Source organism: Microtus pennsylvanicus, chromosome 3 (assembly GCF_037038515.1).
Source record: "Microtus pennsylvanicus isolate mMicPen1 chromosome 3, mMicPen1.hap1, whole genome shotgun sequence".
NCBI lineage: Eukaryota > Metazoa > Chordata > Mammalia > Rodentia > Cricetidae > Microtus > Microtus pennsylvanicus.
This window is the reverse complement of record NC_134581.1, coordinates 45,776,728-45,920,906: the sequence shown is the minus strand read 5'-3', so window position 1 is coordinate 45,920,906 and position 144,179 is coordinate 45,776,728. Positions and strand designations below refer to the sequence as shown.

Genomic DNA, 144,179 nt, shown 5'->3' with positions numbered 1-144,179 from the left:
AACCAGCTCATTCAAACAGTCGGTCTACAACTGTAATGCCAAAGTAGAAACTCAGCTTCAAAGAGCAAGGACACACGGTAACGCATGTGTGTGTGCACAGATACTTTAAGATTTGGTTTGACTACTTTTAATTAGATTTATGTGGATGTCTATGTGTAGGTGTGCATGCGTGCAGTTGCCTTTGAGCAAAGCTTACAGGTGCCCCAAAGGTAAACGTACAGAGGTGAGCCACCTGACACGGGCTCTGGGAATCAAACTTAGGTCCCCGACAAGAGCAGCATGAGCCTTCAACTGCTGACTCATCACTCCAGTCTCTATTTTTAATGGCTCAGCAGTCTAGAAGACACAATGTTGAGCTGTTAATGGAGCCGGTGTTGCTTGTCATTCTATTGTATTCATGATTCATGAGGAGCAAGCGTTTGCCTTACCACCTTCATCCGCATGAGATTGAATCTGGACTAGCTGATTGCAGAGCTGTTGTTGGCTTATTTTGTTGTTGCTATTGTTATTCGTTCATTGGAGGAGGACAGGATCTCCCTTTGTGGCCCAGTATGGCCTTGGACAGATTGTAGGTGTGTACCACATGACTCATGGCTTATTTGCTCTTCTCCAAAAACCGCAAAGGAGTCTGGGGATGCAGTCAGTGGGCAAAGTGCTTTTGTGGCATGCATGAAGCTAGGATCGATCCCCAGAACTACACAAATGGGATGTGGTGGCAAATATTCCTGGGAACCCCAAACTCGAAAGGTAGAAAGAAGCAGGAGAATCTCCAATCCTCACTCTCGGTTACACGGTGAGTCCCAGATCAGCCTAAGAAATTAAATCCTGTCCCAAACAAGCAAGCAAACAATAAGAACAAGGAATTGAAAATCCATACAGGTCGTAGATGGTACAATGGAAGTCATTGGAGGAGCTATCCACCCCGACAGAGAGAAGGATGACCTTGGACATTATTTAATTAAGGTCATAATAGACTTTGGGAAGCAGAAGAGGAGCTTCAGCTCTGAGTGGTAGTCCCAGGGTCCTCAGAGGCCTTGCTGTGCTCTCTGCTCAGTGAAAGAGGTCTCCAGGGTCTGTCGGGTTCATAACAGAAGCTCAGGTCAGCAAAGACGTGAGCCCAGTGTCTAGCACGCTGACTAAAGGAGGAAGGAACCAGGCGGTGGTGGCGCACGCCTTTAATCCCAGCACTTGGGAGGCAGAGGCAGGCGGATCTCTGTGAGTTCAAGACCAGCCTGGTCTACAGGAGCTAGTTCCAGGACAGGCTCCAAAAACCACAGAGAAACCCTGTCTCGAAAAACAAAACAAAAATAGATAGATAGATAGATAGATAGATAGATAGATAGATAGATAGATAGATAGATAGATAAAGGAGGAAGGAAAGCATGGTAAATTCATATGCAAAAGAATTTAGTGATGGGGATTGAACTCAGGGCCCTGTGTTTGCTAATTTGCAAACTTCTGCACTACTTAAGAGCTCAAGGTTTTAATCACATCTACGCATTTGTTCTTATTTAAAACTGATTATCAGCCGGGCAGTGGTGGTGCACGCCTTTAATCCCAGCACTTGGGAGGCAGAGGCAGGCGGATCTCTGTGAGTTCGAGACCAGCCTGGTCTACAAGAGCTAGTTCCAGGACAGGCTCCAAAACCACAGAGAAACCCTGTCTTGAAAACCAAAAAAAAAAAAAAAACTGATTATCATCCTGGGAAGTAAGAAACCCACTGTAAACAGGGACATTAGGCTAAAAGAACAATAAGGGACCTGCACAGAATTGCATCTTTAGTGGCCCAGGACTAGCCACTGTATCTTCTGAGACCAGGTTTATCTAACAAGTATTCCATGTCCATCTGGCTTTGTTTTGTTTTGTTTTATTTTTTGTTTTTCGAGACAGAGTTTCTCTGTGGAGCTTTGGTGCCTGTCCTGGAACTAGCTCTTGTAGACTAGGCTGGCATTGAACTCCCAAGTGCTGGGATTAAAGGCATGTGCCCCCATCACCTGGCTCCCCATCTGACTTTGTAAATGTCCCCCAGGCCAAAATATCCATGCCCACAGATTCCCAGACAGATTCCTGGTAAACTTTTACACAACTCAGCCAACACTTCAGACTTACTTTATGTTTAATGTATGGGTTTGTATGCGTGTCTTGTGTGGGTATACATGCTTGAATACGGTGCCTGCAGAGGCCCAAAGAGGGTATCCGATCTCCTGGAGATGGAGTTAGAGGCAACTGTGAGTCAACGGATGTGAGCTGAGAGCCAACTCCCAGCCCCTGTGAGAGCACTAGGCGCTCCTAATGCTGAGCCATCTCCAGCCCCATCAGTCAACACTTTCCAGGCTCGATAGAGCTTTGGGTCCTTAAGGAAGGAAAATAGACAAGGTGGTGTTAAGACACAGGCCCCGAGCTAGTTCTGGGGTGCCGTTACACATCATGCTCATAAACTGTGTTCCAGGGAAAAGCGCCTTAAAGTCTAGGTAGTAAGGAACTGCGTGTGTCTTATCCCTGCAGTTCTAGAATATGGGAAAAACAACTGGGAGGAACACACTCAACACACTCATGCTTGAATATCCCAACAATGGCAAGCATCTATAAACGGTCCTTCCTGGCCACTCCCACTTTCCTGCCATGATCTTGTAGGTCAGCAACAGCTCATAGACCAGCTCAAAGGCAGCCAACCACATTGAGAAGCACTCCTCCAAGGGAAACAAGTCCTAAAATTCCCTGCAGAGAGGGCTTCCTGACAGCGTGAGCTTGGCACATTCCTATGTTACAGGCTTGGGGTAGTGGTGGCGTCCGAATTAAATAACAGCCGCACTTGATTATTTAGCGTCTCCAAACTGACCTGACCTCACAACTCTGTTCACGGAAGACTCATATTTTTCAAAACATGTTTGGCTCTGCTTCGCATATTGTAAGCAAAGCAAGACCCCAGCCATTACGCCTCTGGCCTTTCCCCACCGTGAACTCCCACTCCTCCGACCTCCGTTCCCTGAGTGCTGTAATTACAGATGTGTGCTACCTAAACATGGCTCTTTTCTCTTTCTTCCCAACGTGCACAATCCATGCCTACTTCCGCCTCCTGCACAGTGTTCATGTGAGTGACCACACCCTTGAAGATCAAAGCTACCCGTGTGGCTGAGGCATCTCCCACTACAGTTTCCCACAGAATCCTGAATACACGTTGGCTTGCCTCCTTCCTGGAGGGGACTCAAACTGGGACTTCGTATATCTTCAGTAACCCCCAAACCCAGTTCTGCCCCCCTCCCACCGCCTGTGTCTATCTGGTGTGTGCCTTCCTATGGGAGTACTTCCCTGCACTGCAGTGTCCCTGGCCCCTTGGTCCTGGTTCATGCCCCACCCCCCATGCATGTGTGGCGACTCAGACCCCTAGCTGCAGCTTTCCTGCTTTGACCTGGGTCGTCTCTATGCCGCAATGTCTCCCAAAGTATTTCTCTCATTTATATGGTCTCTCAAGGACTCTAACAGTTATAATTCTACATAAGCTTCCAGAAGTATGACTTTATCTCTGCAGGTTGTTCCTCTTCTCCTCTGGTAACCTTATGATTCCACATGAGCTTGTCTGTTCTCTATTCTATTAGTACCACGACCTTCGTATTTGGCAATTCTGACTTTTGCTATGTTCTCTGTAGATATAAGCACTTACAGGTACCATCTCTAATAACCCCACAGGCTCTAAGCTCTCCTTCCAGCCTGCACTTCTCAGGATGCCCTGGTGAGTGGGGGCGGTAGGAGGCTAGCCAGGTCCCGGCTCCGGCAGTGTTCCACCTCCCAGTCTCTGACCTTGCAATATCTACACCTCTTGAAACCCTGGGGCAAAATATACTGACCCATGTCCCCCTGATGGGTAGCATATGATTTATGATTAGACATACTCCACCACAAAGGGTTTGGGTTGAATGGCTCTGAGAAACAGATAGGCTAGCGTACATTGTGAGTCTTGGGGAAGAGGCTCTGTGGGTAAGGTTTCTTCTCTAAGTGCTCTTGACCTGTAAACCTTCCTTTCACAGAACCTCAGTGGAAGAGGTTCTTGCAACTCTGATACCACTTGGAAAACACTGGCTGTGGGTATCTTCAGTCCACAGAATCCTGCCAAGTACCCAGGACCTCTTCATGTCCTTCCAATGTGCTTCCTGGTTCACTGGAAGATGGACGTCTCTTTGTGGAGAGTTTCCTTAGCTCTGCCTTTTGAATGATAGATAATTTGAGGCTTTGCCCAATATTGTCATTTACTTTTCCATAAGCTTGTGTTGTCTAATTTATCACCTGGAGCCCTAATGACTTCCAACGCTGGCTTTCTCACTCAGACCTCTCCCCCGAACTCCAGGCTCCATACATCCTGCTGTCTACTGGACAACTACCTATCGGAGATCTTTAGCAGAATGCCCAGCCAGCACTTCCAACATGCTCTCTCCTACATACAAGTAATTACAGCCTCATAAAACTCCGTTTTATGTGCCCCACCATCTAACCAGAAACCCGGACGTATTTTAAACTTTTCCTCCTTAGCTCACCACTCCCCTGCCCCCCACCCCCCACCCCCACCCCGGCCAGGTTGCCAGGATGTCCTCTGAATTCCACCTCTGGAGAACTGCGTCCCACTCCTCAGTTGTCACTGTCTAACTTTAGGTCTTCCCTACAGATATTGTCACCTGGCTTCTGTCTCTGCTCAGGGTTTGTGGGAGACAGCCTCGGTGTTTCAGAGATTTACACCCTGGGAGGAGATGGAGAGCCCCTCAGAGAATTACAACTGTGGGGGAAGGGTGAGCTTAGCCGAATGTGGTGGTGTTATACACACACATGCACACACACACAAATAAATAAATATAATTTTAAAAATAAAAAACCCTGATATTCAAATTAGGAGCTAAAGAAACAGCTAAGTGGTCGAGAACATGGGCTGGTCTTCCAGAGAACCCAAGTTCGGTTCCCAGAACCTGTGTCAAGAGGTCTGCCACCACCTCTAACTCCAGCTCCAGGGGATCTGATGCCCTCACCTTGCCTCCATTGGCACCTGCTAATGTGTACATACCCAGACACAGGCACACATAGAATTTTTAAAGAATTAAATGTCCTTTTAGAAGAAAAACTCAAACCTACCAGTTCATTTAGCCAGAGGCCTGGTGGAGCTTCCTGGTCTACCTAAGACAGAGTGCAGAAACTGACCGATGCCAGGACCCACCCACAGTGTACAAAATTCCAGCTATACTTCAGCTCTCTGTACTTCTATTACACTTCTTCCCAGCCGTCCTTGGTACTTTAGTCAGGGCTCAGCAGACCAAAAAGCAGGTTATGAGGAAAGGCTGGCCAATCCCCCCGAGGGACTTCGTTCTAAACATCTTCCATGTTTCTTTGCAGCTTGCAAAAGGAAAGAGCAAGAACACGGGAAGGATAGAGGCAACACCCCCAAAAAGCCCAGGCTGGTCTTCACAGACGTTCAACGTCGAACTCTACATGCAATATTCAAGGAAAATAAGCGCCCGTCCAAAGAATTACAAATCACCATCTCCCAGCAGCTGGGGTTGGAGCTGAGCACTGTCAGCAACTTCTTCATGAATGCGAGGAGGAGGAGTCTGGACAAGTGGCAGGACGAGGGCAGCTCCAGCTCAGGCAACTCATCGTCATCCAGCACTTGTACCAAAGCATGAAGGAAGAACCACGGACTCGAACCTCGGTGGAAAAGCTTTAAATTTAATTTAAAAAAAAAAAGTTTTTAAAGACCAGGACCTCAAGATAGCAGGTTTATACTTAGAAATATTTGAAGAAATAAAAGTGGTATTTATAGTCCAAAGAAACCAAAGACTGAAGCTCACCTGCATTCTGACTTTGTTCCGAGAGACATACTTCAGCGGGGCAAGACTTGGCAAGAAAAACGATGATCGAAAAACATCGGATCTCACGCCTTCAACCCGAGCGCCTCACTGTGCGTGGCTGCTCCGTGGCTCGAAGCACAGTAATGTTTGAGCCGTCGAGCGGTCATCTTTTAAGATCAGACATTCTCATCTCTCCCACCACGCCACGAAGGTGTATTATGTCTCAATATCTTGCGTTGGTGGGTGTGCAGGTCTCCTCACACCCATCCGCCACCACCAGTGGTTAGGGACTCAGGCAGGGCTGGTCAGGAAGGGTTGCACCAGAGGAGTGTGACCAACACAGTGTGGGATTTCTAAATTCATTGGATGGAAGGTGTGATTTCTCTCATCTAGCCTAGTGTTTGAACCTGCCAGGCCCACAACCTAAATGCGGATTCAAACCCAGCAAAGAAAATTTGAATGGCGCCTAAACCAGTGCACTCTCTTTGTTTGTTAAGAAATGTTCAGATATTTTTTAAAAAAAAATGAAACAAGAGTCCATCCATTAAAAAAAAATATCACCCAGGTACCAAAGAACACACAATATTATAGTGCAGGTATTTTATTGCAATGATTTTAATAACCAAAGCTATTTTTACACAAGATACTATGTAAAGTTATACGTATGAACTGACCTAGCTGTAATCCACATGCCACGTAGATTCAGGACTATTATGTATGACTCTTGAAGCATTTGAGACGTGAGTTTTCAGACTGGCAAGGAAGAATGTAGCTTCAGGGAAGCAGTTACCACCAAGGCAGAGAGGGCGGCACGGTGCACATGGAATCTGGAAATGTCACCGACCCAGAGAAAAGACAAAATGCATAATCTACTCATAGCCAAGAAGATGTGAGGACCCTTTCAGAGTAGGTTCCCGTATAAACACTAAGAAACTAAGCTTAACAGGACAGATAACTAAATTTTAAAAATTGTCTAAAGTGATCATTTTTAGTAAAAGCCCTCCTTAAAAAAAAAAACCTAGACTAATTTTGTTTAAATTGCTTTATCTACTTAGCACCAAATGCTTATTTTTAAATTCTTCCTAAACACTAATGAAGACAGCAGATCAATATTAATAACAATTAGTTATCCTGTATTTTGTAGCCATCCTAAAAAAGCAATTGGACTAACTTGATTGTCAGTTGCAGATGTTGCATCAGGCAGACGTCAGGAAAACAACAGGTGCCTCTGAGAAGCAGGAGCATAGGAGGCCTGCATAGAAAAAGCCAGAGCACCAGCCTCACACAAAACTTGGTTCTTTCAGAATTAACAGATGCATTTTACTAAGCATAGCATCCAAAGCATTTACATTCCTTTTCGCTATAAAACCCTGGAATTTTATCTCATGGCTTCTCCTCTCTGGCAGGGACCTAAATTAAAACCTAAGCTTTCTAATCAAAGTTTTAAATTTTGACTTTTTCCAAATCATTTAACTGGGGCTGCACAGACCAAGGCAGGAAGCAAACACAACGTTCTGGAAATCATTTGCCACTCAGAAACACTCTGTCTGAACTCGGCCGAACTACAACTGATGTGAGCAGACAGTCGCTGCACAGGGAAGTCAGGAATGGGGTACCCTCAGTTAATATCACACCCAGCTAGATACGTAACACCGAAAGCTATGCTAATAGTAAGCTGTCCATTGAAATTCACTAAAATGCCAAACGAATTTTAAAATGTAAAAATTATATAACACAAAATCTCACTCCTGGGGCCCAAGGGTCGGCCCCCAGAGAGAGGCGCCTAAGCGAACCAGCGAACCATCGGTCTCCTTTCCGTTCGCTGGCGATTGTGCAAAGGAAATCAGCAGGCGCCTTGCTGTTTTGTCGTAGTGTTTTTTAAAAGTTCGCCCAAGATTGCAACCTGAAAGTTTTTCTTCTAAATATGGCACAATTCTAGTCCAATCATGAATAACCAGTAAATTGCCACCCTTCGAGATTTGCCGAAGTTTTCAGTAGCATAAACAAAAGCTAAAAATAGAAATATTGTTTTCTCTCTTCATAGTGGAGTGAGCTGGGGAGTACATTTATAATTTAAGAGGGGGCATAGCCTTATTTACTTAAAACAAGGGAATTAAAAATTCAGGGGAAACCTAACTGTGTCTACACAGTCTTACCAACTTTCAATACTTCAAGAAAAAAAAATAGAAAAGAAAAAAGATTCACTCAACCTGAGACTTAGCTTGGCTTTTACCGTGTTACTTCCATGATTAACCCAACTGCATGTTTCAATTTTTTCAAGCCAATCATTTTGGTACTGTGAAGGCACAGTCTTCAAAAAAAAAATATGACTACGTTTTTAAAATCCCACCATGACGGTTATCTGAGAAATAACCAGTTACCCTACTTGCTGACACCAAAGATGACTTCATACCAGCATTAAATTTGCACCAATTACACAATTTCAGGGCCTAGAGATATATTTTCTCGTAAACAAGGGCACAAGTCAGAGCCTGAAGAGCAATTTTCTTACTTGACCGAGCATACTCCAAACTTTTGCTTCTTCGAAACCGTAGCAGATAAACTCAGCTTCCCTAAGCAATACCTTCTCACACCCTGTAGGAACAGCTCTTCCTTTGCTTTGAAATCAGCGTTCAGAGGTCACGTTTCCATTCCTGTTTTATGGCTCTGCTCATGTTCTCCAGAGCAGATCTTGTCACCTCTCAGTCCTTTCACACCATCCCCTCAAGAGCTCATCCCTCATCACTACCCACAATGCAAACAGAACCAGACTTCAACTTCAAACACCTTCCTACTTTCTTCCTCTCTTTCTTTCTTTGTTTTGTTTAGTGTTTTGTTTTGTTTTGTTTTGTTTTGTGTTTTTGGCCATATGTCATTCAGGTCTTCAAATAACAGGAAGCTTTTGCTGAAAGCCAGCAGGAATGTTTGGAGTCTGGAGACTTTATAAAACTTGGATCTCAGTAACTGTCCAGATAGAGGAATTCTGGATGCCCCTGGGCTGAGTACTCCTGTCTCTAAGCATTCCAGAGACCAAAGAAAATGTGTGGGGAGATCCACAAGTTCTAACAGAACTTGCCACTCGTCACGCTCCTCAGTCCCCCAGAAACACATAATTATTTTCCCAGAACAACATGAAAGCAATTGCTGCATTTGGACTCAGCCCTCTCCCATTGCTCCCCCAGGTGAAGAACCGTCTCTGCAGGTTAACTGTAACTTTGCTATACCAAAGAGTCTAAGGACACTTTCCTTACGGTCCGTCCTCCCTCCTTTGTACAGACAGGATGAAACTATGCATTTAGCAAACAAAGAGAAAGCACGGCTCCCTTTTCTATCTAGTTGTTTAGGGTGCATTCAAATACCAGAGGCTGTTTAGGGGATGCACTTGGCCTTCTGGGTTATTACTGTGGTGTGGGTTTGCTCTACAGTGCATTGGGTAACTACTCCCCAAATAGTGTGGACAAAGAAGCAGAAGGTAAGAAATAGCTACTTCCATGTGTTTAAAAAAAAAAAAAAGATTTTAAAAAAATGAAAAAAAAGAAAAAAGAAAAAAAAAGAAAAAAAAGTGTAAAGATCTACTATTTATAGTGTGAACCAAAGACGCTACCTCACTCAATTTCCATTGGTGATTTTAATCACATTGATATACCAAAGAATACCAAAGATATTTTCATGCACGGCCGTGGTCTGCAGAGGGAACTCCGCCCTGCCCCTTCCCCGCCTTCTCCCTCTTCACTCAGTGTGTAAAGTTGTCTTCATTCTTACTAACAACATGATACCGAGAACAACGACATTAGGAACGCCTACTCTTATTCCTGCTACTTCTGGAAATCTCTAGGCAAACACGTTGCAAAGTTTGTAAACTCCTAGGACGAGTGCCTTGCTTGAACCAAAGTGTTAAACCGCTGTTAACCTCTCTCACCTTATACTCTTTGAATACCTCAGCCTCTTAGAAAGGCCACTAATGAAAAAAAAAAAAAAGGAATAATTATTCACCGTGGTGCTTTTTCTGCGCAACCATGCAATGAAACTTTCTTTGATACCAAAGGATGACTTCCCCCACCCCCAATTCTTGCTGATAAACCAAAGCTCCTCCTCTTACTTCTCCCTGAGGCCCTCCCCGCCCCTTCCCGGAGTCCCTTCCCCAGGCAGGCCGTGCGTCACTTTTACCAATTCCTTCAAATACCTCATAGTAATAAAATGTTAGGGTTATGTTGTATAGAGAGTCTATGTGATAAGGCAGAACTTACTAGTTTGTTAATTGTTAAGGTTACTTTAAAGAAAAAAAAACCTTTATAATTCTTATTTATTTTGTAGCTGTGTGTTTGGGTGTTCCCTCTCCCCTCCCACTTTGGTTTGGGGTTTGTTTTCTTGGCTGGACTTCTCAGTTGCTCAAGGAAGAGTTAATTTTTGGGAATGTTCCCCAAGTGGGTTAAAAGTTAAGGGTTGTGTAAAAATGCAAGAATGGAATAAGAAATGATTTTCATTTTGATCATTACTTATGAAAGTTTGTGTTTTGTAGAAAATTTGTTTCCACAGGGTAAAAAAAAAATATATATATATATATATAATCTTTTTGTGAAACTGGTTCCTATTTTTCTCTATAACGTGCTGTGATTTGTTTAATTTAATTACATTTTATATGAACTTATTTAATCACTTCGTTAATTTATGACTTGTAGTTTTTACGGTGTATATAGTACAATGAAATGGCCAAAACTTTATGTTACAATCTCTTTTGTTCTTGATGCTAAGCTGGAGAAAGCCTCTCTTGCCTTCGGAGTGTTAGCTTTAGTTTGTTCCTGTTGAGCACACCCTCTTGTGCTCTCAATACTGCCAGCTCCCCCTCGAAAACGTGTACATGCCAAATGAGTGTACCAAGGTAGAACGATAGAAGGCATTACCTGCGGTTTCTCTTTAATTTATTATTATTTTTCAGAAGAAAAAAAAATTATTTTGCAGGTAAGACCTGAAACTTCAAAGAGCTTAAGACCTTCCCCGATGTCTCACAGTATCTGTGTCTGTGGGATACTTTGCTCCACCCTGCTTCTGTTCGTTTTTAGCTATCCAGGCATGGGTATAAGAAGTCAAAGTGTAAAAACCTAAAGAGACAAGCTAACTTGAATCTGGAAACTCTCTCAACGCTATTGTTTCTGCCCTTCTGGGTGACAGCCTCTCCACCAAGACAACCTTCCCACCAAGCTGTCTTTAAGAAAAAGACGGGACTGGGGGCCACTAACTTCCCAGCAGCCCATGCAAGAAGCAAAACAAATTCACTTGGCTTAATGACCACCCTAATTTAGGAAATACATTAAGAGTGCCACACCCCTGCTCCCCACAGCTGCCCCATCCTTGCCTTCTTATGTGTACCCTACCCAGATGGGAAGGACTCTAGGGATCCTGGGGGAGACTGTTTTCTCACTCTCCATCTCCTAGACATGAGCCTTGGCCAGGCCCCTTAGCCAAGGCGGGTCTGGTCCTTGATCAGCACACACAGAACCCTCGAGGACCAGGGCCGCCCTCACAGGCGCCACTGCTCTGTCAGCTTTCCTGACGTAGTAGGTTGCTTAGACACATTGGTGTCCCCAACATCCCCCTCAACACAGACATTTGGCCTTCTTTTCTTTCGCAGGCGTGTTTGGGGTAGGGAAAGAGAGAGGAGGGTACAGGTTTCTGGTCAAGAGGAACCTTTTTGTACTGATTGTGTATGTGAATCGGTAATAAGTCCACTCTCAGCCCAGGCGTCAGTGCCCCGGGAGTCACGATGCTGACAGAAGGTTTTGAAAGGTTGGCAGTGAACTTCAAAGCAGCATTATATTTATAAGGTCACACTTCTATTTCTATGTTAGCATTGATTATTTTTTATAGTATGTTCTGCATTTATTTCATAATCATTTTGGGCTCATTTTTGAATTGCCGTCTGAACCAACTGACAATTAATAATAAGAATAAACTTGAAACCACTGCCTTCCACTTGTTTTGCTAGCTGTTTCATGCCTTGTCCCCCCCCCCAGTTGCTGTCTCCCCCCAAGAACCAGCCCGTCTGTCACTCACCGAGACCTGTCCCTTCCCCTTTTTCTATTTTCAGCACACGTTTGACCTCAGCTATTGGAAGAGGAGTGTGACTCAGTTTCCCTGTTCAAGTTAGCTTGATGGTTTATTATATAAGGAGGGTGCCTAAGACAATCATCAGGTAAAAATTAAATAGAAGATCAGTAGAGTAGAAAGTCTTCCAAGGGCAGGGGGAGTTCTTCCTTAGCAATGAATAAAAAAAACAACTGAAAAGCTAAATACATGATTATTTAACTACACACCTAACCGTGAGGGGCTTGGGAGATTTTTGATAGAAGACAAATGTTACTGTCCTTTTCTCTGTCAATTAGAAAACGGTGGTAGTTTCTACACTGCATCATGCGTCGGATGAAACGATTATTGTACCCGGTCACAGTCATTTGCTGAGACTTTGTCTTTCTCTCTGTTGACGCTTCTTCTGTATTTTTCGTGCGTAGCGACAAAATGCGTCGTGTGTTAGGCATTCTTCTGGTTTGTACTGCATTAAGGTTTCTTTCCTTTTCTTTTTTTTTAAATTTTTTTTGAACTTCAATACTGTTCTCTCTTTATGCCGTGCAATATCATCTGCTGTGTTTGCTAAAGAAAAAGAAAAAGAAAAAAAAAAGCAAGTGGTGATGTCATCACGCTTCCAGTGTTCCGATGTTTCCGCATTTGTGTAGTCGCCGAGATGTAGTGAATAAAATGTTGGGTTTCCCAGCACTTTACATGGAAACACTTCTTGCGTTCTTTGGTTTTATTCGGGCTGCAGCCCTGAGAAAGCAGCCCGTTGATGTTCTCTGTGGGGTGGAGGGTGAGAGGGCAGCACAGCCAAGAATGGGAGCCAGTGTTGTGGTTAAAGAAAGATTAAGGGTGGTGGTGGTGGTGGTGCACTCCTTTAACCCAGCACTTGGGAGGCAGAGGCAGGCAGATCTCAGTGAGTCTAAGGCCAGCCTGGTCTACAAGGCAAGTTCCAGGACAGCCAGGACTGTTATACAAAGAAACCCTGTCTCGAAAAAAAAATTAAGAAAACAAAATTTTAAATGTATTTTTATTAATATTTTTGAGAATTCCACATAACATGTTTCAGTCCCATGCACACCCTACTCCCCCATAACTCCTCCAAGAGCCCCCCCCACTCCTTCATTTTTCTGTCAGCAGCCCACTGAGTCCAATTTGTGCTGTCCAGGGCTATGAGCGTGGGCAAGTGATCCCCCAGGCTCAGTTTCCTCTCTGAATCATGGGCCTGCATTGCACAGTTGTTATGGGGCTCACGCGGACTTTGGCATAGCGTCTGGCTTGTAAATCCTCAATGGCTCTTAGCTTACCTGGCAAAAGCAGATTTGGTTTGTCTTCTTGTTCCCAGTCAATCCCTGGCACAGCCACAATGAAAGCAACCGATTCTCAAGTGGGCTTCCTTTTTAAAGTGTTCTATTACATTTCTATCAATTTCTTTTGTGTGTGTGCACATGCCACGGCATACAACTGGAGACCAGAGGACCACGTAGGGGGATCAGTTATCTCCTTCCACAGTAAGGACCCTAGGTATGGAACTCAAAGTCATCCGTGAGGCTTGGCAGCAGCTGTCTTTACCCTCGGGTCTAAGAGATGACTCAAAGTTTTCATATTTTAAACATAAGAACCGGATTGCTTTCTGAGGCATGATGGCTCACACCTTTAAATCCAACACTTAGGAAGCCAGAGACAGGCAGATCTCTGTGAGTTCAAAGCCAACCTGGTCTACACAGTGAATTCTAGATCATCCAGGGCTACATAGTGAGACCCTGTCTGAAAAAAAAGAAGTCTGAATAAAAATCGAAAACCTCTCAGGAATAGTTAGTGTGTCTCTGTTTAACCCACAGTATCAAAGTTCAGATTCCTCCAAACAAAACCATGGTCAGGCCTATCACAGCAATACGCCAGTCCCTGGTACCAACTTCTGTCTCAGTTAAGGTTTCTATTGCTGTGAAGAGATGCCATGACCATAGTAACTCTTTTTCTTTAAAGATTTTATTTATTTATTTATTTATTATGTATGCAGTGTTCTGTCTCATTACAAATGGTTGTGAGCCACCATGTGGTTGCTGGGAATTGAACTCAGGACCTCTGGAAGAACAGCCAGTGTTCTTAACTGCTGAGCCATCTCTCCAGTTCCATAGCAACTCTCATAAAGGAAAATGTTGAATCGAGGTGGCAGTTTTCAGTTCAGAGGTTCAGCCCATTAGCATCAAGGCAGGGAGCATGACAGCACCAGACATGTGCTGGCTACATCTTGATCAGAAGACAACAGGAAGTGGGGTGTGGCACTGGGAGTAGTTTAAGCATAGGGGAGCTCAAAGTCCATCCCCACAGTAACGCAATTCCTCCAACAGGGCCACACCTCCTAATAGTACCACTTCCTTTGGGATTATGGGGGCCACAGTCTCCTATCTTTCTTTTTAAAACATTACATTTGCCGGGTGGTGGTGGCACACACCTTTAAACCCAGCACTCCAGAGGCAGAGGTAGGTGGATCTCTGAGAGGTTGAGGCCAGTCTAGTCTACAGAGTGAGTTCCAGGACAGCAAGAGAAACCCTGTCTTGGGGGAAAAAGTGTGTGTGTGTGTGTGTGTGTGTGTGTGTGTGTGTGTGTGTGTGTGTGTGTGTGTGTGTGTGTGTGTGTGTGTGTGTGTGTGTGTGTGTGTGTCTTTATAACTCGATTGGGCATTCTCCAGCATGAATTTTGGAGATGACGGCGTTTCTAGGCTGGACATGCCTGGGCCCTTAATCTTTTCCAGGATTAGTTTTATGTATTTTGGCCACTAGATGGCAGCACTTGACCACATGCCTGTCAGCAAAACTGGGAAGGACCAGGGCTCAAATAAAGAGCTTTAAAACAATGAGATAGCTCCTGCTCACAGTGGAGCAGGTGACATCACTGTGTGATGTATATCACTACCGGAGATGCTGTCTTTATGGACACTTAAGTGATGAGGTACGGACGAATGAGCCAGTAAACAGTGATGTAAAGTTCAGAGGCTAAACTATGCACTCCACCCTTTCCCACCCTCCTTCCTTCTGCTGCTTGCAGTGTCCTGAAGGAGTCCTAGGCAGGGTTCCTCCTCTGTGCTCAAGGAGGGCTCCCCAGGTACACAAGGTCACATTGCTGAAAAGTAGCAAAGAGTACTCCCAAATGTTTAGGTCCAAGAAACTGTACACCACATCATTTTTTTCTCATTTTTTCCTTAAGTCATTTTAAAAACAAAATTATAAACAAATTAATGTAAGTTTGTATTTGTAATATACATATATATATATATATATATATATATATATATATATATATATGCCCTACATATAAACTACACACACACACTTTTTTCCCCATAGTTATATACCTGAGTTAGGTTCATTCAATTTTCTCCCAAACCTCGGATCTGCTCACTCAGTAAGCAGTTATTCAAGTCAGCACCCAGCCCTGGTGAGTTCAGCTCTTTGTTAGTCACCCCAGGGAAATCAAGGAATTTGTTTAAATACTAAGGCTCTCTGGGCTTGAGGTGCACACTGGAGACAGACAGGAGGATCAAGGCTAGGCTGGGATGCATGGTAGAACACTGTGTTTATGCCCCAGCACCACCCACAAACCCTGCAAGTTAAGTGTCTGACGAAGGACTTAACCTAGTTGGGACCCTGAATAAATTTATTTATCCCTTGCAGGCTTTATTCAGGAGGCCCACGCTTTCCAGCTGTGAGCACCAAGGAGCCGAGTCGTGCCAGCTGAACTGAATTCTCCAGAGCCATGGCTGTGGGTCCCGTTTCTGTTTGTGGAGCCTGACATGGCACCTGGAGCCTTATGCTTGCTGAACGAGTGCCCCCACCACTGAGCTACACTCTCCGCCCTGAAGTGCATTTTCCTAGGATTGCACGTGCTGACTTTACTGCGCTGATTCTTTCCGTTTCTCGGTTGTGTACCCCACCTTGCCCCCCCCTCACTAAAGTGGAAGGGCGATGGTGGTGAAATCTAAGCCCAAAGCCTCTACCCAGAGCCTTCTCCTACGTCCCAAGCTTCTCCCAGAGTGACCTCCATCACCAAGCCTCAAACCAAACAAACAAAAAAGGCAATCTATTTAAAGACATCCTTTCTGCCACTCCTAATCCACAGGCTGCTGCTAACGGTGGAGGGGCATCCCCGCCTGCTCCGAGAGCAACGGTGGAATACTCAGCTATTTCCTGCTCTCTTCCCACCACCATTAAAACATCCAACCCTCCCAGAAAAACCTTGAAGACCAGGCAGAAGACCCGGCCAGAACTCAGGTTAGCTGCCGCCCAAGCATGGGAGCCTTGAGGCCAGACGGGGGTTTTGTTTTTGTTGTTTTCGTCTGAGACAGAGTCTCACAATATAGGCTAAAGTGGAACTCACTTTGCAAGCCTGAGTTGGCTTCCAATTCTGAGCTTTCCTGCCTTGGCCTCAGAGTACTAGGATTTCAGGTGTGCTTGACCACAGGCAGCAGAGACGAGTTTTTTGGATTAGTTCTAATCAGTTGTTTCTTGGTTCGTGTTGAGAACATCCAGGGCCACTGGCTCTCTGTGAATCTCAAGGTTTGTTCCAAGCTGCACAGTCCAAGAAAACTGGGGCCCCAGTTCATATGCGCTCCTTCCTGAGGTGCTCATTAGAGGTGAAAGGCATAGCTCTGAGGTGGAGGAACTAAAGCCCCTAGAGACGTCATCTGCCTTCCCACCCACGCATGAGGCCTTTGGTAATAGTAACTTCCTGCTACCTCTGAAGCGGGTCCCTGAAGGGAGAGGCCTTTCACACAAGGTGCAAACAAGGATGGGCCTGCCTTTTGCGCTGTGCGCTGTTTCAGAGTGCCTCACCATATCTCCAGTGAGTGTGGTAGAATGTGGGTAAGAGGGCTCCAAACTGTGGTGCAAGAAGCCTGGCTTTACGTAATGCAGGCTCTGCCTTGCTGACTTTGTAGAGCTCACTTCTCACAGAGGCCGCTCAGGAGAGGGGTGCGTGTGCATGTGTGCGTGCGTGCATGCATGCGTGCGTGCGTGTGTGTGTCCACAGACATGTCAGTTTGCTCATCTTTCTCCCCACAAATCTGTCCCCAGCGTGTCAGTCACACCACCTGCTTTCCAGTAGCCGGAGCGAAAATGAGACGGCAGCATAGCTAAATCACTTTGTCACTTTGTCACCTCCTTTTCAAAGGCTGAGAATTCCAGGGAAAGAAAAAAAAAAGTCGTTTTTTTAAAACTCAGTGCACATCTTTTAGAAATAAAAGCACTTTTAGGGCCAAAATATCACCTCTCACAGTTAACCAAATTAAATTGTGTAATTATATCCTCAATACTATATAATTTGCAGTAAATACTAACATTTCCCAAATTGTCTCTAAAAATGTTCTTTATCGTGCATTTATGAAAACTAGGATCCATACGAGATCATACGATGTGCCTGATTTTTTATATGCCTATAAACCTTCATGTCCATCTCAAACCACAGAGCTCCTTTAGACCTGCCCAGACTCCTGGGACAGGGTCAACTCACCCAGAAGGGGCAAGGCCACTTGGTTGTGTCCACTGGCTTCTCTGTTGATTTCCTGCATGCTGAAAGTTACGTCTACACATGAATAAATATTTATATAAATAAATATATATAAATAAAATTAAATATTTCTGAAGTTCTAGAATTTTAAGCCTTTAGACAGAGTCTCATGTATCCCACCCAGGCTGGGAAAACTTACCACACAACCAAGCCTGACCTTGAACTTTCGATCATCTTGCCTCCACCTCCTGAGTGCTAGGATATACGGGAGTACATCCATCATCACGCTTAGTTTCTGGGGTGCCGTGGGTCAAACCCAGGGCCCCCTGCGCTCTAGAGAAACACTCCTCGCTCCCTCTAAGGCTGTTTCAGGAGTAGAAAAAGTACTGCACAGAAAAGCTGACCCCCATAAAGGCAAATCCACACATCATGTAAAGTATCACACATGCACATACTGCTCAGGGAGAGTCTGGGAAACGGAAAACCTTTTGTGTACTTTACGCAAGAGGGGGCTACTTAAAACTACGTTCAGAATATAGCAAGTCACAATATGGTCTGAGGTGATTTGGAAGAAATCTATACAAAAGCTACCAGAATATTTAAAACCATCTACAAGAGCCCTCCTGCTTTTTCTTATTTATTTGTTTGTTTGTTCTTTTATTAAGTAGACTTTTATTTCAAACAAAAGGATTTATAAAATGTCTCCTTTTAAAGTTTATTTTATGTAATTGGTGTTTTGCCTGTATATCTGTGGGAGGACATTGGATCCTGGAGTTACAGACAGTTGTGAGCTGCCATGTGGGTGTTGGGAATTGAACCCAGGTCCATCTGGAAGAGCAGTCAGTGTTCTTAACCACTGAGCCAACTCTCCAGCCTCCCCCAACCCTGGCTTTTTCTTGGATTCAACTCTGTGTGTGTGTCTATGTGTGTGTCTGCCTGCCTGACTGTGTGTGTGTCTCTGTGTGTGTCTGCTCGCCTGCCTGTCTGTCTAGCTGTCTGTGTGTATGTGTTTCTGTGTGAGGAGGTAGATGTGGATGTGAATCTTTTTATTTTTTTCAATACCAGGGATTGACACACATGCAAGGCAACTGGTCTGCTACTGAGCTACAGCCCCAGCCCTTGGTGTCTGCTTTTTGACTCACAGCCTTGACTCCACTTCTAGTCCTGCCCCTGGGTCAACCCCTCCAGCGGCCACAAACATGTAAGTGACAGAGCCAGATGTAAGAGAATGCAGGCAGGTGAGGCTGGAGATGACATTGTGGTAGTTTGAATGTAAATCGGCCCCCAAAAATCTCACAGGGAGTGACACTATTAGGAGGTGTGGCTTTGTTGGAGTGGGTACGGCCTTGATGGAGCAAGTGTGTCGCTGTGGGGGCAGGCTTTGAGGTTTCCTATGCTTAGGATAGTGCCCAGTGTCTCAGGCAACTTCCTGTTGCCTGCAAGACGCAGCGCTCTCAGCTGCAGCACCGTGTCTGCCTGCATGCCACCATGCTCCCCACCACGATGATGACGGACTGAACCTCTGAAACCCTAAGTGAGCCACCCCAATTAAATGTTTTCTTTTTAAGAGTTTTCATGGCCTGGCAGTGGTGGCGCACACCTTTAATCCCAGCCTTTGGGGGGCAGAGGCAGGTGGATCTCTGTGAGTTCAAGGCGAGCCTGATCTACAGAGTGAGTGTTCCTGGACAGACTCCAAAGCTACACAGAGAAACCCTGCCTTGAAACAAAACAAAACAAAGCCAAAAGATTTGCTGTGGTGATGGTGTCCCTTCACAGCAATAGTAACCCTAACTAAGACAGAAGTTATATCTCATTCCCCAGGTTTACAAAGTTTCTAGTGTCTTTCTTCTTTGGGTGATACTGGAAGTAAAAGCCAGGGCTTTGCACACACTAAGCACACACTAAGCACACACTCTGCCACAGAGCTACATGCATGGCTCCAATAGCCTCTAATTCCCAAGCTTAGTCTGAACCCAGTTATAAACATTTGACCGCGTTTTAGGGAATAATCAATCTGTTCCGTGAGCTTGTATCTCTCCTAACACAGGCCACCTGCTAGTGCTGCCAAGGCTCGGCATTCTGGAGCACAAAGGCTGGAAAACCCCTTTGTTTCCAGAGCGTGGGGTATAGGCCTCCGAGTCATCCTTGAGCCAAGCCAGCTCTGGGCTCTGCAGTGGTGAGCAGGAAACCAGACAAAGCCAGAGGCCCCAGCACACAGTGTCTTTGGAGCAAACGGAACTTCGAAGGCAAGCAAGGAAATAAAGATTGGTGGGGTGGGCGCAAGGGGTTTCAGAATGTTGTCACACATGGACTAAACAGGGAGGGTTGTGGCAGTGGATATGTGCCATCCATGTGCCTAAATATGTGTACAATGTTTCTGGGAGTGGGCTGGGGGATGACTGTGGCTTGCGTATAGTTTCAGGTACTCTCTATGACGTGATATGAGGAAGAAAGCCGTGGGGGCCGGCAGGGTGGGGAGGAGGCCGTGACAGGTCAACTCATTGCCCAACCTCTCAGTAAGCAGGTTATAAACCTTAGAGGATAGCTTTATGAGTAAGATTTATTTATTATGCTTGCCTGCAAGCACTCCCCTGTCCCCCGCCTGCCTGCCCGTGTGTGTGTGTGTGTGTGTGTGTGTGTGTGTGTGTGTGTGTGCTTGTGTGTGTTGAGAGATGATCTCAGGTCACCCAGGAGGACCTTGAACGCACTATGTGACCAAGAAGGACTTTGATCCTCCTGCCTTCATCTCCTAAGTGCTGAGATTATACCCCACAATGCTGGAGACTTAACCCTGGGCTTTGTGCAGACTAGGGAAGCACTCTGCCACCCGAGCCACACTCCCAGCCCCCTCTACAAGAAGTAGGAGTCTAAGTAACTAACCTCAGCCACGTCCCTACACGGGCAGAAACAGGAAAGTGACCTTGGTAACACCTGCCTCAGCTAGAGGAGGAAGAGAGACCAGACGTGGGCCTATTACCAAAAAAACCAGAATGACAGGTCAGCTATTTAGGGCTTCGTAAGGTGTGCATTAGTCATAAGGCTGGCTGGCACGTGCCTGGGACAAACCAAATCAACAGGAAACTGATCACATTGTCACAAAATTGGGGTGTATACTGAAGCAGGTGTGCTGAAGCAGGTGTGCTGTACACAAAAGGTCTTTGGAGATTGGGGGAGGTAGTGATTTCTCTCCCCAAAACAGAATGAAGACTCTGAGTACGGCGACACACGCCTACAGTCCTAGCACGAAGATGGTGGAGGCAGGAGGATCAGGAATTCAAGACCAGTCTTAACTACAGACTGAATCTGAGGCCAGCCTGTCTCAAAATCCAGAGGGAAGGAAAGATGACTTTTCCATCGAGACAGGTGCTCACTATACTGCCCAGGCTGGCTGCGAATTCCTGAAAATGCTCTCCCAGCCTCAGCCTCCACAGCAGCTGGGTCTGTAGATGTGAACACCACACTCTGTTTTGAGAGTTCTGTTCCGGTACAGAAATAGCAAGCAAGTGTGTATCGCCACAAGACTCCCTCAGCCCATGTGCTGACCTAGAAAGTAACTTTAGTTTGTTCCCAGTCAGTAACAATCGTATTTTCTCTTAAGAGAACAACAGGGGCAGGGCGGTGGTGGCACACACCTTTAATCCCAGCACTCGGGAGGTTCTAGAGGCAGGTAGATCTCTGTGAGTTCGAGGCCAGCCTGGTCTAGTTCCTGGACAGGCTCTAAAACTACAGCGAAACCCTGTCTCGAACGTCCCCGCAAAAAAAAAAAAAAATGCATAGAGACAAACAGAGACTGGCTTTGATTCAAAAAAGAAATACCACAAAATCAATTTTGATTACAAAGTTATGTGACCCCTTAACTCAGCAGCTCTGTGTCTGTCTGTGTGTCTATGGGTCTGTGTGTGTGTGTGTGTGTGTGTGTGTGTGTGTGTGTGTGTGTCTGCAGGGGTGCGCCACGCAAGTGCAGTAGAGACCAAAAGAGAGCAATGGATCTCCTGGAGCTGTAGTTACATATTCTTGTGAGCGATGTGACCTGGGCGCTGAGCCATCTCTCCAACCCCTTGGATTTTTTTTTTTTAATACTTGTCTTGCTTTGTAGCCCAGGCTGCCGGCCTCACGTCTGAATTCCTTTTTTTTTTTTTTTTTTTTTTTTTTTTTTAGTTTTTCGAGACAGGGTTTCTCTGTGGGTTTTTTTTTATTCTTTTTTTAAAATTTATTTATTTATTAAAGATTTCTGTCTCTTCCCCGCCACCGCCTCCCATTTCCCTCCCCCTCTCCCAATTAAGTCCCCCCCCCTCAGCCCGAAAAGCAATTGGACTTCTCTGTGGTTTTGGAGCCTGTCCTGGAACTAGCTCTTGTAGACCAGGCTGGTCTCGAACTCACAGAGATCTGCCTGCCTCTGCCTTCCGGGTGCTGGGATTAAAGGCCTGCGCCACCTCCGCCCGGCTACGTCTGAATTCCTCATGCTTCCTTCCACCCTTTACCTAGCTGGAGTTGCTGTCCTGGGCACTGCACTCAGCCAGTTCTAAGGCCCGATAGAAAACAGTCCATTCAAGAGTCTAACTCAAACTCAGTCCAGGTTTGGGGGTTGACATTGGCCTAAGAACAAGCTGACCTCTCCAAAATCTTCCACATAAACTGAGGGCTGGCTTCTGGACTGGACATATTGCCACTTCCCTGTTGCTGCCACACCGGGACGGGGACAGGTAAAACTCAGCTCGCGGTTCTCTCATTCCAGAGTCCAGGTGCCTGGTTAAAGCCCCTCAGGATGCCCCTCAGGCTGGAGGGAGGAGGGCTGTTTCCACGTTTCCAAGAACTCTCAGCGGCAGGCTCCTCTTTCAGACTTCTATTTGCCCACTCCCCCAGCTTCCACCTTACTCAACCTCTCCCCAGCTGTGCTTTATCTGATAGTATCTTAGTCTGCAGGTCAAAGTCATGGGACTGCTCTGACCAGAGGCTGAATGACCACTGAACCACTGATTCTGTCACCTAAGTTCCTGTTTATTCCTGTAACAACATGAAGTGACTCGCTTATGTTCAGACTCCACAGCACAGTTCAGTAATTTTTGTTTTTTTTAATTTTAAAATTACATACAATAGCCGGACGATGGTGGCTCACGCCTTTAATCCCAGCACTTGGAAGGCAGAGGCAGGCAGATCTCTGTGAGTTCGAGACCAGCCTGGTCTACAGAGCTAGTTCCAGGACAGGTTCCAAAGCCACAGAGAAACCCTGTCTCGAAAAACCAAAAATAAAATAAAATAAAATTACATACAATATATCATATACACAAATGATATATTATTTATATTATTCATATATAATTTTAAATATATTTAATACATAAAATATATGTGTGTGTTGGGGTGTGTATGTGTGTGTGTGGAGAGAGAGACAGGGACAGAGAGAGACAGAGACAGAGACAGAGAGAGAAAGAGAAAGAGAGAACCCTGAGGGTTGAGCAGCTGACCTCTCTTGAACTTTGGAATCCTCCTGCCTCTATGCCTGGTTAGCCAGCGGTGAGGATTGAGCCCAGGGCTGTGTGCTTGCTAGGCACTACCAGCGAAGCTGCGTCCCCAGTCCCTGACCTAACCACTTTCAAAAATCAGAATTCATCTTCAGACAAAGTCCCCATGCTGGGAGTGACTTCATGGACTCAGGGTCTGAACACCTGTTACCCGACAGGCTCAACTAGACCATCTCTGTCCTTAAGCTCAGCTTCTTAACTGGAGGGCAAACCTGGAAACCATTGACAGACGGCCCGCGTGAGTCATAACAGGTGGCTGTGCTTTCCTTTCCGGGTGAGTCAATAACTTGAGCTTCCATCCCCCGTGCTGTGTCTCAAGAAGACCAGGGCCTGTGAATGAGTTAGGATTCCCCGCCTCATCCGTGAGGTCCTTTCCTTCAGGAACGTTTCTGGCGAGAAAGGAAAGTGTTTCCCTTGCCTTTTCAGAGGCTCTCTGAAATGGGCCTGAGCCGGGAGCTCCCTATTGTGGAAACGCCCCTAGCCAGCTTCATAGCCACAACCTACCCTGTGTCTCATGCAGCCTGGTGGACGACTCAATGCTGACAAGCAGCAGCTGTCTGGGGGTTAAACATGAAGTCAAGGCCCTCAGCAGCTGGCATTGTCTCATGGGCTGTGAGAGAAACTCTAAGAGTTGACCTCTGTTTCTCTGTTTTCACGGGAATGGTCGGTGTCTAATTCTCAGGAAGCCTAAATGGAAGCATATAATGTATGACCAGGTCTAAGAGCATGGGGAAGGTAGGAGTCCCACGGGGAGATTACTCAGGCTGATATCACAAAGCTAGAACAACAGCGTGCTCACAGAGGCACCTGAGACAGCAGAGTATGCGATACTCAGATGCTTGTGAAACAGCAGGACCTGCCATAAAATCTGCTTTCTTGGGATCACTGGGCTGATAGAAGTTTCGGGAAAATTCTCAGGGATGCAGATGTGGAACATCAGGGCACAGGAAAACTGTGGTTAGTCAAAGATGGGAATCCCAGCAGCATGCTGGAGAGCCTCTGTCTGAACCACTGTTAGGAAGCTAATGCCTGGAATCTCAGCACTCGGGAGCCTGAGGCAGGAGGATTAACAAGAGTTTGCAGCCATTCTGGACTACAGATTGAGTTCTAGGACAAGAGAGGAAGAGGGGTAGGGGAAGGGAAAGAAGGGATGCGAAGAAAGGAGAATGTAAATAGTAAGGGCTTTTTTCCAATAGACTGAATTCAACCATCCGGGATGATGTAAAGAACCAACAGAAACCACTGTGTGAGGAGAGGCTGAGAGGGGCTCCAGGCAGCAGGATCTTGCAGAGCAGCCAGCGCGGTGGGCACTGGCAGAGGATGGCTGGAGAGGCAAGAGGAAAAAGGATGGAGATGACCTAATATTGTCTTGTAGATCCAGGGCCCCAGTGTCCTCCTAGCTCATAAATAATTTATTTTTGTGGCGCAGTTTTAACCCGGGCTTCATGTTGCTAAGAACATGGTTTTGTGCCAATGGGACCCCTGAGTAATTTTTTTAAGTGTTTGTTATTCCTGGAAACAGCATTCATAGTTTAAGTATGAGCAGAAAGGTGGGTAACACTCCATTATTCTAAGCCTCTCTCCATGCAGAAGATTGGTGTGTTTTGACATGGAATTTGAGGGGCCATCAAGGTTGATGAATGACACCTCACCAAGGTAAAGCAGACCCCAAGGAATCCGTGTGTTCATAAATCATGGTCGCTATTTTTCAGCCCCATGTCCCCGTTATGCAAGCACTTTTGCTGAAACCCAGCTTGGAAATTTCCATATGTTCTGATTCCAATCAGCAGTAATAGCATACTAATCAAAAATTTTAAAGGTTTTTCTTTTTGCAAATGAGCCTAGAACTCATTGAAAATCCTTCATCAGAATGTTTTGTTTTTTAAGCAAATTCTGTTTCTAAAGTGAGTCCTACTGGGAGCTCCTTGTAGGCCTCTGTAGGAGGTATGAGGGGCTCGCAGTAGAGGTAGGTTGGGAATGAAGGCTGGCAGACAGAGTTGGCTCTGTTCGAGAGTAGGTGAAATCGAGAAGGGGATCGCAGTGCCTGGGTTGCTCAGTTCTTTTTTATTGCCAGCTACAGAAAGGCTCTTACCATGGCCAGCTTCGACTGTCAACTTGGCACAAGTAGAATTGCCTGGGAAAAGTCTCAGCGAGATACTGTCTAGATGAGCAGGTGTCCTGTGTGCATGTCTGCTGGCTTGTCATGACTGCCTTCGCTGATGTGGGGAGAGCCAGCCCTAGAGTGTATGGCATTGTTCCCCGGTTTGTGACCCTGAACTATACAGGAGCAGAGGAAAGAGAGCTGAGCAGTAAATGCTTGGTTTTGCTCTTGCCTGCGACTGTGACGTGACTCCCTGCTTCAAGTCTCTGATCCCATGACTTCAATCCCGGGCTGGAACCTGGAATTATGCATTAAAACACTCCCCCACCCCTGCTGCATCTTGTCTAGACATTTTATCACAGAACAGGAAACGGTGACAGCCCTCTTGGAGGATAGGACTTGCTCCTAAGGGTCTGTGGGCTCTTCAAGAAGACACAAGAACATCTCCACATTCTCACTGCCATCTTCATAGACAATGTCACTTGGGTTGGTTCAAGATGCCACACAGCCCTGTCACCCATGGGCTCTGTAGCCATCAAGTCTGCAAAGCTGATATCTCATCATTTTACCCCCTCCCACCAGCCAGCAGATGCCCTGCCCCCCCAGCTAGTCTAGCCTCTGCTACCACAGAGTGCCCACTCCTCCTAGTTGCACTACTTTCACATGAGAAGTCTCACAGAGAAAGTTTGGCTGGGCCAGTTACAGGAGTGGCCAAAGACCTCCGCAGAAGCCATTCTGCAGGGCACAGGCTTCAGATGGCTTTGGAGCAGGTGTTGGTGCCTGGAGTGGAGGGTTTGTCTCCACAGCTCATTAAGTAATCTATATGTGGAGAATTACTTAGATGAGCTGTGAGCTGATAGTCAACTTTCAGAACCTTCCAGAACCAGCCCCCTGCCTGTCAGTCACAATCCAAGACATAATAAGATGGGATTGTGGATATGGCTTGCTATAGAACTGTGATCAGGGGTCTGCAAGCATGTATCTCATTAATATCCCAACTTTTACCTTGGATTTTAACATAAGAAAAAAACTAAAATTATTATTGTTGTTGTTGTTATTATTATCAGTGGTCATATCGAAACTTGAGATTCTATATGGTTAAGACCACAGCCTTGCAGAACATGATAGTGTATACATATAATTCCAGGACTGAAGCAGGAGGATTGTTGTGAGTTGAAGGTCACGCTGGGCTAGATAACCTTGCCTCTGGATTCCTTGAGACTATATTTTCAGTGCTGGTTGTGTGACTTTGGATAAATTTCTAAACTGATCTGGGTCATGATTCCTTTATTTATGAAACAAATAGAATAAAATCTAACTTATCGAGTTGACAATTAAATATCTCAATATGTTTAAATTGCTTGAGATAACACTAGGCATGTAACTAACATTACTGAAAAGCTTGCTATTTTACCCTCAGAGACCAGTTGCATGAACTCAGACTACATAACAGGCCCCATTCCATACATCTGCCATTTTTTGGTCTCTCTTGCTTAAGATATAGTTTCTGATTGCTTCTCTGACTGTCTGATATGATTTTATACCTTACTATGTATACAAGAAACATTTTCATACTTAGAATTTATCATTTTATATTGACGGTAGGGTCCCACGTAGCCCAGGCTGGCCTTGAACTCTCTATGGAGCCAAAGATAACCTTGAATTTCAGATCCTCCTGCTTCTACCTCCCCAGTACTGGGATCATAAACCATCACGCCCAGTTTGTGAATGCTGGGGATCAGACCCCCAGCCTCATTCACACTAGACAAACACCATTATGCCGAGCTACATGCCCCCACCCCTTGGACTTAGAATTTCAAACTACTTTTTAAACTTTCTCTCTCTAAGACTTCCTAGTCTGATGTATAGGAGGGAGAAAATTCTGGAAAATGAAATAATCCTTGTCATCACAAATATATTTATTTCCCCAGCTCTTGTGCTTATTCAGGGCATTCATTGCTTTTCATAGTTTGATTGATTTCCCTCCAGAGAAGGTCAAGTTCTCAGGAACATTTGATGTCTTAGTTAGAAGCAAAGTAGTGGTTACATGTTTATTAAAGGTGATCTGGGGACTAGGAAGCATCCACTGGTAATTTTGCCTCTGAAATCTTGCTGGCATGCTTATATACTCAACATAGAATGGGGTTCAAATTAATCCTTTTGCACAGTGATCGATACTCCAAGTACTGAAATTTTAATGTTCCATCCATTATGTTTACAAATGCAAATCATCACAAAGCTCCCTGATGCCATCAGAAGATTGCATAGCCTCATTGGAGGACACAAGTTTATGTGGCAAAAAGCAAGTGGATACACCACCCAGCAGCTTCAGCATCCCGAGGACACACAGTCAGTCCATTCTCAATCTGTCCCCACTGTCTGCACAGTGATGTCAGCTCCAGCATCCCTAAGACACACAGTCAGTCCATTCTCAATCTGTCCCGCTGTCTGCACAGTGATGTCAGCTCCAGCATCCCTAGGACACACAGTCAGTCCATTCTCAATCTGTCCCGCTGTCTGCACAGTGATGTCAGCTCCAGCATCCCTAAGACACACAGTCAGTCCATTCTCAATCTGTCCCACTGTCTGCACAGTGATGTCAGCTCCAGCATCCCTAAGACACACAGTCAGTCCATTCTCAATCTGTCCCGCTGTCTGCACAGTGATGTCAGCTCCAGCATCCCTAAGACACACAGTCAGTCCATTCTCAATCTGTCCCGCTGTCTGCACAGTGATGTCAGCTCCAGCATCCCTAAGACACAGAGTCAGTCCATTCTCAATCTGTTCTGGCTGTCTGCACAGTGATGTCAGCTCCAGCATCCCTAGGACACACAGTCAGTCCATTCTCAATCTGTCCCCACTGTCTGCACAGTGATGTCAGCTCCAGCATCCCTAGGACACACAGTCAGTCCATTCTCAATCTGTTCCCACTGTCTGCACAGTGATGTCAGCTCCAGCATCCCTAAGACACACAGTCAGTCCATTCTCAATCTGTTCTGGCTGTCTGCACAGTGATGTCAGCTCCAGCATCCCTAAGACACACAGTCAGTCCATTCTCAATCTGTTCTGGCTGTCTGCACAGTGATGTCAGCTCCAGCATCCCTAAGACACACAGTCAGTCCATTCTCAATCTGTTCCCACTGTCTGCACAGTGATGTCAGCTCCAGCATCCCTAAGACACACAGTCAGTCCATTCTCAATCTGTTCTGGCTGTCTGCACAGTGATGTCAGCTCCAGCATCCCTAAGACACACAGTCAGTCCATTCTCAATCTGTTCTGGCTGTCTGCACAGTGATGTCAGCTCCAGCATCCCTAAGACACACAGTCAGTCCATTCTCAATCTGTTCCCACTGTCTGCACAGTGATGTCAGCTCCAGCATCCCTAAGACACACAGTCAGTCCATTCTCAATCTGTTCTGGCTGTCTGCACAGTGATGTCAGCTCCAGCATCCCTAAGACACACAGTCAGTCCATTCTCAATCTGTCCCGCTGTCTGCACAGTGATGTCAGCTCCAGCATCCCTAGGACACACAGTCAGTCCATTCTCAATCTGTCCCACTGTCTGCACAGTGATGTCAGCTGCAGCATCCCGAGGACACACAGTCAGTCCATTCTCAATCTGTCCCGCTGTCTGCACAGTGATGTCAGCTTCAGCATCCCTAGGACACACAGTCAGTCCATTCTCAATCTGTCCCACTGTCTGCACAGTGATGTCAGCTCCAGCATCCCTAAGACACACAGTCAGTCCATTCTCAATCTGTTCTGGCTGTCTGCACAGTGATGTCAGCTCCAGCATCCCTAAGACACACAGTCAGTCCATTCTCAATCTGTTCCCGCTGTCTGCACAGTGATGTCAGCTCCAGCATCCCGAGGACACACAGTCAGTCCATTCTCAATCTGTCCCCACTGTCTGCACAGTGATGTCAGCTCCAGCATCCCTAGGACACACAGTCAGTCCATTCTCAATCTGTCCCGCTGTCTGCACAGTGATGTCAGCTCCAGCATCCCTAAGACACAGAGTCAGTCCATTCTCAATCTGTTCCCACTGTCTGCACAGTGATGTCAGCTCCAGCATCCCTAAGACACACAGTCAGTCCATTCTCAATCTGTCCCGCTGTCTGCACAGTGATGTCAGCTCCAGCATCCCTAGGACACACAGTCAGTCCATTCTCAATCTGTTCCCGCTGTCTGCACAGTGATGTCAGCTCCAGCATCCCTAGGACACACAGTCAGTCCATTCTCAATCTGTTCTGGCTGTCTGCACAGTGATGTCAGCTCCAGCATCCCTAAGTCACAGAGTCAGTCCATTCTCAATCTGTCCCCACTGTCTGCACAGTGATGTCAGCTCCAGCATCCCGAGGACACACAGTCAGTCCATTCTCAATCTGTCCCCACTGTCTGCACAGTGATGTCAGCTCCAGCATCCCTAGGACACACAGTCAGTCCATTCTCAATCTGTCCCGCTGTCTGCACAGTGATGTCAGCTCCAGCATCCCTAAGACACACAGTCAGTCCATTCTCAATCTGTCCCACTGTCTGCACAGTGATGTCAGCTCCAGCATCCCGAGGACACACAGTCAGTCCATTCTCAATCTGTCCCGCTGTCTGCACAGTGATGTCAGCTCCAGCATCCCTAAGACACACAGTCAGTCCATTCTCAATCTGTCCCTCTGTCTGCACAGTGATGTCAGCTCCAGCATCCCTAAGACACACAGTCAGTCCATTCTCAATCTGTTCTGGCTGTCTGCACAGTGATGTCAGCTCCAGCATCCCTAGGACACACAGTCAGTCCATTCTCAATCTGTCCCGCTGTCTGCACAGTGATGTCAGCTCCAGCATCCCTAAGACACACAGTCAGTCCATTCTCAATCTGTCCCCACTGTCTGCACAGTGATGTCAGCTCCAGCATCCCTAAGACACACAGTCAGTCCATTCTCAATCTGTCCCACTGTCTGCACAGTGATGTCAGCTCCAGCATCCCGAGGACACACAGTCAGTCCATTCTCAATCTGTCCCCACTGTCTGCACAGTGATGTCAGCTCCAGCATCCCTAAGACACACAGTCAGTCCATTCTCAATCTGTTCCCACTGTCTGCACAGTGATGTCAGCTCCAGCATCCCGAGGACACACAGTCAGTCCATTCTCAATCTGTCCCCACTGTCTGCACAGTGATGTCAGCTCCAACATCCCTAAGACACACAGTCAGTCCATTCTCAATCTGTCCCACTGTCTGCACAGTGATGTCAGCTCCAGCATCCCGAGGACACACAGTCAGTCCATTCTCAATCTGTCCCACTGTCTGCACAGTGATGTCAGCTCCAGCATCCCGAGGACACACAGTCAGTCCATTCTCAATCTGTCCCGCTGTCTGCACAGTGATGTCAGCTCCAGCATCCCTAAGACACACAGTCAGTCCATTCTCAATCTGTCCCGCTGTCTGCACAGTGATGTCAGCTCCAGCATCCCTAGGACACACAATCAGTCCATTCTCAATCTGTCCCCACTGTCTGCACAGTGATGTCAGCTCCAGCATCCCTAAGACACACAGTCAGTCCATTCTCAATCTGTCCCACTGTCTGCACAGTGATGTCAGCTCCAGCATCCCTAAGACACACAGTCAGTCCATTCTCAATCTGTCCCACTGTCTGCACAGTGATGTCAGCTCCAGCATCCCTAAGACACACAGTCAGTCCATTCTCAATCTGTCCCGCTGTCTGCACAGTGATGTCAGCTCCAGCATCCCTAAGACACACAGTCAGTCCATTCTCAATCTGTCCCACTGTCTGCACAGTGATGTCAGCTCCAGCATCCCTAAGACACACAGTCAGTCCATTCTCAATCTGTCCCACTGTCTGCACAGTGATGTCAGCTCCAGCATCCCTAAGACACACAGTCAGTCCATTCTCAATCTGTCCCACTGTCTGCACAGTGATGTCAGCTCCAACATCCCTAGGACACACAGTCAGTCCATTCTCAATCTGTCCCACTGTCTGCACAGTGATGTCAGCTCCAGCATCCCTAAGACACACAGTCAGTCCATTCTCAATCTGTCCCACTGTCTGCACAGTGATGTCAGCTCCAGCATCCCTAAGACACACAGTCAGTCCATTCTCAATCTGTCCCACTGTCTGCACAGTGATGTCAGCTCCAACATCCCTAAGACACACAGTCAGTCCATTCTCAATCTGTCCCGCTGTCTGCACAGTGATGTCAGCTCCAACATCCCTAAGACACACGGTCAGTCCATTCTCAATCTGTCCCACTGTCTGCACAGTGATGTCAGCTCCAGCATCCCTAGGACACACAATCAGTCCATTCTCAATCTGTCCCCACTGTCTGCACAGTGATGTCAGCTCCAGCATCCCTAGGACACACAGTCAGTCCATTCTCAATCTGTCCCGCTGTCTGCACAGTGATGTCAGCTCCAGCATCCCTAGGACACACAGTCAGTCCATTCTCAATCTGTCCCGCTGTCTGCACAGTGATGTCAGCTCCAGCATCCCTAAGACACACAGTCAGGCCATTCTCAATCTGTCCCACTGTCTGCACAGTGATGTCAGCTCCAGCATCCCTAAGACACACAGTCAGTCCATTCTCAATCTGTCCCTCTGTCTGCACAGTGATGTCAGCTCCAGCATCCCGAGGACACACAGTCAGTCCATTCTCAATCTGTCCCTCTGTCCGCACAGTGATGTCAGCTCCAGCATCCCGAGGACACAGTCAGTCCATTCTCAATCTGTCCCTCTGTCTGCACAGTGATGTCAGCTCCAGCATCCCTAAGACACACAGTCAGTCCATTCTCAATCTGTCCCGCTGTCTGCACAGTGATGTCAGCTCCAGCATCCCGAGGACACACAGTCAGTCCATTCTCAATCTGTCCCCACTGTCTGCACAGTGATGTCAGCTCCAGCATCCCTAGGACACACAGTCAGTCCATTCTCAATCTGTCCCGCTGTCTGCACAGTGATGTCAGCTCCAGCATCCCTAGGACACACAGTCAGTCCATTCTCAATCTGTCCCTCTGTCTGCACAGTGATGTCAGCTCCAGCATCCCTAGGACACACAATCAGTCCATTCTCAATCTGTCCCACTGTCTGCACAGTGATGTCAGCTCCAGCATCCCGAGGACACACAGTCAGTCCATTCTCAATCTGTCCCTCTGTCTGCACAGTGATGTCAGCTCCAGCATCCCTAAGACACACAGTCAGTCCATTCTCAATCTGTTCTGGCTATCTGCACAGTGATGTCAGCTCCAGCATCCCTAAGACACACAGTCAGTCCATTCTCAATCTGTCCCCACTGTCTGCACAGTGATGTCAGTAGCTTCACCTTTAGGAACGGGACTTGGAACAAGTTCAGGGACCTCTCTTTCCTCTTGTCCAGGGATCAACAGCAGGGCTAGGCTGACAACCCACAAGCCATCTCTTTCCAGCTAAACCCCAGGAAAGAGAAAGCCCTGCTCTTCAGTTCCCCCTTGGATAAATAAATTAGCAGCAGGATAGCCAACCTTCCCAGTAAGCCTTCTTCATTATCACCATGTGCATCTGATGGGGAGACGCTTTGTTCCTACCTGTCTGGATTCCAACACTGAAGAACTTTTGAAATTAGTAATGAAGCTTCCATCTCAAAGAGTCCTTTGAAGTCTCTACACTCTCCATTCCCTTCAACACCCAAATGAGGTGAGTGGACTCACCCAGGAGTGCATTCTTCCACACTCATGCTTGCACAGGGTCCTCCTCCTTCATTGCTGGTGTAACCCAGCCCTCCTTCGTGCAGGAGGGATGCCCTCCCACTGAACTTCACCCCCAGCTTGATGTGGCACTTCCTAAGCCCCAATTACACATTTGCTACGAGTCTAGAAGCTGAGAAAAATACAAACAAAATAAAAACCCTAGTAGAGGTTTCCTGCCCTGAAGAAACCCGTGATCTTACTAGAGAGCCAAATTAGCAATGGAAAAGACTTAAAAACCCTGCAAGGGGGGTTGTGTGAACACACGTGGGCTTGAGACAAGGTCTTGCTAACTTACTCAGGATGTTCTCAAATTCACCATGGAACTCAGTCTTGTCCGTCTGTCCCGGTCTCCTAAGTAGCTAGCTGGGATTGCAGGCACGTACCACCACACCTGGCTTCTGTAACACCCCAGTTAATCAGAAACTACCGGGTGTGTTCAAACTTGTGACATTGCAAAACGATGTTGTTTGTCATCTACAGAGAACTGCCTAGTTAAGGTGTGAAAACAAAGCCCTTAGATGATTTAAGTAGTTTGTCATGTGTTTGGCCACTTACATAGCTGTCCATAAGCCCAAGAGATCAAAATGGAAAGGGGCTGTCTTAATTAGAGTTTCTACTGCTGTGAAGAAACACCACGACCATAATAACTCATATAAAGGAAAGCATGTAACTGGGGTAGCTGGCTTACAGTTCAGAGGTTCAGTCCATTATCATCATGGTGGGACATGGGGACATGCAGGCAGACATGCTGCTGGAGAGGTAGCTGAGAGTCCTACATCTTGGCTTGCAGGCAGCAGGAATTGTTCTGAATGTTACACTGAGTGAACCTTAAGCAAACGAGATCTCAAAGCCCGCCCCCACAGTGACATACTTCCTTCAACAAGGCCACACCTACTTCAACAAGGCCATACCTTCTAAAAGTGCCTCTCCCTTTGGGGGCCATTTTCTTTCAAACCACCACAGGTACCTTGCCGTCTTCTGAAACAAATTTATTCTTTCTGGACCTCGGCTTCCATGTTGAACATTTTCATTGTTTTTTTATTTTTTTTTATTTTTAGGCAGTAATCATACTAAACCCTTATCTTATGTTACAATCCTGTAACACTCAAATGCAATAGCATGTTGTTGCGATTCTTTGTAATATCCCAACATTAAGGCCTCATTCTTACAGTCATGATCGTTACCGTGAGCGTTGTTATTCTATTGCAAGTTCAGACAGACCTGGTGGCACAGGGTATAATCTCAGATATTTGGGAAGGATGAGGCAGGAGGATTACAAGTTCAAAGCCTGTCTGAGCTACAGAATGGGTTCAAGATCAGCCTGGGCAACCAAGTGAAACTCTGTCTCAAAGAGTGAAAAGAAGTCTCGGGCTGTAGCTCATTGAGAGAGCCCTTGCCTCAAATGCTCAAGAGCCTAAAGGTCAGACCCTAGTATTGTACAAATAAAATGATGACGATGGTGAAGATAGATAGATAGATAGATAGATAGATAGATAGATAGATAGATACAAATAGATATATAGATAGATCAAAAAGGTGATAGAACCTGAGAGTTCAGGAATCAGGAGTAGGGGTCCTGGACTTAAAGTTCTGGAATCTTGAGCCAGCTTGGAAGGATGTGCACTATTCTGAGGGGCAGAGGGAGCCTTGCTGGAAAGGTGGAGGAGAACCTAGAGTAGAGGTGAGGAGAGAAGAGTAAGGAAGCAGTGTGGTGAAGGGGAGGGATTGCCTGGGGCGAGGAAGGGACCACGTGCTTGGCTAGACTGTCCAAGTGCTTACATCAGCAGAAGGGCCAGGTGTCCATGAGTTGGCAGCAAGGGACAGGCTAACTTTTCCTTAGTTAAAGACTAAAGGTTTGCTTGGAAAAAAGAAGCAAGCTCAGCAGCTGCATGTCCAGGGTATAGCTAAACTTGATGGCATTTGCCTCCTGTAATCCCAGCATTCAAGAGATAGAAGCAATAGAGCAGGAGTTCAAGGCCAGCCTCAGCCACACAGCAAGTTCAAGGTGAGCCTGGGAAAAACAGACCTTGTCTTTTTTTTTTTTTAATGTTCAGTGTTCTAAAATTTTTTTTCTGATTTCTCAGAAGCAATATCCTATTATTTCAGTAAGTATGGAATAATATAAGTAATATATTCCCTCTAGGCTGTTACATCAGCTCGGGCTTTAGGAGACAAACACCCCAAACTCCTTGCTAAACCACATCCACATGGTATCATTCATCATTGACAGTTCTCCCTAGCTCCTGAAGTAACCAGTGACCTCATCCTACACCATCAGTGGTCATCTCTATGTCTCCATGCTTGACCTCTGCCGAGTCTGTGACTGGCTCTTCCCCGCTCACTCTTCCACAGAAGGCTGTATTGTCTGTGAGGGCTGAGAACAGACCTATCTCCCGTCCCCAGACAAACAGCTTCAGAATTCTGCCTGGAGCGTAAACCACTGAGCTTATTCCCATAAGCACTCTGTTCTTTCAAAGCACAAAAGTGTCTTTGGTGTCTTAGGAGACCTAGGAGTCTGACGTCACCGTTGGCTATTTTAATTAATTACATTTTCTCCTCCGTCTACCCATGAGCTACATGTGAAGGGATGAAGGGATGCCTGAGTCTGACTTAGTTCAGATGGAAAGACAAGGAAGATGGGACAGGCGTACAGGAAGCTTCGGGGAAAGGGAGGCCAGAGAGAAGGTATTTTCACACTTCTGCCAAAACTCCAGCACAACCTTAGGTACCCCAACCAACCCCAAGCTCTTCTCTCTGACTTACAGTCCCAGGAGGGACACATGTTTTCATTCTGTCCTTTCACTTCGGGGGTGGAGAGGAGGGGTGGAGAGATGGGCTTGTCGCTAAAATGCTTGCTGCATGAGCATGAGGACCTGCCTTTGATACCCAGGATCCACGTTAAAAAGAAAAAAGCCAGATATGGTACTGCATGCTTGAGACCCCAGCACTGAGGCAGTGGATACAGAATAATCCCTAAGGCTTGATGGTCTAATAGTGAGCTCTGGGTCTATGAGAGACCCTGTCTCAAAACCTAAGGTAAACATCACCTCAAAAATGACACTCAAGGTTGACCTCTGGCCTACATACACACACACACACACACACACAAAACACACACATACACACAAATATCACTTTCTTCTCTCCAGTCCCATTGTGTGGGACTCCCAGTAGGAAGTGCTTGGCTACTTTTCAAAACTGGTTATCAAGAGTTCCAGTTGCCACAGCTCAGTTTGTTTGTTTTTTTGTTTGTTTGTTTGTTTTTGTTTTTTTAATTTATATTTATTTATTTATTATGTATACAATGTACTGTCTGTGTATATGCCTGCAGGCCAGAAGAAGACCCCATTACAGATGGTTGTGAGCCACCATGCGGTTGCTGGGAATTGAACTCAGGACCTTTGGAAGAGCAGGCAATGCTCTTAACCGCTGAGCCATCTCTCCAGTCCCCCACAGCTCAGTTTGTAAATTACATTTGTCCTCTCTGTCACCTCATTCACCCACCCAGAGCCACATGGAGTGGATGGCAGCTGGCCCCATTCTTGTAAAAAGTGGAGTCCATTTGGAAATCTAGCTTCCAGGAACCCCTGGTCTGCAATGTTCTGAGTGGGAAAGACACACTCATCTCTTCTGCCACCATTGGCCCTGAAGTGACTTCTGCTCACACTTTGTCCTTCAGTAAAGTAACAAAAGCTGCTCTGGGCTCTGGCCCTTGGGGAGGAGTGACCCATGTTGGGGACAGATGGGGTGAAGGTCCATTGTCCACTCACTCTCTCTTGCTGAGTCTGTCTGCACCTTGCCCTCTCTGGTTTTGTTCCCATGTGCCAGACAGAGATGACTGAGACCCACAGCCTCCCTGGGAGGCCCACACCCTTCCGCATCTCCTCTTCGATAGGGAAGAGCAAGATGGTAGAATGCTGACTGATGCCTGTCCCCTGGTCACCAGGTCAAGCTGTACTCTCTGCTCTCACTGGTAAAGCTGGGGTTCCTAGTAGGTTCTTGAGACTGTCCTTCAACTGATTTAGAACCAGAAGTGAGGGTACACATGACTACCTGATAGGCCAGGTGCAGATGCTATCAGCATCTGCGGGAGAACTGCTCAGCAAGGAAGTCTACCCTTTTGCTTCTTAGCACTCTCTAAGAACAAGAATCTATTCTGTTTGACAGGTGGGCTTGTAATCCAAGCTCTTAAGAGGCTGGGTTACAAATGGTTGTGATCTTCCATGTGGGTAGTGGAAATTGAACTCAGGTCCTCTGGCAGAACAGCAAGTGCTCTTCTCTTAACTTCCGGAGCAATCTCCCCAGCTCTGTGTGTTTATTTTATATCCTGATTGTCCTTCCACTGGCCTTGCCTCTCTTGGTAAAGTCAGGACGACAGGACAGTGAAATGGCAGATAAGAGACCTGCTTTGAAATCTAAGTCCCTGAATCTAGACCGCTGTTGTAATACTCTTTTTGAGCCTTCGAATTCCTTGGAATCAAGGCAGTCCTGAGGCTGCAGCGGGAGCCAGTTAGCATTTTTCCTGGGCTCCACCTTTCTAGTACACACCTCCTGGTCTGAAGGATGGACTGGTATGGATTTTTCAAAGGGAATGTGGAGATCCAGTTTGAATATGTGAACTGAGATGGCCAGTTCCTGGAGAAACTGCCAGCGTAATGCAGCCAGTGTCCACAGATGAAAAGTGCACCCGTGGGCTATGAGCAGGGGCCAGACGCCTGGGCCTGGGACCAGGTTTGATTCTTTCTGTGATGCCGTGTGTGTGTGTGTGTGTGTGTGTGTGTGTGTGTGTGTGTGTGTGTGTGTGAAATTCTGAGGATATTACATTCACACAGCTCTGGGTTATTATGAAGGTGTGTTCCTCACCAAAGCAAGATAAGGTGTGTTTGTTCAGATACAGCTTTGCTTGGCTTACAACTTCTCTGTGCACAGACCTGGGGTATAGGAGCCCCTCCCTGTTTGTAGCCTCGCCCTCCTCAAACGTTTGTGGCTGGCCTCTCTAACTGGCCTCTCAACACCAAACATCTGGTCCTTCAACTAGTAAGCCCAGTAGGGAGATAGCTGTGGGTGCTTGTTTTATCTCCAAGAGTCCTTGAGCAAGTGCTTTGAGGGTTTGCTCTCAATTATTCATTGTGTGTCCTTGACAAAGGGAGAGAAAAAGAAAATGGCTACTTTGTGAGTTTTTTTTTTTTTTGAGAGGAGTTCACGTTGTCCATGTTGGCCTTGAACTCCCTGTGTTCAGGAGGATGATCTTCAACTTTTGATCCTCTTGCCTCAACAGCCACACACCACCTCACCCATCTTTCATCCCAGGGCTTTGAGCCTGCTAGGCAAGCGCTCCACCTGGTTCATCCCCAGAACCACAAAGTTTATTTAAAGTATTTCCAAAGCATTACCTCATTTGACCCTTAGGATTACTCCACAAGTCAGCTGGGTACAGAATCAATACTGTTTATAGACGAGAAAGCAGAGGCTGGGGGGGGGGCCAGAAACAATTTGTAGAGCATCTAAAAGATCTAGCCCTTAAGAACTGATGCAATCCTGCTTCTGGTGCTGGAGAGACAGCTCGGTGGTTAAGAGCACACACTGCTCTTACAGAGGACTCAAGTTCAATTCCCAGCACCTGCATCAGTTGGCTCTCAACCACCTATAGGTCCAGCTCCAGGGGACCCAACATCTCTGGCCTCTATGAACACCTGCGCTCACGTGCATATACCATCTCCCACATACACAGATAATTAAAAATAATTTTAAAAAAACATCTAAAACCATAGAGCTTTGCTTCTGCCGCCTAAGGATCTAGATTTTGCCCGGGACACACAGTCGCACCGTTCCTGTTTGGAAGAGCCACGTCAGGTAAAGTGCGCTTGGCACCGGGTGCTGGTTTAGCTGGCACTGACGAGTGTTTTCTTGGGGAAGTCGCCCAACAGAAGCTCAGCCTCAGTTTTCATCCTTACAATGAAGGAGATAATCTCTCAGGTTTCTTCCAGCTCAGCGGTTCCTTTTACCATTTATACCCCAGATTGCCTTTCATGTTTGTGAAAGCAGCCTGGAAACCTGGGCAACACAATTGTGTTATATTAATGAGCCTTTATCAAACGGCCCCAGGCGGCCTTGAAGTCCCCAAATGAATCAGATCAGCTGGTACCAGCTTAATCAGAAATTAAAAATGAACGCAGAGCCAACAGCAAATCAGCTGCACAGCAGCTGCCGTGATCAGTTCTAGGTCTTTCTTTAAGGATGAGACTGCACAGCAGTGTTCTCCCCTGTTCCAAGAGACAGCAGCAAGATCTCTTTGAAAGAGGAGTCTTTGGCTTCTGGGTTCAAACATCAAACACCTTTGCTCCGTGCTTTCCTTCTAGAGTTGAAGCTCCCCGACAAATTCCTTGCTGTGCCACAGAGCTGGGGCAAGCGCAGCTCCACAGATGTGTTTCCTTTGTGGAGATGTTTTCATTCTCAGCTGAATTTGTAATTAGTTGTATCTGGGAAGATGCTGTGGGAACTCCTTCAGCCAATGGTTTGTGGGATGCTAGCGGGCATGGTCTCGTGTATTGCGTATGCAGATGTAGGGGAGGGCGCGAGCCCTTTGGTTACTGGATCCAGTTCCAGTTCCCAGCACACACAGAGGACTGCAGATTGCTACTAATTCTGTGAGTTTACCCCCTTATAAATTAGCCTTTATTATACTCCGTTCTGGGCTAGTGTGGAAATATTTCATATTGCAACAGGAAGAGAACTTCCCATCTCCAGGAACGAATATTTTGCAGAATAAAGTTTTAGGAAACCCCATTAGAAAGCATTTGAGTCAGCTATGGTGTGGCATGCCTGTGATCTCAGCACTCAACACTGTAACAGGGACTGTAACAGGGCCTGGGGAGATGGTTCCATCAGTAGTGTGTGCCGCATAAAGATGAGGATCTGCGTTCACTGCCCCGGCAGGTGAAAGCCAAGGATTGTAGCTCGTGCCTTTAACCCTCATGCTGGTCCAGCAGAGACCAGAGGATTTCTGGAGCTCTCTGGGCAGGCAGCACAGCCTGCCAATAAACTCTGACTAAAAGTAAACTGGCTGAGCAATAGTGGTGTGTGGACCAGGAAATAGAAATACAACAGTGTGAGTTCCAGGCCTGTCGATGCTACATAGTGAGACCCTGACTCGAAAATTTAAAAAAATAATAATAAATAAAAATGTAAAAATATAAAGTGGAAATAGAGAAAAATAAACAATGGTTGACCTATCAGGTTACATATACATGTTTAGTCCCATGTACACATGTGTTTACAGACACACACCCTCCACACACAAATACAAGTAAAAAACCTTAAAGCTATAGTGGGAGAATTGCCAGTCTTCCAAATCCAGCTTGGCGCAAGGCCAGCCTGCGCTGTAGAGATCCTGTCTCAGAAGGGGATTTGAGGGAGAGGACAGAGGAGAGAAAAGAGAGTTGGGTAAGCCAGACAGTAGTGCACACACCTTAATCCCAGCAGTCAGGAGGCAGAGGCAATCGGATCTCTGTGAGTTCCAAGCCAGCCTGGTCTACAGAGTCAGTTCCAGGACACCCAGGGCTACACAGAGAAACCCTGTCTCAAAAAGCAAATGGACAACATTAGCAACAACAAAAGTGGGACCTACTTGGACATAACTCAGGACGGTACCTGCCTAAAAAGACCCCGAGTTCCTTCCCCAGGACCGCACGTGTGTGGTGGTACCTACCTATAATCCCAGCACTCAAAGGATAAAGGGCATCATCAATGTTATATAGTGAGTTCAAGACCAGTCTGGGAAGGCTAGGCTACGTGAGACCCTGTCTCCAAGAGGCGAGTGTCGAAGATAACCCAACCCAACCCCAGTTTATGGATAATATCTCATCTCTACAAAAATATCCCATCAATAAAATCCACCCAGTCTAGAGACTCTTGATTAGAGACATGGCTACTTTCTCCTGCATGAATGGGCCAGTCCGCCAGGCGGCTCTTCAAGTGCTCCTGAGGGGAATACGGGTCCGTTACAGGGCCAATTCAAAGTGGCCACGGTCACCACTGGAGCACACACTTGGTCAAAAATGTTTTGTGGGTGTGGGTGTGGATGTTCTGTCTGGTTTGTTTGTTTTGAGACAGGATCTTGTTAGCCTGGAGCACATCCCCACCCCTCCCTGGGATTACAGGCGTGTGCCAACAGGCCTGGTCTCTGCAGTACCGTGGATTCAACCCAGGGCCTTGTGTGCCCCAGGCAAGCACTCTTCCACCCGAACCACGTCCTCGGCCTAGAACTCTTAGTTTCTACTAAGAAGTTCAAACAGCTTCACTCCCCTCTCTTCTTTATCAAGCTTAACTCCCAAGGAATTTTAGCTGTTTCTGAAAGCCAAATCTACTGCTGTTTATTATGGTCTTCCAAAGAGGACTGCGATATGTCATCTCACCCCACATTCCGATTTTAACATGAGACCTCGAGCCTGGACAGAAATATCTCACATGCCTCTGGCCCTCATCTCTGGGGACGCTGGTTCTTGGAAGCCAGCTGCTATGCTTGGAAGTCCAAATAGTTCTGAATAGAGACTCCACTGAGAGACCGTGAGTAGATGTGTCCAGCCATCAAGTGCCAGATACATGGGTGAGGCAGTGGATTCCAGCTTTGAGCCTCTGTTTCGCGCACCTTCTTCCTGGTGGAGGACCCAGATCTCACCAAACAGAGTTGGGCCATTGCCTTTCTTCCCTGTCAGACTTCCTAATGCAGAATCTGTGAGGACACGAGATTCAATCAATCTTTTGTTGGGAACGGTGGTACGTGTGTGTTACCCCAGAATCAGGAGGCAGAAGTAGGAGGGTTACTCACTTGAGACCGACCTGAGCTCTACAACAAGACTGTATATATAAAAAATGCATGCAAAACAAGCCACTATTCCAGCACAGAACAGGGAGGATACTCCATGTCCATGTCCATGATCTGGGCTGCTCCCAGGGACGAGGTTGACGTCAGTGTTCCAAGCTGCCTCTGGAAACCATGTGGAAGTCCATGGTACTGTCACCAGCTGCTGTGGACAGGAAAGCTTCTTTTGCTGAAGACTCATATCTGAGAGTGAGAGACATTGAAGAATTCTGTGACAACCTCTTCCCACTCCACCCCCCCACACAAAAGAAACAGTTTAGACAGGAAGCTTTTGAAATTGTGATAGAAATGCTGAGGTGTAGCTCTTCACAGCGATGGCTTCTGGTGGTGGGCGGGGAAGGACTCAGTTTTCTTTGAGCGACTGGCCACTGGGAGTTTGAACATGAGTATATGGGCAATACAAATTGGACTTAGTGTGTTGGAGGGGGCACAAGCATGGGAGAATGGACCTGGGAGGTGTGGGAAGTAAGTGTGATCAGGGTGTGCTTTATAAAAATTATAATGGGAAAATTTTTGAAGAATTGATAAGAATATACTAAAGAAATAACACAAAACAAAAAAAACATTCTCTTATACAGATATGCCTTGGATCCTTGTTAGTATAGTGGTTAAAAAAAAAAAAGCAGATATGCCTTGGAATGGATTGTTGGGCAACAATTATAACTGAACAAACAGATGAAAATTTGCTCCTTCTGAGGAAGTTCAAAAGGATGTACCCAGAGGTTTTATTGTATGAATCTCTAGGGTGAATCCTACAGGTTGATTTTTTTTGTTGTTGTTTTTTGTTTTTCAAGACAGGGTCTCTCTGTAGCTTTGGAGCCTGTCCTGGAACTAGTGATGGCCTCGAACTCACAAAGATCCACCTGCCTCTGCTGCTTAAATCAAAGGCCTGTGCACCACCGCCTGGCCCTACAGGTTGATTTTTCAGGAGGAATTTTTCTTCCTTCTCTTCTTCCTTTCTTCCTTCTCTGACATCCTTCTTGCTTTTCCCCTCCTCCTCTCTTCCTGATTATTATTAGTAGTAGAAGTTGTATTGATTTTTTTATTTTGCTTTTGGTTTTGTAGTTGTTGTTTGCTTTGTTTTTTTGAGACAGAATTTCTTTGTGTATGACCACTCTCTGGCCGTTGTATTGACTTTTGAAACAGAAACTCCTAATGTAGCCAAAGCTGGAACTCAATATATAGCCTAGGCTGGCCTTGATCTCAAGGAAATTCTCTTGTCTCAGCCTCCCAAATGATTGGATTACAGGCGTAAGCCACCACTCCCAGATCAGTGAAGGCTTTTAGAATGTTACCAAGTCACCAGCGTTTTAAAGTCTGCATTTTCTCAGGAGACAGAGGGCACAAACAGAAATTGTCCAGGGAATTCAAAGTCTTGAAATGCTCAATATGCATAGCCCAGTATCTAGAAGAATGGCTCACAAAACCAATGCCCTTAGGAGCCAAACTGGTACTGGCTCACATAGAGACCCAGAATCTTGGAAAAGAAAGAGACTCTCAAGCCCTGCACATCACCAGGGCAGCACAGTAGAGCTGACCCTGTGAGTGCAGGCGTGCTAGGCCCGAAGTTGTGAGCATGGGAGAGCTGTCCCCATTTCACATCTGGCAGACCAGCCCTACAACTGCTCAGGCCCAGACCCAAGGTTATGACTTGGCCTGCTCCAGCATCCACCCTGTCTAGGATCTGCTAGAGCATGTGAAGGGGGCCTGACCTGCAGCCCCAAAACTGCAGGATCTCCACAACACAGGGCAACAACAGGATACCCAAAGAGTCCCAGTGAGGGCCCAGCATCTATAGAGATAGCACAACAGAAACCAGAGACCTCGAACCAGATCAGTGACTTTGCAATGAACACTTGCGGGACATATGGACAAAGGGGTTTACAGCATGACTCGCTGTGTCACAGTGCAGCTTCCATGATGAGATTTTTATTTTTTTCCTTTCTATCTTAATTTTTTTTGGTCTTAAATTTTGTTTTATTTGGGGGGGGTACATGGGTGGAGGGCAGATGCAAAGGGATGGGGAAATGAAGGCTCAGAGATCAAGATACATGGTGTAAAAGAAACATAGAATAAAGAAATTTTAAAAAGGAAGAAAGAATGAATGAATGAGAGAGAGAGAAAAAGAGAAGGAGAGAGGCTTTCAACAGGATGACTTGTAGGTGGTTCTGCCTGAAGCTGTGTGTCCTGTCCCGGTCCCCTAATGGACTTGCAGGTGGTTCTGCCTGCAGCTGTGTGTCCTGTCCCGGTCCCCTAATGGACTTGCAGGTGCTTCCACCTGCAGCTGTGTGTCCTGTCCCGGTCCCCTAATGGACTTGTAGGTGGCTCTGCCTGCAGCAGCGTGTCCTGTCCCGGTCCCCTAATGGACTTGTAGGTGGTTCTGCCTGCAGCAGCGTGTCCTGTCCCGGTCCCCTAATGGACTTGTAGGTGGCTCTGCCTGCAGCAGTGTGTCCTGTCCCAGTCCTCACCTGGAGCTTTAAAAGCAGCATGTTGGCCTCCTGCAATCCCAGCCTCCTGCCAGATCTCCTTCACAAGAGACACTCAGAGCCCTAGAACATTCTCAGTATCTGTGTTCTCTGGTTGTTGCAATACGGTTTCAAAGGTTATTCCCAAGTAACATGACCCGCCTCACCAGCACAATAGTTCAAGCTGGTCATGGGCTCCAGAGCCTCCTTCAGTAGCCTCCTGTGTTACTGAAAAATGTTTTTTTTTCCAGTGGGGGGATGCTGGGAATTGAATCTAGGGCACTGTGCTTGCTAGGCAGGCACTCTACTGATAAGCTATGTTCCCAGCTGTCACAAGCATCTTTTGTCTTCTTTGAGAGCCAAAGCTGGCCTTGAACTCACTCCAAGGACTCCGGCAGGCCTTGATCTTGTGATCCTCGAGCCCCAGCCTCCAGACTAGCTGTGATAAGCCTGGCTGGGGGGGCGGGGGGGAGAGACTTCGACTAAACTTTTTGTAGAAAATGCATCTGAAAACTGGATGTGGGTATTTGTTACATGAGGGACCCTCTAGTTTCCGAGAATAAAATCCTTTTATTCATTCATAATCTTGGTTCAGTTTTGGAGCTTCCTGAGGGACAGTCTAAGAAAAGAGAAAAGGAAGGGAGGGAGGGAAAAAGGAGGGAAGGATGGAAAAAAGGAAGGAGAGGGGGGAGAATGGAAAGAGAGGAACGGAAAAGAGAGAAAGGGAAGGAAGAGGAGGAGAAAGGGAAAGGAGGAGAGAGAGGAGAGGGGAGGGGAGGAGAGGAGACTTGACAGCTGCAGTTTTCAGCACTAACTGTCAACCGTCCCACTGGGTCTTGGCACTTGAGGACACTTTAATGCTGCCTCTCTTTGGGATCAGTGCCAGCAATACAGTGAGGCACCCCATAAGTAGCATTTCTGTAGCTCTGGGCATTTGCAGTCCTGTGGGGTGGCTATCAGCTCGTCAACACAAGTATCAGGGTATAAAATTCAACACCATTACCTTGAAAACAACAACAAAACACCCAGAGTCCTTAGCACAATGGTTCTCAACCTGTGGGTTGCAGCCCTGTGTGTGTGTGGGGGCGGGGGGATGATCTTTTTACTTTTTACAGGAGCCACATAACAGATATCTTGCATATCAGATATTTACATTATGATTCACAACAGTAACAAAATATCAACAAATATAGTTTTATGGTTGGGGTCACCACAACGTGAGGAACTGTATTAAAGGGTCGCAGCATTAGGAAGGTTGAGAACCACTGCCCTAGGGGAGCCAGGTCTGAACTATTTTGGGAGAGCTAGGCTAGGACAGTCAAGGGCCTTCTGCACTGCAGGCAGGGCAGGGCTCCCTGAGGAGTAGATCTCTTTTAATCAGCCTCCCTCTGGGCTTCCCCGTGGAAGCCTTGCTCTCTTTATAGCGTAGGCTGCTGTCCTGCAGGCTCCGATCTCAGCTCTCAGGCCCCCCAGCTCTCTTCCACAGCACAGACCCTGGCTGCTGCGGTGGACGCCTGGTCGGTAGGAGTCTAGAGGAAATGGGACCTGCAGCGGGTGATGGGGGTAAGAAAATGAGAGTCGGAATGGATGAAAGTGATCAGCTGCAGAGGTAAAGGGATTAAAGAACCTGATCAAGATGGAAAATGCCACCAGCTTTGTTACAGGATTCGGTGTCCAATGCCTTTCATCCCAACACAGCTGAAGCAGGAGGATTTCAGGTTTCCAGGCCAGTAGTGAGACTGTGCCTCAGAAAAGAAAATAGAAAAAAAGAACCACACACCAAACAAATAAACAAACAAACCCAACCTCTGCATGTTTGTGGTTGACTTCCCCCCCTGTAATTGACAGTTTTCAGAATTCTGCTTCAGCTCCCAGACCCCAGGGTTGTTCTAAAGTTTCGTACTTGTCATGGAAGGTGGCCGGAGTCTTTCCCTCTGAACAGTCTCTGAGTCGGTTCACATAAAACATAACTCACACGCTGGAAGGGGCTCACTTAACCTTTCTTTCCTTTGCTTTGTTCATTCACTTTGTCCTATTTAATGACCATTCTAAATTAATATGCACAGCAATTTTTTTTTTCCCCAGGACAACTCGATTCTCCTTGCTGCTTCTTTTTGTTGCTGTTGTCTCTTGGTCTGTTTGTTTGTTTGCTTGTTTGTTTGTTTTGGTTTTTCAAGACCGGTTTCTCTGTGTAGACCTAACTGTCCTGGAATTCCCTCCACAGACCAGGCTGACCTTGAACTGCTGGTCCCTGCACCTGCCTCAGGAAGACTAGGATTAAAGGCTTGTACCACCCTTTCTCCTTTCTTTCTTTCTTTTTTTTTTAAAGATTTATTTCTTTATTATGTATACAACGTTCTGCCTCCATGTATGCCCACACGCCAGAGGAGGGCGCCAGATCTCATTACAGATGGTTGTGAGCCACCATGTGGTTGCTGGGATTTGAACTCAGGACCTCTGGAAGAGCAGCCAGTGCTCTTAACCACTGAGCCATCTCTCCAGCCCCCCTTTCTCCTTTCTTGAAAGAAAAAAAAATCCCTGAGCCTCCCTTAACATCAACCTCTGGTAACAGGGTTGTTGTGGTATGGAAAGAGAGTGGATTCAGGACAAGATTTTAATAGGTGACAAGCCTGCACTCAGGGGCTCATCTATAAACGGCACACGGGTTGGTTGGTAAAATGCCCTGGTTTGATTCTCCTCCCATATGGTCACTGCATTTCAGTTTGTTTATTTGTTTGCTTTTGAGTAACTTGAAAGTAGATGGAAAGTATATGGTCCCTCAGTCTAATCTTCTGTAAGGAAATTCCTCTGTGTGTGCGAGGGGGTGTGCCCTCTCATTTCATCTCGCTGAACCTGGAGCTCCATATTTCAGTTAGACTGGCTGGTGTGCCAACCCAGGGACCGCCACCCGCCAGTGTTGGAAGGGTAGTGTCTCTCTCAGCTGTGCTCAGCTCTTAACATGCTTCTGGAGACCTGAACTTGGGTCCTCACATTTGCATGGCAAGCACTTTTCCCACTGAGATAGCTCCCTAGCATCAAATACATTCTTTTACATGCCACATTAGCATGAAATCCTAGAACTTTTTATAGCAACTGATTGTTTTCATATAAACTACAGTTCAGCCGGGCGATGGTGGCGCACGCCTTTAATCCCAGCACTTGGGAGGCAGAGGCAGGCGGATCTCTGTGAGTTCGAGACCAGCCTGGTCTACAGAGCTAGTTCCAGGACAGGCTCCAAAGCCACAGAGAAACCTTGTCTCGAAAAACCAAAATAAATAAATAAATAAACTACAGTTCATATGTCGTTTCAATTTTGTCAGTTGCCCAAATGATCATTTTTTTTCCTCCCACCAATGTTGCTTTTGATCATGTCTCTTTTCCACCCTTCACTTGGAATATTAACTGATTCTTATCACTTGCGACATTGACACTTTTGAAGATTATGGGCCAGTGATTTCACATGTTCTTGAATTGGATGGGTAGTTTTATGTCCTCAGAAAGTCAAAGATAAAGCACAGGGTATCTGTTGTTCTCTATTGTAGGATGTTATGTGATTCTTTGTGTATCTGCTCCTTATTCCCTTGAAGCCTTTAAGTATTCCATAGATCCAGCAAAGTTATACAAATACCCTGTTCTTCATGTGAACATCCCCTCTGGGTTAGCATCTACTCCCATCCAAACTGATCTCTCTTGGATGGTTATAAAATGGTCAGCTTTCAATGATTGTGCTTAGCACACACACAGCCCTTGATTCAGCCCCCAGCATCCAATTATAATGGTGTACATTATTGCAATAAACACTGTTCAATTGTCTTTAGAAACTATAATCATTTGGGACTGAAGTTTGCTCGATATCATTTCCTCGAACGTGCTCTAGGTAAATATGTATAATGGTAGGACCAGTCACGAGGCCTATTTGTTTGTTTTTGAAGGAACCATGAATCCTACTGTGCACCGGACTGAAAGCTACTGCTGTGGTTTGAATGTAAAACATTCTATGAAAGGTCCATGTGTTAGGGGCCTATATCCATGTGGTTGGTGCTATTTTGAAAGTTTCTGGAAACTTTAGGAGGTGGGAGATGATAATTGAGGGAAATGGGTCCCTGGGAACAGACCCTCAAGGGTATCTTTTCCTGACCCCTCCTGTCTCTCTCTCTGTTCAGTGTCTGTCTGTCATGAGTTGAAGAATCTTCTCTGTTATATGCTCCTGCCAAGAGGGTGGGACCAAGCCACCATGCGCTGAACCCTCTGAAACTGCGATCCAAAGTGGATGTCTCCCTCCTTAAGATGTTCTCTGGAGTTTTGGTCATGGCTATGGAAAAATAACTAATAGAGAAAACTGGTACCAGAAGTGGGGTTGTTGCTGTTTGGGGGTGTTTGGAGGAATGGGATAGCCATACTCTAGAATGCTGCAAACTCAGATTGACATGTGATTTTGGAGGGAGCTCAGAAGACCAGAACATCCTATGAGAATATAGAGAGTTGAACATCGGCCTCTGAGGCCTTCAGATGGGAACAAGGACTCTGCAAGGAATCGGGCTGCCAGGAGCAATTAATATTACAATGAGGCAATGAATTTGTTGACATCTTTTCCATGTCCTAGATTTTGTGGATAGTTGAGCTTTAAAGTGGCAAACAAATCAATTTAGCAGAAGATATTTCAAAATGGCCTAGTATTCAGACTATGTCATGACTATACCTAGATACCTTTCACCAGATTCATAGTGAGACTGGTGGCGAAAGACAGAAAGGAAAGAAAGCCTTGAAAAACTTATCACTTGATCAAAAGTGCTCATACAAAGTAGGAGCTAAAAACAGTGTGATTTTAGAAGTGGTGAGTGCCTATTAAAAGGAAGTCAACCAAGTTTCATCAGGACAACAGGGGAAACACCTGGAGGAAATTTCAATAATTAGCTAGATCATACCTATCCCAGGCTCAGGGGCATGGAAAATTAAATTAATCTGAAAACATTTGATTAAGAAAAGGGAATACTTTAAGGGTGCCTCACTCACAGAGGACCACCTATGAAGGTGTTTCCTGATGTTTAACTGCCCAAGTACCCAGAAGTTGCTGAAGCCTTTCTTCAAATGGACCCGTCTACTGCTCAAGTTGGCAGTAGATCTCGGCATCATCTGAGAAAGGAGAATAAGCATCTATGCTGGTCTTCCACTCACAGTTAATTTGTGAATCTAAACTTTAGGTCTTAGGGCATAACTCAGTGTAGAATAATTCTCTGGCACGCACAGGGCCCTGGCTTGATCTCCAATACCAGAGAAAGGGGGGGGAGCACAGAGAGAGAGTGGGGGAGGAGGAGGAAGGAAGGAAATAAAGAATGAAGGAAGGGAGGGAGGGAGAGAGGGAGAAAAGAAAGAAAGGAAAAGAAACTTAAGAAATCTAAATTTTAGATTTGTACATTGAGAGAATGTACTTATTCCGAGTATCAAAAAAGAGACAGTTGTGTGTTAGAAAGCCTCATGCCTATGGTGTCACATTTGGTTAGAAAAACTTGCTCTAGAGCTGACTATTCTAAGAAACAAAGAGAATGCAAAACCCAATTGCTGCTGATGCCTCCAGTGTCTTTCAGATTCTGACAATACTAAATCAGACTGATACAGAAAGGGGAAATAAGAGTACACATCTCAGGAGTAAGGAGTTAGCTTAATTTGTAAAGCACAAGGACATAAATTCAATTCCCCCCAAAACATGTTTGTTTGTTTGTTTGTTTAAAAAAAGTCTGGCATAGTGGGACACACTTGTAACCCCAGAACTCAAGCAGCAGAGACAGAAGAATATTGAGTTTAAGGCTGTCTCAGATGACATAGTAAGACTTTATCTTAAAGAACCAAACCAAAGCCAGGCGGTGGTGGCACGTGCTTTTAATCCCAGAAGGCAGAGACAGGCGGATCTTTGTGAGTTCGAGGCCAGCCTGGTCTACAAGAGCTAGTTCCAGGACAGGCTCCAAAACTACAGAGAAACCCTGTCTCAAAAAACTGAAAAAAGAAAAAAGAAAAAGAAGAACCAAACCAAGGTTTTCCATCTCTCTCCCAAAGAGGTAGCTTCTCCTCTCCTCTCCCCTACTCTCTGTTTCTCTTTCTCTCTCTCTGCTCTTCCCCCTCCTCCCCTTTCCCCCTTTCCCTTCATAACCCACTAAATAAATACCCACTTTCTCTGCCAAAAAAAAAGAACTAAATCAAAACAGAAAGATTTGCTATGTAAGGACATGAGCATTTGAAACCTGGAGGCCACGCAAGGAGAGCCCCTCTCCCCCTGGCCCAAGGTTGCACCTCATCTTCCCATGTCCTACCTGACAGCAACAAGAATACCGTTCTTTTCAGCCCCAGACACAAACAGTATGAAGGTATAGACAAGAAAAAGGAAATAAAAGGTAGATAGGAAAAGCTGCTATTGGCTCACTGTAGGAGGCCATCCTACCACTGTGCTTAGGGAGTGAGCCTTTGGGTTTAAGCAGGCTCTTGTTCACCCCAGGCCAGGGAATGTTTCTGCTAATGCTCCACATTTATACAGTGCTTCTATTTTCAAAAATACTTTTGTTTTCACTCCCCTGTTTTACCCATCCAAGAATAACTTTCTTCTTTCCACTAGGTCAAATGGCAATTTGTGTTGGACTACATCAAAATCCTTCCCCCACATTTTGCTACACACGAATCTCCAAAACCATGACCACTGCTGCTGGTTTGTTTACTTATTCTGTTGTTGTACTAGTAATAACATCTAATAGCAAAGTGATTAAATGTCAGTCCACATTCTATATCTAAATTGCCACTATCTAGATAAACGACAGAACACACTCTGTATCCATGAGAGCCCCTTTGTGTGCTTTTCATTCTGGGTCCTGAAAGAATGGTCCCCTGATATGACTTCTAGGAACATCTTTTAGACAGGATTTTGCTTAACTTTTATATAAAAAGAGTCATAGACTAGAACTCTTTCATGTCTGGAAGGTCATCATTTTTATCTGGCATAGAAAATAGAAAATGTACGCCACTAAGACTTTTGCAGACATATGTATAATTTTTTTTTAAAAAAAGATTTATTTATTATTACGTATGCAGTGCCTTCATATGACAGAAGAGGGTATCAGTTCTCATTATAGAGGGTTGTGAGCCACCATGTGGGTTGCCAGAACTTGAGCTCAGGACCCCTGGAAGAACAGCCAGTGCTCTTAACCTCTGAGCCATCTCTCCAGCTCCGTATCATGTACGTTTATTCATCACCATCACTCTCCTTTGTACCCTTCCCTCCTCCAGATAGTCTCTGATCTTCTTTCATATAAATATATATTTGTATTAAATGTAGATTTCACATATGGAAGAAAATATCTGACATTTGTCTCTCTCTGCCCCAACTTGCTCCCTTTTCTTATCATTCTTCCTGTGTTTGGCTTTTCCTCAGTCTTTGTAAGATTTCTTTATCTTCTTGGATTTGATCAATCCTCCTGCGGTTGTTCATTTGCTTGTTTGTGCCGTTCAGAGATCCACCCCAGTGTCCTGTGCATGCTGGGTAAGAGCATTAGGACTGAGCTAAATCTTCAGCTCCTGGTGTGTTGAGTGTGGTTTTACTAGATTGCTCAGGCTGACCTTAAACTCTTGATTCTCCTGCCTCTGCCTCTTGAGTGATGAATTACAGAAGTGTAGCACTACCCTCAAGGCATTTATTTTTTTAAATTATGGTGTAGTGGTTTTTTCTCTGTAAATTTACTATCATTTGTTTTCTGATAGAATTGATTATTTCAACTTTCATATAGTTTAAATAAAGCTGTGGACACAATATTATACAAATGAGAGGACAGGTGTATTTAGTTCTTTTGATGACAAATAATAGAATTGCTGATTCAGGCCCCTAAGTGCAGGCCTCTAATTGCAACTGTTAAGGAAGCTGATGCAGAAGGATTCCTAGTTCAAGGCTTGGCTGAACTACGGAATTCAAGCCTGACCTGGGCAACTTAGTGAAATCCTGTGTCAAACTAAAAAGAAAAAAAATGAGGCTGGCAATGTGGCTCAGTAGTAGAATGCTTGCCCAGAATGTCTGGGACTGTGGGTTTGATTCTCAGCATTAAATAGAATTGTTGGGTGATAAAGCAGAGACAGGTTTAACTAAAGCAGAAACTAACAGGTAGTTTTCCAAAAACATAGCATCCTTTTACACATCCCTGCAGGTATGGATTCTACATCCTTGAAAATATTTGATGTTATCAATATTCATAATTTTAGCCTTTTGGGTTTTTTCAACCTTCTTTTGTATTTTCTGAGGTATTTGTAAGGCTGGATGATCCTCACTAAGTTGTTTTCCTCATTCTTTTTTCTTCTTGTCTTTTCTTTTAATGCTGTAAAAAGTTTCCTTTTCTAAGTTTCTAGTCAAGTCTTTGCCTACGTTTTCTTTAGTACAGGAGACTGAATCCAGGGCTACAAACACACTGAGCTACACCATTGCCCATGCTTTGTTCTTTGTTGATTTTCTTTTCTTTTTTCTTTTTCTTTTTTGGTTTTCAAGACAGGGTTTCTCTGTGAAACAGTCTTAGCTGTCCTGGAACTAGCTCTTGTAGACCAGGCTGTCCTCAAACTCACAGAGACCCACCTGCCTCTGCTTCCCAAGTACTGGGATTAAATGTGTGTGCCACTGCCACCTGGCTCAAATCTTTATTTAAACAAGTTATAGGAACCTTTTTATAACATGGTGTTCCTGAGACTTGGGGTGTATTTTAGGTGGTGAAGTGTTTGCCTAGCGCACACAAAGCTCTGGGTTTAGCAATGTATAAAGTAGATATGGTAGCACAGACCTGCGATCCCAGCACTTGGGAGGTAATCAAGAGAATCAGGAAGCTGAAAGTCATTTTGACTACGTTATCAGTAGGAAGCCTTCCTGGACTTTGAGATTTTCTCAAAAACAAACAAACACATCTTTTATTGTCAGGACTCAGGAGGCAGAGGCAGTCGGATCTCTGTGAGTTTGAGGCCAGCCTGGTCTACAAAACAAGTTGAGGACAGTCAGAACTGTTACACAGAGAAACCCTGTCTCAAACAAACAGTGGGTGTTTGCATCCAATGAATAGTAACTTCCTTCTAGTCTGTGATTTGCAAATAAAAATTAACTTATAAAGCAGATAGAATTGCCTATTCGAAGATAGGGAAAATATTCTGAGGTGTAGCCCATTGTGTCCTTATGAGCTAAAGAAGTGAGTCAGGGAGTTGGGAAGATTTCTTGTGGGTGGGGCACTTGTCATGCAAGCCTGGGGACCTGCGATCAGACCCCCAGCTGCCACATAAGTGCTGGTCAAGCACTTTTAGCTGCCTGTAATCACAGAGCACAGAGAATAGAGATGAGATCACTGCAGCAAGCTAGCTAGTTAGACCTGCTAAATTGGTGAGCTCTGGGTCAAACAACAGACTGTACCTCAATACATAAAGTGGTAAGGAATGGAGGATGACAACCAACATCAGCTTCTGGTGTCCACATGCATGAACATATACATGTACACACATACCCACACTCATGCCCACAAACACTTTTAAGCTTGTATATAAACACTCATACACAATACATGAGCCCACATGCACACACCACACACACAAAAGGAACTGAATCATATTCTCGAATCAACTATCTAAAAGGTCATAGTTTAATTCGGTTTCACTCACCACTAAAGCATCTGTTGACACCCTCTAGGGATTCGAAGGCATGTAAGAGAGTTTCTCTCCATGAGGTGTTACTATTGAGCAAGCAAAGGCAAGTAGGTCAACCAGGACTCCAAAGAGGATGTTAAAGGGCATGCATAATGGGATGTAGGAAGGGGGAGGTAGAGAAGGAGGAGAAAGAGGAGAGGCAGAGACTAATTCATTCTAAGTGGGTGGAGGGGGGAGGGCACTCCTAGCAGAGGAGAACTCTGGAAGATAGAACAGGAGTTGTCCATTGTTGGATAGGCTTTGCTGGATCAGGAAACATGAGGAACACCCACAGGGACAAAGTGGCCAAGGGCCAACAGGGATCTGAGGTGGCCAGAATAGTCTTCATTTATTTCTGTTTTCCTGCAGCTACAAGAGCCAAGTTCTGACTGACGACTTAACACAGCGTCTCTGGCTCTGCTGAAATCTACTGAGTTTCAGAAGCAATTGGAATAAGGTGTTTTTTTTTTCTTCACATTTGACTTCTGGCAAGGGCACTCACATTGAGAACTGTGGGATTTAGCCATCAGAGGCTGTGAGTTAAGAACACCCAAGAAGTACTGTATGAGGGCTTATTTAAAGGAGAAAAGTTTCTAGCAAATAGAAGAAGTAAACTAAGCACAGATACGAAGATCCCTGGCAACCTTGAGGGGAAGGGGGTTTGCTAGCCATGCTGGCTATTTAGGAAGCTAAGGCGGGAAGATCACTTGAATCAGCCTAGGCCACAAAGCGGGATAGTTTTTTGAATGTTGTGTAGCTATACAATGGAATATGGTCTAAGAGCAGGAGTTTGACTTAGCGGCGGAGCTCTTGCCTAGTGTGTGAGGCCCTGGCTTTGCTTCTGAGTCCACACAAGAAAACAAGAGAATCTGAGCTTGCATCCTCTACACTGACAAGCACCCAGGCAGCTTCAGACCTGGCAGTGATAAGATCAGGCCAGCAGAGATTTGAAATGACTTTTACAAAGTTTTAGTCTTTTCTGGACTCGAGTTCCTTTGACAAACTGGTGAAGTCCACAAATTCCACAGAATATAACTTTATTATTATTTTTTCTTTTTTGAAATAAGATTCTGCTAAGTAGCACAAGCTGGCTTGGAATTCATAATGTAGCCCAGTTTGGCCTTCAAGTCATGACCATCCTCCTGTCTCAACCTCCCAAGTACTTAGATCACAGGTGTTGGCCACCGTAGTTAGCTGATATTATTTTTAAAATGTATAAATCAAAATGCAAGATGAGTCTGGCAGCATGCTCCAACAATCCCAGCACTTATGAGGTAGAGGCAGGAGGATTAATAATTCACAGCCAGTCTAAGCTACATGAGACTCTCTGATAAGTAAATAAATGCATAGAAATTAAATGAACACAATCTGGATTACAGGTGGTAAATGCTTGTAATCCCAAAACTAGGGAGGGAAAAGGAGAGGTAGAAGCAGGAAGATTTCTCCGAGTTTGAGTCCAGCCTGGTCTACACAGAAAGTTCCAGGCCAGCCAGAGCTATATAGTAAGACATATGAAAGAAAGATATACAAAGGGCTGATGCGGTGGTTCAGCAGCTAAAGATGCTTGTTCCCAAGCCTACCTAAATCCAACCACCACATAAAAGAACTAACAATTGTCCTCCGACATCTGCAGGCATAATGTGGCATGCATCCGCATACCTGCACACGTGTGTGTGCGCACACACACACAATGTAAAAAATTTTAAAGATACACAAAAATGTTGAGACACACACAATTTTTTTTTTGAGACAATCCCACTAAGTAACCAGTACTGATCTCATGTAGGGCAGTCTGGCCTCTGGCTCTCCATCTCTCTGTGTCAAGCTCCTGAGAGCTGGGTTATAGGCACAGGCCACCATGCCCAACTCTGAAACATTTCCTGTGATAGTAGCTCCATTATAAGCATACAAAAATCCAGCCATAGACCCAATGTAATTTCCAAGGGAGAGTAAGCAGTTTCTTGGGATAAAAGTAACAACTTCGTTGTGATTTGAGGATGTCTATCATTCCTGCTGGCAACAGGTGCTGCTGATATGTTATGGTCTGGCACATATATACACAATCAAAGGAAATTCAATCCTTGTTTCTATGTTAACAAAAACGAAATCAAGCCTCTCTTACAGACTGTGTATAACACATACACACACACACACATACACACAGACACACACACACCCCAGCTTCAGATCCTCTGTTACTAAACACCTTTGCCTACCAGAAAACAGGAAGCAGAACAGCCATTTAGGAAGCCTCAGTGGTCCAGATAAGTCTGAGTACAGGATTCTGTATAGCTTCGAGGCAGTGGGTGGGAGCAGGGGTTTGTGGGTTGGAAGACAGCTGGTGTCATGGTTTGAAGAACTGTCCTCGGCTTGCTTATGAGTTGAACACTCAATACCCAGACAATGGTATTGTTTTCAAGGTGTAGGAGCCATTAGGAAGCCTAGCTAGAAGTAGGTCACTGGGGGCATGCCTCTGAAGAGCCTGACTGGTCCCCACTCCCTTCCTCCTCTGCATCTTGTTTCTGTACGGTGATTTGTTCTGCTCCACCACACCCTCCAGCCTGGCAGATGGAAACCCACAGAAGCGTGAGCAAGATCAGCCTTTGCTCCCCTAGGATGTTGTCATGGGTATTCGGTCTCAGCAACAGGAGAGTGACTAACCCAGATGGGAGGTGGCTGGGTAAATGGTGGAGAAGAATGACTGGGATTGCTCACTGAGGTTTTTAGCTTGGGTAAGAAGCGGAAGGCAGCCCAAGCCATACTAGGTCATTCGGAGACAATAGTCACAGCCTACTAACCTGCCCTTTAGGTTTGTCCTTGCCCTCCTGGAGGCCAATTTCAGCATAGCAGTTAAACTGACTTCTGCAAAATAAGTAGCTCACGTAATGTCAAAGTCATCTTACTTGTCACTGAGACCCCAAGTGATATAGACCACTCTGTCTTCCAGACCCCATTTCCAACTGTCCTCCATGCCTCTTCACGAAGTTTTCTCCATCATGGTTGGCCTTGAGCCTTTGCCTGGGACAGTTCCCACAGGGAATCCTCTGTTGTATCCTGTAACACACCAGGATGTATATGATTTTGACCCCCTTCAGCTCACCCAGGGAGACACAGTCTGACAACCCCACCTGAAAAAGTCTCTTTGGATTAATGGTGTAACTCTATGATATAGCCCATGCCCAGTATGCCTACAGCCCTCATACTCCTAAATATAATAATTAAAAAAAAAACCTTTGCTTCCAAGAGCTGGATGATCGGAGGGTCAGGGGCTAGGAAGGTGAACTTGGCGACAGATCATCATGAAAATGTTAGTGAGTTGGTCTTGAACTCACTATGTAGAGGAGGCTGATCCTGAACTCTTAATCCTTCTATCTCTACCTCTCTAGTGCTGGGGTTATAGGCATTCACCACCATGACCGGCAAGAGAAAATGTATTTCTGAATTAGATTTTAAGGCATGTGGTAGGAACTTGTCCAATGTTTTGGCATTGGTGCTGTTGTAAAACAGTGACATTTTTGTGTCATTAATGGTTTATTTTGGTCTTCTCTGTGTTTTAGATTTTCTGAGTCATTTGAAATAAAGATGCACGTCAAATTTCCATGAATTATTTGATCTCTAAGAAGAAAGGCTAATACCTACTTTAATTCTAAGCAATCTCATATCAAAGACTATCGAGGTAGGCCTTAAGAAGGCCACGCAAGGGCAGAGGGTGTGACTCAGCTAGTCGAGTCTTTGCTTAGCATACACAAAACCCTGGGCTTTAGCCCAGCATTGCCTACCCTAAACATGGCAGTGAGCATCGCCTGTAATCCTAGCACTTGAGAGGTAGAGGAAGGGGGATCAGAAGTGTAATCTCTGGCTATATAAGGAGTTTGAGAACAGCACAGAATACATGAAACTGTTTCAAGAAAGAAAAACAAAGAAAGGGGTGAGGAGAATTTTATAAAACAGAGGAGGAGGAAGACCAGGAGGAGGAGCGGCGGCCAGACACTGATACCCATAGTACTGTAATTCTACATTATATATTTGAGTTGGGTGCTGAGGAGCGAGTTCTTTTTGTTGATACTGTTTTGTTCTGGACACTGAATCCAAGGCTGGCCTGAAATACACTGTATAGCCCAAGCTGGCCTTGAATACTCTGTATAGCCCAGGCTGGCTCCAAATTCACAGCGACCTGCTCCAGTCTCCTGAGCTTCGGGGTTACAGGCATGAGCCACCATGTTGTGTGTGTAAAGAGACTGCATCAAAATGAAAACTAGTCGGGTCATACAGGGCACTCTATTTAGAAGCTGTGTGTAATTTATTGAACTAATTTACTAAGAACAACTTAAATGGTTAGGCACATGTATAATGCAGGCCCATTTAATTAGTAGCTTTGGAGCTTGTCCTGGAACTAGCTCTTGTGGACTAGGCTGGCCTCAAACTCACAGAGACCCTCCTGCCTCAGTCCTCCTGCTTCGGCCTCCCAAGTGCTGGGATTAGGCACGTGCACCACACTTGCCTCTACCTAGTTTGATTTCATTTTATGATTTACATTTCACTCATTCGCCTTACTTTTTGAATGTCCTTTTATAAAATTATAAATAACATTTTCATAATTAAAGTGAGCAGTCCTCGTCTCTAATGTTTGTGTTCTCTGTGTAGAACGATGCAGACATCCAAACTGCAACCTATTTAATTAAGAGCAACAAGAGAGAATCCCCACGGTGCTACTGTAGCAACCAGATTAAGTCTCACGCAACAATTAAGAGTTCTCACATTTAGGGATTTGGGTGTTTTAGAAAGAAAGTCTGTACAAATTTTGAATGGTAGAATATAACTGAAACATTTGTAGTTCCTTGAAGTTCAAGTAGATTAATACCTAATGATTCTGAGCATCTATGAACCACTTAGCGTCTTAGTGCTGCACCCCAAACCTCCAATGCTGCACCCCAACTCTTCAAAGCTGGACCTCAACACTCTGAGTGCTGAAACCCGACCCCCTGGGGCTACTTTATCTCCTCTGGGGAAAACATTCTTAATTCTGTTGGTATAAGAAATGTAACATTTAGGCCGGGCGGTGGTGGCGCACGCCTTTAATCCCAGCACTCGGGAGGCAGAGGCAGGCGGATCACTGTGAGTTCGAGACCAGCCTGGTCTACAAGAGCTAGTTCCAGGACAGGCTCCAAAACCACAGAGAAACCCTGTCTCAAAAAACCAAAAAAAAAAAAAAAAAAAAAAAAAAAAAAAAAAAAGAAATGTAACATTTAGATTTTTAGCTTGGCCCCTTAATCACAGCAGGGTCATCTTGGAATGCATCAATGTCAGGTCCTGGACATTTCAATTTCACCAAGTATCAGATCCCATCTCCTCCATCTTCCTTAATCTGGTTTAATAAATTACCCATCTCTTTATTTTCTCAGCCTCTTATCTTGGGCATTCCATGCCATTAATTTTCAGTTTATCTCATTCTTAGGATGAGGAAGGAAGACTTATTACTCTCTGGATTCCCTTTCATTTGTCTGTGGCACTTTCCCATTGATACAAAATGCTAGCCTCGTACAGGTCATCAGCTGCTTGTAATTGATTTCTGCAAATTTCATCATATTTTATACTTCTAGTGCTACCGAGGGACCATGGTTTAGTTAATAGTTACACGTTTACTGAGGCTGCTTTCTGCTGCTTGCCTTGTTTCAAAGTGCTAAGTTTTAGAAAGTCCGTGGCTAAATTTTGTAGTGATTGTGGAAGTATTCTAACACACGAGTCTCGATAATATGTTGTGGGTGTAATATGTCTGAAAGACCAAATACATTTAAAAAAAAAAGCAGATGAGTACAGATCCCAAGCTTCTGAGCTCTGTGAAATTAAAGTTTGTCCACAGGATGCATAGCCTATACATTCCTGCAGACTGTAGCACCAGGAGGCAGGAATCACAACACCTTTGTTCACTATTAAACTCCTAATTAGTACAAGTGTCTGTCACATAGACATATTGTTGACTGAATAACAGATGTGTGTAGAGAACTAATTAGGAGTTTATTTTTAACCTTTTCTCTCATGACTTGAAGTTGTGTAAGATTGTTTTACTTCTATTTACTTGCTTAGACATGGTCTCATTACATAGCACAGAAGACCTTTAACTCATGATCGTCCTGCCTTAGTCCTTAGTCCTGGATTGCAAATGTGTACCACCATACCTGATTTAGATGCTTTCAAGTTTCAGGTATCAGAGCTATTCAGACTGCCTTTTTTTTTGTGGGGGTTTGGTGAAAAGGTTTATAGTGTCTTAAAAGGAAGACATTCAGTAGTCGTAGCACCCAAGCCAGGAAACAATGGCCCACCCTGTTCTCACCTGGCGCCTCCTGTAGCCTACAGTGGAAGCTCTTAGGTTGAGAGCAATTGGTTTCAGGGCTGGAGAGATGGGTCCAGGTTAAAAATACTGGCCACTCGTCCGGAGGACCTGGGTTCAATTCCTAGGACTCACATGGCTATTCATAATCATGTATAACTCTAGTTCCTGAGGATCCAAGGCTTTTTTTCGGGCCTCTATGGGCACTGCATGCACATGATGCACACATACGCATGCAGGCACATGCTCCTACACATAAAATAAAAAATGATTAACTCTCTCTTTTTTAAAAAAGATCACTTGGTATTCTTTGAGACGTAGGTGCTGTTACTCCCTTATCTGTTGCCTGCTCTCAGGGAGAGCTCCATGTCGGAGAGTTAGCTGGTACGAGCTGTGCGTATCTGGATCACATCCCAGTCCTCCCGCTACCACCATGAAGATGAATACAAGTAGTCGGGTGGTGGTGGCACACGCCTTTAATCCCAGCACTTGGGAGGCAGAGGCAGGTGGATCTCTATGAGTTCGAGACCAGCCTGGTCTACAAGAGCTAGTGCCAGGACAGGAACCAAAGCTACAGAGAAACCCTGTCTCGAAAAACAAAAAACAACAACAACAACAAAAAGATGAATACATGTAGCAGTCATTGATCAGAATAATACACATCTATCTGCCTTAACTCCTCACTAACCAGTGTAACACATTCCTATCTGGCTTAGCAAGTCCCTAACCAGTGTAACCCTTGCCTCTTTGGCTTAGCTGTCACTCATCAGCATAACACGCTTCTTTCTGGTTTAGCCACTCATTGACCAGCATGGTACACTCCTATCTGGCTCAGTTCTCCAGCAGCCGGACACTCTGCAGGCCACTGGTGGTGCAGGGGGTTGCTTCAGGTCAGGTATTGATCCCTGGATAAATCTCAGTGGCCAGGAGCATCAGAATTCTGGCACAAAGGGAGTCCCGCGCAAGGCAGGTATTCTGAGCCATACGCAGGGCACGTGTCTCATGCCCATGTCAGTAACCCGAACAGCCATGCCGCCTTCATTGCATACCCGCATCTTCACGAAATAGCTCTGCTGTGAGATGTTCACTTGAACAGGACGTGGATGTCCAGCCATGTTTCCTGGAATCATCCCGATGTGTTGTGATGAAGAGTTAGACATGAGTCAGAATTCACCGGGAGGAAAGTACATGTAGCACAATGCAGAAAAATCCCACCCACAGACCTCTGTGAGCGAGACTGCGAGAACCCTGTAGTGTTCACTATGTGGCGTTCCAGTGCTCCAGGAAACATCTCAGAAGTACATTACTCTCAGCAAAACGCTTTCTGCAAAATTTCTGGATGTTAGACTTTTCACCCAAAGATTTATTTTAAAGTGTGTGTGTGTGTGTGTGTGTGTGTGTGTGTGTGTGTGTGTGTGTAGATATCGATGGAGGCCAGAAGAGGTCCTCTGATCCTCTAGAGCTGGAATAACAGGTTGCTGTGATGCGCCTGTGAGTGTTGAGAAGCAAACCCTGGTCCTTTTCAACAAATAAGCTTTTTTAAATGCTGCACCATCTCTCCAGCCACAATATGTTAGACTTGTTGTTGGTGTTGTTGTTGGAACCTTCATCATATAATGCATAATAGAATTTCTGGAATTTAGTACAAATGATGTTGAATTCCCAAAACATGTGCTCAAGAGAAGCGCATTAGCGTGTCTCAGGATTATACCACACTGACCTGATATGAAATAACAATCGTATCCACAGCAATACATGGTAAGTTTCCCAAACATGGATGACTTGCTGAATGTGTACCTAGTTCCTGTCTCTTTGTAAAAGCAGTTTCAAAACTGTTCCTTCCTTTACATGTGATGTGACAGTCAGATCAAAGGACGTTTTTCAGCCCTTGCCTTATCTGAGGTCTTTGCTGCAGTTGAGGTAAGTGAGCACCCTTTTTTTTTCTAGATACCCCACAGACCTGGTCATCTCTTTTTCTCCCATGGAGTCACCACCATGGGTGTGCTTAGAATGAGACCCCTGCTGCAGGTCCCAGGGCAGAATATTTTTCTATTTCTGAGTGTCTGTTTAGATGCTTATGGGTTTTTCAAATACAATGTGCCTAAAACACAATTCTCTTATTCTCACTTTTCCTTCTCCCCATACCTTACCAGTCAACCTGGTATTTCTCCTATATTCCACTTACTTTTATTCTTTATATTTTATAGATGCATACAAAGGAATGTAATCATATCTACTCCTAATCTTCCCTGGACACCTCTTCTTCTTCTTCTTCTTCTTCTTCTTCTTCTTCTTCTTCTTCTTCTTCTTCTTCTTCTTCTTCTTCTTCTTCTTCTTCTTCTTCTCCTCCTCCTCCTCCTCCTCCTCCTCCTCCTCCTCTTCTCCTCCTTCTCCTCCTCCTCCTCCTCCTCCTCTTCCTTCCCTCCTTCTCCTCCTTCCCTCCTCCTCCTTCTCCTTCTTCTTCTTCTAGAGCTTGAGTGTGAAGTTTATTTGGGAAGAGTGTATTGGGAGAGCAGAGACACAGAGACAGACAGAGGGAGGGAAGGAGGAGAGGGGAGCCACAACTTCATTTTTTTTATAACTCCTAGTTCACATATTAAAAGTAGGAGTTTAAGAGGCTAGAGAGACAGTTTAGTGATTAAGTGTGTGTACTACTCCTGCCCAGGCCCTGAATTAAATTCCCAGCCTTCACACGAAGCAGATGGCTACCTCCTGTAAGTCCAGCTCTGGGGATCTGAAACCCTCTTCCTGCTTCCTTGGACCCCAGCGCACACATGCACACCAGCTCCCCGCCACATAGGGAGACACATCGTTAAAACTAAAATAAGCCTTTAAAAGAACATGGTTGGCACACCCAAGGAGCCTGTGCTCTACCAAAATCTCTTTATAACCACTGCTTGGGCTGTTCTTTTCATAACAGCCAGACACCAGATAAGCCTAGACATGTATCAACTGATGAACTGGAAACGAAAATGTGGTACATACACATGCTGAAAAGTAAAAAAATGAAATTTGGAGGAAAATGGATAAAACTAAAAAAGCAATTTTTATTATGTAATCCAAGTTTAGGAAGACAAATGCAACACATATTCATGGACGAAGGACTAGGGAATGATGCCCAAGCTTGACCTCTGACCTCACATACAGGCTCACACATGCCATGACACAGAGACCCCCCACAGCTCAGCAAACCTGCGGAATAATTAAAAGTTGCCATGGTTTTAAATTTAGAAGTGTTTGCGTGTCTAGGTACTACAGTCACTTCTGCAGGCAGGAACTAGACCCAGTTTTCACTTCCTTATACCTGTGGTCACAGACAGTAGACAGTGTCACAAAAGGACAGAGCAGACAACCAATAGGAGGAAAGGCATAGGATTGTTTATAGAAGCTGGTGTCTTGGCTATGAGAAACCATTTAGAAAAGACAGCTTACACTTCAGAAAGGAAACCCACACAGTTTGGTCTGTCTGTTGTTGGTTACCGTGCAAGACTAGAGTTAGCCATACATTCTAATTATCTTTGCATTTTTGTTTCTACATACTTTATGATGAAAAAAGCTATCAAATGCCATACTTGAAAGAGTATATTTCTGGGCATGGTGGCACACACCCTGTAATAACATTACTTGGGAGGTTGAGAAAGGGGATCTTGGGTTCAAGTCCAGCCAGGGTTACATTGCCAGACTCTGCCTCTAAGCAGGCAAGCCCAGTGTATTTGCATTAGATGATTCTTAAGTGTTCTTTTATGATTGTCCTGGAGCTATAAATGATAGAATTACTTTTAAAAATTATTTTTATTTTATGCACATGGGATTTTGCTGCATGTATGTGTGGATATCATATGAGTGCTCAGTGCTTGACCCAGAAGAGAGTATTGGATCCCCTGGAACTGGAGCTATTGGCAGCTATAAGCAGGGTCCTTTGGAAGAATAACCAATGTTCTTAATCATCTCTCCAGCCCATAGATTTACATTTGATATCTGAAAGATTTTCTTAACATTTTCAATTGGTTTATAATGATTTTGTGGAATTAAAGACCTTCATGTGCCAGGTGGTGGTGGCACAGGCCTTTAATCCCAGCACTTGGGAGGCAGAAGCAGGCAGACTTCTGTGAGTTCAAGGCCAGCCTGGTCTATAAGAGCTGGTTCCAGGACAGGCCCCAAATGGACATAGAGAAACCCTGTCTCAAAAATAAATAGAGAGAGAGAGAGAGAGAGAGAGAGAGAGAGAGAGAGAGAGAGAGAGAGAGAGAGAGAGAGAGAGAGAGAGAAAGAAAGGCCTTCATGTTTTGGTGACCAACCTCTGGATTGCTGATCTCTTTGTCACATGACCAAGTTCCAGCCTTTGTCTCCTTCTTCATATTTCTTCCTTGCAGTGCTGGGAGCTCATGTCAGATAAGCACTCTGCCACGGAGCACACCCCAGCCTTTCCGAAGATGCTTTGTTTTGGTTTTTAATAGAATCTCAACTGAATATGGTGGCACAAGCCTTTAATCCCAGCACTCTGGAGGCGGAGGCAAGCAGATCTCAGCGAGTTCAAGGCCACCTGGTCTACAAAGTGGGTTTCAGGATAGCCAGGGCTACCCAGAGAGATTCTGTCTCAAAAAAACAACAATAAAATGTAGACTCTTGCTCTGTGGCCTTGGTTGTGGACTCATTGTATAGTCCAGGCTAGTTTAGGCTAATCTCAAATTTACAACAATCCTCCTGTCTCAGCCCCTGAGTACTAGGATACAGGTGTTCTCTCAATACTCTTTATTCCTTCCTTCCTTCCTTCCTTCCTTCCTTCCTTCCTTCCTTTCTTCCTTCCTTTTTTCTGTTTCTTTTTTTTTGTTTTTTGTTTGTTTGTTTTTGGTTTTTTTTTTTTTTTTTTTAAGACACGGTTTCTCTTTGTAACTCTGGCTATCTTTTAAGACCAGACTGGCCTCAAACTCACAGAGATCCACCTGCTGGGATTAAAGGTGTGCACCACCGCTGCCCGGCTACATTTTTCTATTCTTGTTTATAATTATATTTATTATTGTGGAAGGGTATATATGTATGAGTGCATGGATGGAGGTCAGAGAAGAACTTGAGGGCTTCGGTTTTTCCTTCCACCATGTAGGTCCTAGGACTGGGGTGATAGAACTCAGGTCACCAAGCCTGGCAGCAAACACCTTTTACCACCTAAGTGATTTCGTCAGCCCATTTTTCTGTTCTTTACACTTCTTCGAAGCTAAGCAAGGGTGTTGGTTCTGAGTCACACCTCTTGCTGCCTATTCACCCATAAGCCTCCTACAATAGCTGGTGTGTGACCCCAGCTGTTGTGTTAAAGTATTTTTGATGGTCTGTAACTGTTTTGTCTGTTTCCCATTACCAAGGTTAACCGAGAAGAGATTGCAGAACACGTCAAACTTCTGTTCCCTTTTTAAAAAATTGCACAAGACATTACTAAATAGTGTCCATGGGAAGTCTTCCAGGAGCTAACATTTGTGGCCACCACTATATCAAAGAGCTCTTTCCGTTGTCCAAAGGTTCATGTCTCATTGCTGAAACAGCTCATCTCTCCATGTTCTGCCCTGCACAAACCAGCTTTGGAGCTAAAGTTAGTCACGTCGGTTGTGCATGTTATTTTATTGTACATATCTAATCATCAACAAAATACTACTTATTCACAACAGAAATTCCATGTATTTTATCTGAAGCAAAATGATGATGATGATGATGGCTGGAAAGATGGCTCAGCAGTTAAAAACACTTGTAGAGGACCTGTGTTTAGTTCCCAGCTCACAACCTTCTGTAACTCTAGTTCCAGGAGATCTGGCGTTCTCTTCTGGCTTCTGGATGCACTGCCTGCATGTGGTACATAGACAAAAACACAAGCAAATAAATACTTATACACATATGTATTGTTATATTTTTCCTTTGGCACTAGAGATTTGAACCAGGGCCTTGTGCATGCTAGGCAAGCACCCTACCGCTGAGCAGTATCCCAAGCCCTCACTCATATAAAAAAAAATCAAACCAAATCTTCAAATAATAATACTAGTATTGCCAATTTCGTGCTTTGCCAAAAATGTGGGTTAAAAATCATACCTCTAAAAATTTAGAAATGGAAAAACTATAAAGGGAAAAAGACACAGAGTCGACCATAGATCGCTTTAGTCCTTCCTGTTGTGATTCTCACTCATATGCAAAAAAAAAAAAGTTTCTTAAATAAGTGTGTTTTTTTTTTCCCAATGAAACTAGAACCTTGCAATTTTGTACTTCTTCATTTGGGTTTGCCTATAATCTGAGTGGCTAATAGCTGCAGCCCTTGTTGCTTTTTTTAGGTGCAGCAGATTCTTGACATCTGTTTGTGCTTAAGTGATGACACAACATCAGAACACGCAATGTCATCGTGTCACATTGTTATAGCACAACAAGAAAATTACAGCTCCCCAACAATAACATGATGTCAGAAGTGTCCGCTTGGTGGTGAGTCAGTGCTTTAGAAGTTGTGAGCTATTTTTAGCTCATCCAGTGCTTCTGAAGCTTGAGTCCTAGCAGATACGGAAACATTTAGGGATGCAGAGGACCTGATCCGTATGGCCCCCATCTTCCTGTCCTGGTCACAACAAACAGGGGTTTCATGGGGGAATTGCATGTATTTAGGGCTGGGTTCCAACTCTTCTGCGCCAGGCCAGCATCCCTGTGGAGGAGGAGGAGGAACTATAATTATCTTCCCGTCTGGGGTAAGCCCTGGGGTGGCATCTCCCAGGTGACCCTAGTGCACTCGGGGCGCAGTTCCGTAGCTGCTTAGGTGCGCAGCGTAGGTGGCTCCTGTGGGTCCCGCGTCCTCTGAGACCCTGGCCCGGGAAGACAGGTCCCCAAACTCCAACTCCAGGGCGCGCGGCGGCGTTGCCATAACAACCGGCGCGCGCAGCTTCGGCGGAGGAAGTGACGAGAGTGGGTTGGCTGTTGTTGGGACACGTGACCCGGGTAGTGTTTTGACAGGGCAAACAGTGAGAGAAAGAGTAGAGAGCGAGCGAGGCGGGCAGGCAGCGAGCGAGGCCGGTGGATGCGCGGGGCGCGGCGTCTCGGCGTCTGGGCGTCTCGTCGGCCGCGGGGTAGCTGCGCGCTGCGCTCGGGGAGGCGTGGCCCGGAGCACGGAGTGTGATGTGAGCGGCCGGGTGGCCGCGGAGAGCAGTGCCGGGAGGAGGAGCGAGGGGTCCCGGAGGACGGCGAGCGGTCGGGCCATGGGAGCCGCTCTCGGGTGGGCAGCGTCACGCGTGGGTCGGCGCGGCTGAGGACATGCCCGGGCTCTGCTGCTGACCGGCTCCTACTCCGGCGGGAATCCGCCTACCGAGGCCTCGGCGAGGCTAGCCTGAGGGGGAGCCCCGCAGGTGAGGCCCGGGGGGCTGCGGGGGCTGATGCGCCCCGGCCCCTGCGGTGGTGCCTCGGTGCCCAGAGGACACTTGACCGAGGGCTGCCTTAGCTCCTGTGGCCCGACTCTTCCTTCTCAGTGCCTGTCCCTCCAGGGCATAAATAGATCCTGCTTGTGCTTCCGAGACGCTGTGTCAGAGGAGGACACCTTGGCCTGGAGAGCTGAGGGGCGGGGAGCAGGGGTGCTAGGCCCGAGGACGCCCGGGGAGGCGGTGCACAGACTTGAGGGTTTTTTTTTTCCCCCTTCAGACCTGCCCAGGGTTCTGTCACTGCAGTCTGCACCAGGAAGAGGCCTAACTTGGTAGTTTTTCTTGCAAGATCTAGGGGTTAAAACAAGACTCGAGTGTTTCTTTTTTATTTTCATCTCTTAGCGTTCGGAAAACGAAGCAGAAGCTGTTGAGTCAGCGGTGTGCCGGTTGGAAGAACCCACACCTGTGTTTTACAGCACTTTGGGTGGAAATTGGATGCGAAAATGAAGCCAGACCGAGGTAAATGATTTATTTAAGTAGGGCCTGAGTTGTGTTTTGTTTCTCTGTCTCCTTTCAGAGGCGTTAACCTAATTTTCCACAGGATCAACTATTCCTGTTTCAGACGTGCAAGGACAGTTTCTGTGAAGACACCAGCTGCTGAGGAAGAGATGAGCTTGTGGAGTGGGTGGTTAAAGTCGGATGGGAGGACCAGTTCTAGGAGAGTGTTTGGTGTGTGGCACAATGAAGGTGACAGAAATAGCGTTTAACGAGTGGCCACGGGCTTAGTGTCCTATTTAGTTGCAGTTACTCATTTTTTAGGTAAAGTCAATCCAACTTCTGAAAAGTTTTTCGACTTTTGAAACTTAAGTTTGAACTTGATAAAGAGTATTGTTTTATTATCATTACTGTTTTTCACTAGCTGTGTTTTGTTTTTGTGGGTTTGTTTGTTGTTTGCCAAGTTTTCTAGGCTGTCGCAGATCTCACTGTGTAAACCCAGGCTGGCCCAGAACTCACTAACCATCTTTTTGCCTTAGCCTCCACTATATAGGCATTACAGGCATGCCTCCCTCCCGCCTCCCCACCTCCCCTCGGTTCATTTTAGTGCTCTTAGTGAATTCCAGTTGTTTTCTTAGAGTACCCCAGCTTCAGTCCTCTATATGGACAATAAGGGCCCAATTTTCCATTCTAAACCTGTATTATTGTTATTATCAATTTTTTGTTTGTTTTGCTTTTTTCAAGACAGGGTTTCTCTGTGGCTTTGGAGCCTGTCCTGGAACTCATTCGGTAGACCAGGCTGGCCTTGAACTCACAGAGATCCACCTATCTCTGCCTACTGAGCACTTGAATTAAAGGTGCACCACCACTGCCAGGCTTATTGTTTGTTTGTTTTTTCCACCCCCCCCCCAGGGTTTCTTCGTAATTCTGCCTGTCCTAGAACTTGTTCTGTAGATCAGGCTGGCCTTGAATTCAGGAACTCAGAGCCGCTGGCCTCAGCCTCCCAAGTGCTGGGATTAACTGCATCATTGCCAGGCTCAAACCCTACATTTTCAAGACTTAGAAAATAATGTCTATACCTTGCCCCTCCCCATCAGAGCCTAGAAGATGGCTCAGTGGGGTAAAGGTGCCACCAAACCTGATGATCTGAGTTCAAACCCTGGAACCTACAAAGGCGAGAACCGACTCCTGAAAGTTGTCCTCTGACCTCATCCCGTGCACATTTGCACACACAGACCCAATATATGAATATTTTAACATAATAAAAAATACCTTAAAAAGAAAAAGTATAAGTGATGTGTCCCATGTGACTGTGGTTAGAGCCCACCTGCCTCAGTCTCTGGCGCACTGAGATTATAGTCCCTCAACACCACACCAGCCTTCTTTTGCTTTTCAGAGACTTCAGAAGTTGTTTGTCTGCCTTCTGATTAGGGATAAGGACAGCCCTGAGGCGAGTTTGATAAAATAGTAGTGGTAAGGAGTGAAGACTTCATTATCAGTTGGGAGTTTGTTTCCGAGAAATCATGCAGTAGGTATCTTCTTGTTCAGAAGGAAGAGCTAGACAATGGCACTCTTTGAAATCTCAGCTCTCAGGATTGAAAAAGAGATTTATCCTCTGAAGCGGATTTTCAAGAATCTGTGCATTAAAATGGTTATTTTCCTATATCCATTTTTCAAAATGATTAGAAATACAAATTGTCTAGTTAAACTATGTCTTTTGGTAATGATGTCTACTAAAATATACTAGGAAGAAGTGGGAGACAGCTATATTTAATTTCATGCTTTCAGTTAGTTTTTGAGTGTTCTACTGTTAATTGAAATAAGTGTATAGTTATGTCTGTAGGCATATCATCAAATGCATTGCTGCTGAGAGGGTTGCCTGTGTACCATGCTAAGTTTAGATTTTTAGATTACATCAGTGACTGTGGAAAAACTGGCACCAAGGTCAGGAGCTGCATCTCAGAATAAACAAGCAAATAAAATCAAAGTCACTGTTTGTCTTGGATTCTTATTAAAAAGTTGCTTTAAAGCCACAGCAGTTGAAAAATAGCATTTATAACAGAAACTTTATAAAGCATGTTTTACCTTAGATAAAACTGTAACTAAACAATAAAGGTTTAATTATGGACTGATACAAGTTAATAAGGAAAATAAATCCATTTATCAAGATTCCCAGAGAAGTGAGTGAGTTTCTTTCCCGTGAAAGCTGTTGATCTTTTTAATCATTCTCAGGTCAGAAATGAAATAATCCTAAATCCAATGTTGAATTTTATTCCATTAAAAACATGAACTGTTGTTGGGTGATGGAGGCACACACTTTTAATCTCAGCCCTCTGGAGGCAAGGGCAGCCTGGGCTACAAGATGAAGTTTCAGGAGAGTCAAGGCTACACAGAGAAACCTTGTCTGGAAAAAATAAAACTAACCGACCAACAAACAACTAAACCCATGAACTGTCTAGTTCATAGGTTTATTTTGTTTCCTGTTTTTGTTTTTCGAGTCAGGGTTTCACTGGCTGTCCTGGAACGCACTTTGTAGACCAGGTTGGCCTCAAACTCAGAGAGATCTGTCTGCCTCTGCCTTTCAAGTGCTGGGATTAAAGATCTGCTCCAATACCGCCCGGAGATTTTTTTTAAACAATATTCAGAATAACTACAAATTCTTACTTAACAAACTACTACAGAGACACTGAAGTAAGTTTTTCACAGATTTTTTTTTCAATTTTCAAGCAACATGCTCTTGTATGGTCTCATTTAGCCCAGGCTAACCTTCAACTTCCTTTGTCCTTGAGGCTGGCATCAAACTTGATTTCCTGCCTCCACCACCTAAGTACTGGCCTTTATTTTTGTACAAACAAAGAAAGAGGGGCTGGAGAGATGGCTCAGCAGTTAAGAGCACCTGCTGCTCTTCCAAAGGAACTGAGTTCAGGTCCTAGCACCCACATGGTGGCTCACAGTCACCAGTCACTCCAATTCCAGGGGATCTGATGCCCTCTTCTGCCCCCCTTCCTCTCTCTTTCTCTCTCCCCCTCCCTCCCTTTCTCTACAAGACACACACAAAACACAGGTGCTTCTTAAAGTGCATACAGTCAATATAGCAGCCTTAGTTGATTGCAAATGCGGCAGCGGCGGGGGGACGCTGAAAATTGGGCGCCATGTCAGGATCTAGAGAAGCTAGGTGAGACATTTTCTTGGTGTCTTTAACTTCAAGCACTCCACTGTTTTCTTCCGTTTGTTATATCTGGTTTTTGGCCCCCTTTTTTTAGCAGCCTCTGTTGCTAATGTTCTTATTCCTCTTGTTTCCGGCTTTTAGTCTGTGTCCTGGAGAACTATGTGATCCTACTTGATACTAGGTTCTCTGTAAAATGAGGGCAAATAAGAGACTCTCAGTTACTCATCTAAGAACTCGTAAAGCGTGTGTTTTAATGTAGCAACTCGAAACTGTTTGCTTAAGAGGGTACATCTGTGTCCACCCTCATTTTTGAGACAAGATTTCACTGTGTAGACCACATTGCCCTGGAACGTGCTTTATGATTGGGTGTGATAGTTGGTTGGCTGATAAAAAGCAGTGGGAATCACAGAAAAATCAAAATGTTTTTCGTTTTCATATCCTTCATTTTTGTTCTTCCTTTACTGTTTTCTTTTTCTTTTAAAAAATATTTACATGTATGGGTGTTTTGCTTACATATATGTCTCTCTCTCTCTCTCTCTCTCTCTCTCTCTCTCTCTCTCTCTCTCTGTGTGTGTGTGTGTGTGTGTGTGTGTGTGTGTTGCTTCTGCTATCTTCAGAGGCCATAAGAGGACATCAGATTCCCTGGAACTAGAGTTATACACAATTTTGAGCCACCGTGAGAGGGCTGGGAACTGAACCTGGGTCCTCTGCAAGAGCAGTCTTCTCTTAACCACTGAACCAGGTCCTCAACCCTTCATTTCTTCTTTTTGGCACTAGGAATTAAACCCAGGGCCTGTATGCTCAGTACCCTTGAGTCGTACCCCATCTCTTTGAGCCTTTGGAGGGTGAAAGTAGTCCGTTTTTAGAGTTAGGCATACTATTTCTTGTGCAAACCAATCCAAACACAGGTGTATGGTGGAAGAAGACCATCAGAGCAGTCTAAGGCTGGAATCTCACATTTTTAATAATTTCTAATTTTACAAGCAATTTTTTAGTTATTTTGTATTATATAATTCACAAGTGTGTTTTAGAGAGAGGGAAGTTCATCAAAAGTGAATTTTGGGGGTTTGAGGTATAGCTCAGTTAGGGTACAGTTAGTACACTTAAAGCTCAAGGTTCAATCCCCAGTGTGCATGTACTGATTTGCTCTGTGGAAACATGGATGCATGGATGAGGGAATGGATGATGAAGGGATAGGTAGGTAGGTAGATGGCAGATGGATGGCGGATATATTGATGGATGGAGGGTGGGTGGATGGATGGACTGACCGACTTGTTCCAAAGCATTCAGTTTGCTTTTCACAGCAATAGTTTTTGAATGCACTGTTCCTTCATTTACTATAATGGAGAGAGTGGTGCAAATGAATTTAGTAGCAAAGGACCAGAGTCTTTTAGATTTTTGTAATTTATGCATCTCTAGTGAAACAGAAGTGTTCGGGCAACCAGAAATTGCACATTATCTGCTGGTGTTGAGTGTGTGCACGTGTATCAGTTCCCTTATATTGTGGGCATACTATTTGACTCTGCCTATTAAGTAATAGAATATACTCAGTTAACATGTTACTGTGTAGCAAATGACTACATTCTACATAGTCTATAGCATTTTATTAGTAGGCAAAAACAATTTTTAAAATTCCAAACAGTTTCTATAACATTGCTTGGCTGACAATGGCAGCATAAGTCCTTGACGGTACTTGTCAGTGTGCATTCTGGAGCCCTTTCTTAATACTGTGTGCTCCTTATCACGTTTGCGGCTGTCTTCTCACAACCGAACTCTGAGAGCGTTTGACACGTGGCAGGAGCTAGGTACAGACCTTACTTAAGAGAGGTAAGAAAGGAAGTGTGCAGTGGCCTGGTGCTGGCTTTCCTTTTACATCCCAGCACCCAGCCTGGGCAAGTGAAGGCACGGGCAGTAGCCTTTTTCTTTCTTTCTTTTTTGGGGAGGGTGGGTATTGGTTTTTGTTTTGTTGTCATTTTTGTTTGTTTTTTTTGAGACAGGGTTTCTCTTTGTAGCTTTGGAGCCTAATCTGGAACTAGCTCTGTAGACCAGACCAGCCTCGAACTCACAGAGATCCGCCTGCCTTTGCCTCCCAGGTGCTGGGATTAAGGGCGTGCGCCACCACTGCACAACTTGTTTTGTTTTTTTTTCAAGACAGGGTTTCAGTTTAGGCCCTGACTTTCCCTAAACTCGCTCTGTAGGCCAGGCTGGCCTCAAACTCACAGAGATCTGCCTCCGTCTGCCTCCCGAGTACTGAGATTAAAGGTGTGCACCCCCACCAGCAGCCAGTAGCCTTTTAATATATAGCTGGGAAAACATTCAGCCTACAAAGAGACACATGACATAACTGTGTAGTTTATTTCTTTATACCATCACCTGCTGTTATAACTACCTTAGTATCTGTCTCTGTTAGAGTGCTCTGATTAGAATAAATTTTCCTGGATTATAGGTTTTTAAATGTTACCTGCTGAGCACTGGTTAGCTTCAGACGGTGAACTGCTCTGCCTTGGACTCAGGGACCTGGCCCCAGTTATACAAATATAAGTGTGTCTCATCAGGAGTCTTTCAAATGTGATCTTTGTATAGAAGTTATTAAAGCATATTTCCACATGTTATAAACATAAAGTATCTTGGTTTTGTTTCTTTTAAGTGGTATTTTGGCTCACAGAAACTTATTAAAGAGTAAGACAAATTTTAATTATCAATAAATCAGTTACTTAAATGTACTGTGTTTCAAGTCATAAACATTTTGCAGATCATGTCTGATGCTTGAATAAATGGAAAATCTAATCTACAAACATAATGTCAAACAATTTGATATTTTTTTAAGTTAAAATGGGAGGAATGTGCTCTGTCTCTCCCTTTTGTTATTATTTTACAAATTTTGTCATTAGCCTTTGGATTGTCAAGGCTTTGGACCTGCTTATGTAGACACAAGCAGTCCTGCTATCTTCTTTTATCTTCTTTGCTTTGTTTTTGTTTTGTTTTGTGTTTTGGGACAGGATTTCTCTGTGAGCAGTCCTGGCTGTCCTAGTCCTAGAACTCTCTTTGTAGCCCAGGATGGCCTTGAGCTCTCAGAGATCTTCTGCCTTCGAGAGTGTTGGGATTAAAGGCTCGCGCCGCCACTGCCCAGCAGCCCTGTTATCTTTAAATGTTGTTCTATAGATACCTGAAACAGAAAGAAGAAGTGATTAATTAGGTCTAGACAATGTAGCAGGGGAATCTCGTGCATTCCTTTTGTGGTGTGAATGGTTCTTTGTTGGCCAAATCAAACAACACAAATGACAGATGCTAGGAGAACAGAAATGCAGGCTATGTTAGCTGCAGTATTTGGCTTAATTCCCAGAGAAAGGTAGTAAAGGTGTTACTAACAGCCAATACTTGGGCCTTCCATGCTAGACCATGTTCCATGTTCTTTCCAGATGTAACTCATTTAATCTGCAGTTACTCATGGTTGTAGCCATTAGCACCTTTGTTGTATACATAAGTGAAACTAAGAAACTAAGTCACAGAGAATTGTAGTTTCTTTTTTTTTTTTTATTATGTTTGTTTTGTTTTTTCGAGACAGGGTTTCTCTGTAGCTTGGGAGCCTGTCCTGGAACTAGCTCTTGTAGACCAGGCTGGCCTTGAACTCACAGAGATCGGCCTGCCCCTGCCCCCACCCCACCCCCCACCCTCCCACCCATCCCCACCCGTGCTGGGATTAAAGGCGTGCACCACCACCCCCTGACTAGAATTTTAGTTTCTTTTAGAAAGCATCCAGATAGTTAAAAAGGTGAGCCTGAGTTCACAGTGAATTCAGGTATGTGTGCCCAGCTTCACTGGTGACAGTCATTTACACTAAAGTATTATAAAATACATCTTAATTGGTAGGGGAAGTAGGCTTGAGGCAGTCTGGCTGTCAGGGCTGACAGTCCAAGTTTCATTCCTAAGACCCACATGGTGAAGGGAGACAACAGACACACGCCCCCCCCCCCCCACACACACACACCACAAACAAAGAAATAAATGTAGAAGCTGGGGAAACTGCAATAACTATCCCTGAGCTTCGTGACTCCGGATGCTGCTGGTCCTCACAGCTCCAGTGCCTTCACAATGGGCTTTTTAATAAATAGTACCTTGGCTCAGAGTTACCCTGCAAATGAAGTAAGTTAACATACATAATGTGCTCAGAACAGCAGCTGCCACTTAGAAAGCATGCAAATGTGTTCTGCTGTTGTTGCGGTTGGACATTTTCTAAGGAAGAAGCCAGGCATTTAGAGAAAGCCGGGAGGAAGAAACAAAGGGGCTGATTGAGCTCCTGCGTAGTCGAGGTGATCTGAGTTAAGAGCGGCCTCCCTGTCAGGCTGTCACACACTCACGCTGATGAGCCTTGACACACCAGGCGCTGACAGATAATTGCTAGCTTTGATGCGACTTTTGAGTCTGGGATGGTAAAGGGGTGGACAGGGAGGAACCCTATGTTTTTGCTTGTCATCCAGTGAAAAGGAAGTGATTTAGTGGACTGAGCACTGTCATTTCTCTGTCCAATGAGGAAAAATTCTGAAGATAGACTTGGAAAGCTAATGTACACGTACAGTGAATGATTTAAATGTTAAAATTTCATTTATCGTCAAACAGTGATGAATCCATGTGTTTTGAGCATCTTATGCAAACAAGTACAGAGAATTTTAGTTGCTTAATCAAATATCATTTATATTTATTCTTTTTCTTGTTTTTGTTTGTTTCTTGAGACAGAGTCTTACTCTGTATCCCAGACCAGCCTCAAGCTTGGAACAATCCTCCTGCCTTAGCTTCTGGAGTGTCAGGGTCACAGGTTTGTACCACACCTGGCTTGCTTTATTCTTTGGTCCCTCTCATTTTTACATCTGATCATGGTAGTGTCTTCCTTGCTTCTTCTGGAAGCTGAGAACTTTTTAAAGTGAGAACACTAAACTTAGTGTTACCTATTCCTGGTGTTAGTATGATTTAAAGGGAAATTGCTATACTTGGAAAGGGTAACTTATTTTTTTTTTGCGGGTCATTCTCTCCTTACTTAGCTGGGGGAAGATGCAGAATAGACCCAGTCTGCCAATTCACACATCTCCCAGCACCCAGGAGCATGAGGCGGAGAATTAGCACAAGTTCCAAGGCCTGCCTGGGCTACAGAATGAGTTCCAGGCCAGTCTTGACTTCAGAGTGTGGTATTATATCCAAAGAAACAAAAGCAAACAACAAAATCAGAATAGTTCCATATTATGTCTGAGGTTCCCGTTGGTCTGACTGGGCAAAGACTGCAGTTCTTAACCAAAACATTAGACCCAGGGCTGAATCTGATACATGAACTCCAGGTAGACGTTTAAGGTGAGCTTCCACACAGTTCCCTTTCACCTTGAAGGTACTCATCAGATAAAACAGGCCTTGTTCATACCTTCCTTTTGTTTACACCCAGTGCCTCTGGCCACCTTTTTAGAGTTGGATTATCCCACTTTTCATTTTATCGAAAAAAGCCCTTCTCTCCAGAATCCCATGGTGCTCCTTGTTTTTGTCTTCTAGGCTGGAATGCCATTTCTTTCAGAGAGGTATTTTTTCCCTGATTACCCTCATGTTCTCAACTCACATTAACTGTTACTATTGATATGTCTGTTAAACTAGATGTCTCTTGCTATTCTGTGTCAGCGTTCTGTGATGCTTTGATAGCATTTACCAAATTTTGTAATTAGTTATCTTTTTTTTTCTTGTTTGCTGTCTGTTGATACATGAGGCTATAGTTATATTCCCTGGCTCATCGATTTTGTAGACAGCGGGTATATTGTCGGTGCACCTACAATACATTGATATACACTTGTCAAATGAACTAATGAATGGATGAATGGCGAGTACACATCAGTGTGGAAGAAATGGGAGAAAGAAAAGGTAGATATTGACACCAACTGAAAATTTTCCATTTTAGGTATTTCTTCTCTGAGCTGTAACTTGGAGGCTATTATCACAACTTTATACCTGATTTTTTTTTCAAACCCATTTTAAAACATTTGCCCATTCCAAGACTGGGATTGCAGGCTGTGGCCACTTGCAGTTTTATGCAGTGTTAGGGATCAGCCCCAGGGCTTCTTGCATGCTATCTAGGCAACCCCTCTACTACCAGCTGGGCCACATCACCAGCCCAGTGTTTTCTTATTGAAAAAAGGATGTGCATACGTGTATGTTGTAAAGCCAAGTTGAACTGAAATAAAATACTATAAAATAAGTAGGCAAAGGCTGTTTGGTCAGGTGTCAGGGGTCTCTATGTTATCTGATTAGCAAGTGATCCACAAAAACATTTGGAGGAAACTCTGACCACCTTCCCCACGCTCAGCTGGTTCCTATTGTTTCAGGAGGAAGGGAATAAATTTTTGTGATTTGGGTCAAGTCCCAAACCTGTTTCCTCATCTAGAAAATGTGCTTGGCTCAGTATTGTTTCTGAGCTGAGGTGAAATGATGCGACAAAGGACTCTGTAAACTGTGGAATGCTGTGATGACACTCTTGGTTTACCCTGAGGGAGAATCTTTTTGAGTAGGAGCTGAAATGCTCCAAGGGCAATCAGGTGCTTCACAGTTAGGGCTTCTCTCTTAATCGCAACTTACACATTTAAAATTGAATTACGACCTGGAGGGATGGCTCAGCCGTTAAAGGCTAGGCTCACAACCAAAAATAGAAAAATGAATTACTCCTCACTGCCCCACTTGTTATACCAAGTATAGAGTCATTTCGATTAATAAATGCATATTTAGATATACTTTTTTTATTTTCAGAGTTTGAGACAGTATCTTATTTAGCCACCTGGGCTAGCCTTGAACTGTCTTCACAGCCCAGATGGGACTTGTCCCTTGCCTTGGCCTTCCAAGTAGCTAGGGTAATGGGGCTGTACCACATGCTCAGCTTGGTTAGATGATTTTCCAGGACTGTTAAACCATGGCCATCATTTAGTCAGGTCAGTTGGACCCTCTTAGCTGTGTGATGTAATGTAACAAGAGTTAAGGACCTGAGACCTCACGATTAACTCTGGATTGAAATTGTAACTGCAGGGGCTGGCTGGAGAGGTGACGCAGTGGTAAGAGAAGCTGCTGTTCTTGCAGAGGACCTAGCTTCAGTTCTCAGCACCACATGGTGATTCAGCCGTCTTTCACTTCAGGCACTCACATGGTACACACAGAATAAATAACTATATATAATATTCACGTACTATAATGCCAATATTTGCCAGACCAAAATGACCCTTAGACAGTTACATTGTGTGAGTAACAGTTCTTGCTCTGACACTGTCAACCCGAAGCCTTTTGGAAAGTGAACTGAGAATTTGGCAGTGGCAGGCACCATATGCCTCACACAGGCAGGGGTATGGGTTAGCTCACTTGGCTCATGGGTTTCAGAAAGACCTAGCCCACGCATAATACAGGAAGGGATTTAGGGTTAGGTCTGGTTTTTGTTTTTCCTCAGCTATTCTGAAGAACTGAGTATTTCAGAACTTTGTTATAAAAACTACTTTTAACAGGCACAAAAGGTCAACAAACTTTATGTCCCCATCAACACTGTGTGCACTATGCAAACTTGAAGTCGAAACTCACATTGAACTATGTAGACACCACAAGAAAGGGGAAGTAGGTTAACCCAGCTGTTTCTGGGTGGTGATGACCAGTTTAGAGTAATACTAGAGCAGAGAGATTGGGGCAGTGGTGGGCACTAGGAATGTGGTGGAAAATACAGAATGATGAGTTGCTAGCCAGAACTGAAGTTTGGTAATTGAGAGCATTGCCTAGAATTCCACAGGACTTGGACCAGGCTCTTCTCCAAGCCCAGAATTCAGACTTGTATCATGGTACTGTGAGTAATAGCCAATGTCACTTAAAACCTTTGGGGGAGAGGGGTAAAGAACTGGTCATTATGGGACTTTCTTTCCTTTTAATTTTTTGAATTAATGGGAATTTCTGTGTGTCATTTTATAATTTGTTAGCTTTGTAATGTGAAATGAAATACTCTGGTGTTGTTTTTTTTTTCTCTTCTAAATGGGGATATTTATTCCTATAAGGTTATCTGTGGGTTGAATGAAATTATATGATAAAGAAGAACTATATATGCACCAAACATAAGAAATTATTTAGTCTTTTTGTTTGCTTTTTTAAAAAACAAAACAAAACAGGGTCTTAGCATGTAGCCCAAGCTGGTCTGTTCTTACTATGTAGCCTAGGCAGACCTTGAACTCAAAGCTGTCTTACTGCTTCTGCCTCCAGAGTGTTGGCATTACAGGCTTCACCACCCCGGCTGGCACAAGAGAGTCTGTGTCTACGCATGTGTGCTTATATGTCTGTCACCTGGGTGTTCCCCACACATAGAGATGATTAAGTCAAGGCAATGGGAATCGAGTGGGAAAAGGGCCAGAAGCATCGAGGCCAGCACAGTTAGTGATCTGATACAGCTGTGACCTAGGAGTGGGAGCACATGTAAAGGGGACCCCACTGCTGGGGTCTCTGAGAAGTTCCCTCAGGGCCATAATAAAGAACACACACACACCTTCCCTGATTGTGGAATTCAGAATTGCTGTGGAATGAATTTGGATTTTTGTGGCATTGGTCAACATAGATAGCTACTTCATCTGTAAAATCCCTTCGGTTTTTTGAGGTCTTGCTAAGAAAAGTTATGGTTATACAGAGCAGTTTCTGCAACTGTGAATCTAATTGTTTGTCTTGTAGCAGCTTGTAGTCATCAGAAATGAGCTGATAGCAAGGGAGCCTCAGAGCTGGGATTCCGTCAGAGTGCTATAGGGTGATTGATGGTAGCCAGGAAGATGGATTTAAAGGTGTACAGCTAAAAAGACACAGCAGCTGTGTTGAGCCTTAAAAGACACATTTTACATCGACATAGATGGGCTTTTTTTTCAATTGTGGGTTGAGATGATGCAAAGGGCATTCTAAGGAGAGCTGCAATTTTGAATTTGAATGAAAATGATTCCCTGAGGCTCATAGGGAGTGGCACTATTTGAAAGAATTAGGATTTGTGGCCTTGTTGGAGTAGGTGTGACCGAGTTGGAGGAAGTACGTCACTAGGGATCGGCTTTGAGGTTTCCAGTGCCCAATCCAAGCCCAGTGTCTCTTCCTGCTGCCTGCCATCTGGGTGTAGAACTCCTCACAGTTACGTCTCCAGCCCTTGTCTGCTTACCTGCCACCACGAAGATAATGGACTAAACCTCTGAAACTGTAAGCAAGCCCCAACTAAATGCTTTCCTTTATAAGAGTTGCTATGGTCATGGTGTCTCTTCACAGCACTAGAAACCTTAACTAAAACAAGGTAGAAGACAGAATCTTGGATTGAGGTCTAATTTAGGAGTAGAAGAGATTCAATTTTTTATTAAGCCAAGGATTTTGGGCTTACTTAATTTATTTGGTGGACACTAACTAGTAAGTACTTTGGGATGACGACAGAGAACTTTTTAGAAAAATCATTGGATTTTGTTTCTTTAATTTAGCTGTAAGCAAGCCTAGAAATAATACTGACAGTCTTGAGATCATGTTTTAGATCTCAGAATTATATTGTGACCTGCATTTAGAAAAATTACTTAGCGCTAACCTCTGCTTCTTCTTCCTCGTTTATCCTCCTCTTTGCCTTTGTTCTTTGATTATGAACACGAAGAGTTAGTTTTCTCCATTCTGAGAGGACGTGAACTACCAGTGTCGTTCACAGCACTAATCATCATGTGCTTGCTGTTTTATGATACTCTTGTCGAGCAGTAAGCTGCACTAGTGTTTAGCTACAGGTTCTAACATGTGAGGGAAAAACACACATGGTAAGTTGGGAAGACAGAGGTTCCTTTTCCTATTCTAGACAACTATTTGCAGTAGCTTAATGACTCTTATGTAATTAGACGTCTTATCCTGCAGCTTCCTGTGAGCCCTGAGCATGGCGATCCCTGCAACATGGATCAGTTTTGCTGGCTGTGTTGGGAAGAGGATGGTCATGCATCTTTCCTTCCCCAACCACAACCAAGGATTAAGGAAGGAAAACTGGTAGACAGCAGAGGGGGCTTGTGTAGGATAGGAAGAGCATGAAGCAGAAACTGTGAGGGTCTGGGTCTCAGTTCTCTTGCTGTCTGTGTGAATAGTCACCCTCCCTTTAGCCTCTTCATCTGATGGTTGGATAAGATGACTTCCGGGCCCTTCTAGGTTCATTGTCCCTTTATTCATAACTCCTTTCTATTTCTCTGGACATGTCTACTTAAAAGCTGGGAAGGATCTAGCCAGACTATTGAGAAAGTGTGTTCTCATCTTAGCAGTGACTATGCAGAGTGAACACTGGTCTACTGTGCTCCAGCTTGTCATCATCTAACCTTGACCTGTGCCTTTCTGGTAACTCGGGTTGAAGAGTTCAGGTGTCTACCAGGTACTCTGAATGGCTCAGATAGATCAGAGGGAAAGCCTCAGGTTACGTACGTAGTGGCACAGATTCAGCTGCTAGAAGCCTGAGTGAGAAAGGCTTTTGGAGAATGTGAAGCTGTTTAACTTTTGCAGTTAAGAAAACCAGACTTTGTACCATATGTACATATACCTTTAATCTTAGCACTTGGAAGGCAGAAGCAGACAGATCTCCAAGTTCAAGGCCAACCTGCTCTATAGAGTGGGTTCCAGGACAGCCAAAGATACACAGAGAAACACCCCCCCCCCCAAAAAAAAGAGTAAATCTTTAAAAATGGGGGCTGGAGAGATGACTCAGCAATTAAGAGCATTGGCTGCTGTAAACAGAGGGAGACAGCGCTTTTGTTTCCTGGCCACTCAGGCCCAAATAATTATACAAAAACTGTATTAATTACAACTCTATTTGACCAACATCTTAGGTGTATTTCTATCTTAAATTAGCCCATGACTACTATTACTATTACTGCTACTATTATTACTACTCCTTCTAATACTGTTATTATTCTTGGTTTTTTGCAACAGGGTTTCTCTGTAGCTCTTGTAGACCAGGCTGGCCTCGAACTCACGGAGATCTTCCTGCTTCTGCCTGCCTCCTGAGTGCCGGGATTAAAGGCGTGTGTCACCACTGCCCAGCTATATTATTTTTTACCATGAGGCTTGTGGTTTGTTACCTCATATCTTGTTTCTTGGGTGGCTACATGGCATTTGCCTGACCCCACCTTTTTTCCTCCTCTGTCTCTGCTTGGATTTCCCACCTTGCTATATTCTGCCCTGCCATAGGACAAAGTATCTTCTTTACTAAACAATGATAATAAAGCATATTCACAGCATGCAGAGGGGAATCCCACATCAGGCTGATCTTCCAGAGGTCCTGAGTTCAATTCTCAGCACCCACGTGGTGGCTCACAATCACCTGTAATGGGATTTGGTGCCCTATTCTGGCCTGCAGGGATACATGCAGGCAGAACACTATATACATAATTAATAAATAAATCTTTAAAAAAATTAGACTTTGGTCAGGCGGTGGTGGCACACGCCTTTAATCCCAGCACTCAGGAGGCAGAAGCGGACAGATCTCTGAGTTGAAGGCCAATCTGGTCTACAGAAGGAGTTCAAAGAAAAAAGAAGGAAGGGACAGAGGGAGAGAGGGAAGTGGTAGGGGAAGACAAGGCTTGGAGAAAAGTAAAAGCTGGCCCCGGTTTCCTAGCTGCACAGCGTTTGTTGTAGGACCTGTGCTCAGGGCTGTTGCAGCAGTCAGTGGAGGTGAGCTGTGGAAAGTGTTGAGTCTACAACTTGATTCTAAACAATTTACAGTGCTGCTTATTTCTGTGAATGCTAGCATTTCTTCAATACATAGGTTGAACACATCTTCCAGGTGCTCTGACAGAAACCTACAAAGGTCAAAAGAGAGGCTGAGATCAGAGAGAAAGTGGTTAAGACCTCCGAGAAAGAGAACGGAGGACAAGAGGGAGTCAGCTGTGCAGGGAGTCGGGTCAGAATGTTCCAGGGCAAGGTGTCTTGGACAAAAACACTAAATTTAGGAAGAGCCTGGCCTCCTCTTGGAACTGAAGGAAGACCAGGTACTGACTACAGTTTTCTGCTGTCTTAATCTGACTGCTCACTTGAGTTTTTATTCTCCAAGGGAAGAGGGTGCATCCAAGCCCTTGACTGTGTCTCTTCTTCCTGCCACAGAATAGGCTTTAGAGAGTGTTTATAAACCAGTCTCTTGCCCATCTCTTGCTTAGTCAACAACTGCACCTTGGAGATGAGTAGACAGGAATAAGCAGGATGCCATAAAGAGTTTGGTTTGCCTTGGTGTGTTTTGGAAGGATCTCACACCGCCTACGTTGGCCTTGAACTCCCTACAGAGCTGAGGATGGCCTTTGTCATAAGCCACATGACTTAGATCTGTGGGCCCTCACAGGCCTTAAACTGCTGATAGTCCTAGCTCTACCTTCTAAGTCCTGGGATTACAGATATGTGTTGTTGTGCTTGAATTTCATATGGTACCTTAAAAAATAAAATGAAAATATTAGCATACCGTCATAGAGTATATTGAAATAATTTCAGTGATAGTTGACATTGCTGCCCTGAGATAACCTTCTCCCTTCTGCCAGAGTCATTTGTTAGTTTTTCTGCATGCATCGGTGGCTAATGTTTTCCTTTTCCTTATTTATTAAAAAGAAATGGAGCTAGAGAGATGTCTCAGTGACTTAATAGCAGAGTACCTGATTCTTATTCCCAGCACCTATGCCAGGCTCATAGCCGCCTGTATTTCCAGCTCCTGGGGATCTGGCCACTTCATCGGGCCTCTGAGGGCATCAACACTACACACATAAATAAAAGAAAAATAAGCCGGGCGCATGCCTTTAATCCCAGCACTTGGGAGGCAGAGGCAGGCGGATCTCTGTGAGTTCGAGACCAGCCTGGTCTACAAGAGCTAGTTCCAGGACAGGCTCCAAAACCACAGAGAAACCCTGTCTCGAAAAACAAAAAAACAAAAAAAACCCAAAAAAAACAAAAAAAATAAAAATAAAAGAAAAATAGACTTTTTTCTTTTTTAAATGACAATTTTGGTTTCTTTGTTGTTTTTCAACACTTTAATTTTACTACCTGCTCTCTCTGTCTCTCTCTCTGTCTCTCTGTTTAATTAGTTAACTAAATTTAGTGCAGCGCTGTGCTGGGGGTGGAACCCAGAGCCTTGTGCATGCTAGGAAAGTCCTTTACTATTCAGTGATGTCCCCATCCCTGTTTTTTGAGAGAATCTTTTTGTGTAACCCAGGCTGACCTCAGACTGCCTGCCCTATCTTCCTGTCTCAGGGTGTTCTAGTGCTGGGATTACAAGTGTGTGTCACCACACTAGGTTGACTAGGTCTGTGTAACTGTTTACCTTACTTGTTTTTTGCTAAACTTCTCCAGAATATAACACAGAATCTGTCACTGACAACAGCCCCTGTTAATAGAGGTGACAGTAAATATATCAATGACAGGCATAGAAGTTGGAGTTGTCACTCACCAACTGCTTTAGTTTCTTTAGTCAGCCTCTTAATCTTCAAAATACTATTTCAGGAACAGAAGAATAGGTAATTATGGGCTTTTAGCACTATGGGAAAAGCTTTCAGGAAAACATCGAGTTATCAGAATAAAAGGTATTGGTTCTAGTTGACTTGAAAGTAGCATGCTTTGCAAGAACAGGGTGTTAGCAAACCCAGAGTGCATCTGTGAGGAAATAAAGGGAGATCCATGTGCACCTCGACACACACTTTATGTAATAATGCTGAAATTAGCCATGTGCTATAGGTTATTAAAATGAATTTTTACACCTGATCCTGATGCTTATTATATGTGACTAATGTGTGCAGATATTATTAGACAAAGTGTTTGTCCAGTAGCTTAGATTAAAATAACCCCTGTTCTAGCTCATTTTAAACAATGTAGTATGAATGATGCCAAAAGAACCAGCTAGAACATTTTCTTCTCTCCAGGATCGTAGGTTTTGTAAACAAGGCTCTGGAGGTACTTTGCAAGGCTCTGCTCCTGCCCCCCATCTAGGTCACCGTAACCCAGACCTCTGCACAGATGAGGATGCCAATTAGGCTCCTTTGAGTCTTATAATTTATATCAAAAACACTTTTGACTGTTAATAACAAAGCATTCTGGGTGCTCTTTTGCCACCCAAACCATCTCAGCAAATACAGACTTCTTGTTTGGCATTCATGGGAGAGGAAATGAATGTGGCTAACATCTTCATTTATCCCTAGGCTGTCTCACCAGCATAATACTCTGTTTTGAATTTTCAAAAGGGCATAGCTGTGTCTATAACCGTTAACCATGTTAAATTTTAACTATTGTGTTATCTTTCTTGCAACTTAATTATCGTGTTAAATGGCAAGAAATGTCAAAAATAAGAATAGAGACCTTTGGCAGTGAAGATCAGTTTCATCTCTTTGTTATTTATCTGTATTGCTCTGTGTGTGTCTGTCTGTCTGTGTGTCTGTCTGTCTGTGTGTCTGTCTATCTCTGTGTCTCTCTCTGTGTATAAATGTGAGGAGGTGTTGGGAGTGCTCTGAATTTCTTTGTTATAGCCTGGACCTCATGTATCCAAAGGTAAAGAAACTTAAAATACTTAGCTGGTTCTGGGAATCCAGCTGAGGGCCATGTACGAGCACTGACTGCTACTGAGCTGTGTCTCCCTACCCAAGAAGAGACTTATATTCTTTTTTTTTCTTTTTTTTTAACCATTTAACTTGTTTTAATGTTTCTTCACAAATGGTGAAAATACTAAAGTACACACAGTAATAATCATGACTTTGTGGCCAACATTATAAATGTGGAATTCTAAATTTAAAACATTTTCTGTTTTTTTTCCAGTTATTTTTTTTTTATTTTTTCATTGAGAAAAGAAAGAAAAAAAAAACAAGTTTCCACCTCCTCCCAGCCTCCCATTTCCCTCCCCCTCCTCCCACTCTTCTCCCCCTCCTCCCATCCTTCTCCCCCTCCTCCCACTCCTCTCCCCCTCCCTCTCCAGTCCAAAGAGCAGTCAGGGTTCTCTGCCCTGTGGTAAGTCCTAGGTCCTCCCCCCTCTGTCCATATCTAGGAAGGTGAACATCCAAACTGGCTAGGCTCCCACAAAGCCAGCACATTGCGTAGGATCAAAACCCCGTGCCATTGTCCTTGGCTTCTCATCAGCCCTCATTGTTCGCCATGTTCAGAGAGTCCAGTTTTAACCCATGCTTTTTCAGTCACAGTCCAGCTGGCCTTGGTGAGCTGCCAGTAGATCAGCTCCACTGTCTCAGTGGGTGGGTGCACCCCTCGTGGTCCCGACTTCTTTGCTCATGTTCTCCCTCCTTCTGCTCCTCATTGGGACCTTGGGAGCTCAGTCCAGTGCTCCAGTGTGGGTCTCTGTCTCTATCTCCATCCACCAGATGAAGGTTCTATGATGATATGCAAGATATTCGTCAGTATTGCTATAGGCTAGGGTCATTTCAGGTTCCCTATCCTCAGCTGCCCAAGGAACTAACTGGGGACCTCGGCTTGGGCTCCTGGGAGCCACTCTAGGTTCAAGTCTCTTGCCAACCCTAAGGTGGCTCCCTTAACTAAGAATTGTGCTTCCGTGCTCCCCTATCCAACCTTCCTTTATCCCAATCCTCCTTTTTCCCCAAGTTCCCCCATCCTCCCCTTCTCCCTTTTCTCTCCCCATCTCCCCTTACCCCCATCCCACCCCACCCCCAACATCCCAATTTTCTCCCCGGCAATTTTGTCTACTTCCCATAGCCAAGAGGGTAACTATATGTTTTTCCTTTGGTTCACCTTCTTACTTAGCTTCTTTAGGATCACCAATTGTAGACTCTGTGACCCTTATTTATGGCTAGACACCAATTATGAGTGAGTACATCCCATATTCATCTTTTTGGGTCTGGGTTACCTCACTCAGAATAGTGTTTTCTAATTTCCATCCATTTGCATGCAAAATTCGAGAAGTCATTGTTTTTTACCGCAGCGTAGTACTCTAATGTGTAGATATTCCACATTTTCTTCATCCATTCTTCCATTGAGGGGCATCTAGGTTGTTTCCAGGTTCTGGCTATTACAAATAATACTGCTATGAACACGGAAAGACACTTAAGGTCATGCCCAACCTCCTTAGCGATCAGGGAAATGCAAATCAAAACAACTTTGAGATATCATCTTACACCTGTCAGAATGGCTAAAATCAAAAACACCAATGATAGCCTTTGCTGGAGAGGCTGTGGAGGAAGGGGTACCCTCATCCATTGCTGGTGGGAATGCAATCTTGTGCAACCACTTTGGAAATCAGTGTTTCGGTTTCTCAGGAAATTCGGGATCAACCTACCCCTGGACCCAGCAATACCACTCCTGGGAATATACCCAAGAGATGCCCTATTATATGAGACTTATATTCTTTTTTTTTTTGTTTTTCGAGACAGGGTTTCTCTGTGGCTTTGGAGCCTGTCCTGGAACTAGCTCTGTAGACCAGGCTGGTCTCGAACTCACAGAGATCCGCCTGCCTCTGCCTCCCAAGTGCTGGGATTAAAGGCGTGCGCCACCATCGCCCGGCTGAGACTTATATTCTTGAATTGCTTGAAGGCCAAGTGCTGGGCTAGATGGTTTGTGGCACTGGAGAAATCTTTATTCTCACTTCATGAATAAATAAGCTCAGGGAGCTTTTGCTGGGACAGAGAGCCTCCGCCCTGAGTGATCTTTGTAGTGAGGTTAGAGTTCATGTGAGGGTGCCTGCACTTCCCTCCTGGGCTTTTGTCTCGGAAGTCCACCCTGGGAAGTTAGAGCCTAGTCTTGCTTGGCGCACCTGGCAGCCTTCACAGCTTTGTCTCATTTGGCCTTCCCCGTGCACTCTTGGAGCATTTCAAAGCTGCACTTCATTCACAGAGCTGGTTGGAAGCCAAGTTTAAGTCTTCGGTCTGTGGCTCCCAGGTTACTGTCCATTTTCACTTGCTTCACTTCCCTTGGACTGAGCGAGTGACCTGTCATGAATTGATAAGCTTTCCAGCTTGATCCTTTTGTTGCCCACCTCATGGCCTTGCTGCTTCCAGGCTCCCTGCATAACGAAGTTGCTTTACAGATAGATGGTTTGTTTTGGTTTTGCATTTATCCTCCTAGGAGCACTCTGCTGCTGGGGTGTGTCCCAGCCTGATTGCAGCTTTGGCATGTGGGCTGTAGTGGCAGATACTAGCTAGAAGATAGAAAACATTAATGTTTTCTCTCAATTTAGACACTTTCCGTGTTTAAATCTTATCCTTGTGTGAGTCTGTATTTGCCTTATGGATGGAGATGGATGGATGGATGGATGTATATAAGAAGCATTGGTCCAGTGTGGTGGCACAGGCCTGTAATCATAGCTGCTCATCATGCTGAGTCAGGGAAGCCCAAGTTCAAGGTCTGCCTGTGCACTACAGTGAATTCTGGGTCAGGGAAGGCAAGCAAGGTTTTGAGACCCTGTCTCAATTTAAATAAGTAAAAAATTGGCAAAGTAGGTATGGTGGCGAGCAACTGTTATCCCAGCACTTGCAGGACTGAGGCCAAAGGGTCACTATAAACTCAAGGCCACCTTGGCTACACAGTGCTGTTTGAGGTCAGCCAGGGTTACATAGCAAGACTCAGTGAAGGGAAAAAAAAGGACAGAAAGAAAGAAAGAAAGAAAGAAAGAAAGAAAGAAAGAAAGAAAGAAAGAAAGAAAGAAAGAGGAAAAAAACGCTGTAGATGTATTTCTGTGATAATGTACTTGTCCAGCATGTTCAAGGCCCTTAGTTCAGTCCTCAGTGTCTGTCTGTCTGTTTCCCCCTCACACACAGCTTCTGAGAAGGACAGCTGTGTCTAAGCTCTTACAGGAAGAACTACATTTGAACCTTAGTTTTGTCCACTTGACTCTTGTTACTTGGGCAGTAGCAAGTCAGTTTTCTCAGGTGTTCGCTAACAACTGCCTGAGAGTGAGAGGAGGTATGTAGCTAGTTGGGTGGCAGCTCCTATGTAGTGGCTCCCCAGTGTGTATGTATCCATGGTAGTTACTGAACATACCCACATTGCTTGACAGGTACTTTTGAAAGGCCCTTTTTGTTCAGGAAGTGTCAAAGCTTATACCTAAAGTATCTTAGCAGTTATTTCTGCTACAAGGAAACATAGATAATCTAAAACAATCTAAAAAGTTGACTTTTGAAGTTCTTCCATTTTCTATTTGGAATAAATATATTGTTTTAAAACCCATTATAAAAGATGAGCTTTCCTGTCAGTTTCCTTGCATCAGGATAACAGAAGTAACTTCCTGAACTGTACTAAGTGTGTGTGTGGTGGGGCAGAGACTAAGGACAGCAGCCAGCCCTTGTATAGCATCTGTGTCTAGACTCTTGGCCTACAGATGGAGATCTGCAGAGCTGAGGCTGTGCCGCCAAGCGAATCTGTCATCGCTTTGTTTACTAAGGTCAGCAACCCAGGGAAAAGCAAGACTTTTTCAGAAAGATGGAGGGTGCTTTTCAAAAAAGTGGAAACCAGCAGCACAGTGGGAGCATTCTACTAAACAAACTTTTCCTGGTTGGTTTTTATTTTTCAGTGTGGTATAGGTTATTAATTTATAATTACATCCTGACTAAATAATTTTTTATTTGGTTTTTTGAGACAAGGTTTCTCTGTAGCTTTGGTGCCTATCCTGCAACTAGCTCTTGTAGACCAGGCTGGCTTCAACCTTACAGAGATCCGCCTGCCTCTGCCTCCCAAGTGCTGGGATTAAAGGCGTGCGCCACCACTGCCCGGAGTGACTAAATAATTTTAATGTATCTTCTGAGTTCTTTTTTTCTTGCTTAGTATATATGTATTTTTGTATTTGAAACAGAGTATCATTATGTAGCCCAGACTGGTCTCAAAATCTGATTCTTCTTGCCTCTGCTTCCTAAGTGCTGGGATTATAGGTATGCACTACACCTGGCCTGGAAATTCTTTCTTTATGCTGTTGAGCCATACTGTAGTATCAGTAAGCACTCAGTAGCATAAGCCGTTAACCGCAGAGCTCAACAGCCTAAATGAAAGGAAGTGTTCCCATTCTATCTAGGAACTATTAGTATTGTGTTTATTTCCAAGACGGAGTCTACACTACATAACCCGAGATGACCTGGATATTGTAATCCTCCTGCCTCAGCCTCTAGAATGCTAATGTTGCAATTGTGTTCCACCATGCTCAGCTGTGTTTTATGTAGTCTTCTCTTTTTTGAAAGATAGGAAAAAGTTGATTTTGAAATACAAATTTATTAAACCAGATTTTTAATGTGATTCCCTTCCACGAACCAGTTTTCTTATTTGAGCAGTGGAAATAATACCCTCTATTCATTTGTGTTCTATTCATCTTCAGTAGTTTGGGAATAAAATTAAATTATGTGGGATTAAGTTGGCGTGGTGCTGGGTTAGCAGTCGTGACATGCAATGTGGTACTGCCATCTGAAGAGCATGCAGTATGGTGGAGGAAACCCCGTAAAGTGGCCACTTGTCAGCAGCAGTATACTAGGTCCAGTACTTAGGGGTCCTGAGGCTAGTCTTGAACCAGGGAAGTTTTTAGTGACTTAGTACTTCTCTCTCTTACTGTGAGTCAATAGAAGATTCATGTTTTGAATTATTTGGTCTGACTTTAAAACTCTGCCTTCTCTACAGTAGCATTCCTTGAGTTACCTGCATCAAGTCACAGGCTCATTCTGTGTTCTCAGCATACCCCTACCCAGTCCCTCAGGAGAGTTGGGAGCCCTCCTGCTGCCTGGTAGAGCAGCCAGCAGTAGGGTTAGAGTTAACTCTGGGTGTGTTTACTTGTGTGTTACAAACCCCCCGGATCTAGACGCTTCCTTGGGGTGGTAATCCTGTGGATTCTGGGGCTGTTATGAAACTGCCATGCTGTTTGTGGCTTCTCGTGTAAAAATAGCCCTGTGGTGCTCACCCGGCGCTTAGTGGCCAGTATTTCCATCGTCCTGTACTCCCCCCACCTAGGACACTTGAGGTAAACAAAGCTCCCAGTAACAAGCAGATTGCTGTGGCTGCTCTACAGATCTCTCAGAGCTGCCACCAAGAACTCATAAAGGTTCCACTGCTTTAGCATTCAGAGCTCTATGCCCTGCTCGATGAGACAGATGTTCAGAAAAGCATTTCTGAAATAGAAACGTTTGTGATCCTTCCTGTTTGTCCTTAATACCAGAGTTGAGTCTCCCAGGCTCTTACAGGGGCTTGGGGTGTGACTTAGCCACACAGAGATTGCCTGGAGAGCACAAGGCCCTAGGTTCAATAACCACTGCCACTAAAAAAATTAAAATCCAAGCTGGGGAGTTGTTTTTTGCTGTTGATGTTCATGGAGACAATATGGGCTAGTATACATGAAATCTGAAAAATATCAATACCTTCCCGTGTCCAGGTAATTCTGAGATAAAAGTAAATGAATTTAGATTATGTGCCTTGCTTCATGTAACAAGAGACCTTATGCTGGAATTCCTACATTGTAAGATCTCAGTAAGCATCTTGTGACTTTTCCCTTTTGACTCTTACTCTGCGACCTGCTAACCTTGTAAGGCACTGGGATTTGTGAGGTCAGACAGACAGACCCTGCCTGCCAGTTGAGTACCTCTCTGCTGGTGTCTTTCTAGGAGTTTGCTGATAGGAGGTAGATACTGAAGGTCGATGCTGCCTTCACATGGTTACTATTTCTGTCTTTACATGTTGTTTGAGGGTTTTGCTTGAGTGAGAACATGATTTACTTGAAGTGGGAGGTAATAAATGTTTCCCCTCCCTTCCCTGCTTTGTCCTTGGTTTCACGGACAACAGTAACGATCAATTTTATCTTACACACTTCTGGTCTTTTAAGAGCAATTAGAAGTACACGTGTTAGGGCCCCGTGCTGGTCATTGTCAGTTCACTGTTCTTCCCTTTCAAGTTGCCTAAACACAGCTGAGTTCTTAAGAGGAGCAAAGAAAACATGACAGTGCTGCCAAGTAGACAGGAAGCCCTGTGAGCTAGCAAGCCGACCCAGGAGTGAGGTTGAGCACAGCCCGCATCCAATCAGCTGAGTGCACTGTTGCTATGTGCGCCCTACTCTGCCTTTGTGAGGAGCCTGCACCGGGAAGTGCTGCGCTCCGCTCTGCTCCGCTCCCGTGCTTTCTACCACTGCCGACAGCTGGATCCCTCAGTGGCTGACAGTGTAGCAACTGACAGCTGGAGGCTTCCAGGATGGTTTTCAGTGGGAACAAAGGGCTCCGAAGACAAGGTGTGTAATGAGGTGTTTTCAGTGGCTTTGTTGTCAAGCGTCCAGTTTGGGGTGGTTGTTGATTGTACGACTGCTTTATGTGGATTTTTAATAAACAGGTCCAGGGATATGATTGGACTTTGAGAGTCATGGGACATAGGGAATTGTTCTTTGCTGCAGATAGCCTGTTTTCTTTGAACTGCATTGCCTGAATGATTATTAAAATGCTAATCTGAACAATGAGTGGGAAGAAAAGAAACCAGATACATACAGTGTGCTCACTTTAATGAGGAAAAATGTGATAGAAATGAGAACATGGAAGAGGGAGCACAGTTAGCCAGAAGTCCTGGCTACGTGCACAGAATGCATTTTAAAACAAAAGCTGCCAAGGAATGTTTGGAAAATCTGTTATGTATGTTTAGTTGAATTAATTATTTCTGAGTGAGATCAAAACTGTCAGGGATTAGTTTAGTGGTTTTTGACAGGAAGGGATCCATACTGCCCATCCATATGCACTTATGAAAAATGCTCTCCAGAATTAAGCAGGCTTTTAATTTCTAGGGCTCTTGACCAGTTTTGTGCAGTTCAGATAGGATACGATGATGTAATTCACCACAAAATCAGTTAAATGTCTATCTAGAAAATAGAGCAAGAGATTTTGAAGCCAACCTACAAATGTTTATTTACAATAGTATTTTAAGACTAAAGTTAGTCTCCTAAGTATAATTCTACACCTGGTGAGCTAATTGCAAGTATTAAAAAAATTATTAATTAAACAACACTGATTTAGTAATTGAATAGGTTATAAGGTACGGTTTGTTTGAGGTCTGAAAATGCTGGCCTATATAATGAGGGGTTTTGGTTGTTTCCTTCCTTTTTTTTCTTTTTCTCCCTCCTCCCCTTTTTTTGTGTGCACGTGACACAGGGTTTCTCTGTAGCCCTGGCTGTCCTTGGAACTCACTCTGTAGACCAGAATGGCTTCGAACTCAGAGATCCTTATGCCTCTGCCTCCTGAGAGCTGAGCTGAGATTAAAGGCATGTGCCACCACTCCCTGGCTTCAGTTTTTTAATTAAATACTGTAAATCAGAATTTATATAATTGATACAGGTGATGATTGATTCTTTAGCTAATTAAAGTAAAACAGAACAAATTAGCTTGTTTCCTATTTATGAACATTGTTGACCCGTAACTAGTACAGGCTTTGGTTGTGGTTTTGCTTTTATTTTGTGGTACCAGGGATCAGATTCAGGCCTTGTCCATACTAAGCAAGCACTGTGTCTCTGAGCTACCTTGTCAACCATCACATTTTCTTTTATGTGGTTGTGTAAGTCATTCCTTTTCAATTCACTTTGAGACTTGTGCCTGAACTTTTTAATCTTTATAAACATTCTTTGGAATAGGATTGTTTTCTGTTCTTTTCAAAAAGTCCTTGTAATTAGAAAGTCATAGCAACCAATGTCAGCATTTTTGATAAGTGAGGAAAAGATGTTTCTTTCCTTTGTAAACAACTTAAAATATGTTCGTGCTTTTGTGTCCTTTGTTACTTATTTTTAACAATCCATTTATTTGTGTCAGGGTTAAATCTTGCTGGGTCTGGTGGCACACTCCAGTAATCCCAGCCCTTGAAAAGCTGAGGCAAGAGGATCACAAATTAGAGGCCAGCCTGGGCTACAGAGCCAGACCCTGTGTTTAAAAAAGAAGAAAATGACCACGTGGAGTCAATCTGCTGTCTTCTCTTTTTGAACTCATTCTCATCAACTGCTAATTTTATTGTCTAAGTTACATAATCACAACCCAGAGCTTTACTTAAAATGTTTTGCTCTCCAGTTCCCTTTGGTTTACTTCATAAGAACTAATTGAACTCTAGGTGCAGGCTGTTTTCATATGCTATGAAGGATGGGAGAACACAGAGCTGCAGACAGAGCTGAGCACACTCACTGGTCACACAGGCTTTGCTGTATCCAGCAGGGATATTCCTGGCAGAGCCTTCCTCTGTGTCCTTGCTGAGCATCTGAAGATGTTTTCTGTATGAGAGCACTGGGAATCCTGTTGGCTGTCAGAATCTTGGGATGATGGACAGCTATAAACCAGTGATTAGAGTAGCGGTGCTATCTAGTTTAACTCCTGGTTTATTGATGGTAGAAATTCCCCTGCCTTCTGCATCAGATCTGTAAATTGACTATATGCCTTTGCACTTTGCTTTATTGAAGCAAATGCTATTCTATTTATCAGGTACAGTGATGTAGAATTTGCCTGTATGTTTTGAACTCCGTAAGCTGTGTTATGTAAATACATCTCATTTCCTAGTCCTAAATTCTGCCCTGTATTGGAAGGAGGAATGTTGTAGGTGGTGCTGGGGCTTAGGCCAAGTGGGCAAACTAGGTAAGTGTGCTGCCACTGAGCCTCTTCTCCAGCGAGGTTCCTAACTAAGCTCTGCTGTTTAAACTTTTGGGACCAGAATGAGTACCAGTCTGGCAGCAGTGGCTTTTCAGTCTAGGCCTGTGAAATCATTGCTACTGTAGGTGTCACCATAGATGTTTGCTTTCTTGTCCTGTAAGTGTCCCCCTAAATGCTGCATGAAAGAACCTTGAGCTTTCCCCTGCAGAAACTCCCTGCTTGTCTGTAGCCTGAGTATAGGAAAGATTAGTTTACATAGTCAGCTAGGTGGGGCAGATGGATCATAACTTTTCTTTCTTTTGGTCAGCTATTTTATTCCCTCTTCTTCCCCTCCCTTTTCTTTCTCTCTCTCTGTCTCTCTCTCTGTCTCTCTCTCTCTCTCTCTCTCTCTCTGCTTTATCCATTTGTTTTCTTTGAGACAGTGTCTCATATCCAGTTGGATGAACTCTTGAGCTCAGGTGACCATCCTGCCTCAGCCTCCCCTAATAAGGACTAGCCTCCAGCATGGCAGCTCCCAGGCTGTTGCTGGGCAATTTCACACATCATTGTGCTGGTATATAGACTTGATGCTTTTGTAAGAACAGAGTGTGTCTTATTTTAGCCTTCAGATGTCACTGTGGAAAGTCAAAGACTGGTGATGGGAAAATCTACCTGTTAGTGATATTAATTGGGTCTGGTTATATAATCCTTTGTGCCAAGACTGTTACGAAACTGGCAGCAAAGGACTGTTGGCAGGGAAGCTGGAATTATTACCTTCTTGTTCTTATTCAGAGATTCTGAGCCATCAGAGGAAATAATGGTGCACATTGGGACAATAAAATTACAAAGTACAGGAACTAGTCAAGATAGCATGTAAAAAATAACCAGTCAGACCTCAGATTTGCTAGAGTTTCCTGTGTGGTACAAGAGGGAACTGAGGCAGCTGGTTATACATGCCCCATCTCCAACTTGTATTGTTAAGTATACTTGGCATTAAGATTGAGGTTGGAAACTGGGCATTGTGGGCCAAGCCTGGAACCTCTGTTAGCCGAAGCAGGAGGATTGTGAATTCAACCCCAGCCTGGGACACACAGTGAGACAGTGTCTCAAATAGTGATAACAATAATACTAATGATTTGGCCTGTTTTCCTGTGGAGACTTGGGATCTGAGTTGTGCCTTGGAGGACCATGGACCCTGGCTCTTCTTCAGTGTAGTGATTTCAGGGTGTGTTGAGGTCTCAATGAAAAAATGTACAGAAGTACCCAGGTTAATGACCCAGTTAAACACTCAGTGAAGGCTGACGCAAATCCCCAAATGTGAATGTGTTAAATTTTCTCGGTATTATGTAGATTTTAAGTTGAAGTTTTTAAGACTTTGTCCCAAGATTCACATTTATAGATACACATTTCTCAATTTTTGTGAGCTGTGTCAAGCTATGTAAAGAGACATGAGGATTGACTCAGAAAAGGGAGTCAGAGAGGATGGCTGTCAGACAGCAGCTAACTGCAGACGGTGGGCCTAGAGAGTGAGGGAAGCCAGGGAAGGAAAAGAAAGACTGTGTTCAGAGCAGTCTTCTGTGGGCTGGGCTGGGCTGGGCTGGGCACGCCCCACCCTGCTAATGCCCAACTGCTCTGACCTCTGAGTCAAGTCTCTTGGTAGTAACTTGTTTCTCCCTGGGGTTCGCCAGCAGGAACTTAGCAGGGCAACCTTATCATTGCTACCATTGCCAGCTGTCTAGGAGCCAGGAAGTGGATCTCACAAATGAGATGAATAAGAATTGTCCCAGAGTGCAAAAATTTCCAGAATAGAATTTCGGTTATTATGAAGCTACACTTTGAAAACTCAAATTTCAAAGTGAAAATTTTCAGAAAACACTCTTTTAAAAGGTCACTTTAATTCATTCACAAAGTTTCTAATGATCGCAGTATTTTCGCTGTTTTGAGTTATGATAATTTTATTGTGTTATGAGCAAGATTTAGTCCGGATCCCATCCTGACTTTTATGCTTTCTTTTAATACTAAGGTTTGTGTGTTTATGTTTATGTGTGTGTGTGAGGGTCATACCAAGGGCCTCATATTTGCAAGGCAAACACTCCCCCACTGAGCTGCACCCAGCCCTAGTTCTGAGATGATTTGGTCCCCACATAAACATCAGTTAGTCTTTACACCTGCTGAAGACCACGTAGTTAGTTGAGGGCTAAAAAGCAAGCAAATTAAAAAAGGCAGCTGATGCCTCTTATCAGACCCCATCTTCTTGCTGTCAGCCAGTACGGGTGGTTCTGCTAGTATGCTGTCTGGATCAGGCCCAGGGATTATTTTGCATTTAATAAAAAAAGTAACACAGCCTTTAAGAGTTTGGGGCAGTAGAATTACCAAAAGTTCAAAGCTAGCCTAAGCTATATTGTTAGTACCAGGCCTTCTAGGGCTTCTTAACAAGACCCCATCTTAAAGAACAAAATGAAACAATAGAAGTGAGGCATGAGCGATATACAGTTATAATCTTAGCACCTGGAGGTAGAGACAGGAGTTGAAAGTTCTTTTTTTAAATTTTATTTATTATGTATGCAATATTCTGTCTGTGTGTGTGTCTGCAGATCAGAAGAGGGTACCAAACCTCATTACAGATGGTTGTGAGCCACCATGTGGTTGCTGGGAATTGAACTCATGACCTTTGGAAGAGCAGGCAATGCTCTTAACCACTGAGCCATCTCTCCAGCCCGAAAGTCATCTTTGTCTACATAGTGAATTCATGATCAGCCTGAATGACATGAGACTCTTGTCTTCAAAAACTGAAACAAAGCTGAGGAAGATGTTTCAGAGAGTAAAGCCATTGCCACTCAAATATTGACACCTGAGTCTTAGTTCTCAGAACCTGTGGAAAGCTGGGCATAGTAATGCATGTATACAACCCTTGTGATAAGAGGTAGATTCTTGAACCAGCTAGCAAGGCCTATGCAGCAGTAACAGACAACAAAAGGGAAACTTGGGAGCTGAGATTGACACCTGAAGTTGACTTCTGACCTCCACGTGCATGCTATGGTGTGGTACTCCTACACTTACACAAAGGTACACACATGTGCACATACACATACATACATGTACATCATATACACATATGCACACAGACACAAAATTCAGGCTTAAGACAGACGGAGTAAAGATTTCAGGACATGCACGTGAGAAAAACGTTAGGTTTTGAACACTTGCGTGGATTTTGGAGCCTCAAAGGAGATGGTGACGTGTACCAGAGTGTATCCTTTAAACGACTGCTTTTGAAGGTTGTCCTGATGAAGCCAGTGTCTGCACTGACTTCTGCATTCTGAATGGGCTGTGGCACAGAGCCAGGCACAGAAAGACCAGTCTGGAACTCACTCTGAGCCACAGGCTGGAATTTCTGGACACCCGAAGCTACCTGAACTCTGCACACATGGTCCTGTTCTAGAAATGGAGGTCCACTGACTGTCAGCTTCCTCCATCTTTGTTTAAGACAGTCCAGCTGAGCTGCCACTGCTTTGTCTGGCAATTAGAAGCATGTCTGTATCCCATTATCTTTTTTTATTTCCCTAGGAGTTTTAGGTTTCACACATATAAACACACACTCAGTGGAAAATGTGAATGAATGCTGAGAGCGCTAAGGAGTGAAGGGGCACACATGTGGCGGAGGGATGAATGTTGAAAGGACTGAGTGTGTTTTGGGGACCAGCCTGTGTTGTAACCATATTCCCATGAGGTAAAATGCAAGACTAAATTAGGTTAGGCTTAAGGATAATTTTGGAAAGTTATGTGCCAGTTATCAGGGATTAGTAAGGCTGGAACAAAACAAAACAGCACAAGAATAGTAGATGGTTACCTTTTTAGCACAGACTATTCTCTGAGCACTCAGCTAAATCTAGAGCATGTGGTTCTGAACGGGGGGCACTGGCTTTCTACTGTGACAGTGTTCTCTCAGCAACTGCCTCCAAGTGCTTTCTGCGTGGGCTGTGGAATAATAATACCAGACAGTGCAGATGTTTCCACAAAGGACAGTGGAAAGGATACCTTCTCCTTGAGGCATTTCATTCTGAAAGAGCAATGTCTTAAGGCTGATGCTTTTCAAGGAACACAGAGAAGTGATGTGAAGTGGGCTTAGGCAAGGAAAACGGCAGTGAACCAGAGCTGCGTGGCCCCCAGTGCAGACATCTCGGACATGGATGAAAGCATAGTTCTGCAGCCCAAATTATAAGGAGGCAAAACTGTATCCTCTAGGATACCAGTGGAATCCCTGAGAGTGGCAGCTTCCTCTGATGAATCTAGGTCCCTCTGTTTCACTATTAACTCTCACCATATCACAAATGAGACCCCCTTTCCATCCTTGCAGATGGCACTCTCCTTGAAGGTGTAATGGAGTCTTGCTCCACCCCTCCCTTGGAGGTTGTGATGGTGTCCTGTTCAACCCTCCTGGAACTGGCTCTGTAGACCAGGCTGGCCTCAAACTCACAGAGATCCGCCTGCCTCTGCCTCCGCAATGCTGGGATAAAGGAGTGTGCCACCACTGCTTGGCATTGTTTCTGCTTTCTGAAGAGCTGAGTTTTGCTGATAGTTTTTCACACCTAAACATTAAGTTCCTTGTTTCCACTCTAATCTTCGAGCTAATTCTTCAGATTGAGTTCAGAAGGCTTTTCTAGAGACTTGGTTACCACCAATTCCTTATGTAAGCATTCAGTAGATTGTATAATGTTTATTTGCAGTCCTGTAAAAGATTGTCCAGGCCTAGGAATTTCTCTCTCATCACTTGTTTTTTTTATGGATTTGGATACCTTTGACTCTTGTGTTAGAGACTTCATGAGTGATTGCCCAAGGCAGTTTGCTTATTTTAAAAATAAATGCTCTTTTTCCCCATTTAAGGGCATCTATATTGATAGATTAGAAAGTAGTTGGCTATTAAACTACGAAGATCGTAAGGATAATGAAAATCATTATATGGGAAGGCAAATGAGAAACTTTTTATCACTTAAATCAGAAAGAAGCTGAAAATAAGAAAACAAACCTAGAACCAACACTGAGTATTCATTCAAGAACCTGTTCCTGCTGAACACATCTCAGCCAGCAAGTGGGATCAGCAGGTAAAGGGCTTGTGGTACAACCCTAAAAACCCAAGTTTAATGTCCAGAACCCAAGTAAAAAGTGGAAGGAGAAAACTTAACTCCATAAGGTCATCCTCTGTGTGATTCACATGCACATGTACTCAGGCACATTTATACACACATGTACACACACATACATCATGTACACGCACACTCACATACACAGCTTATTAGCCTTCTTTCCATGGAGTTTCAACTAAAGAAGTGTTTTATTCATGCTGAGTTTTAAGCACACTGCAGTGGGGTCTTCCAAAGACGGAGCTGCAGAAGAGGATATAGGCTTCAGATGATGGGGGGACCCAAAGAAGGTTAGTAGTGTTCATGAGCTGAAATGGAGATCTTCTAATTGTTTTATACCTACCCTTCCCCTTTTCAGGCAGATCTCACTATATAGTCCAAACTACCCTTAAGCTAGTCATCCTTCTGTCTCACCTTCCAAAGTACTAGGATTATAGGTGAGAGCCACCACACCCAGTCCATAGCATATTTTTTGACGTGTAGAATATGTTGAATTTTCCCTTCAAAAAATTATGTTAGGAAATATAAAGGAAACATCTGCTTGCACCTTTTAAACCCAGCTTGATTGGAGGCTGGAGAGATGGCTCAGTGGTTAAGAGCACTGGCTGCTCTTCCAGAGGTCCTAGCACCCACATGGCAGCTCTCAACTATTGGTAACCCCAGTTCCAGGAGATCTGACACTTCCACAGCAATACACATAAAGTAAATAAGTTAAACCCAGCTTGATCCCCTCTACCTGCTGTGAGAGCTTGACTGTAGAGTTCCCAGTGGGTGTCTTAAGAGGCTCTCACAAATGGTGAGATCTAAGCCCCCATGGCTTCTACAAGGTGATTGTTGTTTTGATCTCTAGCTATAGTTATAGGGACCAGTAATAAGTTCAAGTGGTATCTCAAGGAAAGCAGGACAAGGGTGCTGAAGAATGGGTGTGCTCTTCAGATGCACAAGAAGATGAATTACTGTCTGGAATACCCAGGTCTCCATGGTGTAGCTCCTGAGACCTTCAGGAGGTGGTACTAGAAATGAGCAGTTCAGTGACTGAGGTGACTGACTGAGTGAAGGAGAATGAGGTGCATGTCCTGGGGCTTGCTGGTGCACACATTTGATCCCAGCACTCCAGAGGCAGAGGCAGGCAGATAGATCCCAGTCTGAAGCCAACCTGATCTACACGGAGAATTCCAGGCCAGCCAGGGATACACAGATCCTGTCTCAAAACAAAACACTAAGTAAATAAAAGAATAGGTTGGGGTTTGGATTTTTCGCCCCATGCCCCGTTACTGGGCTTCCAGCATCCAGCTGTCCTGGAAATGTCCATGGGTCAGAGATAAGGAATTGCTGGAAATAGAACAATCAGACTATAAAACACATGGCAAACTGGGGACAAAGATGGAAATGAAGTGTATATCATTCTTAGGTTTCAAGTCTCAAAATGCAGCTGTGGTTGGGACAAGGCTTCCATCCAGCTAGCACCCCTGTGATTATTTTTAGTTTGTTGTGGTAGGATAGACTTAGGGTCAACCTGTGCCTGTGGCCAAGGTGGTATTACAAACAACAGATGGAATGGTGCTGCTGACTGCAAGGAATGAAACTGAAAGACACCCGTTCAGTTTCACACACCTTTATTGTCAGTGTGGGCTGAGGGGCAGAGGGTTTGACCTTCGCTAGGGCCTGGAGGCTCCTGGGTCTGACAAGTGGCTCTGGAGCAGCATTTCCTGAGCTGTTCTGTGACCTGAAAACAGGATGGGAAATGCTGCTTTTATTCGGCTTCTGCTTTTGGTTTTTGGTTGTTTGTTTAGCTTTTGTTGTTGCTTGGTTGTCTTGTGGTTTTTTTTTTTTTTGAGAGATCTATGAATTTCAAGATATGGTACAACTACAAATACTGACCTAAAGATGTGTTTCTTGGCTGTCAGAATTTAGGAAGAAGCCAGGTAAGGTGTCACACTTTGTCCCAGCACACTTTGTCCCAGCACTTTGAAGATGGTGGCGGAAGGATGGGGGAGTTCGAAGGTCATCATCAGCCACACAGCCAGTTTAAGACCAGTTTAGGTGATGTGAGACTCTATCAAAAAATATTTTCTTTCCGGTGGTGGTACACGCCTTTAATCCCAGCACTTGGGAGGCAGAGGCAGGCGGATCTCTGGGAGTTCGAGGCCAGCCTGGTCTACAAGAGCTAGTTCCGGGACAGGCAACAAAGCTACAGAGAAACCCTGTCTCGAAAAACGAAAAAAAAATTAATTTAGGGAGAAAGAGCCAAGTATGGAAGTGGAATGTGGACTTTAAGCATATTGGCACACTATCTTCAAGATAAATTTGGGGCTAATGAGCAGCAAATAACTGCTTAATTATAAAACTGTGCACATTTGATTAGCTGGCCTCAAACCAGTTTAGTCTGGCCCTAGGAAATAGTCTGTGCTTGGCTGCCTGAAGCTGATGATAATGACCACTGCGATCCAATAAAACATTAATTAAAAGTGTTGCTGTGGTATTAAATCCCACAGCTTGATCATTGTATTTAGCAAAGGATCCCATCTCTGTCCTTTGCCACTCTAAAGGGAAACTAGGGTGCTTGGAATGGCATTTGAAGATGAAAGCTGAAGAAAGTATGGCTTCTGTTCTTACCAACCTGATAATAAGGTGATACTTTTTAAAAAAGAAGCTGATAGTTAAGCTAAAATGTTGCATCCTAAATGATTGATCTCTGTAGTGGTGTATAAGAGGGATGAGTGAATCCCTCGAGGAAGGGAATGGCCAGTAGATGGCACATTCTGACTCAGGTAGTCAATCACTGGAGGAAGCTAGGGTTCCTCTTTCCAAATGCTGCTGTAATGTCTCATCTTCTTTTAGAAAACCTGTTGTTTTTAAAATTTTATTTTATGTGTAGGGGTAGTTTGCCTGCATGCGTGCACCACATGTGCCTGGTGCTGATTAAGCCAGAAGAGGGCCTTGTATCCCTGGAACTTCAAACAGTTGTGAGGCGCCATGTGGGTGCTGTGGATTGAACCTGGGTCATCTGAAAGAACAGTCAGTGCTTTTAACCGCAGAACCATCTCCCAGTCCCAGAAAACTTTCTTCCACACTTCTGACCGTGTCTCCATTGTTTTCCATCTTGTGGAGCACGGGTCTCGTGACTTTGGGGGGAGGGATGTGGGGAAGCAGAAGGACCCCGCAGTAATGCTGTGCTGAAGCTTCTGGTTACTGCCAACCTCAAGCCTGTCTGTGCTTTTACTGAGGGATGGCAGATGTCCAGAGCAGAGACAGGCCAGCCCATCATGATTTTGCCTCCTAGCATCTATTCTTTTCATTTATGAAATTATGATGAAAGTGAAATTTAAAACACCTCACTTTTTTCTTTCTGTCTTTTTTCTGTTTGTTTGTTTCTGTTTGTTTTTCGAGACAGGGTTTCTCTGTAGCTTTGGAGCCTGTCCTGGAACTAGCTCTGGTAGACCAGGCTGGCCTTGAACTCACAGAGATCTGCTTCCCAAGTGCTGGGATTAAAGGCGTTTGCCACTGTCTAGCCTAATACTTCTTTTTGTAGTCCTGTACTTTTGCTTAGGAAGCAAAATAGTAACATCTTTAGTATATAGACTCTTAATCCTGAAAATTTGCAAGCTTGGCCCATTAGCTCTAGCTTCTTATTGGCTAACTCTTATATTAATTTAACCCATTTCTGTTTATCTGTATATCACCACATGGCTATGGCTTATTGGGTAAAGTTCACAGCGTCTATCTGTCTATTTCCAGCAGCTCCATGCCTCTCTCTGATTCCACCCTTCTTTCTCCCAGCATACAGTCTAGCTTTCCCTGCCTAGTTCTGTTCTTCCCTGCCACAGGCTCAAAGCAGTTCTTTATTCATTAACCAATAAAAGCGACACAGAGATCGAAGGACCTCCCATACCACTAAATGGTGACAGCAGTGTGATTTATGTACCTCCAATATTTCTAGCCACTTTTTAGCCACATAAACGCAAATGATTTTGTATGCCTTATAACTCCTAAAACCAGAAAGAGTACCATCCCGTATTTATGTCATCAGCTTCCTCTGTCCCTGCAGAGCAGTGGCTGTGCATCTGTAGAGATAATGATGCTGGCGGTAGCATAGTTTGCTGTGTAGGAATGTACTTGTGTTGACATTGCTTTTGAAGCAGTTTTGTCATTTGGGTGCTAGAGAAAGGACCCAGGGCCTTGTGCATGCTGAGCACATGTTGTGTTTCTGAACCACACTCCAGCCTTGCTTATTCAGCTGCACATTGTAGGAAATAAGGGCATATTCTAGGTACTTCCGTTAGTGTTGGGGCACTGTGTAGATATGTAAGGCTCAACAATCCTAGATGCTCAAACATTAGAAATAGTAATGTAGACTTGATCAGCAGTGTTGTTTTTTAAATATGGTGCCTCATTTAAATCAAAGTTTCAGATGAATGAGTAATTTTGTAGTACAAGTATATCCTGTATTGAAGTTCAAATGTAGTTGGGCAAGTTTTATTTTTGTCAAATTGAGCAACCATAATTAGAATATTATATAAAGTAAATGGCCTCTCCATTGCTCCTGAGTTTAGGATGTTATTTTGTTATTATAAATAATGAAGTAGAGCAAATGCACACATGTTGCATGCATTTTCAAAATGAAGGATCATGGTTTGTACTTTGCTTTTCCACTTTCTCCCCTGGATCTGTCTCAGCAGCATGTCATGTTCATGTCAGAATCACATTTAGTGTAGATGGGACAGGAAAATCTTGTTTCCTTGTCTTTACTGCTAGTGAAATATTTTCAGTGGTGTAAAGTTGATGTCCTTTGTAAAAAAAAAAAAATGCATTTAGGATCAACCCAGTACAAAGTCCTTGAGCCTTGGAGACTGCAGCCGAACCAGCTCTGATAGGGTTGTTAAAGACAGAAAATTAGTAAGTAGTGTGGTCTGCATTCACTTCTGTGGGGCTTTGTTGACTGGAGACCCGAGTACTGAAATGGGACCGAGATGTGCTGTTGGAGGCATTTTCTGTGTATTTTGAAGGAGCTTACATAACCTGTCTAGACTTCCTCTGGAACTTCTTTATTTTTATTTTATTTTATTTATTTACTTATTTTGGTTTTTCGAGACAGGGTTTCTCTGTAGTTTTGGAGCCTGTCCTAGAACTTGCTCTTGTAAACCAGGACAGAGATCTGCCTGCCTCTGCCTCCCAAGTGCTGGGATTAGAGGCGTGCACCACCATCGTGAATTTTTTTTAACTTCTTTAATGTTTTATCAGGGAGAATTAATAAATAAAAGGAAGTTGGCTTGCTTTTAGGAACTGTCTCATTTCATCTCAGCAGCTATAACAAAATGCACTAAACTAAGTAATTTATGACAAAGAGAAATGTGTTGCTTACAGTTCTGGATGCTGGGAAGTCCAAAGATCTAGGCACCAGCAGATTTAGGTCTGTAAAAGGCTCACCTCTGCTTCAGAGACAAGCCTTCCTGTTATATCCTTAAGTAAAGGGACAAACAGGCTCCTTTGGGTGCTCCCAGAGCCCCAACTCTGACTACCATCATTTTGGGTGCTAGTTTCAATGAAGACTTTCAGAGGACACAAACATTCAGGGTATTTTAAGAAATCTGTCATGTGTTTAGGAAGGCAAAGTACAACTTTTATTGACGTCAAGGTAAAAAGGAGGGAATGTCTTAAATGTTTTATAAAAATTTGAAGACATTCTCATAACTTAAAAAATGAGATTAGAACCTACTCAGTATCTTTCAGGCTTCTCAAAACTGCCTAAGGATAAAAACATTAAATTGAAATGGCTTGCATAAGTTATTTTTAATTACAATGTAGAAAAATAACTCAGTAAAAAAATTATTCTCATACATAGCCCTCATAAAATATAAAACCAAAGATTTCAGCATTTTAATATGCTTTAATTGAAATAGAATTATATTGCCCCGCTCTCCACTAACCCTTCCCCACCACCGCTCTGGAATCTCTCTCACATCCCCTTCTCAACTTGATTTTGTTACATATGTGTGCGTGTGCACAAATATATAGAAATTCAACCTGCTGAGTCCATGTGTGTGCGTGTGCACAAATATATAGAAATTCAACCTGCTGAGTCCATGTGTGTGTGTGTGCGTGGTTTCAAGGCTGATCACTTTGCAGTGGACAACCCATCAAGGGGCTCATTCTCCCTCTTCCAGCAGTTGTTAGTTGCCTGTAGCTTTTAAAATGTCTAATGGCGGATCCTATGGAATTTCCCCCCTTCTGCAGTAACATGTTTACTGATAACTGCCGTTGTCCTTGTCCTCTTTATGCAGTCGTTTGTAGGAGAGGCTGTTTCACAGCAGACTTCTTGGTATCCTGGCTCTTACAAATTTTCTGTTCCCTCTTCTTTAATGTTCCTTGAGCCATAGATGCAGAAGCCATGATGGAGTATACCCACTGGGGCTGGGCTCACTATGAACTGTTGATTTCTGCATTGTGTACAGTCTTGGTTTTCTGTAATGGTTTCAGCTTGGTAGAAAGAGAGGCTTCTTTGGTAACTAAACTTAATAAGGAACAATGGCTCTCACACAAAGAGAGTTCTTATGGGTCATGGGTCTGGAACTAGGCTTGTAGGTTTGCAGATGCTGAAGGGCCAGAAGAGGTGACCCTTTAACAGTTTTAAAGCCAATCAAATTACAGAACCAATACACTATGTCATTGTGACATGTTACAGTTATAAAGTTACTGATATATGAGCTCAGTCGTTGGTTCAGTGTTAGGGGCCAGGTCTTTCAGAGTTGGTAGTATTTGTGATGCTGTGTATCTTGATATTTGCTTAGAGCAATGTCAACTCTTAGTCTTCCAAGCCACCATGACACCTTGCACATGTCACAACCTGTATTTTAATTACCTCTGTCCATGGAGCTGTTGGAATCATGCAGTTAGAGCAGTGTATCTATAAATGCTGATCAGTGAGTTGCTTTATGGCACTGATAAGACTCAGGATAGGTTTATCAGGATAGCTTTGTGTTAGTTTTTAAATGATTCATTGATATAAATCACTTTGAAATAAGTCATATTGATTTGAAGAGAAAGACCTTGTCAGTTCCCCAGCAAGTCAAATGCTCCAGTTTGAGAAATATCTTGTAGCAGTGCTTTCTCCTTGGGGCCAGTAGCTCACAAACAATGGCATGAAGATTTATTAGTAGTATGAAAGGTCATTCTTAGCTTAAACTTGTTCCTAACTAATTCTTTTTTTTAAATATTTATTTATTTATTATGTATACAATATTCTTTCTACATGTATGCCTGCAGGCCAGAAGAGGGCACCAGATCTCATTACAGATGGTTGTGAGCCACCATGTGGTTGCTGGGAATTGAACTCAGGACCTTTGGAAGAGCAGGCAATGCTCTTAACCTCTGAGCCATCTCTCCAGCCCCCTAACTAATTCTTATAATTTAATTAATCCATATTGTTTAATCTGCATTCTTCTGCATGGCTCATTACCTCGTCTCCTTTTTGCTGATCCTCCTTCCTCTGCATCTTTCTAGTGACTGCCTTTCTTTTTCCTAGAATTCTCTCTTTGCCTGGAAATCCCATCTCCTGCCTAGCTATTGACCGTTCAACTCTTTATTACACAAATCACCGCAATACATCTTCACACAGTATACCCCTTTTTTGTCTAAATAAAAAGGAAAGGTTTTAACTCTAATACATTTAAAACTATATGCAATAAGAACAATTGTCAAATAAGAATTACATTTGCAATATTCAGTTCATTTGTATGTAGAAAATTTAGAGAAACTTCTGTTATCTATCCTTGCTTGGTGAGTCCAAAGTTTTATACCTAATTTATTTTCTATTATAACTAAGAAAAAACTGTATTATATCTGGTCTCTAAGTCTATCAGAGACCCAAGATGTATAGAATATTACCTGAGTAAACAGAAAGTACAGAGCAAGTAACTTCCAAAATTAAATGACAGAATCAGCTGGCCATCTGAACAGAGGAACCCAAAATTCCTCTGCAATATTGGGGTATCCATCTTCGGCCTACAAGCCTAGATATATGATAGACTTTTCTATGAAGTAGGAATTTTTGAAGGACTGTTCTACCTTTTCTTGACAAAGTTTGTCAGTTGCCTTCTTTGGTATCCTGCTTGTCTAATTTGAACAACATTGTCAATAATCACGGCAAGTGCAGTTTCTTGCACAATGGCTAACTTTGCCACAATGAAGGCAATCTCCATCTGGATGTTCTTCAATGCCAATCGCCCTTTTTTGAAGTAAATTTATGTTGCCAGGAGTAGACATGTCTCACTTTCATAGAAAGCCTTATGTTATTAAAACATCTCAAATTCCATATTCTGTACGTCTCTGAAGTGTTTGAAGATCACTTAGCTATCTAAAGTATATCAGTTTAACCGTGAAAATGTGACTAACAACTAACCTGTATTTCTTAATTATATATTTTTAAATTAACTGCATAGGTAAAATACCTAAACAAGAGTAGAAATATATATACAAATATATGTTTTATTATATATTATAACAAAATATTATATTATATATAATTATAACAAAAATAACCTTAAATTTGTATCAATGTAAAAAACCATACCAGTGTTAAATATTTGAGATTTATAGTTGCTTTTTAGTTTAACATAGATTCAGTAATCTACCCTTCTAGCCTATCATTTCTATATCCTCCTTTTTTTTCCAGAATGAAGTCCCTGAATCTAATCTCCTTTGCTCAGCTTTCTATCTGACTGTGACCAACAACAGCTTGTAACCAACCCCTTAAATGATTATAAACATCCATAATCCATTGAATAACCAAAAGTCACCCACTCCACCTTTGGGAATGTGGGTATCATGTTCTCTAGACTGCTTTCTGTTGTTGTCTGTGGGTGAAGGCATCTTTAGGGACCTGAGATAATTGGGATAATGGTCAAATCCTTGGAAAGTTGGCTCTATTATTTTTTGTTTAGTCTCTGTGATCAGAAAGTGTAGAGCTCATCTGAAGTTGTAACTGGAGTAGTCTGTGAGGATGGACCATCTCAGCTAACAACTGTTCTGGATGCAGAATTTTGAGGGAACCGCAACAGAGGCATTTTGAAAGGCTGGATCACCAAGGCTACTTGATTTCATTGGCGTTTGGTCATTTTCTTCTAAAACCCACAGACTTTTAGTGGTAAAATACATATCTGTATTAACACAAGTATGGAATGTGCAGTGTATAATATACAAGCCAGCTAAAGATGATTTTCTTGTTTTATGTTTGGGCAGGTAAAAGGCACCTGTCAACTTTATATGTTCATTTGGACTGTATAACCAGATCTCTATCCATGCCCTATGAAAGTATAGCATGTAATTCTAATTTTTGAATAGCCAACAAGGTTTATCATGTCTCAGAGCTGTTTCTATGCTGAGGAATCAGCTGTCTTGTAGTCTTTCTTGCTTTTTCTTCATGTTTGTAGCCAAGATTTTCAGGTCTCTTCCATCAATCTGATCTTCATTAATTTTGAAGAAATTCATAGCTTGTTTCCTATAGAAACAAAAGTAAAATCTCTTCCCCAATGCAGCATATTTTCTGACTTGCATTCAGAAGTTAAGACATTATTAAAATCTATAGGTTGGTTTAATTTAGCGGTTTCCATAATCCAGAGTCTCTCAGAAGCTGTTTGTTGTTTTTTGCTCATTAGTATTTAAAAAATTTAAAGTCAACAAAGCATCATACAGGATCCAGACACCCTATGTGTTCTGTTCCTATGTCGAGGAATCAGCATATATATCACCTATATTGTATTTTTGGTGGTTTCTTGCTTGTTTGTTTGCTTGCTTGCTTGTTTTTCTTCATGTTTATAGCCAAGATTTTCAGGAGGTCTCCCCCAATAAGATCTGACCTTTATTACTTTAGAAGGAATCTATCTTTATTGTTGGACTGTCTTTGTTGGACTAACCCACAAATAATGACCCAGAAACTTATTATTAATTTTTAAAGTTTTACTTTAGCTTAAACTTTTCCCAACTAATAATTAACCCATATTCTTTTAATCTACATTCTGCCATGTGACTCAGATATGTCTTCTTACTTAGTACAGCATATGCAACTTGCTCTAAGTCTGCTAGTGAAATTGTATATCTAGATTCCTTCTCACAATTTCTCTCTGCCTTCAAGTCCTACCTATATCTCCTACATAACTACTGATTGTTCATCTTTTTATTACACCAATCACAGCAGTACATCTTCACAGTGTACAAATATCCCACAACCATACCCATTCCTCACTTATGTGTTATTGGTTGATCTGTGCAGTTTGTGACTACAGCTGACACAAGACTCTTGCATACAAATGGTGCTCCCATTATGACATAACTCTTTCTGCCCCCTCTGAGTCTTCCTTGCTTAGTGCTCACTCTCTTCTTATTACCTGGTTTCAAAGTTCTGTTAAGAGCCGGGAGGCTGGCAGAGGCCAGCAAATATGAATTCAAATGCAGCCTGGTATACAGAGTGAGTTCCAGGATATCCAAGGCTGCACAGAAACTCTGTCTCAAAAACAAACAAACAAATAAAAAGAGCAGGGAGTCCGTCAGGGTTGAAGAGATATCCCAGTAGTTGAGTACTTGATTCTCTTTCAGAGGACTGACGTTTGGTTCCTAGCACCCATGTGGGGAAGTTCATAATGACCTATATCTTACATTCCAGGAGACATGATGCCCTCTTCTGGCCTTCGTGGACACCACACTCACACATGCACACACACACACACACACACACACACACACACACACACAAAAGTTAAAAAAAATAAGAACAGGAGTTCTGAATCGCTAAACATTATCCGCAGTGGCTGCACTTTGAAATTTCCTAGGAATCCTTTCTTAAAGATACAGTGCTTGAAAAACAGATATAATGCTTGGTCTTAAGTGGAGTCCTAGTATTATTTTGTAATTGTGTTTTTGTTTGGGTTCTCAGAATTAGATGCGGGGCCTTGCATATGAATCATAAACTATGCCACTGAGCTACATTTCCAGCCACTATTTTTGTTTTTCAAAGATTTCCAGTTTGTTCCATGTGTAGTTAAAACTCAAAACACAAAATTTCAAACTTTTGAAGTTACCTCTTAAATCTCATTAAGATAAGAATCATGTTACATAATAGCATTTATACCATAAGCATGTTCAGGCAATGCGCTTTACCTTTGAAGTGAACGATGCTATAAGCTATATATTGTCTCCATCTTTCTCAGAAAAATAAGCTTTAAATAGATAAAATCTATTTTCTTAGCTTACATAGCTCAAAGTACAGTCAAGACTCAGGCTGTTTGTTAACATGATCATAACCATGATGTCATAATTTGTCATCATTCTTGGTGACAACCAATATTAACCAGTAGAGTTTGCTTACTTTTGTTTTGGCCAGTCATGTTATATGGCATGTAAACAAGAATCGGATAAATGCCATCACTTTATGTTTCTACACTTGGTTGGTTTTTAACAGGCGTACATCTTCCACTTGCTAAATGAATACTTGATGGGACATAATAGTTCAATTGGCAGGCTTTTTTTTCTTAAATGGAAAATAATAAATAGTTGTGTGGTAGTTTGAATGTATTTGGCACCCATAATCTCATAGGGAGTGGCACTATTAGGAAGTGTGGCTTCATTGGATTGGATATGACCTTGTTGCAGAAAGTGTGTCCGTAGGGGCAGGTTATGAGGTGCTCAGGATACCACCCAGTGTCTCAGTTGACTTCCTGTTGCCTCTAAGATGTAGGACTCTCAACTACATCTCCCTATATGCTGCCATGCTTCCCACCATGATGATAATGGACCATACCTCCGAAACTGTAAGCGAGCTACCCCAATTAAATATTTTCTTTATAAGAGTCGCTGTGGTCAAGGTGTCTCTTCACAGCAATAAAAAACCTAACTAAAACAAGTTGTGTATCTTAAAATTAATGACATTACAGATTTGATGAAGTAACAACTGTAATTGTACATAAAAGACTTAAATTTAATGGCCACTTCTTGAAGGTGGACAATGTGACCAGGGCTTGACAAATATGTTTTAGATTCATTTTTATCTTTAATTATATGTATATGTGTGGGTTTGAATGTGACTTTGTATGTGTGAGCATAGGTGCCTGTCAAGGCAGGTGGTATGGAATCCCAGGAACTGGGGTAGTTGAGCTAGCCAACATGGTTGTTGGGAATAGAACTTCAATGTTTTAAAAGAGCAGATCACACTCTAATCCGGTGACCCATCTCTAGTATGCCACTGATATCTTTACATTTTATTGTATTAATATTGTGAGATTAAATGAGATATAATGTGTACCATGGTGTCCAGCATCCAGAAGGCACCTAAGAGTGAGTTGCTATGGCCTTGTAGCAGTGTTAGAGCTAACAGCGCAGTAAATCCACAATTAGTGCAGAGAACAGTGCACAGGGCTCTGCAGTGTCAGTGAAAGACATTGGCTGTTCCCACAGCTCTGTACTGCAGGCAAGTCCTTTAGCAAGCAGAAATCTGACTGATGCTGTTGGTGTTTCTTCGACTGCTGCATTTGTAGAATGCCGAATGGGTGTGCTGTAGAATGGAGTGCTGCTCATTAAAGACTCTTGTTCTGACATTTTTCCAAAATACAGAAATGTAATACCCATTATTACAATAGTCCATGGAATTTTATCCAAGAAATTTGGTATCAGAGGTTATACAAAAAGAAAACCTATTCACAATAGACTTGGAGAATGCAAGTTGTTTTAGCAAGGCCCTTCCCTGGTTGCTTAACAGCTCTTTGCTTGCAATACAAGTCTAGTAACAAGTATTAAATATGCAATCCTTTCTTCTCTCGTACTAGCAAACCTTTTTTAGTTTAGTTTGTTGTTGTTTTGTTTTGTTTTGTTTTGTCTTGAGACAGGGTTTCTCTGTGTAACAGCCCTTGCTGACCCGGAACTCACTTTGTAGACCAGGATGGCCTTGAACTCACAGAGATCTACCTGCCTCTGCCTCCCAAGTGCTGGGATTAAAGGCATTCACCACCACTGCCCAATATATATCTTTTCTGGTTTTAGATGCTGAAGACCTTGGTAAATACTGTCTGTTTAGATTTACCAGGCACTGAAATGCTGTAAGTTCTTAACTAGGATTAGACATGCAGCTCTGTGGTAGAGCACTTAATTTACAGTCCTACAAAAAAATGAAGAAAAGAAAGAAAGCTGAACATGATGCATAGCTGTAATCTTGGCCTTCAGGATGCAGAGGCAGGAGAATTCAAAGCCAGCTTGGGATACATAACCAGTTCCAAGCCAGCCTTGGGTGTATAATGAGTCTCTGTCTCAATACAAAAGATACAAACTAGCTGGGCAGTGTGAAATAATGGATGCCATTTCTATGAGGATTCTGTTTCGCATGGTGTATATCAAATGGAGGTAACTTTATAAACAAACCTTCTTGACCAAATAAATGATGTATGTGAAAAATATTCAACTAGTTATATATTTAGTTGTGAAGTATGTAACACTGTTGCCAAGGTCAGAAATAAAATGTTCACTATTGCTACTTGCTTGTGTTGTCTAAGTGGCCATTGTAATATGGCATGAAAAACAAGTTAAAACACAAAGACTGGAAAGAGAGAAGCAAAACTCATTTGCACTAATTATGGTTGATTACTTAGAATATTCTGAATACACAATACATGAACAACCTGGTACCCTGGTGACTAGCCTTAGTAACAGTACTGTATGCCTGTATTTAGTGGTTTTAGTCTTCTATTTAGTTGCTGTCTTCTCTCTCTCTCTCTCTCTCTCTCTCTCTCTCTCTCTCTCCCTCTTTCTCTCTTTCTCTCTCCCCCCCCCCCCCCCGTCTCCCCTTCCTTCTCTTCCTTCCTTTTTTTTGAGACATAGTTTCTCTGTATAACAATCACTTTATAGACCAGGCTGGCCTCAGACTTACAGAGATACACCTGCTTCTGCCTCCCAAGTGCTGGGATTAAAGGCGTGTGCCACCACTGCCCAGATAGACTGTTTCTTAACAGAAACTTGGACATTAAAAAGTAAATAGTGGCCACCATTGTGGAAATTTGATCCAACATAATCATTTATCCTGTACAGAGATGTCTGTTGAGGAAGTTAGGAATGGATGGAATGGAAGGAGGAGTAGATGTAGAGATCCCATCCAGGGAACTGTTGTAGTTACCCTGGAAGAGATTACAGCCATAGAGTGGGAAAGAAAACCAGCTAGAGAGGCTCCTTGAGTGTGTGCAGTGTTAGAACGTAGAGCAAATGTAGAAAGAAGAATAGGTGTGGGGCTGGGAGGATAGGAACAGGACAGGGTGGCAGATGATCTGGACTCAATGGATTCATTGTAGCTGTTTTTCTTGTCCCTCTGTTTGTCTTTATGGTTTCTTTGTTCTCTCTATCTTCATCTTAATTTCATTATGTATCCTACCACAGAGCAGATTCTTCTTCATTTAAGTGAGACCACTTCAATGTGTGGCATACCCATTTCTAATCATTATAATAACTATACAGTAGTTGGATAGTTAACTATAATTAAAGTAACAGGGAGTCAAGGTAATTGTCTTAGTTTTGTACTATTATGACAATAATCTTAGGCATCATAATTTAAAAAACCGTTACATTTATTGTGTGTTTGAATTCATGTGAATGTGTATGCAGATGCATGGGTATACTCATATCACAGCACATGTATGGAAGTCTCAGGACAGCTGTGGAAACCATCTCTCTCTTTCTACCATGTGGGTCCCAAGGAAACAGAATATTGAGCTTGCCAGCAAGAACCTATAGTTACTGAATCATCTCAATAACCCTCAAAATTCAGAACTTTAAAAGAACATACATTTAGCTTAGCACAGGGGTGTGTACACACCTTAGTTTCAGCTATGTGAGAGCCTGAGGCAAGAGAATTGTAATGACAAAATAATGAGACCCTGTTGGAGTAGACAGGGGACAGATTTACTTCCTGCAGGTTTGAGACTAAGAAGTTGAAGACTGAGGAACTACTTTAACTAGCAAGAGCCTTTGCGCTGTGTCTACACATCCACAATGTTTGTGTGCTGGAACAAGTACCTGTATGTCCTTTGGAATCCAAAGGACAAGCTGGGGTGTCCATGTTCCTCAAGTCCTGTCTTTTTGTTTTGTTTTGTGACAAGCTCTCTCACTGGCCCAGAACTTAACAAGTAGGGTAGCCAGCAAGCCCCAAAGATTTGTCTATCTCTCTGCCTTCCTGGCAGAAAAATTGCAAGCACATGACACCACAATGGGCCTTTAAAAAATGACTCTGGGTGTCTTCCCTGCATGTATGTCTGTGTATGATGTTTATGCCTGGTACCCATAGAAGTCAGGAAAAAACATAAGATCCTGGAACTAGAATTAGAGATTATTGTGAGCCAACATGTAGGTGCTAAGGATTTAACCTAGGTTCTCTGGAAGAGCAGTCAGTGCTCATAGCCACTGAGCCTTGTCTCCCAATGGACATTTTTTTTAAGTTTGTTTTTATTTTTTTATATTTCATGTACATGTTTGTCTGTGTATGTTTGTGCACATAAATGCAGTGTCCACAGAACCCAGAAGAGGACCCCAGCTCTCCTGGGCCTGATCCCAGCGTTGGGGAAAGTATCATTTCAGCTTGCTCATTCACTCCATTAGCTCAGCTTACAACTGATTGTGCCATGGGTTGCACTATCACATTGTAAGAATCCAGGTTCAAAATTAACTTAACCTTTATTGCATAGAGTTAATGTTTAAAATGTTTAAAATATTGTTTGTCTGGAGCCCACACAAGAGGGTCAATGAGACGGCACAGCAGGTAAAGGCACTTGCCAAACAAGCCTGAGTACGTGCCCAGAACCACAGTAACGTGGTAGGGGGAGAGACTGACTCCAGAAAATGCCCTCTGATCTCCACACATGTAGTGTGGGACACACAAGCTTGCACTTGGATGTGCGCGCAGGCACACACACACACACACACACACACACACACACACACACACACACAGGAGGAGGAGGAGATTTTTTTTAATGGAAAAAGGGTGCATAACAGCCTTAGTTGGGGGATGCTGAAAATTGTGTACCACATCAGGATCTGGAAAAGCTAGGTAAGTGTGATATTTTCTTGGTGTCTGTAACTTCAGCTAACCCACCTGCATCTCCAGTTGAGAAGTGGAGACAGCGGACCCCCAGACCAGCTGACTAGCTACAATCCCTCAGTGGTGAGCTCCAGATTCAACCAGAGGCCTACCTCAGAGAAAATGGAGAACAGTCGAGGAAGACACCAGACAACAATCTCTGTCCTTCACATGCACCCTCACACACATACAAAGATACAAAAATTAAATAAAGGGAAAGCTGAATTAAAGAAGTTGGATATGGGACTAGGAAGGTGGCTCCGTAGTTCAGAGGACCAGAGTTCAGTTCCCAGCACCCATGTTGGGCCACTCACCTGTAGCTCCAGCTCCAGTGGAGCCAACTTCCTCTTCTGGGTTCTGAAGGTACCAGCACTCACCTGCACATTTCCACATGCAGATACACACATATGTACTTAATTTCCAAATCAAATCTTTAAAGAAAAAGTCTGAAACAAAAGCCAAGTTAATCCATGATAAGTTTGTTACTGGCATTTCTTATAATCAATTTATTGAAGATTTAAATTTTTTTACATTTTTAAAGAAAACACTAGTTTTGTGTGTATACACGGAGTGTGTATGGACGTGTGTGTGTGCATATATATGATGTGCATGGGAAGGGTAGAACACAACTGTGAGTGGTTGGTTCTTTGTTTCACATTTCCGCAGGTTTCAGGGATGAAGTGTTAAGACTCTCAGTGTGAAGAAGTGGAAGATTCCTGGTGTTACAGAGCTATCAGGACAGTTATCTGAGTTCAGCTGTAGTGCCACTTGGCTTCTTCAGCCTTCCTTTTCTCCTGGTCACATTAGTGGTTAGTGCCCCAAGTTTTGGAGAAGGTTGTCTGAAATAATCTGTCCATCCATGGAAAATGGATGACGTGAACCCATGTGGATGTACCCATGTGCCCATGGCTCTAGGCTGCATGCCAGCATCTTGCCACAGCCGAATGTGTGGCTTATGCAGCTGTGGAGAAAGAAGGAATTCAATAGGAGGTCAGTGTAGAGAGCGTGTGGAATAGAGGCCTTTCGAGGCAAGATAAGGAGGTCTCAGAAGCTGTGGCAGGTGAAAAGGAGAGGACAAAGGCATGCCTGGTGGGTTGGAAGGAGAATGGAAAGGACAAGAACTCTGCAGACAGGAATTTGTCTGGGGTGGAGAGGCCATGCAGGAAGCTGTAAAAGCTGAGTTGACCTGGGACTCGGGCAGGATCCACAGCAGAGTACCTGTCACATTGTCCAGTTAGAACAGCTGGCTCTGTGTGACAGCTTTGACCATAGTGTTAAGATTGAAGGGTTATAAGTGGATTAATTAGGAAGCCAACCAGTGAAGAAGAGGAATAACAGAACCTTCGTACCCTAAGGATTATCATGGAGGAGGTTTGCAGTAGGATAGATCTGTACTGTAGGAGATGGAACAGGGCACAGGTTCCCTTGCTTCTGTGCCCTGTGCTTGCAGTCTGTCTGGGATCTGGGGCTAGGCTGGGACTTGGGAGAGCCGTGTTCTTGAAGTTCTGGACTTCAGACCACTTCAACTAGGAAAGTAAGCAACTTAGGCATAGTAAAAGCTCTAGCTGTTTGGGAAGATCCAGAGATGAAATAGGCGCCCTCACCACTAGGTGCAAGGACAGTCCGCTGACAGTTGCCAGCACAGTGTTTGAAGGCTGTCAGGAGTGGTCGAATTAGACTTCCTCAAGATTCTTTCAACCTTGAGAGTTTGTGAATCTCTGCTCTTCAGAAGCAGTGGAGCTGGGTGTGCTTCAGCATCTGAGAAGTAAAGGCAGGAAGATCAGAAGGTTAAGGATAGCCTTGACTATGTAGTGAATCTGGGGCCTGCCTGTGGTAAATTAGAATTTATCTTAAAAAAAAAAACAAAACAGAAACTTAATGAACCAACAAGAAAATAAAGAGGAGGCAGAAGTAGCTTGGAAAAAAACTTGGAGAGATCGCAGCCATGCTTCTTGAGAGACCCAGGGTGAGCAGAGCCTCTGACTGCACCAATACCTGCAGTGTGCATCCTTGAAAACCCCACCTAGTTTTGCAGGGCGATGGAGGAGGAGTGTCCTTCCCAGGGCCGCTAGGCTGTTGTTGCACATGCTGTTTGACTTATTTCTACAGCCTGCCAAGGCAATAGAAAAATTTCTTGCCACTCATAGCACAGAGTAAAATCCCAGAGCTGGGAATTTAGACCTAGGCTACTACCCTTAATTAGAGACGGTATTTGTTGTTGGAGGCAGTGGTTTGGGTTTTGTATTTGGAGGGGTTAGTTTTTGGTTTTTTGAGACAGGGGTCTTGCTATAACCATTAGTAGCCTATAACTTATTGGGTAGTCTAGGCTGGCCACAACATACAGAAGTCCTCCGTCTTAGCCTTCTGAGTGCATGCTGACATGTACCATTGCACCCAGCTCACATGAGTTCCCATTGAGTACTACTTTAGGGTTAGAGTGTATCTCAGGGACAGAGTAAGTTAGAGTAGCCAAGCCTGGAGCTGCACACCTGTAATCTCAGCTCATCAGAGCCAGGCCAGAAAGTAGTGATGCACATCTTTAATCCCAGCACTTAGGAGTCAGAGGCAGACAGGTCTCTGTGAGTTCGGGGTCAACCTGGTCTAGAGTGAGTTCCAGGACAGCCAAGGATACCCAGAGAAATCCTGTCTCAAAATAAACAATAAATAAATAAAAAGAGGCAGAGGTTAGGAGTTTAAGACCAACCTCTACCACTTGTGAATTCAAGGCCAGCCTGGGCTGCATGAGACCCTATCTACAATCAATTAATTAAAAATTAATGAAGGAGGATTATAGCTCAGTTGTAGAGTTCTTGTAAGCATGGCAAAGCCCTAGTCTAGTCTGTGTATGTTCCTGGGTTCAGCCCCACAATGATAGATAAACAGTAACACTGTACAAAAATGTGATTAATTCAAGTGATGGAATTTTAAATGCAATTTTTAATTAAAAAAAAATCTTTCCTTTTTTTAAATGCCAGATGCCCTGGATGAGTATTTTGAATATGACGCAGAGGAGTTCTTGGTCTCTCTGGCCTTGCTGATAACAGAAGGACGGACACCCGAGTGCTCTGTGAAGGGCCGTGCAGAGAGTTTCCACTGCCCTCCAGCGCAGTCTCGCTTCCCAGGAACAGCCAGGCATGAGTGCAGCGATAAGCTGGCCCAGGTGAGGACCGGGCTCCGTTGCTGTTGGGGTCTGTCCTTTGTGTAAACCTCTTCCAATTTTTTCATCCCTACCATTCTGTCACAGTGGTGTTTGTATTCAAGTGGGTGTTGAAAGTGCTGTAGGTGAAGTCACTGAGTTGAAGGGAGGCTGGCCAATCTTTATTGCATTGCATGATTCCCTTCTCTCCTCTTAGAGAGTCTTACCCTGACCCTTCCAGTTCATGTTCCTAATGTTAGGATGGTTTTCCTACGTTACCTATTTCCTCTGTATGTTTTTCTTTTAAAAATTTATTTATTTTTATTTTAAGTGCAGTGGTGCTTTGCATGTATGTCAGGGTGAGGGTTTGGGGCGCCCTAGAACTGGAGTTACAGACAGCTGTGAGCTATCTGTCATGTGGGTCCTGGGAATTGGACCTGATTCCTCTGGAAGGGCAGTCAGTGCTCTTAACCACTGAGCCATCTCTCCTGCTCCTCCCCTGTATATTTTCAATAGTAATAATTTTTGTTTTCAATATTTTTTTAATGTTAAAATATTTCCATAAGTAGTACATATTTTTTAATTTTTATCAATTATTTCTTAAATATATTCTTGAACTTTAAAGTTGTTATTGTTGTTATTTTGAGACAGGGTTTCTCTGGGTAGTCCTGGATGTTCTGGAACTCACTCTGTACAGCAGGCTGGCCTCAAACTCAGAGGTCCACTTGCCTCTACCTTCCCAGTGCTGGAATTAAAGGCATGCACCACCACTTCCTGGCTTACTTTTTTTAAATTTTGTTTAGTAAATATGAGTGTTTTGACTGCATGTATTCTATACCACTTGAATGCCAGATGCCCATGGAAGCCAGAAGAGAGCATCAGATCCCTGGAACTGGAATTACAGATAGTTGTGAGTCACCATGTGGGTGCTGGGAATTGAACCTGGGTCCACTGGAAGAACAGCCAGTGCTCAAATGCTGAGCTGTCTCTCCAGCATTCTAATTTTTAAACTTAAAAATACAAACTTTAAAAAAATTATGTTTCTTTTGATTATTTAATGAAAATAAATTTTTATGTTTTAGTCTTTAGGTTTCAGAATCTTTTCTGTGAACTGGTAAAATTGACTAGGTACACTGGGAACACTCAGTGACCTGTCAGACTTTGTATGTAGCTATTCTTTCCCATAAAGTAGAGCAAAATTACTCTTCCCAAGAAAATGTACAGCATAAATGTTCTACAGTGAGCCCATTGCACAGATCAGCATTTAACAAGAACACGAGACGGCCAAACCTGAGCAAGTACTACCACATGTCACGCTTCTTATGCAGATATCTACAATTAGAGTTTTGAAATTTAAATACAAAATTAGGACAGTTGTTGAGACATTTGTTTATTTTCATTTTCTCTTAAGTGTCGCCAAGCCAGACGAACCAGATCTGAGGTCGCACTGTTGTGGAAAAATAATCTTCCAATCATGGTGGAAGTAATGCTCCTGCCAGACTGCTGCTACAGTGACGAGGGGCCTAGCGCAGAGGGGACGGATCTGAATGACCCCGCCATTAAGCAAGATGCACTGTTACTGGAGAGGTGGATCTTGGAGCCGGTTCCCCGACAGTGAGTTGTTAAACTTGGTCTCAAGTTTTCCAAGACCTCTTGCACCTTCCTGTGATATCGCATCATGTCTCTGACTCCCTCTTTTCATGTAGTAAAGACGGGATACTTACTGTGTTCACTAAGTCATTCTGACACCAAGTGACATTAAGAAGTGCATGTGTGTGCTCCCAGAGCACACATCCCAGGAGGCTCTTGTCCCCACTTTTCTCTGGCAAAAGCAGTCACTCTGTATTTGCTGGCCTGTGATTGTACCTTCTTCCTCCCCTTAGGAGTGGCGATCGCTTTGTTGAAGAGAAGACGCTTCTGCTGGCTGTCCGGTCGTTTGTATTTTTTTCTCAGTTAAGTGCTTGGCTGAGTGTTTCTCATGGTGCTATTCCACGAAATATCCTTTACAGGTAAGTCTAGGGGAAGAGGGACAGTGCATACGCACGGCCAGTTTACTGAATGGTGTCTTACCTGTCAAAAGCGAATTTCCTTCATTTTTAAATAAAAATCAGTAAAAGTTTTTATCAAAACAAGTTAAGAGAATTATTATGGGTAATCTTGTTGTGTTAAGTCTCGTTAAGATGGCTTGGTGGGTTAAATTTGTGTAGAATAAATGTTTTGAAGGCATTCAAGCTTACTTCAGGAAGCCAGTCCAGCCTTAATGTCATGATAAAGTAGAAACAGAAGCCACATGGGTTTGTTACTTCTTTTGATGAATGGAATTTTCTATCTAAAACACATAAACATTGTTGGACATAGTACTGTGTGTCCACATCACCAAGTTACTGAGGATGCTGGGGTAGGAGAATTGTTGAGCAGTGAGTCTGAACCTGAGCAAAATAGCAAGAACTTGTCTTTTTAAAAAAAAAGTACATGTGTATGTGTGGGTGGGTTCCTGTATGCATGTGTGTGTGATTGTGTATTTGTATGTGTACATAAACATGCAGACTGCAAAGCAATTAATATTTTTATGCAGGTTAAATAGTTTCTAAATTATCTTGCTCAATTAAAATGAGCAGAACCCACTTAATAATAAATGCAATGTCCTTTTTCCTTTCTATTTTGGTAAATATGATTAAATTAAAATATTCTTGAGCTCTTAGTGTTTAAGTTCTTAAAAAGATGTCTCAGCTGGGCACGGTACCTCATGCCCATAATCCCACAGACAGCCAAAGTAGGAGGATCATTGCAAGTTTGAAACCAACCTGTGCCGTGTAGTAAATTCTGGGACATCCTGGGCTACAGAGTGAAACTCTGTCTTGTTTGTTTTATTTTTATTTTTGTTTTGGGGGACAGAGTTTCTCTGTGTAGCCCTAGCTGTCCTGGAACTCATTATGTAGACCAGGCTGTCCTCAAATTCAGAGATTCACCTGCCTCTGCCTCCCAAGTGCTGGGATTAAAGGCGTGCACCACCACGGCCCAGCTATGAAACTGTCTTAAAGAACAAAATAATAAGAACAGTCTTTACCATGTACTCTGTTGCGCCGTGTGTGTTGATTTTGGCAGTGACACGCATGATAAAGTGCTGACTGTGGACCTTGGTGGGAATTAGTGCTTAGCACTTGGCTGCCTTTTCCCCTGAAAGTGTTGTGCAGAGGCAGAGGGCTGCTTATGACTGACCTGTGTTGTTTGGCCCTAGAATCAGTGCTGCTGATGTCGACTTACAGTGGAGTTTTTCACAGACTCCAACTGAGCACGTGTTTCCTGTTCCCAACGTCTCTCACAACGTGGCCTTGAAAGTCAGCGTTCAGTCCCTGCCCAGACAAGCTCATTATCCGGTTTTGACCTGTAGTATTCATACTAACATTCTTTATGAGAAGAGAATTCAAGAGCAGGAGCTAAAAGCCTATCAACACCACGGCCCTGGTGACATAGAACACCGTTGTCCCAGCAGTTCCCAAAGTCTGTGCAGCAAACACACATGGACCGCAGCGCCCGTGAGTGCCCTGCATGTAAGAAGTGGTGTGACCCCTGAGTACACTGCAGCCATTAGAAATGTCAGGCTCTGCCCAGTTACGGGCAGCAGGTCTGACCATGGGGCATCTCAAGACAGTGTCCTGGGCTTCAGTGGCACCACAGGAGAAGTACGGTCGTCACAGGAGGCATCAGTGAGAACTTTGAAATCACTCTCTTTGATCGATTCCAGTGTCTCCAGCTGTCAGAGCTCCCGGCAGGCAGTGGGGGAGCCTAACCCTTTAATTGACTCCTTGATTCAGGATCGACAAGAAGTCATTGCCAGGATTGCTCAGCACCTGATTCACTGTGACCCCAGCTCCTCTCGCATGTCTGAACACCCCTTCAATACCCAGGAGTCCACCTCACTTAGCTCCAAGCTTCACCGCATTTCCCAGGACAGTGAGAGTGTGAGGAGATGCAGAGAAGGATCTTTTGGGAGCCCAGAGATTAGTACCACAGAAGACACCAGTGAGGGGAAAGGGAGAGGGAAGTCGGAAACTACACAAGGAGAAAGCTGCACCTCTCACAGCCCTTACCTTCGCCAGCCTGCTGGGGAGGCAAACCCACTAATCGGCTCTTTGCTCCAGGAGCGACAGGACGTCATAGCCAGGATCGCACAGCACTTGGAACACATCGACCCCACAGCTCACATTCCCCGGCCTGCATTCAGCAAGCATGACTCCAATTCCATTTCTTCTAAAGTGTTCAGGAGTTCATATGATGGCAAAACCTTGTTGAAGAAGAACAGAGAGAATGCCTCTATTTCTGCTTCACATGCAGAAGCATCCTTACTGGGAGACAGAGGGGATGGGAAAAGCCCAAAACCTAGTAAATGCTTCCGATCTTTTACATATGGTCCCCAAGTAAAGCCTCTGACACATGAAGTAAGAACTCAGCATCAGATGCATCCTGATGACATCATCCACAGCACCGGGCAGGTGGCACAGAACAAGGCTGTTGTTGGTTTACTGACTTCCTCTAATATGGCTCTCTGCAATGAAAGTAACATGGGTTTGATTAGCAGATTGGAAAGTACACCTTGTAAATCACAATTTAAGGAACATGAAATGGGCCACAAAACTGAGAAACAGTGTTCACATTGCAACAGTATTGACAAACAGATTTGCACAAATAAATGTACAGAGAAAATAAATAACGAGAATTATAACCCAGGATCTCTCAGTCATCTCCAATGTGATGATTCAAATGGTATTGACTCACAAATAAAAGTTACTGTGTTGGAAATGTCTGACTGTTTCAGTAAATACAAAACTAATTCTTCAAATAAAGACTCACAAAGATCAAAGACATGTGAGCAGAGCAGTCAGCTTAGCACAGAACATGACCTCAGTGATGGTACTGAAGGCTCCAGGTGTACAGCCTCAGACCAGCTGGAAACTGAGCAGGAGGAAAAAGAAGATTTTGTCGATGGAAAACCTCAAAGGAAAAGTGTGAAGCACTGTTTGTCTACGGGTGAAAGACCGAAAAATGCAGACATGTTGGTAGGTAACATGTAATATTTCGAACATAATTTTCAACTACTAGCTGTTAACTGTTAGTCACAGGAGATCTGGTTACAAAGGCCCCAAGGTGCTTGCTATCTGTTGTAGAACACCTAGTCTGGTATGGCAAGCCTTCTACAGAACTATTAATATCCTCACCAGTAGCCCAGTCTAGGTAACAGAAGTAGATCACGGATCTCATGGTTTAAAATGCGGTGTGTGGTCCCTTTTTTAAAAACTGCAATTACCAGAGTCAGTTTCCCCAGGTCTGTGAGGTCTGTCGTTTCCACCCTCAGCACCGTCTAAAGGCCATGTGACCTGGCCTTTATGTTTGGCCTGTGGATGCAGGAATGAGTGCTGTCTATAAAAACAAACAAACAAAAAACCCAGTTGATTTCTGCATTCTTTACAGCCTCCTCTTGGTGATGTCACATGATTATAGAGCACTCAGTCCCTTTTGACGCTTTGCCGAGGGTCAAGTACAACAGTGGGGGAAACTGAGGCTCCAAGTGTTGGATGTGCCTGGTGCACTCCTTACCCCCTTTTCGGGTTTCTTGTAATCCAGGGTTCTACTGCTCCCTCATATTAAGCAAGGACAAATCTGTGGGTTGTGCAAGTCCTCAGTTCACTTGGATTTTTCCTGTTGGCTTTTTATTTGAGTATTGTAAACAATCTGTAGAAAATAACCAGGAATAAGATACCCCGTCAGCTTGGTATGTTTTCAAGCCACTCTGGCCTGGTACAGTTGTTGCACAGCAATGAGTTAGGCTGTCTGCAGGAGTTCCACTAAGTGGTTAATCAGAGGACTTAGTACCTGGTTTTTCCCCCCTCACAGCTTAGTCCTTGAGTCACACCAAATCAACCATATAATTCTGAAAATGATAATCATTCTTTATAGTGCATGAACCTTTAACATACTGCTTAAGTAGGAAAGTACACCCTAAGAGTGCAATGGTCACGAAGACTTACTGTGGCCTTAACAACACTAGATGTTTTTGGAGAGGCAGAGTGGAGCATGCCTGCAGTTCTGGGATTTTAGAGCCCAGGGAAGAGAGATGTGGGCTCAAGGCCACCTGTCAAGTGAGCAGGCCCTTCAGGAGTAATTGGATATGTTTTTTGTTTTGTCTCTAGCACTGACATGTTTGTTCCTGGGGTTATTTTTCATAAAATTGTGCCCCACTTGCCATGTGCTCCAGGGCCTCTAGCACACTGTGTTTGTCTGCCCAAACCCTCCCTCTCCTTGGGTCAGGCGTTCTTTTCCCACAAGCCGGAAGGGCTAAATAATGTCCTGATCACTAAGCTGGGAAATGTTAGAATTGTGTCCAACTCAGTCTTTTTTAGTTTTCATTGATATATTTTTTTGTGAATTTCTGATCTTTGGATATAAATTTGTCCAGTTTGTAAGAAGTCCCCCTGCTTTGTGAGACTCTCACATGGTTGCCCAGGCTGGGCTTGAATGCCCTGGGCTCAGCAGTCCTCTTGCCTTAGCCTTGTAAGCCACTGGATGGCAAGCATATGCCACTATTCTCACTTTGCCTGTTTCCTGACTCAGTAAAAACACAGTGCTCTGACTAGTTTTTAGGAAAGATTTTTTTTACTTTTATTTTATGTCTGTAGGCATTTTGCCCATATGTATGAGTACCACATGTGTGTCTGGTGTCGACAGAGACTGGAAGAGGGCACTGGATCTCTGTAACTAAAGGTACAGATGATAGTGAGCCACCATGTGGTGCTGGGGACCACACTTGAGTCCTCTGGAAGAGCAGTAAATGCTCTTAACTGCTGAGTCATCTCTCCAGCCTGTTTTATATTTCTGTACTTGTCGAACCAAATTAAATCCCCTAAAAATGGCTCTTGTTACTGATATAGTTTTATACTTTACAGTCTTAACTTTGTTTTCCAGCTTTGTTTTTCATAAGTTAAAACAGTTGATGCTAGATTGTGAGTGAACATGCTGGTAAAACAGTTGGGGGCACACTTCAGAACTTTTGAAGCAAGATATCAAAAACACACACTGTTTTCTGTGCTGTTGTGTATGTGTATATGTTCATACATATAAAAACACACACTGTTTTCTGTGCTGATGTATGTGTGTGTTCATGCATATAAAAACACTGTTTTCTGTGTTGTTGTGTATGTGTGTATGTTCATACATATAAAAACACACTGTTTTCTGTGCTGATGTGTATGTATATATGTTCATACATACAAAAACAAACACTGTTCTGTGCTGATGTGTATGTGTATATGTTCATACATACAAAAATGAATACTGTTTTCTGTGCTGATGTGTATTTGTATATGTTCATACATATAAAAACACACACTGTTTTCTGTGCTGTTGTGTATGTGTGTATGTTCATACATATAAAAAACAAACACTTTTATGTGCTGATGTTTATGTGTGTGTTCATACATATAAAAACACTGTTTTCTGTACTGATGTGTATGTGTGTATGTTCATACATACAAAATGGAAAGGGATCTTCAGTTTTCCCACCAAGGGTATGTACCTCAGACTACATTAGGAATGAATCTACAAATTTGCCATTATTTGGATATTCCCACTAAAATCTAGTACTTTTCCCAACAGAGGGATACACTGAAACATTCAAGCGTCTGGAGAAAACATAATTTTCATTCCTTGGATGGGACATCAACCAGAGCCTTTCACCCTCAGACAGGGTTGCCTCTCCTCTCAAGTCCTGTAAGTGCCTGTGTTCCCTCGTGCCCTGCACCTGCAGGCAGCTGGCATGCTCGCAAGCACCTCAGCTAACGTTAATTGAAATGTTTCAAAGCCTGTGAAATAAATTTTCAGTTAGAAAACCTTGTGGGTTTTGAAACTACATTTAATAGCTATATGATAATATTGGGAAGTACTATAAATGGAACAAAAATAAAATGTATTTCATTGGTATTGTAATTTTCCCAGTTCTTTTGCTGAACGTTTTAATTGTTACTACGTGTAAAAGAAAAGATTTTAAAAGATACATTTTTGTTGATGGAAATTCCTACAAAAAAAATTTTTTTTTAGTATCAGCAAATATTGGCACCAGCAGCAGTATTATCTAGAAACTGGTACAAATAGTTCCATAGTTTCAAGTGTAGTGGTTAAAGTCTTGCTTTGGAGGGTGTGGGGTGTTGTTCAGAGATGGCAAACTGATGCAGGAGGCCCTGGGTTCCATCCCAGCACCAGTTGGGAGGGTGAGGTTGGATGACTGCAAGTCAGGGCTATCCTGGGCTAGAAAGTAAGGCCCTGTCTCCAAAAGGTGGGGTTATGTTTGAAAGAAGACATCTGGATATGAAATTATTCTCCTTGACACACAACCATGCATATACACACCTATGCATGTACACCCACACACATACACACATGCATGTACACACCTATGCATGCACACCCACACATAGACACATGCATGTACACACCTATGCATGCACACATACACACATGCATATACACACCTATGCATGCACACACATACACAACCATGCATATACACACCTATGCTTGTACACCCACACAGACACACATGCATGTACACAGCTATGCATGCACACACATACACACATGCATATACACACCTATGGATGTACATCCACACACACACATGCATATACACACCTATGCATGTACACCCCCACACATACACACCTGTATATACACACCTATGCACACACACCCACACATACATGCATGTACACACCTATGCATGTACACCCACACATAGACACACATGTACTCCGTGTGGATAAAATAGTAGAATGGAATGAGCTGAGTGGAAGTTTAGTAGGTGCAAGACAGATATTTAGCAAAAACCTAGCATGACAGACAGAAAGGGGAGGGAATGGTAACCTTGAAAGGGCCATAGACAACAAAGTGACCTGCTCAGGACGTCCAGCAGAGCATGGAGAATGAAGAAGAAAAGGAAGCCAGAGCTTTTCTGAAGCATGAGTCAGGCTGAGAATTGTACAGATTCGTTCTTATTTATTTGTTTTTGTTGGTTTGTTTTATATAGTCTGGCTCTGGGACACATTTGATTCAGAGATGTTTTCAGTGGTATTAAAAGGTTGAACCCATTTGAATAAGCAAATGCTAGGAAAGTGCCCTACCAATCTTTTTCCATGGTTTTTTGTGGTCTTGGGTGGTTGGTTTTGAGGCAGAGTCTCCCAGAGTTTTCCATTCTGGCCCTGAGCTTCCTGTCCTCTTGCCTCAGCAACCTATGTGGTTTATTGGGTTACCATCTCTCCTAGCCATAATTTCATCTGTTTCTTCTCAGACCAGCACATCAGATTTTTTATATATATCTTATATTAATTCCAAAAACAGATAAAATTCTCGTGTTGTATCTGACTATCTTTAATTTGCCCTTAAGTAAAGCTTCCATTTTTAGTGTGCTTTGATAAGTGGTTTACGAGAAATATAATTTAGTGTATACTGGTGATTGAAAATCCAGAGCACTATTTTTTTTTTTTAAATGCAGTTTTTTTTTTTATTGATAAAAGGAGGATAAAGAAAAGAAAAAAAAAAACAAATTTCCACCTCCTCCCACCAGCCTCCCATTTCCCTCCCCCTCCTCCCACTCTTCTCCCCCTCCTCCCACTCTTCTCCCCCTCCTCCCACCCCTCTCCCCTTCCCCCCACTCCTCTCCCCCTCCCTTTCCAGTCCAGAGAGCTGTCAGGGTTCCCTGCCCTGTGGTACGTCCTAGGTCCTCCCCCCTCCATCCATATCTAGGAAGGTGAACATCCAGACTGGCTAGGCTCCCACCAAGCCAGCACATTGCATAGGATCAAAACCGCGTGCCATTGTCCTTGGCGTCTCATCAGCCCTCATTGTTCGCCATGTTCCGAGAGTCCAGTTTTATCCCATGCTTTTTCTGGTAACAGTCCAGCTGGCCTTGGTGAGCTCGCAGTAGATCATCTCCACTGTCTCAGTGGGTGGGTGCACTCCTCGTGGTCCCGACATCTTTGCTCATGTTCTCACTCCTTCTGCTCCTCATTGGGACCTTGGGAGCTCAGTCCAGTCAGAGCACTATTTTTTAAAGCCATTCTCTGAAAAGTATTACATTTCTTGGGACTGTTATAGTGGATAGGATGCCAGCACTCTCATTTTTCCCCTTTTAATTTAAGCTCTTAAGTGGTACAGGCTCTACACACACACACACACACACACACACACACACACACACACACACACACGCGCACGCACGCACGCACACACACGCACATACCCAAGTACACAGATATATAAGGTATATAAGTAAAAGTCCTGGGATGGAAAGATAGTTCAGTAGGTAGTGCTCAGCTCACAAGCCTGAGGAGCTGAGTTCTGATCATCATCAAGAGCACCCACTATAGCATGTGTCTGTAGTCCTGGGGATGGGAGGCAGAGACTAGGGGAGAGGGGAGCTCTGGCATTTGCTTAACCACCAGTCTAGTAGCATCAGTGAGCCCCACGTTCAGTGAAAGACCTTGACTCATAAAGGGAGGTAAGGAATGACTGAAGAAGACGCCTGACATTGACTTCTGACCTCCACACGCGTGCATATCTGTAAACACATGCTTGCACTTGAACACAAATTCATACAACACACACACACACGAGTAAGAGTCCTTGTACAGAGACACCACATAAGCTTTAGTTTTGGGAAAATCCTAGTTCCATTTGAAACATAGTCAAAGTGCTTTTATGAGTATCTGGGGTTTTCCCATATTAGTTAATAGAATGAGAATGAGAGAAAAATATGTGGTAAGCCTCATTATTTGAAGTAAACTGTTAATTAGAGAAATTTTATTACTTTAAGGATATGCTTTGGGCCAGCGAGATGGCTCAGCAGATAAAAGTGCTTGCTGCCAAGTCAGATGACCTAAATTCAATCTCTTGGGCCCACATGATGGAAGGAGAGAACTGACTCTGTGTGTCCTCTGACCTCTACGTGTGTGCCCTAGCATGCATGTACCCACACATGTACAAAACAGGAGATAAATGTCATTTAAACAATATGCTTTGGCTGGAGAGATGGCTCAGAGGTTAAGAGCACTGGCTGCTCTTCCAGAGGTCCTGAGTTCAATTCCCAGCAACCACATGGTGGCTCACAACCATCTGTAATGAGATCTGGTGCCCTCTTCTGACCTGCAGGCATACGTGCAGGCAGAAAACTATATACATAATAAATGAAATCTTAAAAAAAATATATGCTTAACTTGAATTTTCTGAGTGTTTTATTAATTTAAAAGGTAGTCCATTAAACAATACAACTAATTATTTTGCCTTTAGGTTCCTCAAAGAAAAACACAGTCGGGTTGCTTTGATCTGGACACATCGCTGCTGCATCTGAGAAGTTTGTCCTCCAGAAGGTAACGACTCAGAGTGTGTGTGTGTGTGTGTGTGTGTGTAAAACAATGGCACAGCAGACCAGTGCAGCAGACCTGCTGACTCTCAGTCAAAGAGTGTGTGTGTGTGTGTGTGTGTGTGTGTATATATTGGTGGGGGGACTAGAGAGACAGCTCAGTGGTTAAGAGCATTGGCCGCTCTTGTAAAGACCCTGATTCAATTCCCAGCACTCACATGGTGGCTTGCAACCATATGTAACTCTAGTTGCAGATGTAATCTGACCTTCTTATGGCCTCCACAGACACGAGGCATACGTAGTGCACAGATGTACATACAGACAAAACATCCTCTGTACATAAACTTTATAAAAATCAAAATTTTTTAATTAAAGAAAAAGGAAGTCTTGTTTTCATCATGATGTTGCACACACAGCGAGCCTCACTGTGCTCTTGTCACCGTAACCAGAAACACACCAGCTTACGGTCTGACGTCAATTCATTCATTTCTGATCCTTAACCTCTGTCTTCTAGCCACATTGCCTCCCTCCCTTCTTCCTTCCTTGTCAGCACTGGGATCCAGCCGAGGACTTCATATATAGTAGTTAAGCATTCTACCACTCTCTGGGCTCTATCTCCAGCCCTGTAATTACAGTCACATAATTTTGCCTTTGAATTCTTGTTTTCAGCTGAAAGTGAGATGGATGTAAAATTCTGAATATCATACATTTCCAGTAGCTTCTGCTCTGCGATGTATTATAAATTATACCTTGAAACTCTTCGGTGAATGATGTTTGTATGTTTGTATGTATGTATGTATGTATTCTTTACCAAATATTAGCAATAGAATATTTAATATGAAATTTCACTACAAATTTTGTCTTAAAATTTGATAACATTAATTTTATTATAGTAGTTTGAATGAATTTCTAATTCTAATCAGCTTTTACTCCTTTTTACAGATGTAAATAAGAAAATATTGCAGTTAATGTGTTCTTTTTTCCTTGTTTTTTTTTTTTTAAACAGCTCTCGATCATCATGTCTGAATATTGAAGAGGACCTAGATGCTCATGAAAAACCTTTTCTGAGTTCAAGTGCTCCAGCAATCACAAGTCTTAGTCTCCTAGGAAGTTTTGAGGTAATGCTGTTTTGAAACTGTTTTAGGGGTCGAAGTTCCCCAAACTAGGACTATTATGTCTTCACCCTTTCTGAAAAAGGAATAAATGTTAGACTCTTTCTCCAAAGCTTTGAAATTACTTATCTTGCCCTTCTCAAGTGATCACCTAATTGAAGGGAAGCTCTGCACGCACCATAATGTGCTCATTGGTCAGTTCTCATAAGCTTGTGAGGGCTTGAGAGAGCCTGGAATGCTGACTCCCTCAGAGGTTCCCGGGCGTGAGCACCAAATGGGTAGGCAGAGCTTTTCCACTCTGGTTTCTGCACTGTCGTGTCTCCAGTGCATATTTTCTCATTTTTTCTCAGGTAAACTAAACAAAGCCCCATACATTCTACAACAGCATTTTTTAAAGAAGTAATAATTTTTCAACATGACAAACGTTTGGCTTAGCTTTCTAATGCAACTTCTGTATGCGGCCTGTTTAAGTCCTTCTAGCACCTTCTAGGGGGCTCTCTCAGGGACAAATACCTTCTATGGTAGAGTGTTTTGTTTTGTTTCAAAATCTGGCCTATTTTGAACATAGCCTAGGCTAGCCTTGAACTCATAGAAATCCTGTTGCCTCAGATACCCAAGTGCTGAGATTACAGGCGTGACTTATTATAACAGCCATCATTTTTCTTTTTGAGTCCCGGTCTCTCTACGTCACCCAGCCTAGCCTTGAACTTACTCTCTAGCGCAGTCTGGCTCCCAAGTGGCTACTCACAATACAATGCTTTAGCCTCTCAAATGCAGCAAATGCATGCTATCATGGAAACTAGAAAATATAGTCAAGTATTTTCTTAAATAGAAAATAAAGTTAAGGCTTGCCAGTGGTGGTGCATGCCTTCAATCCAGCACTCAGGGGGCAGAGGCAAGTGGACCTCTGACTTCAGGAAAGCCTGGTCTACAGAACAAGTTTCAGGACAGCCAGGGCTACACAGAGAAACCCTGTGTTGGAAAAGAAAGAAAGAAAATGAAATTAATTACTAACTTTTCTATCTTTTTAAAACACAGCTTGTTACTTTGTCTTCCAGGAATCTGTTCTGAATTACCGTTTAGACCCCCTCGGCATAGTTGATGGCTTTACTGCCGAGGTCGGAGCCAGTGGTACTTTCTGCCCCACACACTTAACTCTGCCAGTGGAAGTGTCATTCTACAGTGTTTCGGATGATAATGCTCCCTCGCCTTATATGGCAAGTACTTTTAATTGTCTTTTTCTGCAAGAATCAGGGAACCTAAGAATAATTCACACCTTTGCTTCAGTCCTGTCCTTGAAAGCGTGAAGCAATTCCTAAGAGAAAGTTAGAAAGTGAATACAGATCAGTAAGCCAAAATTCTGTCCATGGCCTTTTTCTCACTGGCTTAAATAACAGGTGGCCTGTTTTGCATTTGAAAGAGGTGCTGAAATTTTACTCATTTCTTCTGCATGACTTACTGACACAGTCAGTCCAGCTTGCTAAGTTCACACAAATCCCCAATCTTACTGTACACTCTAATTCCAGATGGCTGCCTTCTCACATGGTTCCTATCTCAGTCAGACTTGTGGCTACCTGAGGTCCCCTTACCCCTCCCCCTTTCTCCTGTTTAGTTTGTCTCTGGCCTATCCTTTTTTGACCCAGGGTGCTAGAGAGTGTGAGTGTGAGCTATTTCTGATCACACCAGTGTCTTAGTGGGGAGTAAGAAAGCTCCTGGGAATTAAAGCACAGTCCTATAAATTTACCTTTCCCATTTCCTACTGCAGTGGACTCTGGGTAAAATCAGCATTACCTTGCAGAAGCTTCTGGAGTGTATATAAACACTTCTTCAAATACAGAGGAGCGGTTTGTAGTGATGGTGTAAAGCGCAGAGTCACATTGTCTCTCTGTGAGAAGCAGAAATTCTCACAGGCCTAGAACTGTGCAGCCCTGGCTTAGCACCTGCCGGTGGCTTCCTCTCTCCTGCCTTCAGTGCTTTGAAGAACATTAGTGAAAATGTCTTTTGTTAAAAATAAAAGCTATGAAAAGCTTTATGTATACCTGAGGGGAGGAGATGCTATACTTTTTAGGGACCTAAATATGGCCATCTCATTGCTCACCTAGTTTGTCAAGGAGGTTAGTTTAGGTTTACTCCATTTTTAGGGTGAAATTTTTGTCAGGGTCCTTCCTAGTATTTTACTTTGATAGAAGATAATGGTCTGGGTGGGAAAGGAAACAGAATTCCAAAATACATCCATAAACAGAGGACTTGAGTAGTTCTTGGAAAGGGGCTAAGTCAGCCTACTGAGTTAAGTTAATCCATCCTTTTAAGGATGCCTGCCATATCTCACTAGGTTTAAGGCCAGCATGGGCTATATAGTAAGTTCTAGAAGAGCCTTGGCTACAGAGGAGAATCCTATCTCAAAAGCCTAAAGCAACTAAAAAGCAATGCCTGCCTGACTTTCCTGTGATAGTTTTCACTCAGCTGTCTGTCATATTTTCCCCAAGTCTGCTTCCTTTCATAGTGGGTAGGTAGGTGTGGGTTCCTTTCATAGTGGGTAGGTAGGTGTGGGTTCCTTTCATAGTGGGTAGGTAGGTGTGGGTTCCTTTCATAGTGGCTCACTTCAAACAGTCCATCACAGATTTATCTTAAATGTTGTTCTTTCTATTTTGATAGCTTAATCCTCTTTAAAAGGACTGATCATGTTTTGTAAGATAGGACTGTTTTGTTAGATGATACATATCACAAACCATCAGGAGTAATGCACCTTTGTTACTCTAATAATTGTATGACCTTTCCTCACAGATTGAATGGTCCCCAGAGGTAAAATGTTAGGACAAAACAGTCTTTGTGGTGGGATTTTGCATCAAACAATTCTTTAAAAATTCTTTATGTTGGCATCAACGATAAGAGTGTTCTCCAGGAACTCCACCGTGCCACTCAGCTGCTTAGAAGCTGCCAGAGAAGCCAGCCATCACGGTGGTGAATTCAGGCTAGACCTTGCGCTATGGACTCGTGACTGGTTAGGTGCAGCTTCCGCCTGTTTGTAATTGGTCAGGCCAAGGCTTGCAGCTCTCAGTTTTCCATCACTGTTCCAGATCAGTTTTTGTTGTTGTTTCTTTTGGTTTTTGACATGCAATCCATGTAGGCCGGTCTGACGTCAAAGTCTATGTAGCTGAGGCTGGCTTTGAACTCCTGGTCTTCTTTGCCTCCACATCCCAAGTGCTGGGTTACTGGTGTATCATCACACCCAGCAATTCATATTCTTTATTACACAATAACTTAAAGATTACTTTTGTGTGTGCTAGGAGTCTGTCAAGTTTTGTTTATTTTAACCTTACTATTACAAAAATGCCAGAGGAGATATTTCTTTATGTTCCTAATAATTTTATATTAATAAATATTAATAGTCTGGCCTATGAAACAAATCAGGTAATAGTAATCAAATCCTGATATTTGTATTTCCTAACTGTCCAGTGCTTCTACTGGTTTTATGTCCTTTAGAGATTGTTGTTTGGCAGCTAGGGTGATGGCTTAGCAGTTAAGAACGCTGGCTACTCCTCCAGAGGACCCAAGTTTGGTTCCCAGCACCCACCTCGGGCAACTCACAACTATCTCTGATGATAGTTTCAGGAAATCCAGTGCCCTCTTTTGACTTCCAAGTGTACTGTACTCATATGCACAAGTACACACAATTAAAAAGAAGAAAAAGAAATGGTTGTATTGAGTGCTCTCCTAAACGTAAAAGACCTTTTAAAGATCTTCAGTCACTATCTGCTTAATCACATTATTATTATGTTCTTAAAACTATCAGAGTTGTATATTTCTCCTAGTATGGAAAGGAAGTTGTGAGGTAGGACAGTAACTCCTGACTCTACCAGTGTGATTATAAATTAGCTATCATTTTAATAAGCTTTACCTTTTCTTTCTGGAACTAGAATGAAGAACGTGTTTTTTATGTAACTATCCACAATGCTTGTTCTTGAATGTCTCAGTGAGTATGCTGAGCACACTGTGGGGAAATACTGTCTAACATCCCTGCTGTCTGTGGGAAGTTAGGATCATATGTCAGAGTATGGCTCTCTCTTCACCTTGGTCCACTCCTTTGTACTCCCAACCTAGGTCTAGTTTCAAAGCCCAACAAAGATACCACCTAGTGCAGCAGGCCTGTGTTATGTTTACCTTATCATTTCTATTTACAATACGTAATGATGGAATCATGAACTTTGTACAGCACACACTTACTCTGCTTGCCTGCCTTAACTGCTGGAAGGAAAAGAATCACCCAGAAAGTGGACAAGGGTCAGATTCACTGTTGCCACCTGTGGTCACCCTGGTTATTGAGAAGCTTTTGCACATTCAGTCTGAGCTTTGAACTTACTTTACATTGTTTGGACTTAGCAGGAAAAAGTACCTATGCTTAAGGTTTTCTTAAACTTGGCTTATAATGATGTCATCAGGAAAGTCCTGTTGAAAGGAGGATTTGGTTTGGTAGATCTGGAGAGTGGCCGGGCAGACTGCTTTTCCAGCAAGGCCGTGTGTGCGGCTGCTGCTCCTGCCGCTCCTGCTGCTCTGAGCACCAGACTGTGTTGTCTCCTCTTAGATTCGTCTAGGGAAATGACTGCATTTTCCCTTTCACCTCTCCTTGAGTCTCACCCCAGACAGTCAAGCCACTGTGCTTGAGTTTTAGAGCCAGTTCAAAGTCTTATATCCTTAACAAATAAACAGCTAAAAGGCAATGCCTGGGTGTTCCAGCACTCGAGAGGCTAAGGTTGGAGGAGTTTCATCAGTTCTAGCCCAGTCGTGGCTACAGAGAAGGCTTTGTGTAAACAAAAAAGCCAGCCAAAAGAAATAGAAATAAGCTGGCCATGGTGACACACAGTGTAATTCCAGCACATGGAAAGCAGAAGCAGGAGACTCTGGAGTTCAAGGCCAGCCTCAGCAAACAGTATGTTTGAGACCAGCCTGGACTACATGAGACCCCGTGATATAAAAATGTAAGATTAAGACAATGTGACTCAGGTACTTCTAAAGTAGTATTTCCTCTCGGAAAAGGGAGTTGTGTGGCTTTTTCACACAACAGGCAGCCTTGTGTCGCTGTGAAACCTTCGTGTTTCACGTTTGCTTTGAACATCTCTTCCTCTGGAAATTTATCAGACTGAAACCCAGCCCTCAACCCTACTTACCTGATGACTGCATTCTTTTCTTCTTTCTGTCATTAGGAATTCAAATGTGTAAGTTGACTCCCTGACTGAAGAATTCCTTCCAGCTGGGGCCCAAAATTATACTTTGTGTGCTCATTACTTTTCCATACTCCAAGACTAATCAAATCATTTCTTTGCTTCTCCATTCCCCCTCCTTAGACTAATCCTATAGCCTCGCTTTGCTTCCTTATGGCTGGGAAACCTGACCCCTTAGTCTGTGTCTCAGTGGCAGTTCTCAGCAGTGCGGCCTTATGTAATGCTGTATGCTGCTTGTTGCAACATGTCCGGGAAGAGCCACAGTGAATGGTTTCTTTAGAAGGGGGAGCCTCACTGTTTTATTCACAGACTGTATCTCAATGCAATTTTCATAAAAATATGTTACTGAACTTGAATTAACCTGTTGTGTTCTTGCTTTTGTCTTTTATATACCTATGCACTCAATTTGTCTTCTTTTGTTTCAAGGGTGTGATTACTTTAGAGTCCCTTGGTAAAAGGGGTTATCGAGTACCTCCTTCAGGAACGATACAAGTGGTATGTGTTTTATAGCCTACAATTGCAATAATCATTCTCTCACACACATATAGAGCTTAGCCCTTTCTCCTGCTACTGCTGCTGCAACAACCTAGGTAAGTAACAGTGGGGCTGCAGCTCTGTTTGGAGTTGCCATGCTCTGCCCCAGGAATGAGCATTTGGGGGATCTCCATTAAAGAAAAAGATTAGTAAACTAGTAGAGGTGAATGCTTTAGACAAGCAATACGGATGATTTACATGACACCAACTGACCTGTTTCCAGTGCCTTCTATTAAATATAAGCCATACTGAAATTGACCTATATAAAAGGAGACCCCCAGAATAGTAGTGTCACTCTGGTAGGAAAATATGGGAAACGAGGTGTTATTACTAGGGTAATGATTTCTAAAACTGAACCAATGCAATCTGATGATTCCAGGCCAGAGAAGGTGGCATTCCTTCATCTATAGATTCATCTAATTTGGACTCGGGATACCCTTATAACCAGGGCAGGCCTGATGTACGCTACCTTACTGTTACCCGCAAGGATAGCACCACAAGTCCTCAATCTGCTTCAGATTTTGCAGACTGGAAGAATCTGGCTGAGGCTGGCTGCTCACACTTAGCCCCTGGTCTAGCCTACAAGGTCCCTGAGTGCTGGGACCTCAGGGAGTCTGGTCACACCGTACCACATCCGTACCAGTGCTAGGCCAAGCCTGTACATTTGTCTGGCATCTCACGGGGTGAGACAGTAGTGAGCAAATGCATGTGTACCACAGAAGAATGGCTGCATATTAAAATGAGTTTCTCTATCCCAGACATATTTTAAAGTTAAAGAGTGACAGGTGCCCGTTCCCTAGCTCCTGACTGTGAAACCCGTGAGGGCGTGTGGATCATTGGAGAGCTAACTGTGAGCTGCCCTAGGAATAAGACATTAACCCAGAAAGAGAAGTCCACCTCTCAGTGGTCCATCTTAAGCATGATTCTATTTCTTACATGGTTTGAAATCCTGGGTCTGCTTGTGCTTGTTGAATGTGTCAGCCTTGATCTTAGCACGTGCTAGGTTGTAAACTTGGATCATAATGTTGATGTATTTCTCATTTTGATTCAGTGAGTGATGTCCAGTCCCTGGGATGAGCTTCTGAAAGCATGGCACCAAGTTACCGATTGATGTGTTGGTAATTTGGTTAAAGTCAGTTCAGCAGCTTGGGTTTTTATTTCCAAATGTATATTTATAAAAAATGATTCATAGCCAAGAACAATTGAAGTACTTCAGTCTTCTCTGAGAATATGTATTTTGGTCTGTAATGATACTGATGGTTTGTAAAGCCTGACTGTTTTGTGAACAATTCCAAGAGTGAAAAAGTGTTGCTGTAGACTTTGGATCTAATGAGAATGAGCTTTATTTCCTGGCCTTGAAATGTTTTCAATAGAAAGTCTCCCCTTGAGCATTTATAGCGATTTTATAGTAAGTAGTTAAAACGGCTGCTTGTTTGCTGAGCTTGTATTTTTATTTTAAAAATTGCAGTCCATTAAAATATGAGAAAAATTGAATCCACCTTGAGGATTTGCGCTTAATATCCAGTGAAGCTAATATTTGAAATGATGAAACCTAGAATATTCTAATGCAGAATACACCATGAAAAGTGTGTTATGCTTCAATTAGAACAATTTCTGAAAATCTGAACAATGACAAAAATGTGTCTAGTTTGCTATTAATATGAAATTTGTGACAAAAGATTTTGACTTATTACAAGGTTCTCTTATTGTGACATAAGAAATGAAGTTGAATCTTTGATTATTTTGTGAACTTTTGAAACGTTAATGTTAGCCACTGAAATGAAACTTATTCAGTGGAATTAGATTACTAAACCACCTGTTCAGTTACTGGCATGGTGTTCTGAGTCATGTAAATCTATCATCATTGTGAAGAATAATCCCTCTGTTGTTTCTTCAGACCTTATTCAATCCTAATAAGACTGTGGTGAAGATGTTTGTTGTGATGTATGACCTACGAGGTATGCCAGCCAATCACCAGACATTCCTGCGACAGAGGACGTTTTCTGTTCCTGTTAAACAAGAAATGAAGAGAAGTATTAATAAGGACAATGTCCAGCACACAGCACAGTTATTACGCTACCTCATACATCTGAGGTAATGGTTCAAATTAATAGGACAATGCAACATCATTACACTTGGTTTTTAAGGAAACGATTTGACTGAGTGGACCAGTACCGTGTAATCTGCTCGTGGGGTCTTTTGACAACATGCCGATGTGGAGAACATGTGGCATTCATTCTTACCACCCTTGCTACTTATTGAAATCAGGGCTCACACTTGTAACTGTGAAATGGGAAATACTAAAAGTCAGAATGAAGCCTGGTAATTCAAGCAATAAGTTTTTAAATGAGTGATGTTGATAGAAACTCAGTCTGAGTCATCAGCCTGGTTTGCAGCTAGCAGCAGGCATATAGCAAAGTGACAGAGTTGGCTACGGAACCTCACAGCAGCTGGGTGGTAGAGGCATCTGGGTGCTTTTCCATCTCCAAAATCAGCAATGTATTTTACAGCAGCATAATCGGTTTGAAGTAGTTCTGTTTCAGGCGGCTGTTAGCAACATGTAGATAGTGACCATATTGCACAGAGGGGTTCTGAAAATTGATTCAGTCTCTCCTTGACCATTTCCTGTAGGGCTTGCTTCTAGAAATCTGGGAGGTAACAGTGCTGACATGGAGGACACATTTTAGAGATGCCTTATCCTACAAGTTACTGAACTCTAGGTTGTATAATGGCTTTGTTGTCTGTTGTCTTTCTGGCCCATCTTGCCAACATCTCTAAGGTGCATTTTAAGCTTCACAATCTCCATGTAGCCCTTAGGAACATTGAGCAAAGCAAACCAGAAGTCAGCAGCTTGTTCCTGTAACTATAGAACACTTTCAGCCATATCAGTGATTGACTCTCTAATGTCAGGAACCCTGTGGGTCCCAGGTGTCCAGAGTATAACCACCAATGCTGCAACTTGGGGGGTAGGGAGTTAGTTAGACATGCAAGTTCCACACCTGTAGAAGCGACTGACTGTTCAAGCTATAAGTATGAAAAGCTGTCTATAAAACACAAACTTGAAAAAAAAATGAACCCTTTTCCTCCCCATGTTTGTGTAATTGAGTTTTATCACAGCTTTAGAAACCCTAGTTAAGCTACCAGACTAGCTACGCAGTGAGTTCTGGGTTCAGCAAGAGTCCTCCTCTCATAAATGAAGTGGAGAGCGACTGAGGAAGATACACACAGGGATGCTCACATGCACAAGTACACATTTAAGAAAAACTTGAATCTTGTCTGGGTTTTGTTTTGCTTTTGAGATAGTTTTATATTAGACTCCAGACTGGTTTGTTACTCTATGTAATTCGTGGTGGCCTCGAGCATGACAGTCCTCTTGCCTCAGTCTACAAATGGTGCGATTGCAGGCATTGGCAGTAATATACAGAAAGCTTTTAGTATTCTTCAGGGATGGAATCCATTTTAATCTATCCTAAATCATGGGCAGACACACATTTGTCTGTGTGTCTAGAATATGCCTGACCACAAAGCCCAAGGCATAATCATGGAATTGGCTAGTGTCAGTGGAAATTGGATACCGTGGATGAGGAAAGTGCAGATACAGCAGAGGAACAGCGGAGCTGAAATGCAGGCTCACAGGAGAAAGAAGCCCTGACCCCACTACAGAACAGGAGTGCAGTTTAGGAAGCGATGAATCAGGAGTGCATTTAAAGACTCGTTCTCTAACATTATTATTCTTTCTTTCTCTGTACTTAGGTTCCAGAGTTCTAAATCTGGAAAGATCTACCTCCATAGAGATGTACGGCTCCTGTTCTCTAGAAAGTCCATGGAGGTTGATAGTGGCGCTGCGTATGAACTCAAATCGTACACTGAATCGCCAACAAACCCTCAGTTTTCACCAAGATGTTGATGGGGTGGAGGGGCAACTAAAAGTATTCGCTCAGTACCCAAGCCTGAACGTGAGCATTCACAGAATGGAGTACATCAAATCAGAGCCAGGAGTGTGGTTCTCCTCCATTGTCCTTGACCAGGTTTATTAAAGGACCCCTGAAGTGAGATCCATGACTTCAAGTGGACTGGAAGCATTCGTGTCTTCATCCTTTTCATACTGTCGAAACCACTTCATTGGACAGCTGCGATAGCAAAATCCCCAGTTAGATTAGTGTTTGCACATTTTATTTCTGTTATTTAATATTTAATGTTTTCCTTCATACTCAAGTGATGTTTGTCTCTAGTGTTCTAATGTAGCACAATCCTATGTAAAATCATCCTATGTATTTTTGACGTTAATGTTGAAATCTGAAATATATGCACAAGTCTTTAATTTTTGTGTGGTGTGTTTTAAGTGCTGTTCATTTAAGCTACTGAGAATGAAATGTTGGGCTTCTTTAAGATTAATGCACTATGCAAGCATGTATGCTTTTTATATCTCTCCGGGTTAGTTTTTATAACACTCATCCAGGGGCTGTCTCTGGAGTAACATACTGTTCTCGGTGCAGTCAGAGAAAACTGCTCTATTCCCCCTGGCAAGCTCTCAGCCTCATGCCCATTCTCATTCCTTCTAAGGTCCTCCCCCTAAAATGTTCTATTTTTCCTGAATCACTACTGTAGAGGTTTTACTTAAATTGTTGTCCCATGCTTGAAGGCGTAAGTCACAAACAATGCCACACCAACTTGGGATTATGATTAATAGGGTGATATTTATTTAAAAGGGGAAAAACTTACAGATCACTGTCAGCCCTCTGCGTAACCAGGAAGGAAGTCAAGTCACCGGCGGAGCAGGAAGTGAAGAGAGAGAGGAGAGGGAAGTGGCTGCTTTTTTAAAGGGAGAGAGACCACGCCCCAAGGGGCTGGTATTTCAGCGGCGATAGGCTGGAGGAGTGGGAGGACCTCCCGCAACACCTCCCCCTTCTGTTTAAATAAGAGAGTTCTAAACCTACTATGAAATTATATACAATAAGTACAAATATGCTATTCTAACTAGCTTAGGTCTTGTATAATAAATAACTTGGCCAAGTCATGAGAGAAAAGTAACTACATCTATATAGTCTTCAACCCCATCGAAGATCTGAGAAGGGAAATAATGTTACCTGGTTAATTAGGAAGTTCAGTAAAACAACTTCCAAAACATGCAACAAATCACAGAGACAACTAGCTACCTAGGCAATCACCCAAAGTCACATTAGCAGCGTTGAAGCAACCAACTTTGGCTAAGGCCTAACATAACTGACACACCATTTTCAAAGGCAAGCAACTTTTCAAAACTATCTTACCCTGTCTTGGCAGGATAAGACAGCCCTGTTTTATCCATTGATGCACGCTCTGTATCTTTGTCAGTGGTTGAGGTATGGGCATTTCTTTGCCCCAAGGCCAGTTCTGCCAAAAGGAAAGGCTCCAGGTGGAGTGTCTTTGGTGCTCAACATTCTCTCGGGAATAGAGTGGTGTTGCCAGGAGCAATTGTGTCTCACTACCACAAAACTCTGAGTTAGATTAAAGGCCATTTTCTACAGCTCTTTGAAGAAGTTGAAGACTATCTATCTATACTGAGTATAATCTCTATATATCTAAAGAACCTGATTAGTCTAATTATAAATGACAAACTTAGATGACTATTAGTCTATATAATTCTCAATATCTATCTAACTTAAAGATTAAGACAATAAACAACTGTGAAACAAATGAGGACAATGACCTCCAAATATAAACAATGTACAAATATACATTGCAGTAGGTAAATATATATCAATACACAAACATTATATAAGTATCTTAATCAGAGGTAGAAATGTACACAGCAATATGGTAAATATATACAATACAATATATGTCAATACATAAAAATGTTTTAAACAGAGGTAGAAACATGAATGCATACAATAGTCAATACAATTTAACTTTGTATCAATATACAAGAATCTATATCAATATATTTGTCTAACAACAGTAACTCACAATTACAAATCTATTATCCCATCATCCCTCTTTTTTTTTTTTTTTTTTTTTTTCAAAATGATCCCTGAGCTTATAAAATTCCTCCCCCAACCCTCAATCGTATACTAATTATAATCAACCCCTAAATGATGTCCCTAAACCCAAGGGCAAACTTTACTGGGAGAGGGGACGTCGTCCTCTAGAATTACTTCCAGCTGTCATGGGGGCGACGTTCTTTCTGGGGGATCCTGTGAAAGTAAAATGATGGTTAAATTTCAAGATCAAGTCTTTTAATATTGCCAATAGTCTCTGAGTATTTTGTGCAGGTCTGGCCAAAATGTTGTATAAGATGTGCACCATTTCAGCTAACCAAGTTGGAACTGTCTTGTGCAGCTGGTACCCAAAGCAGGTCTTGTTGTAGCGCTATCAGTATCTGACGTCATATCAACCAGGTGGAGTTGTTGTTATGGGGCCCCATCTTCTTCCTGGAAACTTCAAATGTCACTTCAGGAAAAACTCATTGTTCATTATGAAAAACTTAAGCATTAATCATATAGACATATATATATATATATATATTCAATGAAAGACATGATAGATATATTCAATGAAAAGTATGATAGATATGAAGAAAAGCAAAGATGTTTTCTAAACTCATATTTCTTTCTGTCCCACATCATGGCTCTTGACATGAGACAGAAACTCCAGAAACTCTGGGTTTTTCTCTTACTAACAGGCTTGGAATTGGAGAGGGACTGAGCCAGAGTCCAACTTCAAAACCAGCTTTACAAATTTAGAAATATGGTTTAATATTACTTACACAACCCATTCAGTTTTCTTGATATTTCCTATCGGGCAGGTACTTTTCCATCTGTCAGTATCCAAACATCCAGGGTCCCTTGAATTTTTCAAAGAT

The 144,179-nt window shown here is 43.6% G+C and overlaps 2 protein-coding genes across 5 annotated transcripts in view; both read left to right on the top strand.

Moving 5' to 3' along the window:
• Positions 1-8,666, top strand: part of Onecut1 (one cut homeobox 1) — a 31,357-nt gene extending 22,691 nt beyond the window's left edge. The window contains exon 2 of the mRNA XM_075965258.1: positions 5,374-8,666. Within this exon, the coding sequence (XP_075821373.1) occupies positions 5,374-5,663 (290 nt within the window). The 3' untranslated portion in view covers positions 5,664-8,666. The remainder of the gene's footprint in view (positions 1-5,373) is intronic.
• Positions 8,667-67,222: 58,556 nt separating this feature from the next.
• On the top strand, positions 67,223-141,656 carry Atosa (atos homolog A). Of its 4 annotated transcripts, none has more exons than XR_012909991.1 (13): positions 67,223-67,471; positions 67,883-67,999; positions 118,903-119,087; positions 120,475-120,677; positions 120,947-121,072; positions 122,302-124,120; positions 126,714-126,827; positions 130,398-130,477; positions 131,477-131,588; positions 132,641-132,799; positions 137,228-137,391; positions 139,233-139,429; positions 141,089-141,656. XR_012909991.1 is itself a non-coding variant. In XM_075965257.1 (13 exons), the coding sequence occupies exons 2-13, from the start codon at positions 67,984-67,986 to the stop codon at positions 141,240-141,242; spliced, it is 3,234 nt and encodes a 1,077-aa protein (XP_075821372.1). In that variant the 5' UTR covers positions 67,225-67,471; positions 67,883-67,983; the 3' UTR covers positions 141,243-141,656. The 4 variants fall into 4 exon arrangements, 2 of the variants coding, with proteins under 2 accessions (XP_075821372.1, XP_075821371.1); XM_075965257.1 differs by having other exon boundaries at positions 67,225-67,471; positions 137,228-137,296; XR_012909990.1 differs by lacking the exons at positions 67,223-67,471; positions 67,883-67,999 and adding an exon at positions 92,149-92,328.
• The last annotated feature ends 2,523 nt before the right edge of the window (positions 141,657-144,179 follow it).

What these genes read in the sequence shown, in the direction of transcription:
- Atosa (XM_075965256.1), top strand. Translation starts at nt 92,292, where the DNA reads ATGGTTTTCAGTGGGAACAAAGGGCTCCGAAGACAAG. An exon ending in CCACGAAATATCCTTTACAG is followed by an intron (nt 121,073 to 122,301) that starts GTAAGTCTAGGG and finishes GTTTGGCCCTAG; the next exon opens with AATCAGTGCTGCTGATGTCG. An exon ending in ATGCTCCCTCGCCTTATATG is followed by an intron (nt 132,800 to 137,227) that starts GCAAGTACTTTT and finishes TTTTGTTTCAAG; the next exon opens with GGTGTGATTACTTTAGAGTC.